Genomic DNA, 143,275 nt, shown 5'->3' with positions numbered 1-143,275 from the left:
AAAAGAAATCTGAAACAGTTCTGAGGAAATGAATGCTCTTGGGAAGTGTGGTGGGCCATTTCTAAACCAAGAGCTAACTTACAAAGAGCTTTTGTTAATTAGCATCACCTTCATTAGTGGAAACAACATACCCAGGGGAAGGGAGGGTAGGACACTAGAACGAGAGCTCATCTGAATAAACCTCCAAGCTGCTGCCCTGATCTGAATGCACAGGCAGACTTGCACACAGCAAGATGTATGCCCATTTCCTCCTTTTGTGAGACATCAGCACCTACATTTGCAGCACAAGAAACCCCTACCTTCTTTTGCCACACAGCAGACAAGCCACGTTCTGTGGCACCAAGCAAAGACAGCTTTGGAAGGGACCATGTCTTTCCTTCGCATCTCTGTCCCATCCATTATAACATGCAGACAACCTCGCAGGACTGACAGGTCTAGAGACAATGCTTCCTCCTTCCAGGAAACTCATTGCTCCAAGAGCACCAGTTAAAAGGTTTATTGAGCTCTGTGAACAGTGCATGAAAACTCATGGTCTGTAGTAAAACTGAAACAGAAAACCTGTTAGTTTCAGGGAGATCCAGGCATTTTTCTCAGACTGTTAGGTTGTCCTGGAGATGCCCCAGCCCCCTGCTCCATCCACGTCCTGGGGATGATGCCTGGGGGGTGGAGCAACTGACAAATGAGAGCAGGCATTGCCTGTGCAAGGATGGAATCTTGGTCTGGGGCTATACCAAACCATTTCAGATGCAACTCCTTTGAGTTCATGCTTGAAACAATACTTTTTGCGTGCTTCTAAGGCTGCCTCAGCCAGCTCCTTCCACTTGTGGGTTGTATCCATCTCTTTGGAGAGAAGAAGGACTTCCATGCCACTTTGCAAATGTTATTCCACTGTGCTTGCCATAGGAGGGAGGGGAAAACGCCTTGCTGCCCTCTGCACTCTGCCTCCCAATATACAGCTGCCTAAAGTCTTCGTCAGGCAGAGGCTCAGCATGGAAAATTCTAGCTCCAGAGGTGAATGCCTCAGAAAGTTACAAGGAAATGAAAACAAAAGGGATTGAATAGAAACTGTTTTGTGACTTTAGTGCCAATCATTGCTATTAGATCCCAGGACAGGAATTGCTTGTGACAGGGTGAAAGCAATCTTCCTTACACCACACACAAAGATTAATTGAAGACTTTGGAAATTTTGATTTATAGATCATGTATTCCTAACAAGCATGTATTTATTATTACATATCAGAAAACATCCATACAGATGAGCCATTGGTAAACGAGAGCTGACAGATATTTATTTTTGCAGTCACTGGAAGTAATGTTACTAAACCATCTAAAGGCAGCCTTCAAAAGCAAGAAAAATAAATTTCAAATTAGTTTAAATGAATGAATTCATAGTAATCACTGCTGAAGTATCAAGTCATCAATCTCTGTCTCCACCGCCTTCCAATCCTGAATATTAAACTAGCAGAAGACAAAATACTGTGCAAAGATTAAGGTGTCTGTCATGGGGGTAAATCCAGAGACGGCCCTCTCCCATGAAAGAAGTGCTCAGCTCTGCGCCTGCTGGTGGGTAAGTGACAGTCATCAATTCCAGGAAGATTTCTCTATCAAACCTTTGGAACTTGTAAATACAGAGAATTACAGAATAATTGAGGTGGAAAGCCATTGTGGTCAGGTTGGATGAGGTTGCTCAGGGCCATGTCCCACTGAGGTTTGAGTGGTTGCAAGCATGGAGATCCTACAGCCTCTCTGGGCTTCCATGCCCATGTTTGACCATCCCCATTGGGAAAAAATGGTTTCCTAGTATATCTTCTTATTTTCCTCTGGCTGCTGTCATCATCCTCTTTTTTATGGCTTGAGAGAGTGGGGATGTTGGGGGCAGTGCTAACATGGTGAAGGACAGTGCTGTGCCTCACATGGGTAGTGTCTTCTGGTTATCATTACTGATTAGCAAGAGTGGGAAGATAAAAGTTGTCTGTGATGCCTAAAATACTCCTGAAAAGTCCTCCCTTGAGCATCATCTTCCCACCCACAAATGCATGGCTCATGATGAGTGGAGGAGACACTTCTTCACCCAGAGCCAGGCAGGTTTTTCACTTCTGAGAGGCCAGGGGCCACCATTTAATCAACTCACAAAAAATGAGGTGTCTGGGGCATGTTTCTGACAGTACAAAAGAAAACAGCAGGCAAAATACTCTCCCTTCTTCCCCTTCCTGCCCTCCAACTGAGAGTGAAGCAAACATTTGGGGAAGATAGTCTTGAGGAAGGGGAAAGCATAATCATTGATCAGACATGTTGTGTAGGACAACTGCTGCTTTGTCAGCCTGGGGCTTGTTTTCAGGCCCCTGAGAACATGCAGGAAATTATTAACGATTTCCTAGTAATTATATTAATTGCTCATTAAATATGCCCTGTGTTGTATGAACTGCAATAACAATATTAAGTCTCAATGTGTGAAGTATAAGCAGTAACACCCAGCAGTAAGAAATCCTGTTTTCTCCCCTGCTTTCCTCACTCTTTCCAGAAAGGTGGTAAAGCAGGAAACCACTCATGGAGCTGAAGCAGCTCTCACTTTCCCTGAGCAGGGAATGGGAAACAGAGGTTTCAGATGCCCCAGAGCAGTGCACTTGAAGTTTTATGGTCTCAGCACAACCAGTGTGAGCCATTCCACGCTTTTCAGTGGGAAGTGATACTTTTAGGCTTTGTGTTTCAGTTTTATAGGCCATGAAGTACTTCTGAAATGCTTCACCTTTGACAGGTTTATGGGCAAATAGGTATCTTCCTTTAATATTTAGTCACGTTCATGCACAAATTACCCAATTCTAGTCACACTAACACTGACATTACACCCTTGCATCACTCTCTGGATTTAAATATTTATCTGCTCCAGTCTGTGCTATTGCACCTGAAGGATGTAAAGAGCTGCCCTTTTCCAATTGCTATAGCTGTAGCTGCTGCCTCCAGCAAAGCTTACACACACACAGGAGAGATCAGACCCTGAAGCACAGTGTTGCCAGAGAGAAATCAGAAACAACCTTTTCTACTGGGAGACCTTTGCAGCCTCAATAAGGAAAGCATTAGTAGGGGATTTCAGTTTTGCCTTTTGCCTTCAAATGCATGCATGGTTTCATTGAGCTCAATGATGTGCTGCAAGTCACCAGCACGCTGAATTGGGACATTCATTTTGACTGAGGTAAAAGGTAGATTAATAAAGCTGGGAGGGCATCTCCCCCTACCCATCCCCTTCAGGAGTGGGGCATGAGGGTGTTGGGATCTCTGATGAAGAGTCAGCAGTGCCGTGAGTGGGCCAGAGAGTTCAAGGGGATGAGGAGAAGGATCATGTAGCATGCTCAACACGGGCACTTTTCTATAGTGAGACTATCATACCTAGCTGAGCTGAGAAACACTGCGCACCATGAGCAGAGAGGGCAGGCACTGTGTGAGAAGCTGTCAGAAATGGAAGAAGGGCTCAAGTTGCCTTAGGCAAAGTCTTTCCTCCACGGAAGAGTTAATAGCATTTCTTTCTGGTGATGGCAAGAGATCTGACAGCAAGGTCAATGGAGTACCTGTACATGGCATCTTAAGGGCATCTCGGTGTCACCTTGATATACTTGTCTCCCTACCATGCAGATGGGACATTGTCACAGAGAGCCCTGTACATCTATGGACCATACAAAGTTGACAACACCAGGGAGAAGCCCCAGATCTCTTCATCAGGCAGGAATGAGTGGTGTTGCAGCAACCAGTGGGCAACTGCCAGCTCTTCCAGCACAAACATGGGCCAGATTTTCTGTTCCTGGAATGTCTTCCCTCTGGGAGCCAAAGGTATTTACGGCAAGTGTCTGGCCGTATGACAGCATAAGAGGGAGACTACTGACAACGCTGATGAAGTTACCACTGGGAAAAATGTGAGGTGTGAGGAGCATCTTTGCTGGGGCTTCCCCAGAGGTGCCACCCCCTCTGACTGTGGCCATGCCTGGCTTTGTCAGGCTAGCATGGAGCTAGTGGATAACGGTGGCTACGGATGAAAATACATTTTCCCAGTGAAAGCAATTCTGCTGAATTTAGACTCTTTAATTTTATCAATACTCATCAGTGTCTCTTCATTCTGATTACAATGTTCATCTCCAAAAGCACTGTTTCCACAGAAGTGCTGATTAATGTTATCACACCAACAAGCCGATGAACAGAAACAAAAACACTCCAGAGAAAAGTTGTTGGAATCCATCACCTCAACATAACTGCAGAAGCAAGAGAGACCCCGAGCCACATTCCTTCTTCCACGGGATGGAAAACTCCTTCCTAATCCCAGAGGGCTAAAAATGTTCTCTGGGATTCCCAGCATGATGTACATCTTCAGGCAGAACTCTGTATCCAAGTTTTCTTCAGATACAGCATCACTTTTATCCTGGCAGCTCCACAGTGGTGGATCTGGTCATGGTTTCATGGCAGGGAAAGAAACCAGCAGGTGGGATGTCCTGTCTGTTCAGGAAAAAGGAGTATCATCAGGCCATAAGCAAAGTGTAGAGTAGAGTAATTTCTGGAAAGCACAATATTCAATCATTCAGATCTCCGAAATCCCCTCCAGCTGCAGTATTTTGGCAGTGACCTCATGGCTGAGGTCACTAGCTGAACAAACCTGCCCTTGGATGCCTGCTCCTAGGTGGTTTGCTGTGACTGGAAGCATGAAACTCCATTCTTTCTGCCTCCCTCTTCCCTTTGTCCAGAATAAGACTGTGAACATTTTGAAACCTTCAGCTGTTGTGTTGCTACACTTCCGTCATGTTTGCTCATGTTTTATGGGCATGATTTTCTTTTTGCCATAATAGTTGTTGCATATGCCAACTGCTTCACTGGTGAAAAAAGAACTGCTTTTCCTAACTGTGTTATAGCTGTACCTAGGAACCCAGCAGAATAAGACCTTTCTGGACTAAGTCCCTGCATACCTCCAGTAACAGATGGAATTTGCCCCCTAAATCCAAAGAGACACAATAGTGGAAAAAAGTCTTGCAATTTCTGTTTCTCACAGGAATGAACCAGAGCAAAGAAAAGTCAAATGAGATACCCAGCTTCTACTTGTAAACCAAGCTTCCAGTTGGTAGCATACCTGGCCCAGGCATCTGTGAAGCAATAGGCTGCTCTTCATAGGAAACACTCAATGCCACCACAAAGTAATCCTCTCCCTCTCCCTGCACTGCTCTTGTGAACTGGCTGTATGAAGCAACTGGACTGCAGGACTGGCAAAGACCAGAGGCTATACATAAGGCATGGTTTGTAGGCAGAGGCAGTGAGCTGGACTGAGCTAGCGCTGCAGCAGGAAGAACCATGAGAGAGAGAACTTTCACTTTACCCTTTCATATCAAATGCAGGTTAAAAATGATTATTTTAAATCTCTTGGACTCACACAATTTGAGAGAACAGGGCAGTGTTTGGGCAGCAGACAGGAGCATCGGAGACAAAGGAGGTGAAGAAGTGGCTTAGAGCCCAGTGGTGGTTCAGGAAGAAAAGGAAGTGTGATGTTTCTCTCTGAACCATAGAGGGGTGGCTGAAGAAAATTCCTCTGCACTGTAAAACCAGCACCTCCTATTTTCCAGGATCCACTGCACATATGAATTTTTCCTCCAAGTCTCATCTTTTGATGGCACGTTTGGAGATCTCCACTGATGATCAGAATGGGAAAATCAGAAACAAAGGGGATGTTTTATGAAGAATGTTCCCTCCCTGGTAACCTAATGTGCTGTCCTTTGCAGGCTGTGTTTGTGCTATTGTGCAGAGGTTTCTTGGCTTCCCTTGCATAGTTTCCGTGGTGCGTTGGGTACGTTTGAAGCATATTGTGTTACATAAAGCAGCTCATCTTAATGTTGCATGAATTGTGCCATTGCCTCCCTGTCCTCTGCTTCAGACTCAGAGCAGCTATGTGATACGTATCACAAACGTGACTGCCATACTGAAGTCTGTGCAGACTCATATAGCTTTTATCAAGCAAGCGACTGTGCTATCGGTATTGGGCCTGATCCTGATCAAGTGCAAAGTGCTGCAGCCACTCGCATCAGGATGTTTCCAGGAAAATGAATAAATCAAGGAAAAGAAGGCAGCAGGGTTTTCTCTTCTTTCTTGGCAACCAGCAGTTAATTTCATTCCAGCTGTGGTTGTTGACTTTTATATGACAACCCAAATATTTTCACTGAAAAACAAAACTTTCAGGGAAACCCTCTGTGTCTTTTATTTCCAAAGGCAAAACTTTTCTTTGAAAGAAATTGCAACCAGTGTTAGGACACAGCCTGGATCCTCCACTTGCTCCTGCTGGCTGGGAATCTGGCCTGTTGAGACCTGAGGTTTCTAGCAGAGAATTTCAGAATTGTCATCTCTCTGATGTTTTTAAATAAATGTAGGCAGCTGTCTGAGCCATAGACTACCCAAGCCAAAATATTGTTCATTCCAAGTGGATTTACTCCATTATAAATTGCCTACAAATAATTTAGAAAGTGACAGTGTTTCTTAAATTATCTTATCAAGCTCTTTAAATATTGAAATGCATCAAATATTAATGCTTGGCAATTCAGGGTATCCTTAGTCCTGGTTACTGCAGTATTCTGATCAGCATCAGAACCATTCTATGCCAGCCCTTTGCAGAAGAGGTGGTACTAGCTAAGGGAAGGGTCGTATCCACCGCCCCCAGGGGTGCTTGGCTTCAGGGGTGTTTTTTTCAGCAGGGAAATGTAGAAGTCCAAATTGCAGGAATAGAGCAAAGAAGTGAGCAGGTACAAGCAGAGCCCGGAGCAAACATACAGTGATGAATGCACCATCTAAGCATGCTGCTGATTGTATATGCCCAAGTCCTGCGGTGCAGGTCCAGAGTAAGCTGCTATCTGCAGACTCCTCCAGTCATCACCACAGGAGTGCAGTGCTTGTGGGCTTTTCAGTTCCAGTCTGGCCATAGAGCCTTCAAGTGTTTCACAAGTTACATGTAAATTGGAGCCCATGTGGCTCTTCATGAATTTAGGAATATCACAGGGACCGGGCTGCTATGATCCTCATCTCTTCAGCCTCAGAGGCAGCTCCGTCAGAAGGCAAGAAAATGTGAGATGACAAAAAAGCACCGCGTGTGGATTTTACATGACAGGGGTGGAGAAGCTACTCCTGTAGAAACCAGAATCCAAATGCATACAGTGAGTATCAGACCTCCTTTCCTTCCAGAAGAAATTCCAGAACAAAATTCATATCTTCTTTTTTGGAAGCCAAGGAGAAGTTCCGGTTTAGCTGATGGAAGCATCTCATTTAGAAATGTTGGTATGTCATTTTGCATGCACGCTCTGAGGCTGGTGTCCAGTGGAAGGGAGCTGGGGATACAAGGCAGGCTGCTTGACTTCTATGTAGGGCATCAGTGGATGCCAGGTTGGACAGAGCCTTGGGTGACATGGTTTAGTGTGAGATGTCCCTGCCCATGGCAGGGGGGTTGGAACTGGATGATCTTAAGGTTCTTTCCAACTCAAACTATTCCATGATTTTATGATTCCCTCTTTCCTTACTTACTTTCACCCCTCCCCATCTCAGCCCACCGTGTGGTATTGGAGAGTCAGTAAAATCAACATGTTCTTCTGGAACATTTCAACTTTGACTAATCAGGAGAGTTTCTGACAGAAAAATGTTCCACTGGAAAATTTCTGCCTAGCACTAATTAGCATTTTTCTATTAGCTTTGTCCTGAAGGCACAGTAATTTATGCCTTGGTGAAATAAACAATCACTTAATGATCACTCAGAATTGGACACTCCCCAGGTCTGAAGCGTATTTGCTTACCCTAACCAGAAAAGGTCTTATTCGCTTGCAAAGCTTTACATACTTAACACAAGGAAAGAATGGCTGCCTGACTTTCTTGTGCTTTACCTGGGCACAGGCCCAACTGCATTTTAATCACTGTGCTTTAAGAAAAGGGGGGAAATAGTGGATTTTCACTTGCAGTGCAGTAAGGTTTTAACTACACTGGAGACAAGCTGCGTATGTGGAATGAGAGATGGTCCACGCTCAGAGATAGTCATAGAAAACAACAGGAAAGCAGAAAATTACCCAAGTGCCCTAGGAGTTCAGATTTCCTTACTATTCATCTGCCATATGAGGAACATATCCTAACCTGAGCTTCCCACTGAGTCACAGGATAATTTAGGTCATGAGGGACCTCTGGAGGTGCAGCCCCTGCTGAAAGCTGGGCTGACTTCCACATTATATCAGGTTGCTCAGAGCCATGTCCAGCTTTCATAGCACGTAATGCTGCACAAATGCACCTGAGCAACACATCTGGACATGTTGAAGACATCAGCTGCATTCTGCGCCTCCACCTTTTCTCCGCAGCAAGCCTTTATTTTGGAGCCCTGTACAAGCCAAATGCAGAACAACAAGTCCCAGGCGGTCTCTGGGAAATGGCTGCGAATGCTGGGCATATGGTGCAGCTTTTGCTGCAGTGAGAATACCGCTACCGGGTCTCCCAGGAAAGCAGGCAGCTATATTTAAATCACTCTTGCAAAATGCACATTGATATTCATAAAAGACACTTCAATACCTCTTTGGTGGCTTATAACTGCAGCACACAGCATGGGAAATAGCACTAGCCCATCTGAAGACCAGGGCCCCATTTCATCTCAAGGTCTGCGGCAGGCAGATGACGGGCAGCACACAAAAGCACTACCTCCTGGAACAGAATCCTGGAGACACAGCACTCAGCTGCTCAGTGGAAAGATGGATTTTCCCCAGGAGGGTGTGCAGCCCTGGGAGGGGACCTGGGTGGACGGGGGTGGATGCCTGTCAAGGGACCAGGACTTAGCAGATGAACCCCAACCACCCTTGCCTGATGCAGGCATCAGTCCTGATCCCAGACCTGTGCTCACACTTCTGGAAGTGTGGTACCAGGCTAAGCAGAGCTGCTGATGTCCTTCACATGTCTGACCACCAAAGGTGGACTTCGTCCCTCTGTCCTGATTGTTTTGGAGAGGAGGAGACGAGTCAGTAGGCACAAAGTTCAATGGTGGCTGACTTCTATCTCCCCTGTGGCCCACTCAGTGCTTGGCAACACCACTGACTGTTTTTCCCTTTGCTTTAGGAAAATGTCTTTCACCTTATGATCTACAGACCCTGATACACATTTCACCTCTCCCAGCAGGGGCAAATGGAAAAGCTCTCAATGGAAAATATGAGAAGCTGTTTGGCCACTCCATGTAGGGAGTGGAGTTCAAAAAGGGTGGTGTCATTCATCCAGAGGGTGACATGTGGCGGCTGTGCAGAAGGACAGATCAAAGCCAGAAAACAGCTTACCCCCTCAGCCTGGTGGTTACTGGAACTCTGAGTGCAGCGTTAACATGTTATTCTCAAAGCCACATACGTTTTTCTTTAGTTATGCATACTTGTGCTTTTCAATGTGTCCTTCATCGAAAGGAGAGCACACGCAATGAATTGAGGCAACAGTCTTGCTTTCCTTAGCCCATTTTGGTTAGCCCTAAGATTTCTGACCAGCAATACATGGAAGTAAGGAGAGACTGTGAAACAAAAATACACCCACACGAAGCAGTATCTCTAATTGGGCAATTTGTAACATAATAATGAAATAATGTAGTTTTATCAGTAATTGTAGCTGGTGAGCTGGTGAGCCCTTAAATAAAAACATTTATGCTGCCAAGTGTTCAACAGATGTTTAGGAAAAATCTGAAACAGTCAAGGTCATTTGTGTGTGGGAATATACAAGGAATTTCCTTTTCCTGCAATGGATCTAAATCATGAAGTTTGAGAATGGCATTTTCAATTCACGTGGTCTCAGTATGGACACCTACATTTAGCCTTAGATATCTAAGTGCCTTCACCAGTTTTCTTTCATCCAGGGAGCCTAGTCTAGAGCAATCGATTAGGTCACTAATACCGTCTTTACTCACAGCAGCCACTATAACATACAATAAAAATTACATGTACTCAGTCCTGCCCTTTCACTGGAGACCTTAACATTCCCATTTGCTCAGCAGAGATAACAAAGGGCAGGATTAAGGTTAATTATCTGACTACTTTCCCAACCTGTGACATAGGGCTCCCTGTACGCATTTTTGTCCTTTATCAGTCCTTTCTGAAACTTAAACCTAGGAAGTATAGAAGGTAGGAAGGAGAACAAGAAGTGATTTGTTCATGAATATTATCTTCAAGGAGCTTCCAAACTGCAGCTTCCAGTCTTCATTGTTCCAGGTATGTCCCACATTGGCTACTGTAATATCAGAGGAATGCTTACTCCTGCTACTGCTGCTAATCTGGGAGCAGTCACGTGGCTCTTCTGTAATCTCTCTCTCTCCAAAAATTTGACTCTTAACTTTCCCTCGCTGCAGACATAATGTATATTGCCCTGACATGCTTCCAATTAGCAAACAAGCAAAATCCTGACCTGAAAGTAAAGCAAAGGGAGGGGGGGATATTTCTGAGAATAAAATTATGTGAGCCTACCGGAAAGGGAGAAGCGAAATCTGCCTCAGTCACTTCTGTTTGCCCTTGCCTGGGAGTTACTTTGGAGAAGATAACAAAATGTTAATCTGGGGAGAAGCTAAAAAACAGAAGTTGTTCTGAGGTGCAAATAAAAAAAAAAGGGGGGGGGGGGGAGCCAGCAGAATGTATCATTATTTATTTATTTTCATTCATTTACGTGTCAGATGAAGCTGAAAGCTGCCAGATAGCTTCTTTTCGACAGCTTGGAGTTACTGTTGGGAACAGATCCATGTATGGAAGCAAAAGCAGAAAAGCATAGATAAGCCGAGATCCAGCTATGCAAACCATCTTTAGAGACACTTAAAGGACAAGCACCCCAGCTCCTTTCTTTCTGGTAAATTTAGAGACACTATCATATGTGGGCTTTTTTCCATTCTGCTTTACCCACAACTGCTGAGACTCGGCTGGGGTAAGTGAAAAGCAATTCAAGCATTTCTTGGGAACACCTAGGTATTCAGCTAGACTGACATCCTGAGAAAAGCCGTAAATCTTGGGCTGTGGGATGACTCCAATAGCTGGATAGCGGTTAAACTCTCCAAGTATGGAACATGACATATAACAGCTTTGCCGCTGGAGGGACAGAAACTTTCCAAGTGTCTGAAACAGGCGAGAGAAAAATGTTGGAAAAGAAGCTTTTTATCGCTCGTGGACTGGATGTACAGGCTGACTGATGTTAGAGCTTCAGAACACAGGGAGAGGGGCAGGAGGGATCGGAGGTGATTTCCAGTGCCTGAGCCTTTCAGTGTTTCTATTTAGAAAAATTCATACAAATAGTCAAGGGCTTCTTCTCTGGTCTGCCCTACTTTCGTTTTGAGAAACATGTCTTATTTGGGTTGAGCTGACTGGACATTAGGAAGAGTTTGTTGTAAATGACTGTTGTTTTTCTTGGCACTTGGAGGCAGTTTCTCAATGTTCCTCTGTAGATTTGAGGTTGATTACATCCTGTGCAAGGATTTTTGGTACAGTTTTAACTGCCATTGCAGTGTTGTGAAAGTCGACCCCAGCAAAAACAGCTGTGTGCTATTGTGAATACTTCCAAAGCACTGAAGTAGTAGCTCACTTTCAAACTAGCACTGAAATGTGTTAGTGCTGCGAACTGGGCACTGTCAGAAAAGCCAAGTAAACCCTTGGCAGAAAGGCTTTCTCCACGGAAGTGTTTTGTTTAAAAGAACACAAAAAAAAGCTTTCTGTAACCTTGGCTTAAAATCTTGTCGGTTTGCACTGGTACAGTTAAATGTGAGATTTTTCTTTAAATGCTACAGAATGGCATTTGGGTAACAGTTCATGTGCTTTCAGGTGTTATAATACAGTATTCATACTCCCACTGCAAAGTGCTAGGTAAATCTTTCTCATTTTTCAGGTGGTTAATAGACTGGAAAAAAACACTAGAACAGGTGAAGTGAAATTATACAGAAAGAACTGAAAATAATATCAGGAATATGACTGAAATTGTAGGAGATTTCCAGAAATTTGAAGAATGATTGTAAAAGGAAATTACTAGACCGCAAATGTCAAACATCTCCACTAATGAATGAAAACGCTTTCCCTCCTCCTTACATTAGAACATATAATGAAAGTGTTTGCTTGTAACTCCATTGTAAAGCCTGCAGCTGAGAGGGCCCATGTGTACAGCTCTCATTTCCCCTTACTAAGCTAGCATTTCCATGGATATTCCTACCTTCCTCTTTTTTTATACTCACTGAAATACGAATCTCTCTCTGTCTGATTTCCTCTCAAGTACTGTAAAGAAAATACTCAAAATTAAGCTGCAGCTGAAATTTGTCTGTGCCAGGCAAATTTCTCTTTTTTTTTTACCTTTTAAATACATATGGGCCTATGTAAAGTTCTATAGAAATACGAGTACAGAAATTAATCTTTAAGTAATTGGGGTCAATAAATAGCTTTTTAATTGCCTTTGAGTCATTGGAAAATAAATCTTTTTGCTGTTATTGCTATGAAGAACATGTCTGCATTTCACAGTCAGATTGCTTCTATTTTCTGTTGGATATGGTTCTGTTTCATAAATTGCTGTGAGCCTGGTGATAAACAAAAGCTATTCCCCAATTTTCCCCCTTTTTTTTCCCCTCTCTTCAAGGCTATATGCTTCCCCTTCCCCAGAGACGACAACTAGCTGATGTGCATGGTCCCTGAGTAAGGCATTACAGTTGTGCTGGGCATGTCAAGAAGACGATGTCAGGATAGAACTGGAAAAGCTGGGACCTGTTTAATTTGATCTTCCCATCTGGCCCAGGGCCTGGGACAGTGTGGCCCAGTAGACAAAGCCCTGGTGGCAGGAGTCATCATTTGGTTCCCTGCCCCAGGGCAGGTTATTCCTTGTGCCCCCTCTTTCCATCCCTCTATCAAAAGCATTTTCAGGCAGGTTGTGTTAATCCCTAGTGTCTATTATTGCTACTATTACTATTATTATTATTATTATTATCATCATCAATGTACTAATTATTATTAATATTTACTATTGATTAGTCATAGGCATTGCTAGTGTTTTTTATCTTGTGCAAAGCTGATGGGATCTCATTCAGAGCCCCTAGAATATGAATAGTCATACAAAGCTCTAGCAATAGTATCACTAGATGTCTTTTATAAGTGACTACCCCTTATGAGTGCTGCAGCCTCTGAGCACCCGCCACAAGGTCCTCCCACAAACCATTCTTTGCCAGAGTACAGGACGAGAGGGGGAAGGGGGAGTTCTGCTCTTTCTCACAATCAGACAGAGCGAGGCCACTGAGCTCAGCCAGGGCAGCACAAAACCCAGCAGTCGAGTAACAGGGGCAGAGCTGAGCTCGGTGCTTATTCTCACTAGCTGTGGACAAGGGGAAAGCCACGCTTGCCCCGGTGGCACTTGCAGCAAGCAAGAGTATGTTGTGTGTCTCGTGCAAGGAGCCAAAGGCACACGGGACGTCTTGGGGCCACTAGTGGGTTTTGTTACTAAATCTTAGTGTCTTTCATTTAAAAGAAATGCCCGCACACGTGGGTTTCAGACATTGGGTCTGGAGAAGTCTGTGCATCACATAACCACAGCTGGTTCCTGAATTCAGATTTTCCTGTAAGAAGGGAAAGCCATGTTTGTGGTTTATAGTGCATACAAGAAGAGAGCATCCCTGAAATACACCTCACAGAGGAGAGCTACACCGTGAAGTCACTGAAGGAGGATTTCACAAACTGGCTCTGGCTTAAAGTAAGGCCGGTGTGCATTCTTCTCCTTCAGATAACTTCAATGTTTTTATGGTAATTCCCAAAGGATGGAGTTTGGACACCACCTCTGTCTTTTCTCTAGTAAGTCAGAAGTTTGGAGTAGATTCTGGGGACACATTGAGAGACTGATCCACTGCTCTGGCCAGATACATTTTATTGCCTATATGATAGAGAAAGGAGCTTTATGTAATGATTCAGCCTGTTCCCAACCTAGAAACCTGCAGACCCATGTGCCAATTCAAATCTGGTTTGCCCGAGGAAATGAAGCTCGAAGAATATGATGTTCCAAACCAAATACCTAAAAATGGGCAGCTGTCTTCTCTGCTTTTCTTGCTCCCAAAACATCATCTTTCTTTTCTTGTTTCTCTTCCTTCAGGGTAAGGAACAATGATCTATCCAGAGAGGGTTTCACCAGAGCACTAACAAAGACAGGCAGTTTTCTAGAAGGAATGGTGTTTAGGAGAAGTCTGTGTTTGCAGGCTGTAAGCACCACATGTAAATACTGTAGTATGCACCTTGATGCTCGCTGCTTGCAGTCTCATGCTTAGCAGCACAGATATGCCCAGTATCATATATGCTTCTTGTACCTTCATAACCTTTGAATTAGACTAGAATGGGAAGTGAAAATAACCTGTGTTTTAGAGAAACTGTGCCGCCATTTTTGTTTCACTGTGTTAAACTCTGGGTGATCCAAGCTTATAAACCTCTTCTACTTTATGAAAATTTTGTTTATAATAACTGACTGCACAGCATGAAGAAATGAGTAAATAACCCCCAGGGACCTCAGCTGGTCTAAATCCAGCTGTCATTTTTGGTCACTTACAGACATGAACCACGCCTAAATTTCCATCCCCTGATGGGATGGCCAGGGGTGACCTGGATAGGCTGGAAGAGTGTGGTAGCAAGAACCTTATGAAGTCCAACAAGGACAAGTGTAAGGTCTTGCACCTGGGTAAACACAATCCAGGAGTGCAGCACAGGCTGGGATCTGCCTGGCTAGGGAGAAACTCTGTGGAAAGGGCTCCTGAGGGATATAAGCTTAACATGAGTGAACAGTGTGCAGTGTAGCAAAGAAAGCCAAGAGGACACTGTGCTATATCGACACGAGTATCACCAGCAAAGATAAGGATGTCATTATCCCACTCTACTCAGATCTTGGAATACTGTGTTCAGCTTTGATCCCTGCTACACAAAAAAAAGATGTGGACAGGCTGGAAAGGGTTCATGGAAGGGCCACAGAGATGATCAAAGCACTGGAAGCTGGATATGAGAAAAGGCTGAGAGAACTGGGTTTATTCAGCCTGGAGAAAAGAAGGCTCAGGGTGATGGACACAAGATAATCCTGGGGAGATTCCAACTGGACACAAGATAAAAATTATTCACAGTGAGAACAGCAGCCATTGGAATAATCTCCCCAGGGAGATTATTATCCAGTGGTGGATTCCCAAACACTGGGCACTGTTAAGATTCAGGCGGACAGGGTGCTGGGCTATCTAGTCTAGGTCATGCTTTGCCTAGAAAGGTTGGACCAGATGATCCTTGAGGTCCCTTCCAACCTGGTGTTCTATGATTTTATGATCCTATGATAGAAACTGCTTTCAATGCCAAGCTGGAGTCCAGTTTTTACAACATACGTTTAGATGATAGTAAGTTTTCAGGTATTCAACATGCTGAACCATGGTATTGCTGAATTGTGCTCACATGGTAGGAATCCTGGGACTGGGGTTTGAAGACAAGGCATTCAGCAAATGAGGAAAGCCTCTTTACAAATGCAGGGAAGAAAATAATAATCTGAATGTAAAGTTGCATGCCCCGGAGCTAAAAAGCTCTGTTTTAGAGGTGCCCTCGGTATTTACCCTAAGCAGACAGCAAGATGCGCCAGCTGGGTATGGCTGCAGAGACCAGTTCCAGGGTGCTTCAGACAGGCTCCAGCCATGAGCCTCACTCTTCAGACCCACCATCTGCTGATCTGTGCCTCTATGGGAAGAGGCAACAGCGTGACAGCTTTGAGCAGTGGTGGTGTCTTCTGCCAACCTACAGGTAAAGCAGGAAATTTATGAATTGACATTCATTTTGGAGTTGATCCTTTAAGAAACTCAGTGTTATTCTGGCAACACATGGAGGAAAAGCATAGCGACAATACAGTAAATCTGGAGGTCTTCAAAACTGTTTATTCATATCTAGGGCTCCAACCATCACTGTGATCTAATCGTAAATGTATTCTTATTGCATGGGGTCACTGCAGGGCAAAGCTGAAGTTGTTTGGTTTTCCACCCTTCAGCATATTTGGATTTCTTTTATATTTAATGCTGAACTTCCTCCTGAGTTTGGGATGTTTGTTTTTAGGATCTTTCTAAAATCCTTGGAATGCTGAACTCTGACGTTGCTAACATAAAATGCAGGTTTGGTTTCTGATGTCTCTAGCTGAGCCTTTTCCAGAGACAGAGAGAGGAGAGGAGAGGAGAGGAGAGAAGAGGAGAGAAGAGAAGAGAAGAGAAGAGAAGAGAAGAGAAGAGAAGAGAAGAGAAGAGAAGAGAAGAGAAGAGAAGAGAAGAGAAGAGAAGAGAAGAGAAGAGAAGAAGAGGATGAGAAATATTAGTTTGACCAGAAGTTTTGTCCCTGGTATGTTTCCCATGTTAACCCACAGACCATGGCATATCCTGAAGGCTGCAAGACTAATCCCACATGACACCACCACCACACACCATTTTCTGCTTTTCCAGAAAACTGTCCTTCCTTTCATCAGAGCACCAGATTGGCTTTCCTTTCCCTCTCATATAAGCAAAATCAGGAAACTAGAGGAAAATGTGAAAACAGAAAAATATGGAAAGTGCAGGAATGTGGCCTGCAAAGCTATTGTTGCCTTTCTATCCCACCACCTTACCTGAGGCTTCCTTGAGTCCCTGTTGGAAACTTCTGCACATTAAATGTTCCCTTTTTGCTTTCTTCTCTATCTTGGGGTGTATTGGACACCCTTCTGTTGCAACATGGCCAGAAAGGGGTTGTGGTCTCCTCTTTGTCAGCTAGGTAGGTCCCTGCAGACTGCCTGGACAGCAATGTGCAAGGAGGCAAATGGCATGGCACCATCCTGGGCTACCTGTATCTAACTCACTGGGAGATGGGATAGGGTCCTTAGGTGCAGTCTACCTGAAAATGCTCCTCCAGGCACTTAGGTCTTCCAAGCTACAGGGAGATCTCACCAAAATCCAGAATTTCATCTGTAATGTTCAGCAAGCATTAGGGAGCAAGGGGCAGGACATGAGCATACAGGAGGTGATGGGCATGGCCCACAGTGATCTGAACAGGGATTCAGTGTGTCAGGCCTCAGGCAGAAGCCTGAAGAGTCCTGAAGCAGCTGAGGAGAGGTGCTGGTCCACCTGAAGCAGCTCTGACCACTCTCAGGCCTTCTGAAGGGGCCTAGGGCTTGATGGGCCAGTCTTATCTCTTGGTCTAAAACCTCTTCACCTTTCCAGATCAGCTTACTTTGATGCCTGTTTCCAAAAGCAGCAGTGATGCATCAAGGCTTCGGCTTCAGTGTGGGAATAGGGAGCCTCTGTCATTCCCATCATCAGCAATTGCTGTATCTCTACATTGGAACAAGGAAGCAAAACCAAGGTGACATCTACTTTCCCAGCATCTAATTCTCAGCTCATCACTTCTCCTGCAGTTTGGCCAGCATGGTATTAGAAATACCCCATAATATCTTTTTGACTTACAGAAAGGCACCAAGCAGAGACCTTGTTCTTCTGCCCTAGGTGCACCAATAAACATTTGGATTTGCTGCTAGTTTGTTGAGACTGCCAACATGTACACAGTGAAAGTAAACCCTTCCTGCGGCCACAGACCACAACATGCTAGTGATCCATGGTATTATCCTGTTATTTAGTGAATCACTGTCACTGCTGAGAAACACACAGTCAAATAAGTTGCTAACAATAACAGTGGATGTGAGAGACAAGTGTTTGCTTTACTCTGGTGTAATTTATTCCACATGGTCCTTTAAAGCATGTCAAATATTAAGTCATTTTGGCCTGCCAACTATTATTTCAAGATGACCTCCTGGATTTAGCCTACTTTTCAGAGCATAGCTGTTTGAAACAAGGCTCTGAAAACATCTCCTGCCCAGGATAAATGCCCAGTTCAGGAGCAAGACAGATGTTCTCAGTTGTCTTATCTATAGCTGGATTAAGTAGGTCTCCATTTTTATTGATTGTCCAGAATAGTGATGTTTACTGCTGATCTGCTGTGACACATTTCAGATGTCACCCAAGGAGTTAATACAGATTCAACTTCTAGCATTTACCTCCCATATGTGTTCTTTCAAGTTGCTGATGAGCCATATCTTTGTGGAAACCTAGCAGGCTTTCTAAGTCATCTTGGTAGTGTTAATTCATGGGCAAAATACTGCAAAAGGAGATAACGCAGCTGTGAAAGTTGTCCTCATTGCACTCTCTGGCTATAGTACTCAAAGCTTTAATACAATGAGCTCCAGCACCACAGTGGACCCTTGTGTGATGCCCTGCACTTGGGTTCTTGCTGTGCTGTGCAACAGCCCTTGTCCACAGCTTGGAAAGCAAAGACATTCAAAAGTTACAGGAAATAGATGCTTCGAGAAACATCTTTCTCAATAACTGAGAGATTTGCCTTTTGGCTTGAGTTGATTTAATCTGAAGTGAATTTCTGAGAATGAGACTAACCAATACTTAGAGCATTTTAGAGCCTTGCTGATAACCTCATCATTCCCCTGAAGTGTGACATATCTCCAACTTATCCTAGACAAAACAGTTAACCTTGAAAGTTCTCTACTGCGAGTGTGTATGAGGATCTGTGGTTCTGTGGAGAGCAGTGTGTGGAGAGCAAGCACGTTTTATTATATGAGAAAACTTCTTACCTGCTTAGTGAGCAAGGATTTGTCTCTTCAGCTACACATTGCCGGGTAAGGTTCAGGACAAATCATGAGTACTTTAGAAAAATTAGTTAGTCCCTTTCTAGACACTTGAGAATCTTACAAACTGAAGACCCCCCCTGAGGATCCATAATTCAGTGACAATCATTGCATTTTTAGAGGCTGGGGCAAGCTGTCTAGGTGTGCACTTCGGTTCATGTGTGCCTGGAAAGTGCCTTAGTGTGTTAAAATGCCTGAAGATGTACCTCCCTGATAATGCACTGGAAAAATTTGGTCCTTGACCTTTAATTTCAGAGTTCTTACCTTAAAAATAACCAAGCAGACTATCTTTGAGCGTGCTTTGATGCACACACCTAGAAGAATGCTACAAAGCTGTGCCACTACTCATGTTTTCTAGACATTTTCTGTCCCTGCTGGTTAAAACATACCTGATTTTAACATTCTTTTATTTGAAACAGACAATCTGATTATTTTGAAACGTGCCTTGATGTCTGCAGCCTACGGAAAATTACAGAACAAGACAAGCTTGAAGACTCTAACATTAATAAAGCTGATGTTTTGCCAGCACAAACTGCCTTCATCCTGAGTTGTAACTCCATCTCTTGTCTTTGGAGTAGATTCTATTTGACACGTGTCTTGTCTTTTGTGGCTGCAACTTTAGCTAGTTTTTTCTACCCAAAACATTTGCAGGAAGACACTGCTGAGTTGGGCTCTTTGAAGAGCTGGAGGTGTGTTGAATGTGGCAGTTGTGCATGGCCTGATTGACTTTAGATACAGCCACAGACATGCGTAGCTTAGCTCACTTGTGATTCCCTGTATTGTTCCTCAGCTGTTGAACTCCTGTGGTGCCAATGCCCACACTTAAGACCCTCTGTAGAGTCAGGAGAAATGGGGACTAAGTCCCTCCTGACCATGAAGGCAAGCTGGACACAGGAAAGGTGGAAACAGTAGGTTTGTTTTTCTGCTTCAAACTGACACAACTAAGCACAGGGCTGATCGACAGCCCCCAGTCAGTCCTGAGTATGTCACTTGCTTTACCTTGTATTCTGCATTTGCCCCTTCTATTCTTCCCAGGTTTTGCGTCTTTGTCAAGTGTTTTTCCTCCCAGACAAGCCATACACCTGTATTTACTTTTCCCCCACTGGCCCCAGGTTTCCTGACTTCATACAGTTATTTGCTACTCATGATATGGTTGCCTTGGTAATTTCTACTTCAGTAAGCAATTAAGCTAGTAACCTGCTTTTGTTATATGCAATTTTCCTCTTTTCTACCATTTTTCATGCTGCTGTATAGTTAGTGTAACAACAACTTGTCAGGGACAGTCTGCTGCATATACATTACTCCTTATGATCTGCAGGCTCTGGTTGCTTCTCATCCCCTTACTTCAAGTTGTATCTGATACAGCCATAAATCAGGGTTAACCAAGACATTATTTTGGCTTTTTTATGAGGAGTGCCCATGTGTGCCCTTGTGCAGTTGTCTCATTAGAGTTGCAGTTTGGTCAGAGCAAGACACTTGCATACTACCTGCAGTTCAGGCTTCCAGCAGGGCAAGTGAAAGGAATCATCACAGCAGAACAAGTGTTTCCAACACAAGTCTTCCTGTGCTTCCAGCTCCTGACAGCATTGGGTAAGCTTCCAGGTACCTATGGCTGAGACAGAAAAACTAATGGAAAATGTGTCTGAGGTAAATGGTTATGAGCCTGGAACAAAGCTTGACAGGACAAAATAAAAGTAGGATATATTACGGTCTTCAGAGCAGCAAAAAGTTCTCTTGCCCACTGTCCAACTGGCTAAATTGCTCATCCATCCAGGAAACAGGCCACAGCCTGGAACCAAGGCCAGTCTGCTCCCTGGTTGCATGAGCTCAGATAGCATGGCCACCTGGATCTGCTCTTCCAGCAGAGCCCTAAATTCCAATGCTCTGTTTTCCTACCCCAAATCTTTGTCCAAAGCTTAAAGGCAGGTTTTCTTTTCTTTCACCCTACTAACCACAACAGTGGTTTTCTTCTTGTGATGTGCTGAACGTCTCCTGATTTTTCACCTCTCAGATGCATCTTCCTGATGAAATGATGTTGAGAACAACGTCATTTACATCTCATCTGACCTCAACAGAGGTCTCATCCTGATGTTTCTAATGCCATTTGGAGGTGAAACAAGGCAGAGCTAAGGCACAGGCTGATGAAGTCAAAGCAATAAGGAGGCAAGGAAGATTTCTGACCATCCTGCAAGGACAGCACAGATTAGAGCCCATTATAGTGAAGACAAGTTTCACTTTAACAGAAGTTATTTCACGTCCTCTTGCCTAATGGGCTTGGTTTTTGCAAAGTGTTCCATCAGCTTTCTTGACCTGGAATATATAAATAAAATATAAATAAGGTGCTTTATGCAGCTGAGGCCATTCACTTCTCACTTTTAATAAAAAAGTCTATTTTGTTTGGAATATCCAGCCTCGCTCAGGGCTGGCAAACAGATGGTACAGAGGAGGCCAAATTGCCTTCACAACCAGGGGCCACAGCCAAAGTCATGCACTACATCCGATTCACCCTGCACCTCCCACTGATAGCAACGGGAACCTTGCACACAGGTCAGATGAAGGATATGGCCTCGTGTGACACCAGAGCTGTTGAAGAAACATCATGGTCCTCAGTTTGAAGGACATAGCTCCCAAATCTTGCCACATTATCATGGTATTTTCACTTTGGTTTTTTTTCTTAAAGTCCCAGCTCTTAAAGTCCTTGATTGCATATCGCTATTTCATCTCTCTTTAACTTACTTCTGGTTACCAAGTAAATTGGAACAAATCAGACTTCTAGATTTCAAAGTAGAAGTCAAATCCAGAGAGCACAGTATTTGGTGGTTTTTAATCCTGGATTCGGGAGGATGTTTTTTTGTTCCCAGCCAAATTTCTTTCAGGCCAGTGCAGCCTTGGGATGATGGTGAAAAGAGCTGGAACCTCAAGCAGAGAGTACTAGTGCTGCTCGGTTGTAGTGGTGCCCTCAGGCTGGCATACTGTAGCTCCATGGCCCCTTGCAGGACACTCATCTTGAAGCAGTGAAGTCCCTAGTCTATTGCTTTCACTGGGAAATGCATTTAAGTTGACCTTGCACCTGCATTTTTAATTCCTGTATTATGCAGTTTTGTAACAGCAAAAAGCTTTGTTGGTTTTAGTGGGAAAAGATGCTAAGGGACAGGCAGTTCAGCAGGTGACATCTGGTCCTTCGTTTTCCAGTGACACAGGCTAGGAACTGGTTTTTGCCTGTGAAATGGGATGGGAGTGAGATGCCAACATTACATGCACTGCTCTTGAGACAAATGACAGCTGTCAGAAGGCTGCTGAGTTTCTACTCCTTTGAGAAGAGTAAGAAGACAGTTTGCACCTTTTACATCTCTTACATTAAGCCCAGGCACTGAAGTCATTCTGCACACATATATTGCATTTTCCCTGTATATCCCTGATGACCAGAAAGCAGGTTTGGTTGGTTGGTTGTTTTTCCAAAAGAAAAGTGAGATTCTGAAGCAGAATTTGAAGAGCATATGGCTTCTTTCGTCCAGTAAATGTTTGCAAAATACATGCAACTATCCCCATTCCCAAGCTCCCTAAATTCATGCCCAGCCCCTCTAACAAGCTCTGCTTTCAACACCCACATGGCAGGTGGTTTCCAGTGCAAATACTCTTCTCTGTCTGCCACAGACAAGCAAAGCTCTGCAAAATTGGCCAGTCAATGCCAGTCTTCTTCCAGGAAAACTCTCTCACAAGCTGTTAAACGCTATGCTCATCCATTAGTGCTATGGATTTATTGTTTAAACCTGCATAAAACGTAGCGTGGGGCAAGTACTTGGGAAAAAGCTCAAAAGCAGCATAAGCATGGTTTCTTCAGTTACCTCTCTGGGCTTCCAAAGCATTGCAGTGGGAGCAAACCTTATGCTACTGATTTTTCATTGGTGTGCCAAAACATCCCATTGAGCACTGCCGTCTCCCTGGGGTATAGGCTTTACTCTCGGTTTTACAGGGATAGAAAACACCTTCCACACCCAAGACTTCCGGCTGGCCAATGGACAACTGTCATGCATTTAGACCTTCCTGGGGTCATCAGGACTCAGACTGTACCAGCTACTTGGAAACAACTAAGGAGGCACTGCCTGGAGAGCTTAAAAAGACGTGTGTGCTGTCCAGCACACTGAATTGCCCTTCATATTCACTGCTATGTCCCACTCCATCCACCACATTTCTAAATTTATTCTCCAAAGAGCAAAGGCAGTTTCAAAGGTGACAGTAAAAGAGAATGCTCAAACTGTTGGAAACTATATTTTTGAGCATCTTTTTTAGAAACACCACTCTCAGGGATCTTCGGGTCTCTGCCAAGAACATGCAGAGGAGAGCCAGAGAAGGTTCAGTGGGCTCATCCTCAAGTCTGCTGCAGTGAGCAGCAAAGACAGATGGGTGGCAAGCCAGAGGTGACATCCCATCTGCTCCTGCAGGGTCTCTTTGCCATCTCCTGAGGGACTCAAGGAAAACAATGACCAGATATAAATAACCAATGAGGATTCACTGGTTATCCTCCAGCATTATCTGAACCTGCAGAAGCTAGAGCAGAAACCAAAGCATCCCATGGTGGATGTGTTCCAGACAGGCCAAGAAAGAGTGGTGGCACAGCTGCTCAGAAGTGAACATGCTGTGGCTGAGCTGAAGACTGACCTTGTCCTGACCACTTGTCTCTTATAGGGAATATAAGGCAGGATATTTTTAAGCAAGAAATACTGAGGGTTTTTTCTTTTCCCCTTTCTCTAAAATGTGCAGGAGCTCAAATATCTTTTTTTCACAAGGCACTGGGCAGAGAACTGGCCTGCGCTATTCTTTCCAGTGCTTGAGACATCACAGTCCACTAACCCCATTCTTTGCAGGGAGGAATTGTCTTTCTGCTCAGCATATGTAGACAATACCCTAAAACCTCCCCCAGCAACTGCAGAGAGATGCAGGCTGCTGTCATAGCAAGCTGTGGGTGTGCATGAATGAATGAATGAACCATTCGTTAGTACTGGCATGAGAATCTCCATGATTGTGAGACTACTAATTAGTGGTTGTAAGTGAGTTTGCAATGGTAGGTGTTCACTTACATGGCTGCAAAGAGAGACAGGTAAGGAAAAGCAACCAGAGCAAACCACTGCCTCTCCCACCATAGCTTAGGCTGCAGTCATGATGAAGCATGGGTATGCCCACACGACAACAAACTTGCTGTGTCAGGACATGAGCAGTCTTGTTGCATTTCTGCCTGGAGCACCCAGCAGAATACAGGAACATTTGCTCAGCTTCACCAGCAGATCTCAGAGCCCATGCAGAGCTCTGTGCTGTTACAGCTCCCACTTCAGCTAGCTTGCCTGAGAAAAAGCCATATGAACCACAGCCATTGCAGTGTGGAGCAGCCCTATAACACAGTATCTCCTCTCACCATTTGGGCTCACTGTCTTCCCTACTCCCAGACTTCCACTCTTTCTTTCAGAGCCCAGCCTCACCTTTCTCTTGGAGGCTGTGAAAGATGTAAGTCTGAATGTGCGTGGAAATGGGTGTGAGGGACTGGGGAGTGGTCTTCACCTTCTCCCAGCCTTCCAAAGTCATATCCCTCCTAACCAGTCACTTCAATATGAAAGCTGCTCTCAGGTGCAGATGGGATAATGCTGCATCTCTGCTTCACCCTTTCTGTTCCAGTGCCATTAAGGCAGGGTGATAAAAAGGGTTTATTTATATGGACTAATGAGCATCACCACATACACTGAGAAACTCTTGTTTCTTTCAGCTCCCCTCAAAGGTCACAGAAATCACTCACCTGAAGCAAGCTTTCTGAGGGTTTCAGCAGGAGGCACTGGAAGCAGGAACATACACTGCAAGCTGCAGAGAGAAGTGAACTGGGGATGTGCTGGATCTTCAGAGAGAAGCTCACCAGTGGATCCCCATTAGTAGAGTTAATGTCTTAGAGTTCCAGAGGAGTTTGGTACTATATTCAGTGAAAGAGCTGGGAAGTAGGTCAGCAACATAACTGAGGGAGAGGGGGAGCTTTATGGAGAACTTCATGGCTGACAGCTAATTGAACTCTGAGTTCCACTGCTTACTATTGCAGTGATTACGTTTCAGTGTGCAGGGTGAAAAGCAACAGCAGGGATTGTGTTTGCTGCAACCTTTGTTGCAGCAAACAACAAATTATTGTCCAACCTGTGTTGGATAGTGTGAGCATTCTCTTCTGCTCACACTGTCCATTTGCTATGACATCTTGTTGACTTGCATCAGTCTTGCATCCTGCAGCCACTGCCAAACCAAATGCCACTGGTACACATCCACTGCTCTGCTCTGGCCCTGATCAGAGAGTAGCACTGTGGATTGTCTACACATTAAATTGAGCTCATTTTATATCAGCAGCCCTGCTGGGAGAATTGAGTCCCATGAAAGTACCACATATGGCCAGATGCAACTTTATCCCTTCTCTAAAGAATTTTAAATCAAAAGAGGTGAGACAGACAATCAGAGTTAGCTACTGGACACAAACCATGGGTTTTTCCTAAACCAAATCCATATTTGGAAATGCCTTTCATCCCATGTGTAGGTAATAAGCTCTTAAAGTGAAACCAAAGCTAAGTAATATCACTAACAGCTGCCAGTCTAATAACAAGTAGCTGTGGTTTTGGTTGGTCAGTTCATCACAAAGTGCTTTACGAAAGAGTTTTGTGGTGTTTTCCACATCTTACACCTCATCTTGAACAGAGAAGTTTAGTTTCCCATCTCAGAAGGACATGATGATGCAGACATCTTTTGAGTTTGGGTGGTTTTTTTTTTTAATTAAATAAAAAAAAAATAATGAAAGGAGTGAGAGGATGAAAAGAACAACTGAAAGCCAAAGGTAAAATTCTGACTTGCTGTCTTGCCAGTGGTGACAAAAATTACAGGCACAGCTGACAAGATAAGACAGAGAAGATGTAAGAGGGTGCAGGAGCTAGTATAATGGCTCTGCTTCTCCATGGTTCTTATTGCACCTGAGGATATGGGTGTAGAGGGCTACTGAAGGTCACTGGGTATTTGCAACTACCAGTGTGTGAGTTATTAGCTTTGGTCCTATTTTAAGTTCTTAAAGACAGAATTTTGCCTGGAGGGTGGGACAATGGGTTCATCTGCTCCTTGCTGGAGCCAGCAGTGGGTGGAGGACTCATTCAGGCATGGTGAAAGGGGAATTGCCCCCAGGAAGGACACTTAGGCCAGCCTGAGGTGTAAGCAACTCATTTTGTGCCAGGCTGCTGGCTTTCTGCAGGATCTCCCCAACACTGATGAACTTTCCCTTGCAGAACAGGAGGCTCTGTGGGTTCAAGGAGCTGACCTGCACATAGCCAGATGTGGGGTCAGTTCCCAGGAGGGCCCCAAATGCCCCTTGTTTGTCACCCCGTTGCCTGCACTGTCCTTTGCGAACACCACAACACTGGTGATGCGACTGGGGAGTGAACCACAACCTAAGGCTCCTTGGGATGCTCCTACCTCCCCATAGCAACCATGGGCAACAGTGGGGCACAATGACAGACACAGCAAGACACCCCCCTTCTTGCTTCTCTTCTCGCTACCTCTCGCAGGGCTCACTCACAAGTGGGGACGGGCTTGGCCTGGCTGGGAGGATGCGACGAGCCACGGCTGAGGGCAGGCAGAGCATCAGTGGGGACTGTCCAGGGCAGCACAGGGGGCAGTCAGGGCAGGGCTGGGGGCTGCCCCAGGCAGGGCGGGCAGGGCTGCTGGGGGTGGGTCCGCATCCAGCCCTGCCTTTCAAAGTCCTTCGCTCCGAGGAGGAAATAGGGAAAAATTTCCAGCAGCAGCAGCAGCGGCAGCAGGAGCAGGAGCAGGAGGGGGGTTGAAGCTGCCACCGCGGAGGAGGGACGGCGGGTTTCTCTCTCCGGGATGCGGAGGGAGGGGAGGCTGCCTGCGGGGCGGGCCGGCTGAGCGCATCCCCGGGGCTGTGTGTGTGCGTGCGCGCGCGCTCCCTCCATCTCTCCCTCCATCCCTCCCTTCCTCCTTCTCTCCCTCCCTCTCTCCCGCCCGCCGCCGCCGCGCCGCAGCCGCGCACCGGGGCTCCGGCACCCGCCCCTCGTCCCACCGCGATGCCTCGCCGCTGCTGAGCCGGCCCCCGGGCGCCCGCTCCTGCACCCCCCGCCCTCCGACAGGTAGGACCGCGACCGGCCGGACCCAGCCCGGCCCCGACACCGGTTTCTACACTGGGGTCCGTGGTGTCGGGGAGGATGGAGGGAGGAGGGATGGGGGGCCAGGAGCCGTGTGGGAGATGATGGGGAGGAGGGGGTAGGATGCTTCCCGCTCCCTCCGGCCTCGGGAATGCGTTTTCCAGCCCAGGCATGGCACCTTTGGGAAGACGGTGGGGCTCGCCCCCCTCCCCCGCCGGCCAATCGCAATATGTCGCGACAGGAGGCGCGGCTGCGACGGGGGGCTGCCTCCTCCTCTACCCCTGGGGCCGGGCATTGCTGGGCAGGTGGGGATGGGAAGGATGCGGGAGCAAAGCGGCTCCCCTCGGGGGGCTTACGGGCATCTTCGCCAGCACGACGCGGCGGAGAGCGGTGCCTCCGCCCGGCGTGGCTGTTCGTGCCTCCAGGCAGGGCTGCTTTTTCTCCAGCCCCGGGCTTTCTGCCTTGAAACGGTTTCCGAGCTGAGCGGCCGGAGCCACCTGCAGCCACGATGAAATTCCCGTTTTCGTCCCGACCAGCATGTGTTGTTAAGGGCTGGCATTAAACTGCACTCATCACGTAGGCTTTGTCTAGGTGGAAGCATGGCTGGGGCTCTTCTGTCATCTAGAGTTTAATTCTTTAACCGTAGCCTTGTTGCTTCCCCACACTCAGCTCTGTCTCCAGGGCGAGAGCCAACTGCCAAAACGTTGCAGAAATGCAGCAAGCACTAGGGAGAACTGGAGTCTAAAAATGAAAGCTGTAGTAAAACCACAAGGTCACAGGCATGTGGGTGCGAGTGATTTCAGGGCTCCTCTGCTTGCGCTTCGCAGGATGCTGTGTCTCCAGTCCCAGACGTTGGACATCCACGAGCCAGGCAATGGAAATGGGGGCTGAGACAGGCTGGGGTTCTCTGCGCACTCTCCCAACACCTGCCCAAGCATTCATGTGCTTTTTCTCACCAGCACAAAGGGAAGAGGTGCACACTTATTTAGAAAAGGGAAGCTTGGACACTTGCATGTTGATGGCGGCCAGGGAAAAAAGAGCTGTGCTATATCACTTTGGCTGGGGCAGTGGACATCACCAAAGAAAGGCATTTGTGTTCCTCTGGGTGCATCTGATAAATGTTTCTTTCTCCCCTTTTCCTTCTGATTGGTTCTTCAATAGCAGCTTTGCCCATTTTCCAGCAGAGGTATTTAGCCCAAATAGGGAAATAACTCAGCATTTCTAGAGCCATTATCATGAACCCCCACCACTGTCTCCCCAGGAAAGTTGATGCACTGCCTAACTCCTCTTATACCCCACCAGCTTTGCTTCTCTGGAGGCATAAACAGCTCCTAAGCCAGTGCTGGGGAACCACGCTGCTCAAAGCTTCCTCTGTAGCAGGGTTTGTGTTGCAGATGTTTGAGGAGACTGGAGGTACTCTTTGTGCTCAGCATCCCTGAACGCCAACACTGAGTAACGCACTTTTAAGCTGATAAAACTTTGCTTGCTTCTCTCTCCCCCACTTTCCCTAAGCTTTTTGTGATCTTCTGGCTGTGAACTGCTCCCGAGAGTTCAATATTCACTGTTCTGCAGCTGGCCAGGCTGTACGTAGTTTGCTCTCCTGGCACTTCTGTACATGGCAAAGCATGAAGCTGGCTCATGTTGGAGTTCTTGGGAGTCTTCACAGCACCTTGCATGATGCCATAAAGGCACAGCCATTTCTCTGCCTGTTTGGGCCTTTAGTATTGTCCTGATCTGCTCAGCATTGTCTGGGTTGCAATGTTCCAGTCTTACACCTAGGACAGAATGTGGTTTTCTGCTGGAGATATTTTTTTGAGGGGGGGATACAGTCCTGCTGGCTTACCAGGGAAAAGCCACTCTTCTCCATCATCCTAATGAAACTCAGATCCTATAATAAAGCCTAGTGTGCCCCAGGCATGAGCATCACTGGGCAACCAACCAACAGGCTGGTCATAGACAACACACATGGCATGCAATACTGGCTCTCCTTGTAACCAGTACAGTGAAAAACCTGGAGCTCTGTTCAGTCTCAGGGTGCCGTGATATACATGTACTCCCAGCTCATGGACATTGGTGCCCACAGCTGTGCAAATACTGGGTCTGCTGCAGGGTGCTCAGTGTGCTGTGCCATTGGGAATCTGGCATCCAATATAGGCTGAGCTCACTGACTGGCTTTTCTCTCACCAAGGGTGTGAGTGCTATCTCTCCAGCTATTTTCAGGCAGCTTGTAGGAACTTAGCTTTCTCTGCTATCTCTATTCCTCTAGTGATTTTAACTGAAATTAGGGAGAGCAATCTGAAAAGGCAGGCAGAGGTGGAAACTGAATTCATATGCCTGGCTTCCTAAGGAAACCTGGCTGATTAATAGAGGTGAGATTTGCTGCTGCAAGGAGCTCCTGGGGAAACAGAGAAGGTGGGGAACACTGGGCAGGAGGGACAGGTGGTTAAATCTTGCTTTTGAGATAAGCAGCCAAGACCTGGGAAACACGTGGGTTAGGCTCCCTTTCCTGAGATGTGGTGGTTTTAAGAGCTGAGCATCTGCTCGGCACTAGGGTTCAGCTCCCTCTAGAGTCAGCAGTTCAAGAACTGTACCTCTGGATGGAGACTCTCCTTTTACCACCCTTCACCAGCCAGGACAAGGCACCCAGCTGACTGACGGAGCGTGCCAGGGTGGGTCTCCAGCCCAAACTAATCTGCTCACCTCCTGTCTAGGACCATGTCCAAATCACCCAGGTCCACAACCTGTATTCACCTCAGCCTTACTACACACACACTCCCAGGGATGTCTCCCACCTCTTCATCCCTGGATGGGTGCAAGAATATGGGGTTGCTGACTTGCCTCTGCTCCCTTGAAGCTTTCTGTTCCTCCTTCCCACAGAGCCCAGGAGAGCATCCCACTGCACAGGGGACCCACACACAGCTACAAACCAAGTGCAAAACTGGACCCAGAGGGAAGAGTGGACACAGGCAGACAGCAACAGGCCTGCTAATTCATCTCTCCTGGCCCCTATGGGATATCTCTGGGCAGATGCTTCCTTCCAGGCTACCCAGGAGCCTCAGGCTTATTAACACTGTTTTATTCCCCAACACTCAGAGGAGGTGCTCTTCCCGTTTTACAGAGGAAGACACAGAGCACAGGGAGGTGAAGGGCTACCCTGAGAACGCAGAGGGAGTCTGTCTGCAGGGCAGCCTCAGAGGTGGCTCTTGGAGAACAGGAAGATAGCACCTTGCTTAAACCAGCAGGGGAGATCTGCAGGCAGAGGAAGGCATTAACAGCCCAGGAGGAATAATCGAAAAGCGGCTGATGCTGCTTAATAAAGACGAGGACAAAAGCAGGTGGCAGGGACAAAGAACTAGTCTGGAAAGAGCAGTGAGTAGGAGAGGAGATATATATATATATATGTATGTATAAAAATAAATAAATTAAAATATGACCCTAGAAAATATTTCTCCTTTGGTTCTCATTTCCTGACATTTTCCTTGCTGAGATCTTGAATCCTGGGGCAAAGGGACGACTTGCCGTTTGGTCTCCACACATTAAAAAAACAAGGCTGGAATTCCCTGACAAACACTTTCAAGCTCTGTCTTTACAAGCTGCCCCCAAATCCATCCAATCTGGCTGAAAATTTTATCTCGAGGATGTTTTATTTTCTCTATTTATGTTTATTTTGGAAAGTTGCTGGGGAAATTGTGGGAGGAGATAGGATGTTTCATTGAAGAGGTAGGATACTTGGAAAAATCAGTTGCACACTGATAATTGTTCTCTTTTATGCCCTTTACAGAAAAGAGGGTGGCCTGGTGTGTATTTTACTTGATTGGCTTCATGGAGGGCTTGTGCCTCTGACTATATCTGGAAAGGTTTTAATGGGTTTTTTGTACTAACGCAATGAGAGTGCTGTTGGCCTGAACATCGTTCTCCTGATGTGAAGATGTAGAGGGTCATAGGCAGGGTTACCAACAGGCTGTGTCTGTTCTGGGGTAGCAAGACTGGGTGGAAGGGAGAAGGAGCTGGGCAGAGTCAGAGCAGGGCTGTGAGCCAAGGGTTTTCCAAGCTGTGTTTAAAGTGCTGTCACACTGTGCAGCCCTGAGTGGCAAAATGGTATTTGGACATAGTAGCTTTCCTCCACGGGTCCGGATGCACAGCCAGCATGGCAGTAGGATACTCTTCTTTTAATGGGTAAAAATCACAGCTGACAGGAGCTGCTTTTTACCAGAGGTGTGCCACAGCTCAGCATCAAGATCATAAGTGAAGCTAGCAGAGCCTGTGGCTGCCCTGACAAATCTCCAACCACTCTGTACCTTTCAGGGCTGCTGGAATCCATTTTGTGTCCCTTGTCTGTAGGAAGCTGGACGCAGGCTCTTGGCTGGTTTACTGATTGATGGTCAGACACCAGACAATTTGCTTGGGCTTCTTTTTTTAACCCCACCGTCATGTCTTTTCCCACTGCAGGCTTTGCTTAAGTTGCCCTGCTGTGAAGCCAATTGCTGCTTTCAATAAGGCACAGGTCTACAGGCTTTGGCATGGCCAGGGAGGGTCAGCAGGAGAGGAGAGGTTTGCTAGCCCTCTGGAAATGGGGCAGCGGGTATGAATCCCACCCGTGGAGGTGAGGTGCGCAGTGCTTCCCTCGGGAAAGGCTGGTTATTACTTGCGGTAGACTCTTAGGTGTTCTCCTGCAAAAGAAACTGGGAAAGGGGTGCTGTGACTTGGAGACTTAAGGTTTGACCTTGGGGTAGAAGCATAGGGGCACATAACTTGAAACAGCCATTCTTGCTGTGAAGCGGGGATGACACACACACTTGGAGAGCCTGTCATCTCACTTGGGGGTTGCTGTCTTCATCAGGGACACTGGCAGAGGAGTGAGTAGCTGTCTTGTTTGAAGGCTCTGTCTCTCTAGCTTGCAGGCTAGCTGTGCCTTGCAGCAGCTGCTAGCTTCTTCCTTGTCAAAGTTTTTGGCCCCTCTAGCTGAAGAGAGACCATCTTTCTATCTTTCTTCTGCTCCTGCAGCAGCAAAGGGGGTTTTGAGCAGCGAAGCACCCTCACTAGCTCCTCTCTGTCTGTCTCTGACTGTGGGATGGGGAAGAGCTGGCTGGGAGTCCCCGCAGTGTTGCAACATGGTCCTGGTCATGTCCCCACAGCATGTCAAAAAGCAGCTGCTCTCATGTGAACGGCAAACTTCCTTCTGCCCCTCAACAACCCAGCAGTCACCCTGTGGGGACAGGGGGCTGCTCCTACCTCCTGCACACCAGTGACAGGGCTGTGGGGACACCCTTTACCATGCAAGCTGGCAGTAAATTCACAGTAACGATGGCTATTACGAATCTGATATCTCAGTGGGGTCGTCACCGTTGGCTGGCATCGGTGGTGGCTGTAATGGTGTGAACACTGCTGAGTTGCAGTTCTCTGTCTGGGTTTTCTGTTGAAGGCTGTGGAAAAAAATCACTGTGGAAATTCTCTCTTTCTGCGGCCACTCATTCCTTGTGAGCCCAGGCCGTTTCCTTCCCTCCCAAACCTTCTTGTGTAATAAAGAGTCTGGGCTAGCAGTGTTTCTTCAGTACTCTGAAAAATAATGGTGCTACTAGTTTGTTGCAGATGGTCATAAAACTGCATGCGATACAAAGGCGTAGGAAAATAACTGCAAGGGTCTTACAGTGGATATTTCAAGGGTGAAGTACCCAAATGGAGATTGGACTTTGGGGAGGCTGCTGCAAAGGAAAAGCTGTGCTTTGCTGAAACATAGAGCAGCTTCTAGGCTCACTTCACATACAGCAACCAGCCAGCCTGAAAGTGTTGCTGCCAGGGAAAGGTTAGGGCAGAGTCTAAAGGATGTTTTCTCCCTATCTGGCAGCTCCTGAGCTGGAGGCCTGGAGCACAAGCTGGCAGCAGGAGCTCTGTCCTACCGGTCCATAAAATCTAGAGCTCCCCATGCCCAGCAAGGAAATGTGTGTCAATGTGGGCAGGTACTGCCCTCATGGTGTTTGACAACACCAAGGGTTGGCATAAAGGCTGGACCAGAAATCCTTGGCCAGGAGCTGGATCTACTCCCCGAAGAGCCATGTAGCCTCTTGAAGGTTTTCTTCCATGACTGTGCAAAACCAACTGCTAGAACCCTCGAGGGAGCTTGTCCATGGTAGCACAGCTACTGCTTCAGGAGAGCATACATTAGGACCTGGCTCTCCTGTTTAGCTCCAGCTCCCTTTGAAAGTTCTCAGGCAGCCTGTTCCAGGGATCCCCAGGACAACCTGGTTCCTTTGGTGCTGAAAAGGGCTCTGGGTGCTATCCCTGGGCAGGGGGTAGTGATTATGGGCAAGGTTTTTCTGGCCTAGGGTGGTGGTTTGGGACCCTTCACCACACACATTTGCTAGCACTGAGCATAAGAGCAGCTTGAACCCCTGCACGGTGCTGCTGTGATAAATCTAAGCCAAGAGGCATTGGGGGAGTGATGGGGAGGCCACGAGCACTGTGGCAGGCAGTGTTTGCCGGGCTGCTAACCTCGCATGCTGTGAATCAGCTACCACATTTGCTTTTATTGTTGATGGCTGGGATGGGAAATGCAATTGAGCCACCTTAATGAAAAGCTAACAAAGTTGGGTTTGGACAGAGGGCTGGCATTCTGGTAGCCTTGCTTCTCATTAGAGAATAATAGGAATGATTTTACTGGGAATATTCCTAACCCTGTGCCTGCAGCAGTGGGCTGACCATGGGCTGAGACCCTATGCAAATGCAGTGAAAGAGGGTCTCTGAGGACTAAAGTGTTTATTTTGGATTCTACAAATAAAGAAATTCTGCTAATCTTATAGCAGCTGCTTCTCAGAGATATTTTTAGTGTCGCGCTCTGATTGTGTGTATACAAACAGCATGCTGGGGCCAAACATCTTCTAGCCTTCTGTAATTCCCGAGTCCGGTGTTAATAACACTCATTGTGAATTGGTCCAAGTATCATAGAATCATAGAATAGTTAGGGTTGGAAAGGACCTTAAGATCATCCAGTTTCAACCCTCCTGCCATGGGCAGGGACACCTCACACTAAACCATGTCACCCAAGGCTCTGTCCAACCTGGCCTTGAACACTGCCAGGGATGGAGCATTCACAACTTCCCTGGGCAACCCATTCCAGTGCTTCACCACCCTCACAGTAAAGAATTTCTTCCTTATATCCAATCTAAACTTCCCCTGTTTAAGTTTTAACCCGTAGAAAAGCTGGTGAGGGTATGTGAATCTTCCTTGATGACTCTGCCACAAAATGCTGGAGAAAGTCCAACAGAGAGTTGGAGGATGCTGCTGCTGCTCAAAGAAGGGTCCCAGCACATTGCCAAGGCTGGTGGGTTTCTCTTCCAAAGCTTCAGCCTTTCCCCACCCTTCTGAACTCTCCAGAAAAGTTCCATGCTTCTTATCTCCTGCCACCAGAGGGAAAAATGTTGTTTGTACATGGAGAGGTGGATGGGAAGGCCAGAAAGATGGATTGCTCAGATGTCTCTTTCCCTCCTGTTTAATGTAATATGGGGCTTGATTAGAAAAAAAGATCAAACAAACCCCAAAAGAAAAATCACCCCCCAAAAAACCAGACAGACTTATACTAGAATGGTTGAAAGGGAGGAGCATGGCAAATAATCTTGAAGTGCCTTATTAATCTGATTTAGTGGCTGTCTTTTTTTTGCTGGCTGAGACTTCCAGTGCTCAAACCCTTTTAAGACTGTAGAGATGGTCCAAAGTGTGATGGGACTCTCCTATCTTTCTGACCTAAATCAGTGACCCAAAGCATAATATATTCTCTAGAACCATCTGTTTCCTCTTCTTGCCAAGGGGATTTCACAATGCCTGGTTGATCTGAATAATTGTACATGTGCAAGGATATGACATGCCACAGGGAGAAAATTAACTGAACAAGGGCAGGTGGATGCTCTTGAGTTTTCTGTTGAAACTACTACCCTTTAGAAGGAGAGGATGAAGACCCATGCAGCTGAGTAATATTTTATGCCCACACTAAGTCTTTTTTAAACCTACATATTTAAATTAAAAACAAATCAAAACCCAACTACACTTAGGAGCTATCTAGAGTAAACAGAGTAGATACCAAGTCGGCTTCTGTTTGACAGCTCCTTTATCAAATGTCTCCGAGACTTGGTTTGGAGCAGTGTGAAACACAGGAGTACAGATGTTGGGTGACTAATTGGCTAAACTTCAGTGACCATGAACACACATCTGTTTCAACTCAGCTATTCACCAAATAGCCTGTAACAAGGTACTCTTCTTTAACATCATGTTTCAGTTTTTTACTTCAGATTTGTTAGCTATGCCTACTGCCTGAGTTCTGGGAAGCAGGAGGTACCCAGGGACTGTGATCAAGGGAGCAATGTTGAGGGTTCTCACGCCAGCACTAGAGCTTTTTATAGCATTAACAGCTACAACTGCAAACAACTCATTTCTTTTAAATCTGCCTTCATACAAGAGACTTGGTGCTTCTTGTTCATTTTATCTGTTCTTATCACCCAGTTCTCTGGTTTGTTTGCTTCCTGCTCTGTGTACCTTTTTCTTAATTAGAAAATTGGGGGTGGTAGGGGCAAGGCAGAAGAACTTGGAAATTTCATTTGTATAATGCCATTTGTACAAAACTGTCTTGGTAAATTCTCAGTACTATTCTTCCAGCCCGATAATACCACTACAGTATCCTTAAATAAAACGAATGGAGGAGAGGGATTTGATCCATTATTACGATGTCTCTTTGTGGAGTAGGTCCTGTAACATGGGTGTAGGGTGGTTCCCATTGATTCTTCCAGAGAGTTCTTCACTTGTGTGCAGCCCTCTCCCTGTGTAATACGCCCCTGTCCTGATGAGGAAGGGTGATTTCTGTGTCATGGGGGATAAGGAGATGTGTCGTGGTGACTAGGTGCTTTTCTTCAAGTAGATGTTGGTGCTGTTCAGGAGGGTAAATGCTTCTCCCCAGGAATGGTGGCAGGCCTGTACTTCTGCAGTCAGCAATGCAGCATGGGTGTAGCTGTTTCATGGTGAAGAGCCAGCCTGGTTCCCAGCTGTGCTGTGAAACAAGCACTTCTTAAGAAGGAAGAGGGAAGGTGTGCTTAGCCATCCTGCTTGCGTCACCCTCGCTGTGATGGGGCCCAGGTGACAGCTGGGATGCTGTTGCTGGGTACTGCCTTTAGCATGGATGGGTTGGTCTGTGTCTCCCACTGCATGCAGCTGTCAGACCTGGCATTGTGTTTGCTGGAGACCAGGCAGATGGCAAATGGTAGGGTGAGACTTGCCAGGAATTGCGGAGGCTGGGCTTTGGGAGGCATTGACTGGATCTTCTGCTTGTGTCCCATCTCTGATATGGGCTTGGGAATACCATCCTTCTGTTAGAAGTTGAAACCTTTCATGGCTGAAACCTTTCATTTTTATTTTTCCTTTCTGGGGTATGTTTTTTATGAGCAAAAACCATTTCAGCCTTTTGTATTCTCCAGGAAATTGAAGGTATTGATGTACTCATTTTCCTCTCTTCATAGAGACCATGTGATTAAATTAACTTGTATTGGAGAAGCATGGCAAAGGCTCTCCTTGAGGAGAAAAAAAACTGCTTTAATAACTAGGAATCTGGCTTTTATTGCCTAGTAAAATTGAGAATGTAGCACTGAGCATGCTCAGTTTTTTGCACTAAAGGCATCTGTTCAGTCAGTTTATGCACTGTTAACTAACTGCAAACCTCTTTAACAGCTCCTCTACACTGCTGGAAAATCCTGGGACAGGAGAAGGGCAAGTACTGCTGTTGTGCCTGTTGACTGATGTTGTAAATGGAGTGAGAAAGGCCCTTGAAGGGGAAGACGTCAAAGCTGACCTAGTGGGAAAAAAGCACAGGAACAGGTTTCCTCTTGAAGCATGCCAAGACAGCCAGGCTTGGATGCATATGGGGTTCTTTCCAGTTTCAGGAAGGTGCAAAGTGATGCACTGTGGAAGGAATGGCTCCAAAATCATTAATTAAAGACTGCCCTTATGGTGCACCTTATGACCAAGTTACTGTTAAGAATAAGGTTTTGCCAGGGCTTGAGCTCACTTTGTGCAGATTTCTGATGTGGAGTAGATGCCTGGGAGGATTGTGAGCAAGAAAAGGCTGTGAAATACATAGTTTACAGTGACTAAAAATGGCAAAAATAGAAACTTTTTTTTTTTTTTTTTAAACAAGGGGGGATAATAGATTTCCCTCTCCTCTCCTGCTCTTGCCCTGAACACCAGTGAGTGAGTGCATTGTAATTTTGAAATGGGAAACACTTCTGCCATCTGTGAAGCAGAATGATAGGCTTTAATTAGATGAGAAACAAGAAAATGCAATTGAACAAATAGGCTTTCAGTGAAGAGAAAGAGAGTGGCATTAAACATCTTAGTAGCTAAAGGGGGAAGGTGATGGCCCACTGGTAGCATCTGAATCAGTCGTTGTTCAGATAACTGAACTAGATGATGTGTACGTGGAAAACTGTGGTAATAACACAAATGGGCTCATCAGATGTGTCTTCTTGAGTAACAGGGTAAGCTGATTATATGTTTGGAAAGATGAGAAATAAACAGGCTGTAGAGGAAAAATCTGTTCACTCTGGTGAGCCTCACTTAATGATCTTTACTTTTGTCTCTGCAGGCTGAGGACATCTGGGACCTGTTCTGTGGAAGCGGCCATGTCGCAAGCAACTCACCCACCCACCTTCCCAGTGAGCTTCCAACTCCTGAGCGTTGTGCTGGTGTTGCTCTTCCATGCAGATGGCATACATGCGGAGGGCCCCAGCGAATTGCCAGTGAACGACACCGAGGAGTGCACTGGCTCATACATCTGCAAAAAGGGTGTGATTTTACCAATATGGGAACCGCAAGACCCCTCATTCGGTGACAAAATTGCTCGGGCAACGGTATATTTTGTAGCAATGGTGTACATGTTCCTGGGAGTATCCATCATTGCTGACCGCTTCATGTCCTCCATCGAAGTCATTACGTCCCAAGAGAGGGAAATAACCATCAAGAAGCCCAACGGCGAGACCAGCAAAACCACAGTGAGGATCTGGAATGAGACCGTTTCCAACCTCACACTAATGGCCTTGGGCTCGTCTGCCCCTGAGATTCTCCTGTCTGTTATTGAAGTGTGTGGCCACGGCTTCACGGCAGGAGACTTGGGACCAAGCACAATTGTGGGGAGTGCTGCTTTTAACATGTTTGTCATCATTGCGATCTGTGTTTATGTGGTTCCAGATGGAGAGATAAGGAAGATCAAGCACTTGAGAGTGTTTTTTGTTACAGCGGCCTGGAGCATCTTTGCCTACACTTGGCTTTACATTATTTTATCTGTGTCTTCTCCTGGGATTGTGGAGGTTTGGGAAGGCTTGCTCACCTTCTTCTTCTTCCCCATTTGTGTGGTGTTTGCCTGGATAGCTGACAGGAGGCTTTTATTTTACAAGTACGTCTACAAGAAATACCGAGCCGGCAAACAGAGAGGCATGATCATTGAGCATGAGGGTGACCGGCCCTCCTCCAAAGCTGATATCGAGATGGATGGAAAGGTTGCTAACTCTCATGTGGAGAACTTTTTGGATGGGACACTGGTGTTGGAGGTAGATGAGAAAGACCAGGACGATGAGGAAGCCAGGAGGGAAATGGCTCGGATCCTGAAGGAGCTGAAACAGAAGCACCCCGACAAGGAAATTGAACAGCTTATCGAGTTGGCCAACTACCAGGTCCTGAGCCAGCAGCAAAAGAGCAGGGCCTTTTACCGCATTCAGGCTACTCGGCTCATGACAGGAGCTGGCAACATCTTGAAGAGACATGCTGCAGACCAGGCCCGCAAAGCTGTCAGCATGCATGAGGTCAATAGCGAGGTGGCAGAAAACGATCCCATCAGCAAGCTCTACTTTGAGCAGGGGACCTACCAGTGTCTGGAGAACTGTGGCACGGTCGCCTTGACCATCATTCGCCGGGGAGGTGACTTGACCAACACAGTGTACGTGGACTTCCGGACAGAGGATGGGACGGCCAATGCTGGCTCTGACTATGAGTTCACTGAAGGGACAGTGGTCTTCAAGCCTGGAGAGACCCAGAAGGAAATCCGTGTTGGCATAATCGATGATGACATATTTGAGGAGGATGAGAACTTCCTGGTTCATCTCAGTAACGTCCGTGTGAGCACTGAGGCCTCAGATGAGGCCATTCTTGAGGCCAGTCGTGTCTCAACGCTTGCCTGCCTGGGATCACCATCTACTGCCACCGTCACCATCTTTGATGATGACCATGCTGGCATCTTCACTTTTGAGGAGCCAGTAATGCACATCAGTGAAAGTGTGGGGACCATGGAAGTGAAAGTGTTGCGAACCTCTGGTGCACGAGGAAATGTTATTGTGCCCTACAAAACCATAGAAGGCTCAGCCAAAGGTGGAGGAGAGGACTTTGAAGACACCTGTGGGGAGCTGGAGTTCCAGAATGATGAAATAGTGTAAGTGAAGGTTTTATTTGTTACTTACAGTCTCTGGTTCTCCTGACATTAAATGCACATGGCTCCCAGAGCTGCACTGGAGGTGTTTGGGTACAAGTGCATTACAGAAAGCCATGAATGGCCTTATGTGCTTTGGGGAGCCTGAAATGCTGCATTCCTGCCTTGGTAACAGACCAGAGAGTGATGCCTTCTCAGGGGCACTCCACTCTTCCAGCAGCAGCAAGGTTGGACTGGTTTGTGAGCCCAGCTTCTCACATGTGCCGAGCAGATCTCTTTGGCCTCAGCTCTACAGTGCAGTAGAGAACAAAACCGAGCTGGCTGTTACCGTCCAGTCACAAGGATCTATCTTGTGAAGGGCCAAAACTGAATGTATGAATTGTGGTACCTACTTCCCCTTGCCTGTTGAAAGTCAGGTCATCTGAAACTGGGTCACAGCCTGTTCTACTGATGCTCTGTTCAGGGCTTTGGTGAAGGTAACTTCACCTCGTACTCTTCTAAAGTCTGCAGTTCTTTATCACTGGCCAATGCATGTCCTGAAATAGTACTGTCATGCAGAGAAGCCTCATGGTTAGGATGCAACTGCAGCTACATTTGGCTGCTTGCAAATGATAAAGAGGCTGAAAGCTGTTGGAAGCTAATCCTGACTGTTGTTAGGTGGATGGTGGAAAAATTAGCGCTGTACCCTGCTTTATTACATTATGTGGAGCATATAAATTAGCCCAGTAAATCATGATAGAAAACATCTATCCTTGGATATGCTGTGAAGATATTTCCTTGCCCAGCTGGGGCTCTGGGAGGAGTGAGGATTGGGAGTTGCATTGTTCCAGCCTCAGGCTCTTCCTATAGTGAAGTCTGTGTCTGTACATCAGTCCCTGCCAGCAGTAGACTCTGTAACACAAAACCACTGCGTAGAACTTGGAGCCGTCCCTGATAAAGGGCACTGCTGTGTCAAGGGAGAAGTAAATGTTAGCTTGGGTGTTGCATATCATACAATTGGTCTCTTAACAGCTGAGACAGACCCATGATGGTTGACGAGAGAAAGCCTTATGTTCTGTTACTTGCTCTGCATTCACAGGGAGAATGAAGCAAAAGAAGGAATCATAAAACTTCTTGAAGTAGGGGGAGAGAAAAAAAACGCTTCGTAGTTCTCAGGAAGGATATTAGTTAGACAAGTTGGGGGTTTGACTTCTCAGGAAAAACTGAGCAAGAACTTCACAGCTCCAGCAATCCGGAGGCCAGAATATGCATGTTGCTCACACAAGGGTCGAGAGCACATGATACGCCATTGTTCCTGGCTCCAGAATGATAACCGTAGTAGCAAGGAATGCAGTTCTTGGCATTTTTCATTTTGGGGAAGCAGGGAGTTGCCTGCAGAGGTGCAATGAACTAGGCTATAAGGATACCCCCGGAAGGCTCTTTACTTTTTAACCAGGTCGCTCGGCACTAGCAAAACTGGGCTACTGGCAGGAAGACTTTGAAGTCTGATCTCGGTTCCCCTGGGATGTGACATGTTTACATGGCAGGCTAAACACAGAACCACAGAGGGCTCAGAGGCGCTTAGGCTTCCCCATGTCTTGGATCCATCACTCTGGCCAGGACCTCTGTGTTTTCCTTCATTCAAGACAGGTAGTGTCACCTGTCTGTTGGTGCTCAGGCTGTGATGGGGCATTTTGCAGTGCGACAGTGGTGTCTTCTCCCAGGCTTTGCACCAGGACCCTCTGTGCTGTGCCTCTGCTGGTGGCCTTTCCTCCACTAATCTGTTCACTGCTGCCTTTTGCCAACAGCCCAGTAACCAACGGGTGTTCTGGGAAGAGGCTGACCACATCCTGCCGGCGCTACTGCCTGGCCTCCCGGGGTGTGCTGATGTGCCCTCCACATGCCGGCAAGCCTCCTCCCTCCTTTTCTTACTGGCTGTCAGCATGTGCACAGCAAGCAAGAAACAGGGGGAAAACAGCTTTCTTAGAAACCCGAGGGTGTTTTTTCTGTGCAGATGCCAGGGCTTTGCATCATCTCTCTATTGCCTTTAAACTATCTCTCCCTGGAATCACTGGGAGGGATGGTACATGGGAAGCACCACTTTAGGAGTTAGCAGCCTGGTACAGATCAGGGCTTGGGGAATGGGGTGAAAAGAGGTGGCAACTGCAGGGCCATATGTTGACCAAGAGGCTTGCTTCATTCACGCATTCACGTAGGAGAGGACATGCACATACTTCATTTTCCTGCGAGAAGGATGAAACTGGTTGTAGAAATTGCAGTCTATTCATGTGCCTGAAAGGCGGTAGGTACTCATCTAAAGCTTGGCTGCTACAGTCTACGTTCAGGTATAGAATGGTACAACTGACTTGCAGAAAATTCCCTGCATGTCTGTTTGCCAGGGCACAAGTTTAGGACAGCCCTCCAGCAAAAGTGCAGTATAGTCCTGAAGCTGAAGTGCTGCTTACAGGCATCATCCCTTGGAAGAATTTGCTCTAATGGGAGTAAAGATATATGCTAGCACAGTATGTGGATTATAGAGCTAAAGCCCTTTTGCTATGTCATTCCTTGTTAGCGCTGTCCTTCAGCTAAAATGCAGCTATGTAGAATGGTGCAATTCCCCAGCATATTTGATTCAGTTGAGTTCTAAACCTTGAGGATTTCCCATGCTTTGGTGGCCAAGAGATGGTTTTGCTTCCCTTTCTAAAGGTGTTTAGTGCCTCTTTGCCATTCTAGGCTGTATCAATCAGCTTGATAAAAGAGGGTAAGATGCGTTGTGTTTTTGTGGGGCACTAGCAACAAAGGTAGGGCAGTGCAGGGGGACACAACGATAAAAGAAAACCATGTAAAAGCCTCTATTATTAAACTGCTGGTAAGTTCCAGTAAAATTAGTAAGTGCTGTGAGGGCCCTGATCTTCTGGAGACCTTCTTTCAGTTCCCAAAAGGCCCAATTACGTAACATGTTTGTTTGCAGCATCCAGAGAGACTTTCCCATTTTGCAATCTGTTGATGTCCCCTTTCCCAGAGCACACAGAATAGCTGTGTAACTGCTGAAGCCACGCCATTCCTGTGCATTTAAACCAGGATCTTATTCTGATGCTATCAAAAAGGATGCATAATGGAGAAGGTATTGGTCCTTCTATGGAACATTTTATTCCAACAAATGCCTGTAAGCATCTTGGAGTGATGCTTTTGTTCTCCTTGCTCCTGAAGCACAGCTTGTGTGTTCAATGGGTGCATGTTGGCAAGTGAAAGAAATGGCATTTAAATGTGTTTTGCAAAGGGGTTAGCTGGGTTTGTGAAACAGATTGTTCCAAGCTGTGTGGGAAAGCTGAAGTTGTCTGATTTGGGTCCCAGCAAGGTCATACTTAACTGATGCTTCACAGGTACCTGGGACTCTGAGACATTGGTATAGGACATGGTGCTATTACTTAAAGTGTGAGGGAGAGTCTTCCCTCTGGAGACATCCTCAACACAGTGATTCCAGCCTTGTCTTGCATCTTTGTTAAAGATTCAAAGTTTCTTGATGAGAACATGGAGAAGATGTGTAGTTCCAGGCTCTTCATGCCCAACCATCTACCACAGCTACCATGATCATACAAGAGGTCACTGATTCATCTAGATGCTGTATTTTTATCTCCTGACTCAATGCCAAATAACTCAAAAGAAGTCCAGCTCCTATCTTAAAGGAGGAAGCAATCCTTCCCCCGTCTCCTGGTGTCTCTTCTCCTTACTGTCTCGAAATAACAGGAGGGGCATCTTTTCAGATGTCACTGCAAAGCTATACGAAAACTGTGTGTCCTTTCGTGTTCAAAAAACAGTAGTTTTTCCAGAGACAACATTGCAACTGGAGTTCTGTTACAGTCTGCATTCTTACATCTGTACCACCACCCCTCAAAAGTTCTTACTGCATTAGTAAGTCAGTGAGGAAGGTAATGCACACAATTACATGGAAAACAAATTAAAGTGGTATTTCACCTATGCAATTTACATCTGTAAATTCATGGAGAATCCTGTGTCAATAGACCCTGTTCTTCATAATATATAACTTAGCTGATAGTTGCCTGCTGAAGGTTTAGGAAATTACACCCTTGGCCCACTGCATTTGACTTTTCCAAGTCATCTTTGGAATTTCTCTGGAAGCATAAATCTAGGAGCCAGATGCCAACAGTCACACAAATATAAGCCAAATTCTCTGATGTTTTTAAGGAAAGTGTCCCCAGAGACCATGTAGCCTCCCTCCCAAAAGTCCTTTAAAATTGTCAGTGTCAATATATACATTGTGGCAGGGGGAGAACAAAGCAGTACTGCTTTTCTAAGCTTCTCCTTTCTTTTCCAAGGGAAGTTGGGTGAGGTGTTTCTAAAGAAACAGCAAAAATAAACCCCTGACTCAGCATTTGGACCTCTTGATCTCAGCTTTTCATCTGTGGCCTGCAGCTTCAGAGAAAAAAAATGAAACCTCCAGCATGTTCATCCTCGCAGTAGAACACATCAAAGAGCAGAGAGTCTTCTGGTGTGGCAGAGAGACCTTTGTAAACCAGGCTGAGTGTGAGGGAAAGACATTCCCCTTTTCACATTTCATCATTAAGCACATTATCTCTTTGTCTGTCCCACTTTGTTTGCATGTGTAAGTGTGCATCACCTCCCTGGCTTGCACAAGTTTAATGTCTGAAGCCACAGGATAAGGTATCATAACAGACCAAGCAAAGATTAAACTCTTATTCAGCCTGCTTCCAGCACCTACCTCAGGGTCCTTGGCAGTGTTCATGGCTAGGTTGGACAGGGCATTGAACAACCTGCTCTAGTGGAAGGTGTTCCTGCCCATGGCAGGGGGTTGGAACTGGATGATCTGAAGGTCCTTTCAAATCCGTATTATTCTCTGATTCTATGTTTTCCCCTCACCACTGGCAGTCTTACCTGGCCCAGAGGGATTTGCAGGCAGTTCAAATACCACCACCAGGATCTAGATCTTGGGTCCTTGGCTGGAGCATCCAGTGCCCTGGGTCTTTCCCATGAGAGGTGGCCCTGGCCATGGCCCATGGCATGAAGCAGAGCACATGTGTGGCACCAGGCTAGGGCATGGCATAGGGGACTGTTTTCATTTCCAGGGGAAATTTGGGGAGGAGAATTTCCCTGGGGCTGAAATGTATCATTGCTTTGGGTCCTGGAGGCCAGAAGCTGGTCATCCCCTCTTCAGGGTGGAAGATACAGCTATAACAGGGTGAACTGTGTTTTCTTTTTCTCCTCTTCATTCACACAATGCTTAGTCTTTCCTGAACTCCCTTAAAATGTTAGTCTTAAAATCTCCCAGCTACGTGCATCTCCCTTAAAACTGCAGTGCTCTTGTCTTGGCTGCACTGGGCAACCCCCACATTTCTTTCAGGAGACAGCAAGGAAACAAGTGTGAACACCATGTGGTGTTTACAGATCTTCCCCTTTCTCCTGCACCCAAGTTCCTACAGGTGCTTGCTGTTTTCCTGTGCATACAGACTGTGTACTGAGTGACACACACATGGTGTGTACCCAAAAAATCATTCCCAAGTGCCATGTCAGGTCTCAAGCCTGCAAAGCACATACTCACAACTGTGTCTCTAAGGGTCTTATGGCCTAATATGTTCCTCTTTTCCCCAGAGTAAGGCCAGTGCCTGTGCTCCTGTGGTATATCGTCATGGTGTTATGGGACATGTTCTGCCTGTAGCTTGCTTGAGGAGGGAGGGCAAGGGATGCAGCCTGTGCCCAAATAAGTAATGAAATCTAGGAACCTGATTTGGTGATGTCCCCTGGGGAGGGGATTGAGCAACGACATTGTATTATGAGATGAAACAAGTTGTGCCGGCACATCACTGGAGGGAGTTGGGGGGAGAAGGGTGAGGACAAGAGTGGTTAGCTCTCAGTGAAGAACTGACATGGTTTTTGTCCTTGAAAAACTAATGTTGCCTTATTTGTAATGAGCTGTTGTTGGCAATTTACTGCTGCCAGCTGCATCTCTGTGGTTGATTAAGGGAGCTCGGATCTTAAATATATAATAACACTCTGAAAGCCATTGAGAGGCAGTTATTAGCTTCATCAGGGCCTGTGTACACATCCGCTGTGCTCCTTTATGAAAAGACTACCTATTAAATGCATTGTAGTAATTTATGAAACACAGGATATAGGCTTGTTTTAAGAAATCAAAGCAGCAACTCTAGTGAAGCTGTTGGCAGGGAGAAAGTTATCTTGAAGTGCTGCTCTGCAGCTCCTTGCCAGGGAGATGAGATTGGGGTATACGAGAAGCCCTGTTGCCCTTTGCAGCCATGCTACTCTTCTTTCCCTGGCATGCACTTGAGCACTGTTGGCAGCAGCTTTAGCACCAGCTGTGATGGGCAGGTCAACAGAGCAGAGATACATCCCTTTCCCTGCTGTGCACATGGAGTGCTTTACAGTGGCAAATCCTTGAGCAGGGCGAGGTAAATAGTAGGTACACAGGACCCCGATGCAAGTGCTGAGTTCAAGTTGTGCATTTGCCTTGGGAACAGGCTTCTTTCCTCTGACACTTTGGCCTCAGATTCAACCAGGGTGGATGGCACTCAGTAGTTATCTTCCAGCAGCAGGGCTGCATTTGTGGGCTTAAAACAAGAATAGAAGAACAAAAAACTGAGAGCTGACCACAGCTGGCATTCAAGCATCTGTGCAGATGGGCAGAGAAACATCTGCTGTCATCCAGAGCCAAACAGAGAGGAGAAGCTGGACCTGGCAGACAACGGGCTGAGTCAGAATCAGACCCTCCCTGGGGGAAGAGGCTAAGCCCAGAGGCATCGTCCCGCATGCTTCAAGAGGATGGAGCTCTATCAGCCAGCTTTCTGCCACTGGGAATATGCAATGTGCTGTGCCCCTGGAAGGCAGGCCCACCAGAGGTGATGTACATGTTTGGGTCTGTCTTGTGTATGTTCTTGCTGGCTTTGATCAGACCAGGGACAAAATTGCATGTTCACAGCAATGACATGCCTATAAGTGCCATGCAAGGGGAAACACACATGTTTTATCCCTTGTCTCTGCTCCTTCCCCTGTTCTTTAGCACTATAGGATAACCGTGTTAACCTTCACAGCCCAGGCTTGCTGAACCACCTGTATTTCTAACAGTACTCTTGGGAGAGGAGCTGTTATTAAAAGTTAGTCTTTCACAGCCACAGTGATTGTGCTAGCCGGGTGCATGACCTAGCAGCAGTGGTATTAGTGTGGATGTCATCTGCTTTGCAGTCTCAGGAATGGCTGGAGTTAAGGTCTGCCCTCTCCAAGTCATAAATGACATTTAGCCTGAGGACAACTTGGGAGATATCAAAAACTCTACTAATAATGTTTCTGACACTGACATTGGAGGCATTGCATTGGTTTCCAAGAATGGCAATGCTGGATCCTGGGTGACAACAAATAATAACAGCAGTCTCTGTTTTAAAAATATCTTAGCATAAGAGAGAAAATATTCCCACTGCTGTGCAAATAAGAGGGTGACCAGCATGTGCCTCGTCTGTCCAGTCCCTATATGGTTCCATTCGCATAGTGTCTGGACTCCTTCCTACACAATCAAAGTAACAATTAAATGTGTCTGGCAATGAGAAACAAAGCAATAACAAAGAATGGGGACACAGACTGGATCCCCATGAAGTGGGTGCTGGAAGGAGACACATGGAACTGGTAGGATATGCCTGCCCCTTCAGAGTAAAGACCTTTCCATGGGAAGGTCTTTTGAGTGCGGACGCTCTCAGATAGCTGAAGACACGGATGGAGATAGGCTAAGTGTAGTCCAGTGCAGAGATACTACATTTGTTTTTCTCTTGATGTGGTTTAAATTTTACAGCATTATTGTCAGGAAGCTTCTGTGCCCTTTGGAGTTCTCAAGTGATTCCTCTGGTCATTAGCTCCTGTACAACACTGGTGTGCAGTAGTCATATGCTGCACTATTTTGGGGTCATGCGATGTGGCTCTAAATTAACCACAGGCCCAGTACACCCTGAGGAGAGGCTTGTCCCGGAGGCCAGATGCACCATCACCAGGTGACAAATCTGTTGTCTCGCTGGCTGGGACATAAGAAGGACATGAAGTTTCTTGCTGGGTCCAGAACAAAACAAAACAAAACAGAAATGACTGATTTTCTCTGAGTTCTTTTCCAAACTCTGTTGCTTGCTTCCAGGAGAACAAAATAGTTATACACGGGGCCTCTGCAAACAATCTGGAGTAGAAGTAGAATCATAGAATGGTTTAGGTTGGAAAGGACCTTAAGATTGTCTAGTTCCAATCCCCTTACCAAGGGCAGGGACATCTTCCAGGTTGCTCAAAGCCCCTTGGAACACTGCCAGGGATGGAGCATCCACAACTTCCTTGGGCAGCCTATTCCAGTGCCTTACCTTAATTACCTTAATTCTTTACACAGTGAAGAATTTCTTTCTTATATCTAAGGTAAATCTCCCCTGTTTTAATTTGAACCCATTACCCTTGTCCCTGATGAAATATATTGATTCATTAAAGCACTCATCAGCCCCTCAAGCTACCCAGGCAGTCTCAGCTTTATGTGTTAATGGCTCAGCTTGCTCAGCATGTGCAAGCATCTGCCCTGCCTACCTCTTCTCCCCAGCACTCACCTTCCCATCTCTCCACTACCCATGTGGCCTTGGCTCTGCCATCCTCTGACCAAGACCTTACCCATGCAGGCTGAGTGCTCCTCTCACCATTGTTGTGACAGATGACTTACCCTGCATGCCTTTAGATATGGGCAAGAAACATGCCCCTCTGGAGACTGCGGACATCATGTTCTGAAGAGCTGTGCGTCCTAAGCCGCAGCCCTCCTTTCCCTCTTGACAATGCCTTTTGGCAGGCCAGACTCTGATATCCTAATACGGCACAGCTCTCACATGAATGTGCAGCCCTGTCACAGCATGAGAGAGAGAAAAAAGTCTGTTCTGCAGGGAGTCTGGAATAAATAGAACTGTGATGAGCAGGGGAGAGATGTGCAAGTTTCATTGAGAATGAGAGGCTGGATCTGAGACAAAACCTGTTACTTTGGCTCAAGCAGGTTGGAAGCAGGTTTTGCCTTGCACCAGAGTCTGCACAGGGCATTATATTTGCTTAGTTCAGTAGATTTGCATTCACACTTTAGATTTGGTTATTGAAATTTATGTCCTCTTTAGTGCCTGGATATGTGGTGGGACCTAGGGGGATAAAGTATCACTCCTACATAAGGTAAAAATAATATAAACAAAGTCAGTATTAATGCCACAAGCACAAATGATCCTACCAGAGGGGAAAGGGAGCGAAGTGTAACAGGAGATTGATTTACCTGACTCATGAGCTCTCCAGTGACCTGGAACTCAGGAAGAATCATACAAAAACCTGAAAATGGGTCAGTTTAGTAGGGAGGATTGTAACAGAGCAGTGTGGGAGTGTGGGGTCAAAGGCAGACTGAGCATGAGCTGGACAAGAATTAGAGGGGAAAGAGTTATCTTATCCATGCCTTAGCAATGCAGAGGGGGAAGGGGAAGGGAGCTGAACAGCAGATTCCACCAAGAAGCAGATCCCTCTGCAGACATCTGCGTTCATGAGGCCTGCAGGTGTAGGACAGAGATGATATAACATAGCGGTCCTCACACTCAGTGAGCATACTGAAATCTAGCTTCGTTGTTAGGAGAATGCCTGAGGGGCTCTTTGAGCTGCTAGCAATCCCCCTGGAAGGTTTCGTGGGCAGTAGGTAAGATCTGCAGGCAAGCTCAGGAACTGCCTTGAAAAGCAGCTCAGCCAGATTAGGTCTGCTTTCTGTATCTGAAAGAGCCTAGCATAAATCATCATGTTATCCATTATGGCATGGATGTGACAGATGAACTACTCAGTGGATAACGAATTAGATGGGTGGTCACACTCTTTGCCAATAGCTCAATGTCCAAGTGGAGATCAGTGATGAGTGGTGTCCGTCCGGGATCAGTGCTGGGACCAGTCCTATCCAACAACTGCCAGCGACATGGGCAGTGGGATCAAGCACCCTCAGCAAGTTTGCAACAACACCGAGCTGTGTAGTGTGGTCGACATGCTGGAGGGAAGGTATGCCATCCAGAGGGACCTGGAAACACTTGTGAGGTGGGCCAGTGTGAACTTCATGAAGTTCAGCATAATGAAGTGCAAGGTCCTGCAACTGAGTCAGGGCAATCCCAAGCACAAATACAGGCTGGACAGAGACTGCATTGGGAGTAGCCCTGAGGAGAAGGCCTTGGGGGTGTTGGTCGATGAGAAGCTCACCATGACCCAGCAGTGTGCACTTGAGCCCAGAAACCAACCATGTCCTGGGCTGCATCACCAGCAGTGTGACCAGCAGGTCGAGGGAGGGGATTCTCCCCCTCTGCTCTGCTTTGGTGAGAGCCCACCTGCAGTACTGCATCCAGCTCTGGGTGCAGAAGGACATGGAGCTGTTGGAGTGAGTCCAGAGGAGTCCACACATATGCTGTGAGGTCTGGAGCAGCTCTACTATGGAGACAGGCTGAGGGAGCTGGGCTGGTTCAGTCTGGAGAAGAGAAGGCTTCAAGGAGACCTTAGAGCAGCTTCCAGCGCCTAAAGGGGCCAACAAGAAATCTGAAGAGGGGCTTTTGACAGGGACATGTAGGGATGGGACAAGGAGGGATGGCTTTAAACTTCCAAAGGCGAGATTTAGCACAAGTTGCTCAGAAAAGCTGTGGCTGCCACATCCCTGGCAGTGTTCAAGCCAGGTTGAATGGAGCTTTGAGCAAGCTGGTCTACTGGAAGGTGTTGGTACTCATGGCAGGGGGGTGGAACTAGATGATCATTAAGATCCTATGACTGTAATCCTATTTGTAAGTACCTCAGAGATAACAAGGAAATGCATAACAGCCACTATATATATTTGTCAAGAACAAATCCTAGCAAGCCAACCTAATTGCCATTTATGCCAGCCTTTCTGTTAAGGGAGAAGCAGTGGTTGTCATATCACTCAGCTTCAGAGGAGCTTTTAATGTTGCCTTGTCCAGTATTGTTGTAAGGAAGCAGTAACTAAATGGGCCACAGGGGTGATGGGATCAGACCTGCCTGCAAAAAGGAGTGAAGCACTGAATGGGATGAAAAGGTGATCAGCAGATGCTTGTCCTGACCTGGAGCTTGTTGGGCAAGGGAGGGAAAAGTTTGGTGTATAAACTTGAAGATAAGAGGAGTGGAGAGGCTGGAAGCATTACGGAAGGCAGGCTGGGGATTTACAGAGGTGGGCTGGGAAGTAGCCTGAGCAGAAGGAAGACACTCTAAAGTGCTTGTACAATAGCAGTCATGAGCATAAATCCAAGTGAGAGGGGAACAATTGAGTCAGGGGGTGCCATTGTGACCCTGCAATCAAATTTGAGCTCACAACATCATGCTCTTGCAATGAATGAGACAGACATCATCCTGCAGATATTCATGGGGAGTGCAGCCATCCTTACACTCTCTCTGCCCAGCTGTGTCCAGCTTTGAGCACTCGGCTCCAGAAGAAGTTGGGAAGAGTCCAGCGGAAAGCACAGAAAATGACTAGTAGTCTAAGAAATGTGACTCAAGGTGGGAAGTGGGGCTGTTTAATTTAGAAATACACAGGCGTAAAGGTCTAAGCCCTTAGCTATATAAATGGCAATAAGATATTCTTCTGTGTCTGCAGGGTCTTGAGGAAGCAACAGAGTCAATTCAGGTTACACAGGAGGGGAAACTTCCTCCTAGTACAGATGGGTCCACTCAGCAGTAGCTTGGAGGAGCAGGTGACCTCTGTCAACAGCAGAGGACAGCTTAGAGACTATGTTGAAAACTTTACTGAAGATACCAGATGTATTGTCTCTTTTAGGACACGTTTGGGTCAGATGAGGTCTTGGGAACTCTTTCTCTCCTGTTGTTATGTGTTAGCCAGGCAAAAGCACCCATCGTGTGAGTTACACTTCAGTCAGGTGGCCTTTGTCCGGCATGGTCTTCTGCCACAAATGTGTGAAGAGGTAACATGCAAAGCAACCTAGAGATGGAGCAGGAAGTCCAAATGCGTGCTTACGCATGCAACCTTTAGAACTTTCCTGTGGCCACCCAATCTGGGCTTTTTGCTTTCAGTGGGTATCTGGGACAGGACCAGATATCCATTGTGTTTGCCTGCCATCTGCCTCCTTTGCTAATAATTAGATGCAATCCAAGCTTCCCTACAGGAGAGCCTTGTCCCCACGGGGGAAGAAGCAAGGCTGCACAGATTAAGGAAGCTAATTAGAGGGGACGAGAGCATTGGTACTGAAGCCCCAACAGTAAAATTTGAACTCTAGATAAGGGAGCAGTATTTAATTATATACAATTAAAACACTGCTCCTCAGCCCCCTGAGAACTGGCAGCCTTGCAAAGCCCTCACCAAGGTGTTAATGAACAGATCTGAAGGCAGTGGTGGGCTAGGGGCTGCGCTTATTAAACTTCGTCTGGGAAACACATCTAAAGAGAAAAGCTAGGAACATTCCTTGAACCACAGGCTCCTTACTTCTCTGTGGTGTTCTACCTCTCCCAGAAGAGGTAATGGGAACCCAAAGCTCTGGCTGAAAGGGAGATTGCTCTGCTCTTCCACTCAGCCGGGCACAGATATTTCCCTTTGCTCCACAGTCCTCCAACGTTATCTTAGGTTATTCAGTGGCTAGTTTGCTCTAGCCACTAAAGCAGCTACTTTCTTCTTCCTGCTCCTTTGCTACAGCATATATACAGTCCCTGATTTCTGATCCCTTGGCCTGCCCTCTCCAAGCCAGGAGAGCAGTTTTACTTCCCTGTAAAGTGCTTGCCTTGTGTTCAGAAATCCACTGTTGCACACTGTGCCAGCTGGGCATCAAGCTTTGTGGATTGTAGCAGTAGCTTTCATCCCATAGCTGCTTCTGGGTGCTAATCTAGTAAAACCACAACGAGGGAAAGCTTGGACAGATTCATACAATCTGGCAGAGCAGAATTGCAGAACCAGCCTGAAGTTTTCCAGAATTCCCCTTCCTCAGCAACTTCAGACCCTTAAGGAAGGCTTTTGTTCATCCTTGGGTGCTAAAGGAGGTGGTGTCTGTTTTGATTTGCAAATACAAAGTGGAGGAGGACTTCTGCTTCCTGAAGGTATCAACTTCGAAAAGCACAAGCAAAAGGCTCCTTTTCCTCCATCCTTCTCTCCTGGTCTTTTGCTTGGTCTTTTCTCCCATTTTCTTCTATGCCCATGTACAGAATCCATGAGTTCCATGAGATGGGATACCAATAGTTTTCCTGGTAATTTGGCTTCTTTAAAATGTTGCAAGACCTGAAAGTGATGCCAGTGCCACTGAGGTTCATTTTATTTGCCTGAGCCTTTCTGGTTATGTTTTACTCTGCCATGCCAAGAGCTAAAGCCTCAGAGAGTTCTGCACTTGTGGTTTAGGTGAAAATTAAATTTCTTGTTGAATCCCAGAGCTCCAAGAGTTGGGGTTTTAAGAAAAATGCTAACCAGCTTCTAGAAGGCTCTGTCTGGCCCTTGTGGTGCCAGGGGAGAATTTACGTGTTTTGAGGGGAGAATTGGTTACTATTATTAATCCTGCAGAGGTGGAAGAGAAGGGGGAAGCTTAAGTTGTTTCTCAATTCAAGTCTTGCTAGACCTAGTATGAATGAGCATGCTGGTCTCTTGCAATACACAAACAGATTTCTACAAAGCACTTGCTAATGAACCAAACCAGCAGTTTGTCTTTTCAGTGATTTGTGGGGAGTCGGTAAAAGACTCAACCTGGGGAGCTCATTACGCTGCTAAAGTAGTGCATTTTTAGTGGAGATGCTGGGATGCTGTTAGCTGTTGACTGTGATGCAGGGCGAGCTGCTTGGCAGCACTGGAAGGGAACCTGTGAGAGGAGACGTCTATTGCCTCTGTGGGCACAAGCACTGGCCTGGCTCATGATGAGGACAGGGCAGCCATGCCATGCAGGTGGGACATGAGAGGCACTGATTTCCACCCCTCCTCCAGACACTTCACCACACATGTGGTGTAAAACTGAGACCTTCTGGAAAATACACTCAGACTCCCAGGGATTAAAAACCAGGCACTTAATCCCATACCTCAAAGGGAGTGTGGCACTGCTCAGCCACTGCTCTGCTTCATGGGTGCAGGGCATTTGCCGCCTTCAGCAACTGCACAGCTCAGTTACAAAGCTAATTCACACCACTGCCCTTTCCTCTTAGTGTTAGTAGATGGAATTACTCATGCAGCAACTGTAGCCATCTCCAAAAAGGATGTATATATATCAAGGTGCCCAAATACTTAAGGGTTGCATGTGCCTATGCCCCAGCAATGAGAGTAGGTGAAAGGCTGACCAGGGAAGTGCATATATGGGGATGAAGAGACATAAGGTAAAAGAGAGATGAATACATGATGAAAATTGGAAAAGGAGGTGTGGAAGAAAGCCTGAAATCACAGTGGTTTGTATGAGTGCTTCCTCTCAGCTGCTGGTGAGCCCTTGCAGAGCTGCAGCGTGCTCAGGGTGATGTTCAAAGGCTCCTGATACCATCAAAGCTTAGAGCAAGGTTGGGCTGCTCAACTTTGCAATGATTAGTTGGAAAAAGTTTGGCTCTTGCTAGAGAATTGAGTTTGACATCCATGTTTTAATGAGTTGAGCTGATATTGCACAAGTTTCAGCTTCAGTGTGCTTGCAGGGAGAGCTCTGGCTTAGCATTAGGCAGCAAACATAAAAGCAATGAGGAAAAGAGAATTTTTCCAGCCTTTCCAAGAAAAATCACTGTGCATGGGAAAGGGAGAACTAAAGTGATCTGAATTTTCCTGCTGTTGGTCAGCATTTTGGTGGCAAGGAAGTCACACTCTGTGTGGATGGGTACATGCATGTGAGAGAGGGAAAGGAAAAACGTAACACAAAGAACTCCATATTTAATATTGTTGATAATCTCTTCCCTCCCAGCTAGAGCAGACGTTTAAAGTTCCTGTGCTGGATGTGAGGGGAAATGTACTGATCTGTGTGAATGGTATTTAATAAGGGAAGAAAGCTTTACCTTTCAGGAAAGTTGCAACTGAATCAGTTAGTTTGGAAGTCTGAAGAAATTAATTGAATTTTGGGGTTGTGGGGACATTTATATTTTTATTTATTACCTCACCAAAAAAAAAAATCAAGTTGCATTTTGAACCAAAATTTCCTTCATTAACTCTGGAAACATGAGCAGGAAATGGATTTCAGGCCAAGTGTTTTGAAAGCCGATCAGCAGCTGTGTCAGAAGGTGAAGCAGCAACACTTCAGCATCTCAATTTCTCTGTGAAAGCCACTACATTGAAAAGGTATATATCAAGTCAGGCACCTTGTGCAGCAGCTCTTTGCAAGTAGGGATTTGCTTCTAGCACCCTAGCTATGTGATGGAAAATCCTGCAAAGGAGCAGGTGGGAGTCACAAAGGCACATGTCAGCTTTGGATCTGGAGCTCAGCATGATAGTGATCTTTACCAGTAACCATGGAGAGTGAGGGTAGGGCCTGCCCTCCAGTCCTTCCTGGGGTACAGCACCCTTTGATCTGTGGCATGAGTTTTATTCATTTATTTCTTTTTGAGCTTAGGCATATGAACTAATTAGAGGAGAACTGGTGAGCTCTGATAATGCATTTGAACATAGGTAGCTTTAGGCTTGCATTTGGGTCATTAAAAATGGAGTAAAATGGTGTTTTCTTTGCACCAGTTACTGTGAGCAGAGGCCTTGATTTGGCAGCAGTTATCTCCCCAACACCACTGCACTAATGACTTCTAACACAGAAAGTGTGTCGTTAATGCAATAGAGTTGTGTGAAGCTACTGTATGAAAAGAAGAGGCTGAGACAGACTAGTTTATGATGAGCTTGTAACAAACCTGGGACAGACTGAATTTAAACCCTTGGGAGGCTGGAAGCCAAAACATTTGCTGACCCATGAGGGGAAGCCCTTTCCACATGAACATCCTCCCGAGGATGAGGGCATGCTGCAGGGTGAGCAAAGTGGGTCTGGAGACACGCCAGCACAAGCATTGCTCTCTCCTGCTCCTCCCTTGGTTTCTGCATCAGTCCCATTACAAAACAGGTCACGCAGCCCCAGCAATACAAGAAAGGGGGATCCAGCATAAAGATTTCTCTTCAGGTTTTGCCAGGAGAGGCAAAGCCCAGGAGGGCAAGCCACTCCCAGGAAAACCCACCCCATATCTCCTGAGGATCTTCTCTGCCTACTGGTGTGTTCCAGCAGCCTGGGTGATATTGACATTCGAATGAGGCTTTCTTCATTGCTCTGTGGTATCTCTCTGCTGGCTGCAGGCAGATTTGGTGAAGATGGAGGCCACTGATTCTTAAACGTAAATGATACACTGTGGAGAAAGACTTCATCTCACAGCTGGTCCAAACTACAAATACAGCATGGCTTCATACGTCAAAGTTGCTAGAGAAGGCCTGTAAAGGTCACTTGGCTTAGCTCCCTGTGTGACAGAGCTTGTACAGGCTTGCTGGCTGTCATTCCTACAACAGCTGGAACTGGGGAGATGTTTGATTGGGGGGTTTTCCCCAGAAGTACCTCACCGCGTTTTCTCCTTTCAGTGAAAATGAGGAAAATTGGAAACTCCACAGAAGTGTACTTGGTTTTCATTTAGAAAGCTGGAGGAAGAGGAACCGTATAGACTGGAGGGCTTGTTTGTTAGAGAAGACACCTGGAACAAAAGAAATATCATCCTTGCCTACTTCAGCCCTCAGTGGCAGAAATCTACATCACAACACTAATACTGAGTGACCTGCAGAGATTTACTGTGCTGAGAAGGCCCTGGGCCATGATCCTGCTGTAGGGGTGTAGGTTCAGTTGTGCAGGAGGTGGAGGTTTGCTTGCACACTGCGACATTGGAAATAGATCACGTCTCTTGAGCTGCAGAACAAAGTTATCTTCAGTTTCTTCTTCTGTTACTCTGTGCCCTGTAGCAGTGCTCTCCAAAGGGGGTTGCAGTGGAGGCACAAATAAAATTCAACACCCACTGGGACTACACATACCTGGAGCCATAACAGAAACCTTAATGAGTTAAATCAGAGCTTTTATTATCTAATTTCTCATCATCAACCAGTTTCTTGCATCTTGGTAGAGATGGTGGTGGAGAATAGCTCTTGACTTCTGGAAGCAGTGTGCCTTCCGAAATGCTGCCATTACAGATGTGTTTTTCGGGCTTGTGCTTCTTCCTTCCCATTATCTTGTCAATGGGAGCTTGTGGAGGAAGGAGAATGTATTGGCAGGGAACATGAGGATATTTTGTCTTTGCCCTGTAGATGTGGGCACTGAGGTCTTGGGCACAGCTCCTGCCAGGTATGGGGACAAGAATTTCCTTTTTTGCCAGAAGAGTTGCAAGAGTGGCTGTAGCCTGGGACTGGGAAACCAGCTCAGCCACATCTGTGGCTGAAAATGCCTTGAAGCTGGAGGATTAATCATAGGATCACAGAATCAGCTAGGTTGGAAAAGACTTTCAAGATCATCAAGTCCAACCTCTACCAAAGGACTGCCAAATCCAGAATCATCTGGCCACTGCTTCTGTTGATAGGCTCCACAGCTTTTGGCAAAGGAGCTCTTTTCAAATCTCAAAGCTATTGGCTGCAAAGGCAGTGCATTTTTGAAGTCTAGAGTATAAAAGACTGCAGATAAACCTGAAGAATTTTCCCTAGTAGCTAAACCCCCGGGTTATATGTGTTGAAATTGTTGAGAGAAGATTCAACAAATGTTTGTAACACCCCTATTTCTTATGAAGGATGCTGCATACTGAACGAGTGCATAGAACTCTTGTCTGTCAGCTAGGGAGTGTAATGCCTGGGTTGCAACTGCATGAGTCTGCATGCAAATACCGATGCTCTGGCTTGTGGCTGGGCACATCCAGCAGTTTAGCTGTTCCTTCCTTTTCAGATCTGTCGTTTCACGTTTCCTAATCAATGTCCACAAGCACCACTTGCTTGGTTGTGACATGCAGGCAGGGAGTAATGCAGACTGGTGGTCAGGGGGAACAAGGCTTCTGAGGCATGCAGAATGAAGATTGACAGCAAAGTGGCTCTGGAATATGTGAGGAAGCTCAGAAGCATCATCAGGCATCAAGGTCTTTTCTCACTACACCTAGTCTTCCTGTGAGGCTGGAAAAACTCTTCTTCCTACAGAAACCTCATGTTTTTCCTCATGTTGTCCCTGTTTCCCACCATCCTCCCCTCGGTCTCACCACTCCAGTTTCCTCTGCTCACCTTCTGAGTGTTAAGGGCTCAGAAGGCAGCTTGTACCCTGCTTCAAACCAGGAAGACCTGATTCATCCTGCCACAGAGAGTGCTGTGGCTACCTACATAGCCTAATACTGCTCTCGGTTTGGCCTTGCAGGCCCCTTGCAAAAGAACTTGCATCCAATAGGCATAGTCCTCAGGTGTCAGAAACTAATAAAAGAGCTGTGTTTTACCAGGATCTAAATCAGGATGCCTCAGTGTCATTTGGCCACATGCCCCAGGCTGCACTGGGATGCATGGTGATGCACGTCTGCACAGCCTGATGGTGCAGTATGATCTGCTGCAAACACTCTGGTACTGGCTGGATAAGCCAAATGTGCACTGTGATACAGCCCCCATAACAGCTACCAGCAAAAGCTATTGGATTTTGTATTTCAAACTGCAGTTCTCAAGCCTGCATATTTTCCCTTGCCATCACTGCAAAGAGGTTTGTTGTGCTTGATGGTTGTTTCTACCCTGCAAGCCCACCTTTTGCTGTGGCAGAGCTCGCTGGTGTTACTGCTGAGACCAAAATTTGGTTGGTGGTTTCACAACCGTGCCCTGCTGAGATACAGCACAAGTTACTGAAAGAGAAACAAAAGAGGGTTTGTATTTAAATAGAAATGGTTCTCATGGTTTTGCCACCACATATGGCAAGGACATATGCAGAAATTAATTTGCTGCTGCTTGCCTAGTAACAATAAGCAGGTTGAGACAGTATGTTAGATCTCACAAAAGGAAGTAAGACTTTTATAGTCTCTCGTTTTTCAATTCAGATGTTCACTGCTGTTATCTTGAAAGTGAGTTGCAAGTATTGAATTGGGAGTGGGCAAGAAGGCATTCAACTGCAATGAAAAAGAAACAGGCTATCCCCAGGGGCATACGGGTTCCTCTGCCTGACAGCCGGCTTTATGAGATGTCCTATGCAGAAGCTGATCTCTTGATGAGGACCAAGCATTGTGAGCTCTGTCTCAAGGCTTATGAATGTTGGTGAACTCACTTGACTGGTTCACGATTAATGTTACGGGTGAGCTGTTAAAAGCCTACATGCAGCAGACTGAGAGCAGGAATGGCAGCTCTTTGCTTTTAGCATAAGACAGTCTCTGTGATGGAGTACATGTGCACAGCAGTGTCTTGGAGACAGAAAGCACTTGGTATCTCAGGGCCAAAGCTGCTGATTTTTCAGAAACTATGAACCTGTTCTCTCCGGGAAGGAAAACTTGCAATGGTGTTTTTCGAGCCCATCTGTGAGCATGCATCCCTACTATGTGTCTCACCTAAAAAGCAACATCCCTGCCTTCCCAAACACACAGCAAAGGCAGAAATAGTGACTCTTCCAGCACTACAGTAAACCTGAAATCTGGGAGGCAACAGCTTACAGGTCGAAGGGGAAGGGAGGACACAGCTGACATCCATGGTGCTAGGTTTGTGAACACTCAGCTAAAGGCAGAAGAGGACAAGAAAACACCACTGTCCCAGCCAGGCTCCAGTTTATTAGTCCATGGGTAGTGAAGAAGGACCTTGTACCAGGCCGTGTGCCCCACACTGAGGACACCTCCACTCCGTGCTATTGTTCCTGGCCATGCAGCAGATGCAGGAGCATGGGTGACACACGAAGCACCTCTCTTAGTAAAGCTCTGCAGCTCATTTACTGCTGCAGAGGGACACTGGGAGGATTCTTAAAATAGTTTGAAATTTTAGTGGAAAATGTGGACTTTCGCTATTGAAAGGCTATGTGCACAATGTGTAAGTCATAGTCACTACAACTGTCTGAAGCAAAGCCTTTCAATGCCTTTTCTAAGTCCATCTTCACGCAGGAGTTGGTTTTACTCTAATTTCTGCAAGTCTGAATACCAGAAAAAAAACATTCTCCTATTTGCCAGTGAGCATGCTTGGCAGGGCTTTACCTCAAGAGTGCACAGTGGGTCCCCCAATGACTTTGCAGTAGTTAATAGTGCTTTATAATTCGGAACTGCTGTTGCAGGCACATGAGGCTTGGGGATGTCTTTGCGCATCTCCAGTGTGCTATGCCCTGTTGTACACGTGGTTGCAAGTGTGGCATGCTGAGACACCCCTGGGAGAGCAGAGCTCTTAATGCAACAGCGTGACAATCATACTTCAAAGCTGATTGATGATACAGGCTTGTTAATTTTACAGAGGCTAATGGATCTCGGTGGTGCCACGTGTAGGAGGATTCCTAGGGACTTTTAGCATCTTTTTCTCCCTTGTGTAGTTCTTTGACCATATATAGCCACAGTATCAACTTACAGGCCTGGGGATTTCAGCTTTCTGTTTAGATTTTAGATTAAAAGCTGCAGTTGGAAGTGATTGTTATGAATATTTCCTGCTATCTGGTAGCAAGGCTGACTTCAGTCCCTTCTAAGGAATTCACCGTAATTATCTTTTATAACAGCTGCAATGAAAACTCTGCTCCTGGCAAAAGCCTATGGATGGAGCCTGCCCTCCAGCTGCTCCAGTGGGATGGGGCTATGGCACTGTCCGAGGGGCTGAAGGCTCAGGGGAGGGCAGAGCTCTGCTGCAAAGCCCACCACGGTGCTGCTGGACTCTGCGCCGGGAGCCGCAGCTCTGTTGCTTTGCTATGGGACCGCTGCTAGGGCAACGCCAGTGTCTGATGCCACACGCTCCAGCAATGCTTACAAGCCAAAGTAAGCGTGTGCAAAGACCACTGGTGATGGGTTTAGACTCTGCAAGTACAAAAAGAGGGGACGCTGCTGTTTGCTTTGCAGGGTGGAACCTGCCTGGCTGTTTTCCCCTTCCTGGCAGGGTGCTGGTGGAGTGGGTCCTGTTTCCAGGAGCTGGGGTTTGAAATGCAGATGAGCCTCCTTTGTCCCATCTTGAGGCTTGCAAAGGTGAAGGAAGTGTTAAATGAAAAGGGACACCTGCGCCCTCCTGTGATTTCTCTTCTGTGGCCACATAGGGGATGGGAGTTGGTGCTGGGCACTCTTACACCGTGGGGAATCAAAGGATTCACCCAAGTTCTGCTCACTGCTGACCACCAGCAAAAGCAACCTGCACCTGGGTGCCATCCAGCACACCATCCATCTATCCTTATTGCATGGGGTGATGTCCCCCCTTAAGTGCAGCCAGTGGAGCACATAGGCTGGACCTTTCTGGAGGAGACTTTCTGTGGTTTCCATTTTTAGGTTAAAGTAATGAATGCAGTGAGCATTTGGGGGCATTGTCACTCATCTAGAGAAGTCCTGGGACTGGAGTCTGGGCAGCTGCTTCACTGACCAGTTATTCCTCTGAATACTCAGAGTAACAAGGTGGATAAGGGCTGTCACCCTGGCCAGGATTCTTCCTTTTTTATTTTCCCCTTCCTCCCTCTCTTGTCTATCTTTTAAAATATCTTCACATATCAGAAAAAAGAAAAAAACAAAAAACCTGAAAACGCACATAAAATCAGCCAGAGCTGCTGCTCCATGCAGAAGGGCTAAAAAAAAAATAATGCAGCAAGATCAGTTTGAAATCCTGGCTCCCAGGGCCTCTAGAAATTTGTGCCATAGAAACACTGCACCGTTGTGCAATTTAGTGCCTCTGAAGAAGAAGAATAAAACTGCTTTCAAAAAAACCCATCTGCATATTGCATATATTTATAGTTAGCTGCAAGCCTTTCCAGTGAGAACTTTTAGAATTTATTTTAAATTAAAGTGACTAGCGTGACATACCAGTACTTAGCCTTTTAACAAAAACATTTTAGTCGTATAAATACAGTTGCTATTATTAAACTCTAGGGAAAGCCAGCAAGCTGCTCTAAATATCATCCCTCTGGTTTGCCTGTCTGGGCTCTTCTGTTGATACCCAGAACTGAGCCATTGGAACACCTTGTTGGAGGCCAGGGGTTCATTTTATTTTCTGCTCCCCTGATGGCTGTTGAAGCTTGTTTTAAACTTTGTTTCCATCTTCTTTTTCCCCTTCCGGCTTTCCATTATATTATTCCTTATACCTTTTTTCCTTTAGGCCTTCTTCTATCTTTCCCCTCCCTCTCATCACCCAGAGAAGCCCAATTCCCTGTGGAACTGTCTGGCCTTCTCTCTGAAGGCACACAGAAACCTGTCTGATAAATCAGTTGCTGGGTCTGACTTTTAGGATGGCACAAGTTGCCCTGTGGGGTTAGCAGAAAGTAGGGGGACTTTTGTGCGTTGAAAAATGCCCGTAGCTGAGATTTTAGGAAATCTCTATCCATTTATTCTGTCTGTGTTTACACCTCTCAGAAATGCCAAACAGGAGAAAAATTTGATGCTCTGGAGTAAATAACACCAAACACTGTCAGGTTTCGACTTGTGATCTTCATGACGCAGGAAGGGCTCCCTTTTTTGGGACCTCCCATCCAAAGAACTGTCTAGAGGTTAAAAGGCAGGCAGCCAAATACTGGGGTCAATCCCATCTCCTCCGTGTTGGTCTTCACCCAGTTCATTTCCAAACAAGAGCTAAGCAGCTCTTCCTTGTGCAGCCTTTAAGCCTGGGTGGCTGCTAAGAGAGGGAGGAGGCAATACATCACTTCAGCCAAAGGCATGGACCCATCCAGTCAGTTAATTAACGAGGGGCTTTCTCCTGATTTGTAACCTCCTTTTAAAGCAGATGAGTATGACTGGTAGTGAAAGGAAACAAATGCAAGAGTTTAAAAATAGATGTGGCAGGGCAACGAGGAAAATTTTTCCCTGCTGTGTGTGTGGCTGGAGCCAGCATCCAGCATCTTCCATTTGCCTAAGACTGTGAATGAGAACCTGTGTGCATGGGGGATGCTGCGGCAAAAGTGTTCCTCTCGGCTCCTGTCCTCCAGCACAGGCAGCATGCAGGGAAAACCAGCCTGCTCCTGCTTGTGTTCCCATACTAGCCCAGCAGTGGTGGGATTTATCCAGCACAGCCTGGCTCTCCTTGCTGTATAATCATTGTGCCTGTGCTGGGAATGTACTTATGATGCATGTAGGATCCTTTATATGTGGTGTGTTATTGGCTCTCCTCGGGTAGTTTAACCACAATGTGGGTTCATGAGAGTCCCTCGGTCAGACAGGTTATCCTTGCTTTGCTCTGCTGTCCTTCACCTCCTCTGCAACCCAGAGATGTGCCTCTACCTGTCACCATGCGGGCCACATGCTTTTGCCCCCTCTCTCCCAGCACCCATACAGTTTATTGCTGTATTTCCACATGCAGGGACTTAAAGCAGGGTCCTGCTGTGCTAGCAGATGATAACACCACATCCTGCCCAAAGAACTTTGTACAGGCCTATAAACAGCATTAATCTTGCCCTTGCAGGTGGGAAATGGAGGCACAGGGGTCTGGGACTAGCCCATGGGAACCTCCTGGCATGCAACATTGTTCAAGCTCCCCTGCCAGCCTGCGGGCTTTGGGGTGAGTTTTCTCCCTGGGACAAGAACACCAGCCATGTCCTGCCCACAGCCTCCTCCAGCCAGCTTCAATCACCAAGCAGCTCTCGAGGGAAACCACTGGACCTTCATGGGTTTTCTAATATGCTTTATTAATTGCTGGTCTGAAATGCTGGGTTTGGCTCTCCACACCACCCTTCTAACCTGAAGCAGAAGCTCATGGTCTTCGGCCATGGTTTGTTTGAACAAGTTCACTAAGATTTTTCATCTTCCCTGTTCTCCTAATGTGCATTGTTAAGGATAAAACCAGGGCAGCTGCTCTCGGCTTGGGAGTCCTGAGCCCTGTACCAGGAGACATATGTCTTTCCAAAAACCTATGAGCATTGATTTGCTGGTCCACACAAGGACACATCTGTATCAGGCAGGATGGACAGGATGATGGACAGCAGAAACACAAGGTATAATGGGCTGAAACACTGTAGGTCCCTGGCATCCTCTTGCAAAGCCAGGATTTTCTATGACATGCTGGAAGTAGGTAAGTTTAAGATTTTAGCATTTGTCTTTCTTTCCAGCATGAGACATCGAGAGGTATCAGGAGAATTCTCTCAACATGATTTCGTTTGCTTTGTCCTTATTCCAGGTCCTATTTTCCCTTTTTCCCCTTCTCTTAATTAAGGTAGTTTAAAGGGCTGCAAATATGATGCTTCAGAATTAAAAGGAGGCAAACTTTCAATTGTTAGGGAAGTTCAAGTGAGATATAAGGAAGAAGTTCTTTACTGTTAGGATGGTGAGGCACTGGAACAGGCTGTCCAAAGTGGTAAATGCTCCATCCTTGGCAGTGTTCAAGGCCAGGATGGACAGAGCCTTGGTATAGTGTGAGGCATCCCTGCCTATGGCAGCAGGGTTGGTCCTTTCCAACTCAAACCATTCTATGATTCTATGGGGCAGCGATTCCCTCTGTCCCTGTCTGAGCTTGTCACTTTGGCACCTCTCACCTATCCTGCCCTCAGCTGCTGCTCTCCACCAAGTCAGCTGCACCCAGGCAGGCAGCTCATGCTCCCCTGCTTCCCTTCTCTCCATAAGAAATGGGGCCTGACAATGCTATTGCCATAATGATTAAGGTAGTTCTGCATGTAAATCAGAAAAAAAACAAGCACTCCAGCAAGTATGAGGGTGGGAGAGGAATCATTTAATACCTATAATAATCATTTTATTGTTGGTATTTTTAGCCCTGGGGGTTTTCTAGCCCTGGAGTTTTTCTGATGTTTCAAGAGATAAAAGAAATCTTTCTGCCATATCTGTTGTTTTTAGTAATTGCCCAAGTAATTGCATTGGTTGTAAACTGAGTGGTAATAAGCATGTGTACAGCTGTGATGCAAAAAGCAGAGCTAATCTTGCTGAGGTTGCCACGTAATATGCAGTGCAGAAGTAATGATTATTAATAGTATGTGTTGACTTAGACTGATAATGCCCCAGAGCGTTAGCTCTCCGTATCTTACCAGTGATAAATGGACACTTGGTGTAGAAGACAAATACCTTGTAACTAGGAAACTGCCTGGCCCTGGACTTCCGGGGAGTAGCGTGTCCTTGGAGACAGGGGTTCACCAGGATGGGGGCTTCGTGTCTTACACTGGTTTTTGTACAGGGAATTAGGGAACTGCGTTTGGATGTGATAAATGTAGACACAACGCGCTCTGTGGGCAGGAGCAATGCAGGTTGCATATGGGAAGAGATCTTTTCTGAGTTAATTATTCCCAGAACCAGAAGCAATTAGTGCTGAGCCCTAATTTTGGAAGCAAACGCAAGATGAGCTAGCGAAATATTAAATAGGGAAAATTATTGCATAGTCTGAAGGGTAGAGCTGGTTGAAGAGGAAGGAAAGAAATTTAATTGAAAAAATACAAAACCTCACGGTGTTGACATAGGAAAATGCTAGATCACCCCAGGAAAAATCCCAAAACTTAGAATCTTCACCTTTTTCTTACTTTCTGGCTCTTATTCCATCTTTACAATGAGGACTGTTGGTGACTGTCAAGTCACAGGGAGGGTTGGGAAAGAAATTTTCCTTTGTTCCTTAAACTCCTTTTATTATTCTCCATCTTTTCCAAAGTTCCTTGGGTTTATGGGAAAGAATCTCTGATATGGAAAATAAAAAGTAAGACCGTGGCTGTGGTAACTTTGTAGCATTTTGGAGTTTCAGCAGCTTTAGAGAGTCTGTTTAGCAAAAAGAAATGAAAGAGCAGTTTTTCCTTTTTTCCCCTGTTTTTCGACAGTTGTGAAAAATTAATTAAATTCTGGAAGGAAAGTCCAAGAAATGGGTAGGAAACAGCAACAGTGAGGACTTAAAGAAGTGGCAAGGAAATAGCTATATAATAATAAAATTAGGAATAAAAATTAATAATATTTAAAATAATATAAGAAGAGGCAGGGGAAATACGGTATTCAGACTTTTCTTTTGAGGATAGAGAGGGCTTTTAGAATATAATTGCAAGACAAGTTTTGAGAGGGAAAAAGAACTTTTAAAGAGACATTTTTGGACAGCTCTGGTAGTAAATATTATTCCTTTAAAGAGAACACTTAGAGGAAATAAAGAAATTTTCCTTAAGCCAGAATAGCAAGTGACCTGTACTAAAATGCAGTGATTCACTCTGCCCTATTTAAAGATGTGAGATCCTACATATTCATAAGGAATAATGGGAAAAACTCCCACCACAAGGGTATTTAGTATTTCAGAGATGAAATTTAGAACCAAAACTGTAATATAAATAAAAAGATATTAGGGCATTACTTCTCATATCAAGCGAGCTGGTTTTACAGTTGATAAAACAAGCAGCTAAAATGTGAAGTATGGTATTTAGAAAACTGGTCTTATTGCACAAAGTGGTGCCAACACCACAGCCAAACACCAGCACATGACTTAACATCATCAGAGGTCAGGAAATATCAGCTGCAACTCAGGCTCATTGGCACCTTGTTTAGTGAAAGCTGTCCACCTTGGCCTAGATAAGACCCCCAAGAGGCACTTCCTTTGGACCTAGAAGCTGTTTCTCATGAGTTTTCCCCTCTTCTCAAAGAGTAGGGAAAGCTGCAAACATGTTTATGAGAGTCAAAATGTCAATGAAAAGCTTGCTTTCCCAGATGGAAAAGGAAACAGGGAGTCTCTGCATAGCCGTGGGTGACTACAGCTCTGTCTGCCTCTTTCCAGGTTCTCACTTCTCTGCAGCTTCAAGGTTGTCCTCTCTCCACCCACCAAATTCTTACCTTGATCTACGTTAGACTACTTAGGACACTTCGGTCTCTTTTGACCCCAATATTAGGTTGCTATCAACTGCAATGTCCTATATTGTCTTGGGATTGGAGCTTGCTCCCCATATTGTAGGGAGGACCTCCTCATAGCCATAAACTTGTTAGGGTTGAGATTAAGAGTTTACAAGAAGCTTTCCCCTCCGCCTAGGTGAAGATATCTATAGCATTGTCCTTGTACTCTTCTGCACAATGCCACGGTACCAACTGATCCAAACACCTTGTCACCTTCTTTCATGCAGAGAGTAACATCTTAGGATACTTCTGTAGATGCCCTATGCCAGACTGGCCTTTCCCGCTGTACTTGCTCTCCTGTACCAACGGTATTTGTGGCAACACAGCAAATTCTGCAGGTGGCCCTCTGACTCATGCTGGCCCAGCTCCCGCTACAGCAATCCCTGCAGAGACACTGGTTATGCTGAAGAGAGCAACCTTGTCTTCCTCACTTGGACTTGAGAGAAATATTCTTGCTGAGGCATTTGCAGAATTGGAAACCACCAGGGTTTCACATTTGCACTCTCCTTCCAGGCTTAGCTCAGAGCACATGGATGTGCTGACAGAGTGATATCCAAGAGATAGATGTTACCCTCACCTTCCTCCTGACTATCCACGTGTGTCTTCCATCATAGAGAAACTGTTTTCTTTGCAAGGCTGGGGTGAACAGGGACCTTAGAGGCTGAGATCTCCCATAACTTCTCTGTAGAAGATAGAGAACACAACTGCAGACCAAACACAAATGCCCAGGGGCATCTTCCCTTTTGGATATTTAACAAGAACTGTCTAACAACCTGTGCTTGGGAGTGCAGTACTAAATAGCTAGAAATAGTGGGAGGAAGTAATTTCTCTGTTACTTAGACTTGTGAACAAGCCTCTTGGATCGCAACGCATGCCCATGGACAATGGAACTAAAGGATCATTTGGGGAGCTGGTGAAAAAGAGTGCACTTTTCTGAGAAACTTTCATATTTGAGGATAGGTAGTTGGTCAAGTATCCATAGATTGTGTCATGAGAGGCCTTGGGAAAAGGTATCATTGGTTTTCTCTTGTTGAAAACAATCAAAATTACTTTTGTTGCCGAGTAAGTGGTTTAGATCTCATTTTCCCACTGCATATTGTACTTTGCAGACTAAAAAAGACATGAGAAATGGAAGTGACTGATTTTTCCATTCCTTAAGCTTCATCCACGTGGGTTGATTGCTCAGGGGATTTCAAGGCAGACTGAAACACAGACAAACGCTGGCTTCATGTATGCTCTTAAATACTTCTGTGTTTTGAATTTTATTAGAAACTTGGCAGACTTTTACTTGAGCTCTAACTTCCTTTTCTGCCTTCAGTTTATCAGCTGCCATAAGTTTAGATGCACAATCACAGTGTGCAACCATATAGCCCAGCACGCATGAACAAGGAGAGCACTCTAAGAACATGTCTGCCTGAAGTACTTGTATTAGCAGCTGGCAGCCAGGGCAAATTAGACCCAAACTGGTGTAATGAAGGAGTGAGGAAAGCTGTTTTCCAGCATGTCTTGTGCTATCAATCCTGCTATGCTTGGATAGAAAGCTTAACTGCCCAGGAAAAGGCCAGGATCTTCTCTCAGTCGTGTTCTCAGAGTTTTGCTCAGAGACACCTTGAGTGTGTATAAACTCAAGGGCATACATATTCAAGGGAGAGGATTTGATAAACCAATACATCTGTCAGAAAGGAAATAGAGCCTCGTGATCTTTCTGACTGAATGCAGCTTTAAATCCTGCAGATGAGGCAGCCATAACTCATTGCGTGAGGCACTGAAGACAGGTGCACGAATCTTAGTTTAGCAGGGGAAGCAGGTGTTTTTCAATTTATCCAAAGAAGCCTTGGATTTGTGAAATCAGTGCCCTTTATTTGGTTTTGCTGCAGTATGTCCCATTCAGGGTCCAAAATGCAGGATGGCAGATGCTGCTGGATCTGGCCATGAACACCTTTGAATTGGCTGATGAGGTCTCATAAGCCATTGGAGATGTGGAAGACATGAGCAAGCTGGGGAGAAGAGGTGGATGCAAAACTGTTGTGGAAGAAATTCAATCCCTCTGGAGTAGCACAAGCCCTCAACTCTTTGGTGACCTAAAAGCAGGAGAGAAAAAAAGCTGGTTGATCTGATGAAGCTATTAATGTGAAAGGATGCTTTCTTGAGCATGGTCCAGACCACAGCATGTTTGGGAGTCATTGGCAGCTTGCTACCTGCAAGGGAGATATTCATGGTCTCATTAGTGCTAGAGGGAGAAACTCCCTGTTTGCTTTTTGCTTCCCACTCAAACAGTTTCCATGCTGGCTGATGTGCAGGCTCTCCACTGGTGAGGGGTCAAGATGCGTGTCTCTAACACAATCTGTTTTTCTTTGGGAAAGACAGATTTGACCACTCTAACATCTGGTGCTGTAAAGTGCCTTTGCCTTGAACTGCCTCCAGCACAGAGCAAGCCCTGGTGCTTGCCAAGTATGACTCAAGGAAATGCTGAAGACCAGGGTATGACTGTGACCAGTGGGAGATGTTGTACTAGGCATCCTACACCCTGTTCTGAAAAGATGGAAGGAGTGCTAGTCATGGACTGTAGCGAAACCTTGTTTCTTCTGCAGTACTGAAATAGTGCAAGTGGAGCAAAACTCTGTGCAACATCAGCCCTCAGCTCACGTGAGGGCTGTAATGTCTCAAGTGATCATCCTGGAGTAACCACCCTGGAACCCCATGAGAACAGGCCATCCTGCTGGCCCCGGGTCCATGCTGGCACCAGCCTCTTAGTCAGGGCAAAGCACTATAGGCGGACGATGTGGGTTTGCTCCTGACTGGGCAGTTTCCATGTGGGGCAGAGCCTGGTTTCTCCATGGTCCTGGCAGCCCCCTTTGCCATACCTGAAGCAGCAAGTCACAGGGGTCCACCTGTATCCTCTTGTCCCTGATTCTGATGGCAGGACATCTGGAGAGAGCAGAAATATGTTTGCCCACTGTTTTATTGACCTGTGAATGCCAGTGCAAACGGAGATCACCTCAACGGTGATCTTGTGTTTCATGACACTGCAGCCCATACCTGCCTCAGGAAAAGCAAGGGCTTTGCCTGGCGTGGCTGCTGAGGCTCTCTGGGGCAGTGGTTTCATCACACCACAGAGGGAACACCAGGGCAATTAGCCAGGCTTCCAGTTAGCTGATCAACACACCCTTGTCACCCAATCTCAATGTGGAGCAATAACGAAGACGAAGTAGGGAAAGGCAATCTGCACCCAGAGAGGTTTTAATAAGTGAAATTGAAAATAAATCACTGCAGACATGGTGGCTCACGCCAGCTCTCATTCATGCTCGTTCACTTGCTCTGCTTTCCTTTCCCTCTACTAATTGTTCTGCCGCAACGCATTATTATGCTGGTTTATTACCCAGCTGGTGGAAACTGGGATAGTCTCCGAACCTGCCTTGGAGAGGATTTACACTGGAACAAACCAGCCAACATCTTAGCCTGGGAGAATAAATTAGGAAATAAAGAGAATTGGAGCGCCTGACATGTGTTGGTGTGTGATGGTGCAGAATTAGGAGTACCTCACTGAGCAAACAGCAGCACCCGCAGCGCTCTGGCATACTTGTGTGCCCCTGCCTCCCTGCAAACACCTTGAAGCTGAGAGCCCACTGTCATGGTGCCAAAAGGCAGTCCCCTGAAAAGGGGGTCTCTGTGGCCTGCCCCTCCCTCCCTTCATTCCTGAGAAATTAAAGCAAGTTCTGGGAAAGCAGCCGGGTGCTGGAGACCTTGGGAGATGTGGCTCAGAATAGAAACACTCTCCCTCGCCACAGCCCTCTTGAAAGCCGTTTTTCAGCCAGAATGGGTTTGTTCTCCTTGCCTTACTGACAAACCACCAGCTGTAGAGCAGGATAAAGCAGGGTTTGCGCACCTCCGCGGTTAGCTTTGGGGTTCTCAGGTGAAGGGGAACTGTTTGTGCCTTGTTCTTCACCATTAGGGATGTGGGTCTTTGTTTGGAAGCAGATGGATGAAGGCAGCAAAACACAGATGTCTCATGGTTGTATGTTTGGAGGGAAGACTGGACTGTGCTGTTATTTTGCCATGATCTGGGAAGTCAGACTGCTCCCTCCGTACGGCTCAGTGTGCTCCTGGTCTCACACCCAGCCAGCCATGCTGATACAACTGTGCTTGGAAATGTCAGCTACAGCGCAAGCTCTGCACAGCCTTCTCCCACACTTCATGACCTGCAGGGGCTCCTGCCTGCAATCAGCCAGGAGCAATGGCAGCCCAGGGGTTAAAACCAGCATTAACCATTTGATTGCTGGGGGGGGGAAGTTACTTTTTTTACCAGGAGCTCCCAGGGATTTTTTTGTCCTTCATAACAACCCCTTCTCCTTCAGCAACAAGGTGATGGCTCTTTGTGGCATGGTGAAAACCAACCCTTTGTTTAAAATGAGCTCTGGGTAATGCTGAATCATCCAGAGCAAAAGGCTCTGGAACAGTGGGGCTGCCTTGAAATGTCTTGGCATGGAGAGCTCCACTTTGGGGCTTCTGGTGAAATCTGCAGCCGAAAGCCTGCCTGCTGCTGCTGCTGAGCGTGAGCCAAGTGAGCTTGAGGGGGCCAAAGGATGTTGTCTGTGCTGCATAGAGCACCTACATGTGCTACATGGAGCAGCTACATTTTGTGCTACATGGAGCAGCTACATGTGAGAAACAGATGAGTTTTGGGGAATGGCTCTCCTTTGGGTGAGCAAGGACCTGCCATCCCCATGCCTGAGGCATGTCAGAGATGCCAAATCCCATCTGGGGGCTTTTGCAGGCACACATGAGCACAGAGTGGAGGGCAGAGACCAAAGGGGTGAGCTAGCACATCGTTGGCTGCTCCCCCAGTCCCTGGCAGCTCAGCCCACTGACAGAGCCCATGCCTAGGGAAGGGAGCTGCTCACATACCCATCACACAAGGGGAAAGGAAGGGTGTCTGTGGGCCTCCATGTAGCATAGCCTGGGCTTCACTAGAGAGTGAGCTTCACATGTACCCCAAACTCAACACCTCCGAGGAATGCCCCAGCTCTCCTGGCTAGATCAACACCCCTGGATGTTTTGTGGCAAATGCAATTAGAATCATAGAATGGTTGCTGTTGGAGAAGACCTTAAGATCATCTAGTTCCAACCCCCCTGCCATTTGAAGGGACACCTTCCATTAGACCATGTCAGCCAACTAATTAAGCTTGCTTTGTTGAGCAACATTTGGGGGTGTTACACTCCAAACGCTTGATCTCATCTGTGTAACCTGGGAACTACAGATGCCATTCCTAGTAGAGGTTCACCTTTCCCTTCATGTGTCTTTTAGCCAGGCGGTAGGCTCAGACTGCAGGAACCTGCTTCTTTCCAGACAGGACCTTCACAACACTGTGCAAGAAGAGCAACGGGGCTATCAAGACTAAAGTCCCAGGGACTTGTTGATCCCAGGTGAATTCACACATCCCACTGTGAGTCTGACTGTCGGAGTGCTCTGTTAGGAGCCAAGTGCCTATTGGTCACATCAGCCTCACTGTGCATTTGCAGATCAAGCTGCAAGAAGCTATTTGCCCGAGTTGTAATGTGTCCTGCACACAGTTCTCAATGTGCAGCAGAACTTTCCTGGTTGAAAGTAGAGGAAACACTTCCAAAGATGCTGACTCAAATCCCTCGGGAGAACAAAGCAAGTTCTTTGTTGGCTTGTCTGTGTCTCTGCATGATTCACACAATTCCAAGTACAAAGTAGGTTACTCAGGGACCCTTCATGAGAATTCAGAATGGAGACACCCTGGGAAAAAATCCTGGGATATTAAGGAAGCTGAAGCAGTAGGACACCCCTGGGCAGACAGCCAGGGAGGCTCTGCTGAGGAAGCAGGACTGATGTGTCAGGGGTGATGGCTGTATGGGGTCAGAGAATTGGGTGGTTGTAGCTTCCGCACCTGATAGCATGCAGGTTCACCATGCTTGCAGAATACTTTGTTCCTGCATTTCAACAGTATTGCACAGGGAAGAAATCAGTGCAGCTTTATAAGGTACAAGTCAGTGCCTCCAGCCAACCCCTGTTTTGAATTTGGGAACAGCTATCAGCCAGCACAGCCTGCTCATTGAACTTTTCGCAGTTCTGTGTCCATTTAGAGCTTTGCACATCTGTGCATATCAAGTACTCCCCAGTTATAGGAATCAGGAATCAGAATCACTCATTTCTTTCAGGACTAAGTGAAAAATTAGACTTGTGTTGCCATGTTGTAATAGCTATTCTCACCCTTTTATGTGAAGCCCCTGAAATGAGAGGAGCAGGGGTGTTCCTTGCACACTGCTGATGGGCTGCTGCATAAGGACAGAAATTAAATGATTTGTCTTGTGTGTAATCCAGAGACCCAGCTGAGTTACTCATCAAGTTCTTTTTAAACCACTTAGTAGACTGCTGCTGTTGCTTATTACTTATGATATCTTACACTGTCTGCTGACCGTGCTTGTCTGATGGTGGTGTTCTGCCTGCTGCTGCTTCCATCACTGACCTGTGGGCTGCTTCTGCTGGCCCACTGAAACACAGCCCTGCCAGTCAGCAGTTTTGACATGCATTGTGCAAACCACAGGGTATCTGGAAGCTAAAAGGTGTGGGCTTCCATCATGTATATATAGATATTTTCAGCATTGTGGGATTTGGGTCAGGAATTTTCCCCAGCTATCTGCCTGTGGTTTGAGGCTTAGCCCACATGCATTGGTCATGAGGAAGCACAGCCTCTGTCTGATCTGCATTGTATTTGGGTGCAATAGGGTTTTAGATGTATTTTCTGGAGATGTGATTTACATTTTCTCATCAGCAAATACAAGTCTGTGCGGGAATGAAAAGCTCTGAAGTGCTGGAGAAGAGTCTGATGGAAGTTACATGAGAGAAGCGCTGACATGAAAGTGTCAAACTTTGGCTCAGTGTCATGAGCTCAAAGTCTCTTACACTGTGTGCTGGCTGTTGCTGCTATTTTTTTCTCTTCAGAAGTTGCCAGAAACTGCTCTGTGCAAGGGGAGAATATCACAGCTGCTTTCTTAAAAAAGTTATGCCTACTAAACTGTTCCTGTGCCTGGGAAGCAGGCAGTGAGATACTCGAAATGCATCAACACGAAACCCACTCGAAGCCATCGTGACCATTTATGTCACAGCCATCTCAGTGGCATGCCAGGAGACAAACCTTGTTGGTGGCATAACCCAGGAGGTTTGGAAGATGATTCCTGCTACCAACGTCTCCAACATAAAGCGCTCAGGACTTTCAAGGGTATGGAGGGTGGGCAACCTGCTTGCCTGGCCCTGAGCAGCAATGTGGTTTTGGACACAGCAGGGCTGGGTTTGTGGCTGCCAGGAAATGGCACCCCAGGAGAAAAAGCTGTCACAGTAGGAAGGAGCTGTCCTGTGCTCCCAGCAGAAGCATAAGGGTGGTGAAGGAGGTTGGGCAGACAGCAATGCTAGCTGGCCACTGGCTTTACTGTAGGCTGCTACAAATTTAGCCAGAGTCTGAATATTAACCAGTTAAGAGAAATACGCTTTTTTTCTGTCAAAGAAATGTTGCATGGGCTTTGGGCTTTTGCAGGTACCTTTAGCTTTAACATCTCTTGTACTTAATTGGCAGCCCAGCACTATTGTGTAACCACTTGAAATGAGAGGGATTTCCAAAAAGATCTGGATCTTTTCTCCATTGTCTCTGGCAAGAATCCCTCCCTGCAGCCTTACAGTTTTGTCCCTCCACGCTCATTATCCAGAGCCCCAGAGAAAGTCCCCCTGTGCTCACACCCTGGATTGCTGAGCTCCCAACCTAGACTCACTCTTCCCTTTTCTTTGATGTACAGCATTGTCCTGTTTCAATGCTCCACTGTGTTGCCATGACCTCCATACACCCGTGCTGTAGGTGGAGGTATTCCCAGACTTTTAAAGAGCTTGTTCTCTTGGCCTTGCTGGGAGGAGCGAGGAAGGTTTTTTGAGGCCAAGCTCAGTGCGTCTGCCTTGGAAGAGCTCCTTAGCATGCGCTTTTTGCTGTGTAAATAATAAATAGCAAATTTAATATTAAACATCCTGTCTACTTACCAGACCTTGTTGCGCACGTGAAACCTGGCAAATGAAGTGGATGAAGGGAGTTTGTCTTTAAAGCTGTATGGGACTTCTAACATGCCACCTTCCTTTTTGGGGAAGGAGAATAGTTTGCTCTCTTCATCTTCCCTCTGCTTCTCCAGCCACACATCAATGCATGGTTCTCTGCCTTGGCCATCCTGCCCCTTCCACCATGGCCACCTGCATTTCCTCATCCCTCTGCAGTAAAACCTCAACCGCCTACGTGGGCACAGCCACAGGAGGACCATGGACAAGGGGAAAAGCCTGAGGGATTTGCTTGTAGTAAAATAGCAGAAATGTGTGTGCAGGGATTGGTGGAGCTGGGTCAAGGTTTCTTCCTGGCAGGGAACTCAACAGGATGCATAGCAAGGATGATGGAGCAATTGAAAACAGTCATTCGAGAAGGAAGGACTGTCAGTACAGTGGGGGACATCTGCCTGGGTAGCTCACAGACTCCCAGGGAGACCTGGATTCTCCCCATTGTAATTTAAAACCCAACTGTACTCAGCCCTTCCTTTTTGCAGGAGAGATCCTGCAATGGCAGCAGGGAGCTTGTGTGTACTTGCATGGATGCATACAGGGGTGAGGTGGTAGACAGCAGTATGATGCAGTTTGTTTTTCCATCCCTGAGTTCTGTGATTCAATGACTATCAATCATTTTGGACAGCTAACCACATTACTCCACAGGTCAGGTGAATAAGGAGCAGGCACGATCTCTGGAGATCTGACACACAGCAAAGCAGGCATCCGCCTGTGAGAGCGTTATTGCATTAGCTAAGCATCCCTGTTTGAATTGATACATGCTCTTCTCTTGCATTGCTGCTGACAGGCAAAGGCTGTATGGAGTAAAGCACAGCAGCGATGAGGCGAGGCTGGGCAGCTTCATTAGATTGTGTTGTTTGTTTGTGTAAGATTCATGGGAGGAAAAGAGAGGGAAAAAGCCAGATGAAGATGAAAAATGATGCTGCAGATAAAGACTAGTGGTAAATATACAGAGCTGGCCTTTAATTCAGTCTTCATAGTCTGAAACCAACACACACACACACACAAAACCCAGGCTGCACATAATGGATTTTGAGAAGATGAGCCTTCAGCTCCCTCCCAGCTTTACTTTTTAGAGAATGCCTTTCTTTCATTTTGGAAATGATTGCATTATCTCAAACTGCTTGTAAATCTTGTTAGCCAAGTAATATAGTTTGGACTAAATGTCTGTTCCTACTGGGCCTCGGGGGAATATGGAAAATAACCAATGCAGCCTTGTTGCAAACTCCCACCAGCTCTGCGAAGGAGACTCCTTTATTAATGATTAACCTCAGCTCCTTTCTTTGGTGAGGCAGAGAGAGAAGCAGCAAGATTAATGAAAATTAGGTCTATTAAAGCCAATGTTATTTTCTATTTGTGTGCACAACCTTGCCACAAACTGAACTCATCACCAAACGCAGAATTAATCAAACTGGAGCGTTGGAACTTAGCATCTCCATGCGCGTGCATGTGTGTGCGTGTGCATGTGTATACACTAATGCCTGCACCAGATGAATTTGCAATTGAGAGGAGCAGAGAAACAGAGACAAGATGTTAATTTTCCTATTTATTATTTATGTAGTTGAGAGTTTGCACCCAGCAAAGCTTGTGGAGCTGTGACTGATGATTTAATTGGACACCACACTGTCATCTCCGGAAGAAGCTGCGGAAACCCAGGGACAAAAATAGTAGCTGGGGCTATAGGAAAGCATCTCCATGATGTGTTCAAGGATGCAAAGCCATAGCTCCTGATCATGCTGTAAAGGGAAGGGAGTTGTGGTTGTTGGTTTTATTTCCCAGAGGATTCCAGTGTAGGGTTAGATCTTCAATAAGGATCAAGATACCTTATATTTAAATCTGTCTGATTCCTAGCTTTGGGGGAATTGCTGGGGACGTGCCAGACACAGGCCAGCTGCACTTCTGTACATTCCAGATCTTGGGCTCTGCTCTAGCACTTTCCTCCTATTAGTTGCTGCCCCAGCCCCTTTCCATGTTTTTCTGACAGGGTTTTATGGGATGGGGAGGACTCTGCAGCCACTGGTGACGATGATATCTCTGTCTGTTCTGTGCCTTCTTTCTGTCCATGCAAAACCCAGAGCCCTCTTTCTTTCTCAGTGGTGTTCCAGCTCCGAGTTGCAGTTTACCATGAGCCATTGGATGCTCCAGGGACCAGGGGACCTCTCCAAGCCCCACTGACTTACATGTGGATGTGTTGCAGCCTGCCATTCTCCCTGCCCCCATGCAGTGGTGGAACTGAGTCTCAGCCAGGCATGATTCTCCTTGTGTGGCTGATGATGAAGCTGCTCACATACACAAAAGGGGGCTGTTTATCTCACAGGGGCATTGCAAGGTGAGTGAAGGGGCTTGGAGGTCTTCCTACTGCCCGTTGGTGAAACAGCCCTGATGGTGGGCAAGGAAGGAAACTCTCCAGCCCCTCTGTGTACTGTTTTGCAGCTGCTTTGGGGCTGAAAACCTCTAAATATCTTCCATGAGATGCCTTTGGAAAAGAAAATTCACAAACTTAAGTTGTCTGAACAGTTTAAGCCTGTTGATAGCAAATGGGATGAAGAGAGTCCAATGGGAAGAAATCAAGGATGTGCAAGTTCCCCCTTCACTGCAGATGTTGGGGAACGTGGACTTTGGCAGTGGCTTGGTAGCACCAGGAGCCGTTCACCTTCCCCTTCAGCTCTGTGTTGCACTAAGTGTATTGTTTCAGCAGCACTGAAAATGGCTGTGAACAGCACCAGGCTCCCTGTGAGGTGCAGCCTGACAGGTTACTGTCCCTCCTGGCTTCCCTGTATCTGCCTGCAGGAGTTGTGGATGGTGAGGATGATCTGAAGGAAACCTGTGCATTGGGGATTTCACACTCAGGCATGGTTAGCAAAGCTACTGGTATAGGTCAGCAATGTCCTCATCATGTCAGGCATGTGGTACCCCCTAGACCAATGCAGGAAGGCACGACATGCTTGTTCCGTCACCTTTCATGGGTCCCCTGAGAGACAGTCCCTAAACCAGTTGCAGGCCACAGGGTCACAGTGTAACTGTGACTGGTGACTGTACTGGTTCTCCCACAAACAAAGCACCTCACAGAGAGGAAGGGCGAGCACACGTCTCTATCTGGTGAACCACTGCTGCCTTTGAAAACAAAGCAGCAGCTGAAAACTGTGCATAGATCTTATCACTCCACTATTGCTAGAATAAAGAGGCATAAGGGAGATCTGCAATGGAGATTTCTTGCAGGCAAGTGCGCTTGAGCAGTCCCAGGAGAAGGCTGGCTTTTAGATGTCACCCATCTTTTTGCATCACCCCATAGCAAACAGAAGAGGACTACAGATGGTGGCCCAACAGGGTTACCAAGGACAGGGCATAGCATTATGTTATTATATGTAAGCATTAGGATCTTTTTCCCTTTGGTGGGACTGTTGAAAGGGAGCTAGTAACCAACTCCAGTGACCAGCAGGAATCTCTGCACCCTTTTCCTGCTGCAGGCATTGCCTTGCCCAGGCACTGGCTGCACTTGCTCAGTACCAGGCAAAACTCAGTTTTGTTCCTGTGGCTGGGAAGTCCTGAGCCCACTGCAGTCTCTGTTGCTCTTGCTGCAGAGCACGTCTGGGACTCTACAGGAAAGAGGCAGTGGGAAGAGCCCACTAAGCACCAACAGATTTAGTCCTGTGCCCAGTCCAAGTGCTGAGCAGGACCTCAGCAGTCACATTGCTTCTGTGATTCTGCTCCTCGCCTGCCTGTCATCCCGGAGCTGCTCCATATGAAGGCTGTCAACACTTCTGTGGCACAAGAGGAAAGCATTTGATCTATCCAAGGGTACATGAAGCTAAGAAATTAAGCTATTTCAGTCTGTGAACATCCCTCCACTACGGCAAGTGGTTGGCTTTGGCTTAGTCTGTGGATCCTGCATCACAGCAGCCAGGAACAGGAGTTTCATTCCTACCACAAAGCTGAGCCCACCATGGGGAGATCTCTTCCCTTTCTGCATCCCCATCACTCACATGCAGCAGCCGCACTGCTCATGTTTCCCCAGGGAGAGCCACTTTTTTGACTCTAAGCAACACCATCAGGGTCCCAGCAAGGAGGGGAGAAAAAGCCTTTTGCTCCCTGCAGCAGAACTGTCCTTCCAGGGTGACCCAGCTGGAGAATGGCATCACAGGCATGTAACTGGGGGATCAGATTCAGGCTCTGAAGCTGTTGGGGGAGGGTGTGACCAGGTTTAGAGAGCACTTTCCCATAGGAAAGGCCAGGAGGACACAACCTTTGGAAGTGCACCCTGGGCTGCCTGCTCCCCCTCTGCATCTTGCAGTAATTTCATTTCCAAACCCATCTCTTCTGACCAAAGTGCACAGCCATGAAGCACAAGGTTGACAGGAATCAAGCTAGAGAGGGAGGATAGGGGAATAAGGCTGCTGTAGGATAAAAACAGCTGATGGGTGAAATCCTACCCACTGGGAGCCTGGGGAAGCCTTCTTCAGGGGGGGAATGCTGAGTCTTACACAGTCCAGAGAAAAGAGAGTTAAGTTACTCCCCTTACCCAGTAAATTCAACCCTTTTTTCTGTCTGCAGACATAGCATCTCCCTTTCTATGCACCCAGCTCAGGACACGCAGCATAGTGGTGAGAGAACTGCACCATTCCCAGGGCCACTGCTTTGGTGCTACAAACCTTCATTTAGCATCGCTGGACCAATTGTTTATTCCTAGTTGTTTGAGCTGAACTGAATAAGAAAGCACATTGTTAATACCTCCTCATAAAAACACAGGCACTTCCATGCTTTTTTCTAAACATTCATATAAAGTAACTAATTTTCCACCTAAACATCTGATTCTGTCTTTAATCATACTAATCTCCTGACCTCAAAAATACTCTGTCAGTTAGTGCCACAATTTGGAGTGCTTTACGTGAGAATATAAAATTCCTTTTGTTTCTTCTAAATCCGTTGCTTTGTAATTCCACCAACAGATCACTTATTCTTGTGTCAAGGAAGGATAAATGAGAAGTGTCAGGCAGACCTTTCATATATTGCTTTATCTTCAAGCTAAACAAATCCACTGCGTGCAGCCTGGCTTACTATGGAAATCTCTGCACTCCTTTATCAGTTGTCACCCTGTTACTTGATGTTCTGCCTTTCTGAAATAGAATGATAGAAACCACCTATGTGCCCTCACTGCAAATTTACTGAAAGCTGTCATGCTGGTTTGATGCTATTTTTTCTCAATCTACTGCTTCCATGTCCGAGGGTTTCTGTTGTTTTCTAGATGTCAGAGCAGAGTTCTTCACTGGGCTGACTGCTGAGAAGCCCTTTCCACCAGCAGCTACAGCTGATTTACAATGTAGGGCATGTAGGAGTAGTTTGGGTTTTTTCCCATCGATGTGTGCGTTGCTTTGCATTCATTTCTTCAGTCTTCATCTTCCTACTCCCTCACCCTTTGAAGATTCCCACAGTTCCCTTGGAATTTGAGTCAAATATGCATATACATGTATATATGCATATTTGTAGGCATATATATATGTATACATATATGAAAGGGGGGGGGGTGTATGGGCTTTGTTGTCAGACTGTTAAAGAACTCATGAAGCCCTGTATATTCTCCCATGCAACTGCACGGCACCTGCTGATGAGCTTGTTCTCTTGAAAATTGACCATTTATTCTTCTTCCTTGTTTTCCACTTCTGAGCTGCTTTCAATACTGTGACACCTCTCAGATCTGTTAAATATTGATCACTGGCTTTTGTTGCCTTTCGGGAGGGCCTGGACCTGGCTGAAGCCATCTGAACTGCACATGAGCTAGTGCTGCACAGAGTGCTCTTAGATGCTTATCCTCAAATTTCCTGCTCTGACACCAGACGCCTCCGGCTGATGGCTCACTCTCTCTCCAAATTTAATCTGCACAAAGACACTTTGCACACTGAAAAAATAAAATATTGGAAAATTTTGTGCCACATGTGAGCTGGGATCAGGAGATGAAGCCAAAATGTCAAAGTCCTGTTATTGCTCTGCCAGCGAAGTAATGAGGCTGAGCAGATCCAGGGCTTAGAGCTGCACCACCCCACGTGGCTGTGGGCTGCCTGTCCCACAGAACAGCTGCCCCACTTGATGCATCAAAACCTGAATCAGCAAGCACACAATCAGATCTAATTTGCAACCCGCAACCCACCCAGGGGCAAACAGCCAGCTCTTCATAGTGTCTATGGACAATGTAGGCCAGACTTTCTGTTTTCTAGGTGGGCCATAAAGTGATACAGGCTAAGAAAGTTGGGGCTGTTCAGCCTGGAGAAGAGAAGGCTGCGTGGAGACCTCATAGCAGCTTTCCAGTGCCTGAAGGGGGCCTACAAGGGTGCTGGAGAGGGACTCTTCATTAGGGACTGTATTGGTAGGACAAGGGGTAACGTGTTTAAACTGAGACAGGGAAAGTTCAGGTTAGATGTAAGGAAGAAGTTCTTCCTCGTGAGAGTGGTGAGGCACTGGAACAGGTTGGAACACTCCGTCCCTGGCAGTGTCCAAAGCCAGGCTGGACAGAGCCTTGACCAGCCTGGTCTAGTGAAATGTGTCCTTGCCCATGGCAGGAGGGCTGGAATTTGATGATTTTAGTAAGGTCCTTTCCAACCCAAACCATTCTATGATTCTGTGATACCACCACTACAGATCTAGAAAGCCTCCCTCAGTAAAGTGTGGACAGCATCTTTGGGAATCCTTAGGGGGGTCAGGAGCAACACAAGCAAGTTTTACATAAAGTAGTGGAGATGTCTTGCTACTCTAGGTCCTGAAATAAGATGAGTGTTGGCCCCCTTGGTGAACATGATGAGGGCTTCTACATTTCTTGCCTCGTGTTGTAGCCATTCAGCTTTAGACTCACCTTGAGAGGAGCCATATTCCTTCATTTTATGAAGTTTTTATTTAAAAAAAAAATAACTTCATGTTCGGTAAGTCCCTGTGTCAAGTTACTTGATAGCAAGCCAAGGGCAGTGTGTTTCGCTCTAACAAGGTCTGGTGTCTCATTCAGCATGAGGAGTTTCTCTCTTAGTAGTTTCATACATAAAATTCAGGTTCACCATGCTGGGAGAAATGGAGTGTATCATGCATGCTTTTACTGAGGCACTGTGAAACAGTATTCAATAGTGTAGAAGGGAAAGAGAACTTAAGAACAGATTATGGGCTTTTTTTATCCCAGAGCATTGCAATGTGTGCGGTGGGGGTAGAACTCAGAATTGTCACATTTCAATGAAATCACGTTTCCCTTCAAACTGGGAAACCAGCCTAACAAAAAAGAGCTAGGTAGCTGTGAACTGTTCACTCGGTGAGCAGAAGTTCCAACAGCAACCTGAAATGAGCAGTTCTGACCAAGCTCTATGTTGAAATAAGGCAGGAAAGGGCTGGTGCATGAGGTAGACAAATGAAGTCCAGGGAGAGTTCTTCATGTAGTGTGATCCTGCCCCAAGCACCCTCCAGCCCAGAGCTGTATTTGGTTTCTCTGTTAGGCGCAGGTGGCTTTCCACTACTCCCACAGGTCCCTGTCTCAGCTAGTCTAAAGAGAAAGCAAAAACTCTCCTGTGGTTCCCATTCTGCATTCCTGTCATAGGTACAAATGTCATGCTGCTTTGCAGGGCTACAGGGACTTTTGTCACCTTTGAGAGGTGACTAAGGCTTCATGGATTAGATCCCAAGTGTACATAAACCCTGTCTATGAGGGCAGAGCCTAAGCTGTGTTTTTCAGAGGACGGTGGAGGCATAAATGCTGATTTATGCTAGCATGTGGTCTGGTTCTTTGTGTTTTTCTTGTTGATTTGGGAACTGAACCAATTTATGAGTTTAAATGAGCTTTGAAGCCCAGCTCTTCATGAGTTGCCATCAAAATAAAGTTACACGCACGGATATACTTTGCTCTAATGGCTCTGTTGAGTTCTTATGGTTGTGTTAGTGTCCTGAGCAGGGGGATTCAGTCTTGGCCGACATCACTGGGTGAATTTACTGAGGTCCATGCATTTTCTTGTAATCCTGCCAATATTTCCAGCTGGAAAAGTGATGAAAGGCCGTATCTGCTCCCACAAGACCAGGAGAATAAGGAGAAATATGGTTGTTCCTGGAGGGGTGTCTCACCAGGCTGCTGCTCCAGCGAGGTTAAGGCAAAATCAAGTCCTGGCAGAGGATGTGGTAGCTCGGATCTATTGGGTGAAAATGAGAACTCAAAATCTAGCTCATAGTGAAGGGTCCTTCTCCTGCATGATGCTGTGCCACCTGCATGTCTGCACCTCCATGGGGCAGTTATGTCCTCACTTCTTTGCCTAAGCACTCTAAATAGCTCTGCAAAAATATGGTGAAACTCTTCATCTGTCTTCCGCCTGACCACATCAGAGAGCAGGACCATGTTGCTGCCTTTTCTGTCAGTGCCAGTGGGGCAATGGGATTGCTAATACCAACATTAACACTTGGAAGTCTCTGGTGGTTTAAGATCTGAGACCTGTGGTTTGAATTGCACTGAAATAAAGGGCAGATTAAAGGGGACACCTTGGCAAAAATCCTGATGTGCTTCTGTGTTTTTGTGTATGCATACAGAAAAAAAAAAAAAAAAAGCAGATAAAAACTTACTTGGATATGATTCACCCAAATATTGTGTGGGGGAATCATTTTCCACCAGGGAGATAATTACTAATTACGTGAGTGTGACACAATTTGATTTGCAAAGTTTTGTTCTTTGCAGCCTGAGAAATCAAATCTTGCAGGAGCTGAGGTTATGGGTATTATTCAGGCAACTGAGGTATTATTGTTTCTGTCAGAGCCCTGAGTTTAAGTTTTCAGGAAGGCTGCTGCCCTTTAAAATAACTTCACTTTATTTATTAGCTCAAAACTTTCCCAGAGCGAATGACAAATAAACCCTGTGGTATTTTTCCAGGGCTTATTTTGAGATAAAAGCTATCTGGTATAAAGGGTTCCTCTGGCAGCTGGACAAGAAGACCATAAATCAGCGTCAAGGAGCGGGGAGAGCTGCCTGATGGATGTGAGATGCGCTGGAGGGTTTCTCCACGACAGATGAACCAGGGCAAGAGCTGCTCAGGCTGACATGCTGCAGAGGTGAAGGTGGCTGCCTCCCACCTTTGCTGCAGTTAGACAGGGAACAGAGGGATCAGCACCCCCATGGCCACCGTGGTGTCCACTGCAGCAGCAGAGCATCAGCCTGGCTGTGGGGCTACGGCACAGTGGCATGCCCCCCTTCCATGGTAGAGGTGGGAGGAGGCTGGGGGCTGGTGATGATGATGCCAGCAAGCCATCACGAACCGTGGTGTGGCTGATCACTGTGGCAGCAGGAATATCTTGGTGTTGCAGGTCTGCGGAGCAGCTAATTAAGAATTAACAAGCTCAAACGAACGCAGCGGTTTTCTGTGTGTCCCTGTAGAGAAATCATCCTCCCCATATGAGTCCTTTAGTCCTCGCAGCCGGTACATAACCCAAGCCCCTTTAATTTCTCCAGACAGTGCTGAGAGGTCCTGGTATTGCTCCCAGCAGGTTTTGTACAGGAAGGAAAACATGGAGAGGGCTTGGATTGCAAGAACCAAGGGGAGCTTAATGAATCATTAAAAGCAAGATAAGAGCCTAAAAGCCTCTACCAAATGCCCTTAGTAATGTTGATTTGATTGCTTATGCCACTCAACAGGGATGAAACCAGAGGCACATGAAACAACTACATATTCTGTCTCTGCAGCACCCTATCAGTGGTGCATGGACTTTGTTGGAGACCTCCCTTGCACATCCAGACACAAGGCTATGGTTTTGGGTGAGCAGTTTAACCTTCTCCTCAGGGCCTGGCTGACAGAGACCACCCAAATATGTGGCCACCCAAACATCTCCTTCAGCTGCCCCTCCTGTGCTGTGACAGGGCTTTTTATGGCAGCCAAGGAGAGGAGATTGAAGCAGGAGAGGAGAAATGAGGAGCAGAAGTCAACCTGTTTGTCCTTGCTGCTTCCCCCACGGTGAAGATGGTCATGCTCTGGAGTCAACCATTGTGGACAGGAGGAGCGGGGTTTGGGCAGCTGGGTTAGGAGGGGCTGGGGGGATGTCTCCCACCCCAAAGACTCATGCCATGGGCAGGGACACCTTCCACTAGAGCAAGTTGCTCCAAGCCCCGTCCAACCTGGCCTTGAACACTGCCTTGAACACTGCCCAGCTTCTCTGGGCAACCTGTGCCAGGGCCTCACCATCCTCACAGGGAAGAACTTCCTAATACCTAAACTAAGTCTCCCCTCCCCAGTTTAAAGTCAAATTTAAAGTTTGTCCTGTCCCTACAGGCCCTTGTCAAAAGCCCCGCTCCAGATTTCTTGTCAGCCCCTTTAGGCACTGGAACTAGCTCTAAGGTCTCCCCAGACCTTTCTCTTCTCCAGGCTGAACAAGCCCAGCTCTCTCAGACTGTCTCCATAGCACAGGTGCTCCAGCCTTCTGATCATCTTCATGGCCTCCTCTGGACTCACTTGAGCAGGTCCACATCTCCATCAGTTCCACCCACCACCTCCCAGCAGATAGCAGCAGCTCCCTTTATCACAGAGAGCTGGTGAAGATTGCAAGGCACTGAAATACCACGGAAAAATGATGAATGTGAACAATTTTGGGCAGATTATGTCTGCTAGATAAGCTGTCAGTACCTGGAAGACACTCTGCAGGATAATTGCTGTGTAGCAGCAGCAGAGCTTTCCTTCTCCCAGGGAGGCAGCTGTGGGTCTTTGGCCCCACTTAATACAAACAGCTGATTTAAGGTGCAATTTGAGCACTCAGAGCAGTGGTTTTCAGTGCATATTGATCCAAGCCTGGAGATGCTCCAACAGGGAGCAACAGTCTGCCTTGCTCAGTGCTTTGCAATTGAAATCAGAGAACTGAAAGCCAGGCCACCATCTTGGCCATGAGCAGCTCACCAGAGGGATGTGTCTAAGGCTGTATTAGGAGGGAGCTCTGGTGTTGAGGTGTGTCCTGACCCATGCAGAAGACAAGTTCTGGCCATGTCTCATGTCTGCTCTCTGTACAACAGCATTGCTCTACCTTGCAGCAGTATGCATTAAAAAGGTGGAGGGGTTTAGTGAAAGGCCTGGGTAAGCACCAAGAAGCAATGTGCTGGGCTCTTTCCAGCTGCATGTAGGCTTTGCTTGATGTTCATGCTGCTCTGAATCCTTGCCAGTGCCCAGAAGAGATGGGCTAAAGGCCTTGACAGAGGTCAGGTATTGGTGTGAACCTGCAGGGCTGTGTGCTCCCTGCCTCTTCTGGCTGTGTTATCCCAGCCCTCAGGTCTGTGTTTCTGCAAAGACCCCGCAGCACAGTCACCACCCTGGCAAACATGGCCATGACACATGGCAGGCATCCTTTGTGAAGCCCAGTTTGAGGATGGCTCGTAAGCATCTCTCCAACCTGCACAGGTACTACTGGTGAGGCCAGAGGGTGTCAGGTACTGGAAGCTGGAGAGGCTTAGAGGAAGGACTAAAGGGGCCCTTTTCTGGCATAGGTCTTCAACATCTTGCTGTTAATGGCAGATTGAACGCTGGCAAACTGTATCACCTGCCAAGCAGAGTCCATCCCTGATAGCACCACGAGTGAGATGCAGTGTAATTTCTGTTAGGTCTTTCCACTTCTTAGCTGCCTTGGATGGATAGGCTGGCTGCTGAATTTAGCCATTTGCTTGCAGTGTCTCATAATAACTGCTGTTAGCTGCACATGGATTTTATCCCCTGTAAGCCTGTTTCTTTGGCTTCAAAGACTGAACACCAAGCGTTTTTCATAGCATTGTTCTCTTCTATCTGCTTCCTCCCATCTTTGGAGGAGGCCACATTTCCCAGGGATAAAAAGCCGGAGCTAAACCAGGCTGAACTCAAAGCTGCTGTGTTTGTGAAGTGCAGCCGATCTGGATTTAGATCAGAAGAGCTCAACTCACAGTACAAAAATAGACAGAATTCTTTAAGGCATCCTCTAAATGTTAGCAGCTCTTTAAAAGGCAGCTCTTTCAATCTGTCTTCCTAACTTTTTCCCTAAATACTGCTTGATGCACAGAATAGGCCCTGTTTTCTCTCAGTCTGCAGCTTTGCTGGCATCTGGAGCTGTCACTGTGGTAGGGTCCCTTAATGGTCTCACTGGGAGAGCAGGCCTCAGGGACATTTCTGCTGCCCCAGAAATGGAGTCCTCTGCTCAGGTAGACCCTTAGTTCTGGCAAAGCAAGGGGTCTCTTTCTGGTCTTGAGATGCATCCGAATCCAGTCTCATTGCTTGTCCCAGCAAATATCTTACTGGGGGCTGGCTGTGCACCCTGCTGTACAGGGCTTCTGACTACTCCCCTCCTTTCTCCTCCTACTAGCTTCATCCCCAGTAGAAGCAGGAGCAGGTACAGGATGAACAGCCCACCACAGCAAGGATCTGCAGGAGACACAAACTTGACTGGGGATCCAGCTTTCACAGCTCAGTGTAGGGGTATCAACTCACGCATTCCTGGGGCTGCAAGAAACCTCGTGGGTCAGAGTACCCTTGAATGAGAAACAACTGGTTCAGTGACAATGGAAGGCTCTTGTATTGGCCATAGGAGCTGCACCTTGGAAAAGGGGCCCTGCACATCCTGGGCAACATCTTGCACTGAGCACCATTGTTTTTGACTTGTTGAGGGACCATGAGGGACCTCTAAAGTCACTCCACAAGGCCAGGGAGCTTGAATCCGCTACCCTCGTGGTCAAAAAGTTATTTGAAGCTTGAAGCTTCTTCCTTAGAGGAAAAGAGAAAACATGGGATCAGCTGCTAATGTGGCACAAGAGGCCATCAGCAGGTCCAAGTGCCTTAAAGATTTGTCATTCTGCATTGGAGGGATCAACATATTTCATTGACCATCCTCTGATATAAATATAGATATAAGATCCCTTGATGTCAATGCCATAACAGCCCTGATCAGTAAATGCCTAGATATTGATGGCAAGAGGTGACTGCCTTGAATTAACAGCAGCCACTACTTAAAATCCCTTCTCGGCTGGCCCCTGCTGCACTGGCAGTTGCAGTGATGAGAGGCTCAAGGCTCAGCACTGTGCTTCGTGCCTTGCTTCCCTCATTGCTGAGGCATCACCTGCTCCATTTTTCTTGCTCTCCTTTTTGTCCTTTTTTTTCCGCCCTCCTGCCCTGTACATTTTTAATCACATCTCAGGGCAGCCACAGCATCCCGGCTTATTGCAATTGCATGTCTGTGTATCATCCGCACTCCCTCTCCTCGCTGCTGAAGAAGCCTTTCAGTATGAAAGATCCCTCCCTCCCAAGCACCACACAGATGAAATATGCATTCCTTGGTAAAATATTAAAACAAATCTCTTCCACGCAGGCACAGCCCATGAAGATGTCTTTAAAACACACAGGGAGGCACAGATACAATATTTACAATCTTGAGCAATGCAATTTATAATCTGCCTAAGCTCCCTCATGTTATTTGAGGATTTTTTCTGGAGTGTATCAGAACAAATTAATCAGCGTTCTCCTTCCTTAACTACATGCAAATGGAGTTCTGGCTGTAGGTTGTAGCACTAATTGCTCACTGGGCTCATCCAGGCAGCTTGGATTTGATAAGCAGGAGAAAGCACTCTTTAGTGAATTTCTAATGCAAACTGACCAGCCCGTTTCCCCTTCCGCAATTATTAAAGGTCAGCACAAAATGAACCAAGGATGTGCAAAGGGATCTGGTTGCCTTTTCCTTTGATGCTGGGTTCTTATTTCTTTTCCTTGGATTGTGGTGGGGGGAAGGAATAGGGTAACCTGCCCCATCTTTGCTTGTTCCCCTGTGTGTGCACCCTGGGCACAGTGCTGGCCAGAGACCTGGCCTTGACTGTCACTGCTGGGAGCCCTGTCCATGGATCCTGGTGAGGGTTCTCTCCCATCACTGCCTTCTGCTCTCTGCTCATTTGCACTTCCACAAATTTTCCTGTTAAAAGAGGTATCCATGCAGTGTATTAAAGACACTGCTCATTAATTCTGCTACCACATGCTGAACCCTTTCTCATGGCAAAACACAGGTCCGTGCGCCTGCCAAAAGAATGACTTTTGTGGTTCTTGTGTACTAAAAAACAACAAAAATGGGGGCAAAAAAAAAACCAGGATAATAAAAACACTGTCGAAACAAAAGGTCAGATTTTACTGCCAGGCTATACTGGCTCTTGAGAGATCCCCTCTTGCCACAGCACTAGTTTGCTCCTTACCTTATTGCCTTAACACTGACCCCTTGGTTATGTCACCTCTATGTCCCCTGTAATCCCTAGTGCTGAAATTACAGTCCCTGCAGTGGCACAGCGGGGGCTGGAGCAAGGTCTCGGCTTTTCCTGGTGGGGTGGTTTGGAAAGCCTTTCTCCTAGCCCCTGCCACTGCTTGGCTGCGCATGGCTTCCACCAGGGACTTCCTGCACGTTTCCTGCTGGAGCTGTGCAACACTTTTACTGCAGCAGTAAGTTTCTGTGCATGCCTGTGTGGCAGCTGCAGTTGGGAGAAATAGAAATGCAGAAGAGCTGTGAGGAGGGGAGCAGAAAGTGAAGCCAAAAACATTTCTGTGCATCCTTCTGTGTTTCAGGATCCATGTTTTAGGAATCTGGTTGCTAAACTTTATGGTGTGCCATGTATCCTACTGGCTCGCTCTGCCAGGTGTAGTTGGTGAGCCCTAACATCTCACCTGAAGACCCAGAAATGCACAAAGCTAAAAGGTGGCAGCTCTCTTACAAACCAGGTCAGAAGCCAGAGCAGACCTGAATCATGGCTGTCACGATAGAGCAGCACTTCTGCAGGCAGAGTGGGGGAGAGATTGCTCTGGAAGAGGTGATACCTGTGCACCCCTCTGGGATCAGAGATTGTAGAAGTGTAGCTGTAAAGCTTTCAGCACAAAGCAAGCTGTTTCAGAGAGGTTCAGAGCCTGATGGTCACTGCTGGAGAAAAATCAGCTCCTCTGCACACAACATCTTCAAGCAGGAACTGCTGAGCCCTTTGCACCAAACACATGGAGCTGATTTTCTATTTGCAACTATAAACTAAGTCAGGTCCCAGTGAGGGGCTGGGGACCGAGGCTGTTCCAAGCAGCTCAGCTGTGTGTGTCTGGTGCCCAAAAGGAGAAGCTGGACCACAGAAGCTTTGCAGCACTTCGGGCAGATTTCCTCCCCCTCAGTGTCCCAGGGGACTCTCACAGCAGAATTAAGTTTCTCTGGCGGTGTGCTGGTGAAGTCTAGCTAATATTAAGATCTCAAAACAGAGCTCATGCTGAGATGATGCTTGAGAGGCAATGAGCTGGCCATGCCAGAATTGCAAAGGGGCAGTGATGTGGCAGTGTCCCTGCTGCAGGAACAGCAGCACCCAGCAAAAATGGGCAGATGGATCCTTTCCAGCCATGGCATCAAGGCTCTGGATGTCCGCTGCTCTGCTTTTGGCCACCAGGGAGGAGCTGGTAGGGCCTGTTTGGGTAGCCCAGCCCAGGGCTTAGGCTGTGATTGTTCCATCACTGGAGATCAGCTTAGTCCAATGGTAGGAAGCCTGTGAGACAGATGAAGGTCTCTTGAATGGTGGCGGCGTGACTAGCAGAGTGCTGGTGAGGATGGATGTCTGGTCCCTGGAGAAGCCTGACAGAAATCTGCACATGTTAAATCCCTGCTCCACGGCTTCTCCCATGCCTCTCAGGCTCTTATCATCCAGTTACACATTTGTTAGCATTTCCTGCAGATAAGGCTTCTGGGTGCTCCTGCAAATGATCCTGCAGCATTTGAACTGGGAATACATGGCCTGCAGACTTCAGTGTTGCTTATGGGAAAGGAAGGGTGAGCAGAGGGCTGTGCTAGAGCAGAAGGGACCTACCAAACCTTGGGCAGCCATCCCATACACAGAAGGGACAGGAGTAAATGTGTTACGGCTGCAGAGCAGGGTGCAGCCAGCAGAGCTGCAGCCTTGGTTTTGTTGCCTTTCCTAGAGCAGACACTGGCACCATTCTCCCTTCTATCTGTGACTTGGGAAGTGCCACTTTAAAAAGTGCTGATGAGAGCTGTGAAGTCATGTCCAAGGCCCTTGTGCCAAACAACCCGGGGGTAACAAAAGCCCATCCTCCCCATTCAGCAATGGCATCAGAGGCTGATGTTTCTGCTTGTCTGGTCAGCAGAGTTTCAGCACAGTCCTCAGGAGGACTGGGATTTCTCTAGCTGCCCTTGGAGCGTGGAAATGGCGCAGCAAGAAGCACCAGGCACCTACCCATGGTGCTGCTGGAATCCCTGCAGCACACTGGGAATGGCAGGGATGAGTGTCTAGTGCTCACTGCATGGAAGGAACAAGCAGAGACATGGCTATGGGGCTGCTGATGTTCCTGAGAGTTCCTGAGTAGAGCTGGGAGGACAAGAAGCATTGACTTACTGCTGTAGAGCCATCTGGGCAACTGTGGTGCTGCAGCTGTTAACAGAGGGATTTCAGAAGTGTTGAGTAATGCATATGATACTACCCCCCAAAACCCATCTCCCTGCACTTGGTACTTCCAGGATCCCCATGCCAGGCTCCCAAGCTCCATGATGATTCGAAGAACCAAGAGGCTGAGCAATTTGGTGAATTATTTATCTATTATTCATTTACCTGATGTGCATATAATGCTGTGCAGCAAGTGAGCAAGCACAAAATTAAAACCCAAAATGATGGATGCTGCCTTATGAAGGGCTCTTCATCCCACTCTTGAGACTCATTCAGCTTTAAATATTGATGGCAGATCGCCTGTTGGCAAACAAATATTGTGTAAATCTATCCATCTCAGCTCATTGCCACAGTTCAGGAGACAGAGGGTTTGTGCAGTCACAGCCACATGGGCTGAACAGTGTGGTCTGTGCTGCCTGGGATGGAAGGGGGACCCAAAGTCACTTTAATTACCTCCTGAAGCTAGCAATCACTCTGTGCTTGAGTACTTACCAACGTGGCAATACAGCATCAGTCTTTAATATGCTGATCCTTACAACATCCCTAAGAAGCATGGGCAATCTCAGCAGGGACTGCGGCAGGTCCCATCATCACAGGGCTGCTGTTACGTCTGTGTTACTGATTGGGTAACTGGGGGCTCTGGTTGCTATTATTTTACTTCGAGACCTGCCAGGCACATATTAGTATGGAGGATTAGTTTTTAAAAGTCCAAATCAACAGATCCCTGCTGCGAAAGGCAATGTGATGCTAGAGAGCCTGGGGAGTTGCTGCATTGAGAGACTAGCACAGTGAGAAGCAGATTCCCAAGTCAAGGCTTGGCTGCATACAACTGGCACAGTCTCTCCCCTACTACCCAAGCCAGCCACACTCAGTCTTTCCAAACACACGAACTAGTAGAACTTCCAATTTCCCAGGCAGATCCCACCCCTACCTTACACCTGCATCAGGAACTGGATCCCCCAAATCAGACACAAGCCCAGCAGACCAAGAGGGGCTGCCTGCATGAGGATAATTTGGGACTGTCCTAGGTGAACCCCAAAGCTGTGGATCTGCTTTCTTTCTCCCCCATCACCCTCTCAGCCTCTTGCTGGGCCCATCCATGTGGCCTGAGCTCCTCACAGGAGTCATTCCTGAAGTGAGATGTTGGGTACTCAGCTCAGCAGACAGCAGGGTCCATTGCATGTGTCAACCCAGATGTTTAATCCACAGCATGGTCTTGAGAAGCAGAGATGTTTACAAGCCAGCCTATGTAGAGCTGGCAGTGTGTGAGGTGGGTTGTTGTCCCCCAGGTACGTTAGGTCTAGCTATGGTCTCCTCAATTTCCTGATGCACAGTATTAGCTCTGGCCACAGTCTTCTCTACCCTCTCAGTGTTCCCACTGTGTTGCACACTGTCTTCTTCCCCTCCTTTCCCATCATCAGGAACCTGGGCAGGGACAGGGGTTTGTGCACGGAGGGCTAGGGTTTGTCTGCTCCTCTGCAGCCTGGATGCACCCTCAGGACCAAGGTGGCAGATGGGTAGCCTGCAGGAGCCGCCAGCAAAAGGCATGCTGAAAACATCTCTGTTGGCTCTCCTGAGCCATAGGCATGTGGTGAGCGAGGTGCCTCTCTGGAGACACTGTCCTTGCACGACTCCAGGGCTAATGTCACAATGTGCTGCAGTGTGACTTCCACGTGCCATGCTCCCACATGGGCATGGTTCTGCCCGCTCCTTCCAGCTCTGGCAACACTGTGCAGACAACTTGGTGCATGACAGGGCTTTCAGGACAGCATTAAATAGCAGGTTTTCATGCTGGCATAGCTTCAGGGTAAAGGCCTAAAGGATATGTAAGCCTGAGAAACAAATGCCATCAACCCCGCTCTTCCTTGCTCTCTGGAAGAAAGACCTGATACTCTTTTCACGTTTGAAAAGCCCAAGACAAGTATCTTAAACATGGAGCATGGCCAGTCCAATTACTTCTCTTGGTCCCATGCCCAGGGTTTATTCCATGAAACATCTCAGTGACAAATGTTCTCACTGCGAGAAACTTTCTAGTACGTTTTTTTCCCCTATTTCTTGATGCTGTATGAACTTTTGCCAGAGGCTGCCCAGAACTAAGGTGTAATTCTGATCCATCCAGACCTCTGCAAAGTGCAGCTGGAAAATATCTCAGCAAGGTGATAATCGTTATAGCCTTGGGAAACAGCTTTGTATAAATGAATGCAGAGGTTTCTTCTGCAGGAATAAACTTCCCTTGGAAATATTACGTCCTTTTCCTCCATTAATCTTTTCCCTGGGATTTCCATATCAGCACGCTAAGATCCAAGTAGACTGTATGCTCATTTTCAGTCTGTTTCAGGCACGGATTTATTGCATATACCCAGCCGTCTTGCTCTCATTAGCCATATCACGCCGTTAAACTAAACAACTGCCAACTTAAGCACGTGAAAGCATGGCTGGATAAAGTTTCTACCAAAAAGAAAAAGTCCTGGTAGCAATTCAGGTCTAGACCTTCTCTTTGCAGAAATCAGTGCCTCTCAGTTGAGTATGAATGGTCCTTGGCCATTTTATGCCAGTAGAGAGCTGCTGTGTGTGTTATTGCTTGCATGCATGTTGTTTACATGAATATTGCAAAAGATCATAGAAAGAGGTGAGCTGCAGCCTCAGGAAGTTAAACTCTGGTCTGTAATGTGTTTCTAGGCTGAGAGCAGCCTACATGGGCATCTGCATCACAGCCTGTGAATAGGGAAGAAACTGGGAGGCAGTGATGCAGTTTAGAGGATCAAGAAGCATGGTAGTGCCAGACTCCTAGGCATGGTGGGCAGTGCCAGGCTGAGAGGGGCAGCTCACAGAGCTTGCTGGCTCTACTTTGTGTCTTGACATTGGGGCTTATTATTCAGTGCAGGACTCTGTGCAGACGAGTTGCCAGCTCTGGCCGCTTAGCCAAATTAATAGTGCCGAGTGGGAACAAGACGTACTGGTGAGCTTCCCTGGGACCAGGCAGATTGTTGCTGCCTCCATGGGAGACAGCAAAGGGAGAGCTCAGCCCTGATGGCCTTGTTCTCTCACAGCTCTGGAAGCTCCAGCATCCCTTAAGGGACAGGTTCTCATCCCTTTCTGATTTGACAGGAATCAGGGAGAGATGAGTTGCAGAGATGTGCACCTCCTGCGTTCCCCCACTGCCAGTGCTGTGTGGCTCAAGCACCCCTGACCATGGCCATCCCCTACATGTGGCTTGGGCTTTGCACACCCCCTCCAGATATTTCCAAGCACTGATGGAAGAGCAAGCAGTGAAGTGCCCTCTTTTTGTTATCCTGTGCCTAGCCCAGCACAAACCCCAAGTCTGCTCGCAGTGCATTTTCCCTTTGGAAAGTGTGGGACTGAATGAATGGTCACTTGGGCAAAGAAATGGCACTGCATGCAGCAACATCTGGGATAAAGCAATCACTGAAAGAGCCCTGTGCAGCATGCAGACCAGCTGCTGTGTAACGTTACATACCAGCAGGCTATTTGTCACTGCTTTCTCTTATTTCCCCAGTGAAATTCCATGTGTTGCATGCACAATTTTCCCTACTGTACTTGCTGCATCTTCAGAAATCCATCCCTCACCACACCTCTCTTGAGAGCTCGCTAGAAAGCTGGATGCCTTGGACATTTAAAGATGCAAGCAAAATGGGTATTACCATTCCAAAGCGCCCTGAAAGCCCCAGGGTCTTCAGGCAGATGAGGGTTTAAACTCAAGGCACTACTGGCAGTGTTGGCAGGTACTGAAGCAGAGCCTGGGCTTCCCTGCTCTGCTCAGCCTGGATACCCACTCCTGTGCCTTTCAGTCACGACTTGCAGTTATTTCTTTGTTTGGTGGGGTGAAGGCTGCCTACAGCTCTGGTCCCCAGCACTGCACAAAGACTTCATTCACAGGTAGTTCGTTTTGGGATCCCACAAAGCTTCAGACTTACGGAAGACTGCTGGGATCTCTGTTTGGTCATTAAAACATTTGTGGCATCACTGAGGCTTCCACTGCCACTAGTGGAAAAAGAGGTGTCAGAGACAGTGAACAGTGTCCTCTACATGACACGGTAGGGCATACTAAAGGAAAGCAAATCTTCTTAAACCAAACTGTATCTGAAATTCAAAGCATGATGTTGATTTTTTTTTAACAAAGCATTGTCGTTATCCTAAATATAAAAATGTTTGATTCCAAACCATTTTTCATAGTAATATTAAACAAAAGTGTCTAGTTCTAAACATGTCATTTTCAACAAAACCAGCATCTTTATGGCTGAGAAGAAATACTTTGAGAATAAATCTCTGTGCCAGTGCTAGTGATAGGTCTTTCATTTCATGCTCTAATTGAACATTGGCTTTACAACTTAAAAGCAATCATCCTAAATTGCCTTCTGCTAATGTTAATGCTTCAGACAAAGGGTAACATCCAGATTATAGGTTTCTATATTATTCAGGCAAATCTGGCTTCTTTGTACATCACTTTTTGAAAGAAAATTAATTTTCCCTGTGTCAAGTATGAAAATACTAATAATGGATGATATACTTACATCATCCTGTACTACTGAGATTGGCAAGAACACCTCTGAACAATGCAAGTCGTATCCAGCGTGCACGCCCTCATGCCAACACAAGCAGGTGGTTGGGGGACCTCAAAAATGCTGCTGCCTGTGACTCAAACATGTGCTTCTTCCAGTGGAGGGACTAGATCTCATCCCCTGAAATGACAAGCAACAGCTGTTTAATAGATGTCATCTACTTAAACTCCTTGCTTGGCTTATGGCTTTGTGGATTGGCAATGACTTGCCTGCCAAACTGAGCTGAGAGCAGGGCTACCAGTTTCACTGGATGCTCTTCCCCAGGAGTGCTGAGCAGTCCTCAAGGCTGCCCTCTCCCTACTGCCCACCCTCATCCCATACATACAGAATCTCCCAAACCTTATAGAAGACACACTGGCTTCCTGTAGGAAGCAACTGCCCCTCTCAGATGGGCAGCAGAGCTGGGTGAGAAAGTGGTGGGTGGAAGGGGCTCCACCATCATGCCAGCAGTGCAGTGCCATAGTCCTGTGAATCACAGAATCATAGAATAGATAGATAAAAGCAATAGAATGGTTTGGGTTGGAAAAGACCATAAATCATCTAGTTCCACCCCCTGCCATGGTCAGGGGCGCCTCACTCTAGACCATGTCACCCAAGACTCTGTTCAGCATGGCCAGGGATGGGGCATTTACCACACCTTTGGGCAACCTGTTCCGGTGCCTCACCACCCTCACAGTAAAGAACTTCTTCCATATATCCAACCTGAACTTCCCCTGTTTAAGTCTGAATCCATTACCCCTTCTCCTATCGCTACAGTCCCTGATAAAGAGTCCCTCTCCAGCACCCTTGCAGGCCCCCTTCAAATATTGGAAGGCTGTTATGAATCGGGAGGGCTGATGCACTGCACCACCCAAGTGACCCACCAGAGTCCATGAGGGGCTGACACTGAGCCTGGACAGATGTCACTCACAGTGGTAAAAGTTTGCCAACGGAGGCAGGGACTTCCAATGGGAAATAAGCAAAAGCTCAAACCACAGGCATCAACTAAAGCTGCAGTGTCAGGGCTGAAACTGCCTTCGATGCATCTGGATTGTGCCCTGAATGGGAATCACTGATGAAGCATTTTCCTCTTGCTTCCTTCCAGAGCCTTTCGCTTCCCAGCCCAGCTCCCTCCCAGGGATGACGGTGGGTTAACATGGCAGCCTTGCCCTCCCCCATGCTTCCTGCTTTTGTGGCTGTGCCATGGGAATCCCACTCTTTCCCAGGCGTCATGCTGGGAGCAGTGTATTTTTAGCTCTTGGTGCCTGGGCTGGGTGTCTGCGAGGCGGCGGGGCCTTTGGCTCCCCGGGGCACTGCCAGTTCCCACCACATCTGCTGCTCTCCATTCGCAAGCTGCCTCTGCAGCGCTTGGCACAAACAGGGATGTTGTCTCCTCACTCAGCAGCTTCATTAATTCACACTTTCTTTACCGTTTCAGAAGAGATCTTTCCTTCCATCAGCTTTCAAGAGCTGCTTGCTTGCCCTGCAGTTCGAGGTTACGTCTGTCTTCTCACTCGCCCCTGCCATGCTGACCCTCTGGTCCAGCAGTGTCAGGGTTTCACTGGCACCTAAATTGCTGGGGCATGGCTTCTGCAATCAGCTGGAATGAGTGTGCTTCTGAGCGTGGGTGGAGAGGTAGGATCATGCCTGGATCCAGCCATTGCATTAGCAGTGCTGTGTTACCCCTTTGCTTTCCTCATGCCCTGGAAGGTCTCCTATCTGCTCCTTGGGTACTCTGGACCTCTTGCAGGAGGTTTGTGGCCCTGGTAATGCTGGTGAGAAATAAAGGTCCTCCCAGGATGCTGCAGGAATGTATGTAGCAGGCAACAGAGGGCACTACATTCAAACTGTGCTGTCTCAGCCCAAAGGCTCCTTCCTTCCTTCCCAGATACAGAAACAGCTGCCCAGCAGACTGATGGCTGCAGAATGGAAGGTCCTGTGATCTGCAGAAATATTACCCAGGAAAAATAACAGCCCAGTAAAAAATAGCTGCAGCTGGGAGCTGTGCCTGGCACTGGGGAACACAGCCCCAACAGGGATGCATCCCTCTGGGCAGAGGCCATGATGCCATGAGCAGACGCTTGCAGAATGCTTGACCTTGGTGGGAACAGAGGGCACACACAGCTCTCCTATCCTTTCATTGCAGGAGCTGAGGCTCCAAAGAGAGCTAAGGGGCAATGTGTCACAGTGCAGGGCTTTCTTCTTGATATCAGGATGGCTGGACGAACAGTGTAAAGAGCAGCTGCAGCCCTGGGGAATGCACTGTGAGCAAGGATGAGGATCCTGGAAAAGGATTTTTTTCTTGCTTACAGAGGGGCAGCTGATACCGACAGGGCTGAAGTGATCATAGAAGGAATCCAGAACATGTTTAGGCTCCTAAGGCCAAATCCCGAGTGGTCATGCTGCTGTCTATGTCCCATACTTAACCCAAGGAAGCCACGGGCTTAAATCTGTACTAGTCCAGCAGTTTACATCAACATCTGGAGTTTTATGCATTACTTCCAGCTTAGAGGTCCCCAGCCTGACTGTTGTCACAGGGGTAGGAGAAACAGAGGCACAGAAGAACTGAGACAGAGGTGATGGGTGCTGGATCAGACCACATGGCTGAGTTTTCCAGCATGTGGCTCACAGTCCGCCCTGTGGCTGTGAGCAGCAGAGAGAGAACCACTGAGTTTTATCTGATTTACCTTATTTACTCCAGAGTTGTCAGTCACCTGTTAAAAGGGTACAGTCTGAAAGTGCCTCTTGTTAATAGCTCATTATCAGGACTGGTGCTGCTATGTACAAGTGTTATCTTCTTGATTCCATCTGTCTCAGGAAATGAGATTGAGAGGAGAGCAAGGATGGAACTCAGTGGCTGCAGAAGCCTGGGAGAGAGACCTGGGCACCCCACAGTTACACTGCGACCATCTCTAATTCAGCTCAGCTCAGCGGAGCACTTAGAAATGTCACCTGAGAGCTGCAGAGGTCGTGATTGATCGCATCTCTGCTGCACACCGACGGAGGAGAGCAACTTCAGCACGAGGGAGACCTTGGCTCCTGAGCCTCCCCTTGAAGTGCAGGAATGAATTATGCAAACTAATCAGTCCCTTGGCTCCTTCAACAACTGCTGCCTTCCTGGCACCTCCTGCATTTACCCCTTTCTTTATCTCCAAGCAGTTTTAGAGCCTTTGAGACAACACGTCTTTTTTTCTGGCATCCTCATGTGTCCCAGGATGGAGGTTGGGGCAACTCATTTGCCTGTTGTAGGATGTTGTTCTAGACAGAAAGACAAATTACAGAACTATCTTTGGCCAGAGCCTGGTGGACTGCTGAGCTGCTCCCAGGCTCTTAAAAGAGAGGAGGGAATCAAAACCTGTGTTAAAACATAATCGATTTCTTCTGGCAGCTGGCAGAGTTTCAAACACTGCTGCATGCCAATGGCACAGCCGGCATCACTGCTCTTCTCCACCAGCTGCACACATGAGGCTGTGGTGGGACCAAGGTTAGGGGTGCCAGCCCAACCCCAGTGCTGCCTGTGCCATGTGGAGCTCCCACCCACTCCCAGTGATACCAATGGGCAGCAGTTCATTGCTCCCCACTCCCACTGGCTAGGAGGCTGGAGGGAACTGGGTCTTCTTTTGGCTCAACTAATAGTTATTTAAAGGATACTGCTCTTATTGTGGGCTGGGGACAGGTTATTAAGCTTTCTCCCTGGAGTGATCCTGTCTTCAGTGGAAGGGGAGAGGGAATGGTAGGGAGAAGGAACAGTGGAGAAAGGGAACTGCACATAGTTGTTTGGACAAGCTATCGAGTCCATGCCCTGCTTGTCCAAGCTATGCAGACCTCCCTTCCTGTCAATGGCTGCTGCTGTGCTGCTTGCCCCACGGGCTTGCTGGGATTCTGGTCCTTATGAAAACTGGAAGCTCAGGCAGACAGAAAGGAGAGCAGAGATGAGCCTAAAAGGAACTGGAACAAAGAAGTGGAAGAAGAAGGTGGACACAGGACCCCTGCCAGCGCTGGTACTTCAGTCACCCCTTTGCTGCATCCCTGCTTCTGTGCCCTGTGTGTGATATGCCCAAGCCTGCTGCTAGCATAGAGGAGGGGGCAGGAGACGCTGTCCTTTCCTGCTGCCCCACTGAAAGCCATGCTTTATTTAAAAGTGAATTGGCAAATAACTTGTCTCATTTTTAGTCAAAGAGCTCCCAGACAGGAGAACCGCAGTGAAAGTGGCTGTTCTAAACTGTCACTTGCTGGCAGGTGGGGATGAGCTGGCCCCAACACAGGGAGGTCATCAGCTCTTAGGGGATTGAAATAGGAAACATTTTGTGTTCCAAGTGTTGGGGAAAGCAGAACAAAACAAAAAATAAAGCACCTTTCTAATACCTCACAGAAACGGCTGCTGCTGCTGCCTGTGCGACAGAAAGAACAGCTCCTGCTTCCTGCTCTTTGTCTGCCTTGGAGTGCAGAGCAGGGGTGGGCAGGGCCTGGTTTTTATGCCAAAATTGTCCATTGGCCAGAAAATGGGGTTTTGTTGTGGCTGTGTTTTAAAAGTGCTGCTGAGCTCAGAATGCCCCCAGTGATGGAACGGTTTAAAATGAATGCTCCACACACACAGTCTCAGGAGCACTCAGGTGTGTGTGTTGGCCTTGTCCCTATGTGGTCGGAATGGTTTATGCAGGTGGTACCATTACATTTGGCTGTTGGAGATGTAGTACATGAACACTGAACCTGAGGTGCATGACCACATGCATCTGTGCAGAGTTCAGTTTATATGGACAGCCTTTGATTTCCTGCCCATAGGCACTTCTGTGCAGATGTAGCTCTCTACATGTCTCCTCAGTGCAATGCAGCTACAGCCGAGACACCAAGAACACGGTGTGACGTATGAAGGGTGCTCACTTGGGGTGAAACAGCACTTGAGAAGGCCATGGGACGATGCTGTGTCTGTATGCTCTCATTGCCCTGCTGCTGGGCACCTCTTTTGCAATCAAAGCATTAAATACCCACAAACTGCTCCTGCCAGGAATTTGCCAGCAAGTCAATGCTAGCAAGTTGACCTTGAGGAAGAGCTGATGAGGTGGGTTTGGTCATCGTTCTTCAGAGCAGCTCATTTAGGGCTTTTTGAGATGCAGGTTTTAATTTCTCCCTGCACATCAGCTCTTTGGAGTGCTAGGTCTTTGGCATGTGAGATAATGAAATCCCATACAATTAGCGTTTGTGGTTTGCCACTGTTTGCAGAAGAAAAGAATAGTTTAAATACCTATTAGTCACCCATAGCTCTGCATGTCTGCACTGTAAGTTTAGGAAGCAGATGCAATTTAGCAGGCCAGGGGGTTTTTTATCTTTTGAAAGAATCTTTTTAAAGTGTGCTGGTGAAAAAACAGCTTTTAAGTATGGGGAATTCAATATGGCCCAGTAGTTGTCACTGATTAAAAAGCCAGCCTTCAAACCCATTTCTAAAGTGCTAAGTAGGAAGCAGCAATGTTTCCTGGGGGAGGTCAGAGCCCAACTGAACCTAGGCTTCAGGAAGCACACGCAAAATGCTGTGTGGTTTCGTAGTATGCTGTTTTCTAAAGCTAGTTTTGTGTCACTGGCCTGGGCCGGTTAGTTAAAAACTCTGCCTGTTTGTGTGGATCTCTTTCCTTCTCAGCATTGTTTCATGCTACTTTGCAAATGAAAGCATCTCCCGCTAAGCTGGAAAGCCCCAGAGCTACTCCCTGTGCCCATGAGATTTCTGGCAGTTGCTTTTGGAAAGTTTTGGGAAGGAGGCATAAAAGAACCACAGGGAGCTGGGGATCCTCCTTCCCAGCTTTGCCTAGGATGGAATCCCAGCAAGGTGGGCCAGATGCCAGGGCTGTGTCCATCAAAGCAGCCTTGTCCCACAGCCTGCCTGGCTCAGGAGCCCACAACCCCTGGCCAGGCATAAAGTGGGGGCAGATTGGTGGGGAAGATGAATCCAGAGAAGAGGGAAGAACATGTTTATTTGGCATCATATATTTTCACAGAGTTAAGCTTCTTCAACATTTCACTGTCTGCAAGGACCTCCCAGAGATTTCTAGGTGCTGGTCTCAAAGCCTTGTAGGGGGAAGTCCAGGGAGATGTCTTTCCAGACTTGTACTTGCATTATAACCAGACAAGAGTATAGGAAAGCTGCATTTGAGAATGCATGGCTCTGGGGCTGGGCTGGGTTAAAAACTGGGGTGAGTCTGATTTCAGATTGCTGATCCCATCTAGCACTGCTCTGAAGAGGAACGGATGTCCTTGCTACTGAGATCTAGGAAAACTTGCAACTAATGGGTATTGATCAGAGAAGAAAACAGATCTGTGGGCACAAATTTATGTGTGAGCTTGAAAGAAGTATGTTCCCTAAAAGGGGAACAGTATGAATAATCAGGCTTTGAGACAAATGCTAATCAGAATTACATTTTTCTTCTGAGTTTGCAGACAGAATGTTTAATCTCTGGAATTAAATATTTCCCTGGTGAGAAGCTAGACAACTTCAAGAGGCTCTTGTTTGAAAAATTAAGCTTGGGGTATGTCGGTTTTAGATCTCTCTGATCGTGTGGTGTTCAGTCTGTCCAGAAGCTGGACAGCCTCCAGACCTTTGAGCAAAGCAAAAACATTAATTTCCTTCCTGCTTTATTGAGAGACCAACAGAGAAACATCTATTAATCAAAGGCTATCAAAAACAGCTTTCAATCAGGTATAAAGGCATAGAGTTTTCCATGGAAGAGCCACAGTACATTTTCTTACTGTAAAATATTTTATCAAAAATTAAAGCTCAGATTTTTGTTATCTGGAAAAGTATCTCCTACAAGTTGCATCTTCTTTTCGGTAGTCCTTGGGGCTACATAGCATTAAATACAGGACCTAAGATACAGGAGAAGAACGGATTTATGGAGATGTGAGTTGGATGTTTGACAGCTGTAGGTTCAGGCACTTGATTAATCAATAACTGGTATCCATCCCAGCTTTTCATTGCACTACTGATATCTAGTTTAATGCAGTCTCAGATGGATTAACCTTTTATTATGTGCTCTGGGCTTGCTTCTGAGAGTCTGCAAAGTGTGCCAGATGGTGTGTGTGAACGTGCACGCATCTATATAGAGACATATATGAGCACTCTGCCCTAGCTCTGGGGTTGGCCTTGCTTTGGCAAAAGACCTCCAGAGGTCCCTGTCCCCTGAGCCCTTCTACAACTGCGTATTTCTAACCAGACTTCAGGAGAGGGTATATGTGCTTTTTCAAATGCTGTGGGCCCATTTACACACGGAAATGTATTTGATACTCACTGCAGCAGAATAAGCTGAATCAATTCACAAATAAACTTCACAAAGAGGGAAGAAGAAAAATTGTATCCACTAATAAAAATATTTTTAAAACAAACAAACCAGAAGGTTATAAAAAAGGAAAGGATTTATTTGTTCCTCTTAGGAATAAGAGTTCTGGTATTACAGTACTTATTTTGGAATTTTCATGACAGTGATTTCATCCTTTGTAGCCACTTGTGGCTCAGTACATTTTTACCATGGTTGCCAAGTAACAATCACTAAGCATTTCTGTCTAGATCAGTAAAGGGGAGTGGATGGAATGGATAAAATCTATTTTCAGAGTCATAATCATTGGTGGCTCTTTGTATCTTAACAGTTCAGTTCACTTTAGCAGTGGCAGTGCTCTGTTGAAGGCCTTCAGATTTACAAACAGGAAAATAGAAAGCAAGGAGACTAAAGAGGGTTTTTATATTATTATTATTACTCTTTCAGAGCAGAGTGGCTTATGAGTGATTAAGAAAGCATTAACTATGTTGGATATCAAGCCTGATGCACAACGGGAGCATTATAATCTCTTCCCTGGGTCCGGGCTGTGACGTGCATGTTTCCCCCCTAGGTTCCACTGCGCCAAAGCCTCCTGGTACCACAGTCCCTGCTCTGGCCCCATTTTGTTCATCGGGCTGCTGGCAGCTGATGCAGGCAGAGAAAAAGGTTTCCCTCACTGCAAAAGAGGATGAAGCAATGGGGAGAAAATAGGGAAAAAAGTGAAAATGGGGAGATCTGGCACCGAGTAATTCCAGCATGGTCTCCGCTGCATTGATATGTACTTCTAGCCTAGACTGACACAGATGCTCCCTGCCAGGCAGCCTGACCAGTACCACTGCTTAACATGCCCAAGAGACAGGGCGGTTTTGCCCTGATACCCTCAGTTTTATTAAGGAAAACTTTCCTCTTCCATGCCTGCCCCTTCCTGAGCATCCTCCAACATATCTCAAGGTCACCTTCATCTTTCCAAAGATACTGTGTCATGGATGCAGCCTTCAGGGTGGGCTTGGAGAAAAGCAGTTGCATGCCCTGTCATCTTCCAGATGGCAGCCCTCTACACACCCCTGTGTGCTGTACGCCTTCCTTATTACTGCCAAAGTAACTCCCACTGATTCCCAACAAATCCTCTACCCTTGGTGTTCTTGCTTGAAGAGCTGCTGGCCAGTCAGGTGTTTGCACTACCCCAGTGATGTTGCACATTCTCCATAACCAAGGCTATGCCTCTGGGAAGGGCAGAGGCAACTGCAACTCTCAGTGTATGTTCCAGGCACTCCCTGGTATTGCAGCCTAGCAGAAGATGAAGGCTGGAATGCGCACTGCTTTCTGCTCCACCAGCCTGAGTGGTAGCATGCGTCTGCCTGATGCTGGACTCCAGGAATGTCCCTGAGATGCACAACAGCACTTCCATCATCTGGTGGGGCTGGTGTGACCATGCTACTCCCTTTCCTCTCAGGAAGGAAAAGACAGCCCATGGAAACAAGCCAGGCATTAATTGCAGCTCATAATCCTCTCTGTGGCAGTCCAGCACGTGGGAAGTACCTGGCTCCTTGAGAGAAGGAATGTGCAGCAAAGTTCTCCCTTAACGCTGTTTCTACCAGGCGTGAACTCAGAGGAAATGCACTTAAAGCAAGAGGAGCACCTGGGCATGCTGCCAGGAGGCCTCTGTGACCAGTCTGGGTTTGTCTTGGCGGATCAAGACTCAGGGATGAGCCAAGGACTTAGCTCTCGCTGCTGACTCCAGCATAATTCAGCATGCCTCCTGGGATGGGTGTCCCCATCAGCCCCTGCTGCTAGGGAGGGAGGGATGGAGGCAGCAGGAGAAGTGCCAGGGAGCAGGACTGCATGCAACCCCAGCTAGTGGGGCTCAACAGTGAATACACTGGGGAAGGGCTCAGGTCAACTGGAGGCTACCCTGCCCATGGGGGCATTCTATTGAATGATACCTGGCAAGTGGCACTGCTCCTTGCATGGACTGCAGGGATCAGAAAGGGATAATAAATATGTTTTAATCAAAGGGATGGGTATTCTGTAAGATGACTGATCCTGCACGTTCAGGGGGGTAAAAAAATGCCCAGGTCTGCCAAGGTATGAGACACCCACAGGCTGTACGCTGCCCACAGCCCTAGCTGGAGAGAAGATGCACAATTCAAGGACAGGAACAACAGCCTCAGTCCAGATGCTTTTGGGATTAAATGAAGAGCCAAATGGTATGGGTGCGTTTGACAGGGAGAGTGTGAGGAAGGATTTGGGAGCAATGGGCAAGGGACAAAGCACCGCCATGTCTGGCACCAGCAGCACATTTCCCACTGATTTCACAGGGTCACAGAAATTTCTGTCTGGTCTCCCCAAACCTCCTGCATACAGTTCTCCATCATCCCACGAAAGCCAGGTTGTTAGCAGAAAGCAGACAGGAACTGCCACCTGGGGAAGAAAAGAGAGATCGGCAAAGTCTTTTTGCATGTTCCTTGGAGATGGTGAGCATTGAGGGCATCCATCTCACACACTCCCTCTCCATGACAGATGATCCCGTGCAGGAAGGAGAGGTTTCTATTTAACTGTGTTATTTGTAATTACTGTTTTGTAATGCTGAGCAGGCTGAAAACTGAGCAGGGCCAGACCAAAGTGTGCCAGAGCCAAAATACTGGCACTTTCCCACCCAGGCCCTCCCCTTGTAAAACAGCTGTATTTTTAGACGATTGGTCATATCATGGAGTTCGTTCCATGATGTCTGTTGGATGGGATTGCTGTGTCCATCTGTGGTTAGTTGGAGTGATGTAAGTAGGGTGGAGCTGGGTCCCGTCTGCCTGGAAACCATGATGAGTGGTGCAACACAGATTGGAAACCCACAGTTTGCCTTTGATGTGGGGAAAGGGATTTGAGTTTTGTTATTTGGGCCAGAAGCTTTTGTGATATGGTGGTGGGTATTTAATTGACAAGGTAAGGATACCCTGATTTAGGACAGTGAGGTTGCTTTCATACAAGTAAGAGCTTCAACCATTTTGGCAAGAATGTGATGAGGGTGTTTTTATGGGCACTGTGACTTATGTTCTGAACATAGAAAGTAAGGTTGTAAATGAATTGGCATTTTACCAATAGCATAAGGTATGCTAAGTGGATCCTAGGACATAGAGCAATGCGTCATTTTCAATAAAAATGGAAACTATACACAAAGAGCATGGTTGAGAAACAAATCTGTAGTGATCTCCCCTCCTTCAGCATCTTGTTCCTCCAGGGCAAGGAGGTTTTGAGGATGGGAGAGGTAACAGGGCCAGTCCAGCCTCCAGTGTCAGCAGGTGCATTCCCACTTTTGCTACCAACCGTCCCCAGAACTGGGGGCAGATGATGCCACCACTAAGCCAGAGCAGTCACTGAACTTCCATGTGCGTAGCCATCCTCCCCACCATTGCTTGTGGGTGGCTTGGTGGTGACCACAGTCCTCAGCAAGGCAAGATCACTTGTGTCCAGGGGGGAGATACAGGCTATGTGTTACTGCTGATCGGGGAGTTAAAATGAGCAGCTTCCTGGAAACTATGATGCAGATAAGGCTTAATGCTCACATCTGTACAGCAGGGCTCCATCTGTGTTCCAGGAAATATTTATCTTTCATAAGTTTTCATCTTGTACCTGCTGACAAACAAAATAAGTAGGGAAAGAAAAAAGGAAGCCTCATTGAACTGCAGTGGAAAAACTTCTTCCTTCCTCTTACAAAACCCGGTGGTTAGAAAGGAGCAGCTCCCAGTCCAGCAGGATGTGTATCTCACATTGAAGGGTTTTGGGGTAGGGTTGAGTGTGGTTTTTTCAAGTAGATTTTGACTTTCAGGTCCAAAATTAATGGTGCTCTTCTGGTGCTGGGAAGATTTGGGAAAAAACAGAGCCAGACCTCTAATAATTGCCTATGATTTTAGAGATCCTGTCTTCCTCTGAGAATCACAAATGGGGGAAAAAAAACACAACTTGTTTTTCAGAGCTTCATCTGACTGTGTTTCATGGAGCAGGAGAGATAAGGGGTCCTGCAGGACCTCTGTTTCTAAGCACGAGTTCAGTGCTGGGTTTCACACCTCTATATCAGTAAGTTTCTGTGTGTAGTGCCTCACCTATCTGGGAAGAGGCACATGGCATTTCTGCTTGGAGTACTGGCACTCAGCCCTGGAAGTATTGAGAGAAAAGCTGGGCCTGTATATGCTTGGCTTTAACCCAGCAGGACAATACTTTTCCAGCATGCTCTAAGTGGATATGGACATCTTGATGTGCAAGCAGCCCTCCCTTTGCCACCAGCTGTCTGGGACGTTTTAGCTGGCTCCTACCAAGGCAGCTCGGTCAAATGCAAGGTGGCTAAACCATTTCTGCCTCTCAGCTGGTTCTTCCTTCTCTAAAGCTGGTGAGTGATTTGGTGCTCTTGCTTCCGGAGATGTGCTTTGTCAGTGGCAAAACAAACCCAAGAGGCATTGCATTTATCAAGGCCAGGTTGGCCAGAGCCTTGGGCAACATGGTATAGTGTGAGGTATCCCTGCCCGTGGCAGGGGGTTGAAACTTGATGATCTTAAGGTCCTTTCCAACCCAAACCATTCCATGATTCTATGATTCTATCAGTTCGTTAGATTAACAAAGCGCCTGAGGCTCAGAGGAGACGCTGCGTGCGCATTCAGGCATCTTTGCTGTGAAGCATCCCTCTGAGCCTGGCAGCACGGTTGCTCTGAGGTAGCTCCTGGGGAATTTGTCCACCAACACTTGGAGACACCCACTCGCTCATGTGGATTGAAATACGGCTGGGATCCAGCATGACGTGGGAAGAAAGGGAAGATCAGCACCACAGGAACGTTGAGGATCAGATACAGGAACACTTGCGTCTAATGGGTTTCTGAGTCAAATCAAACTGAAAGGGTTCACGGGCGCACATGGTCACACTGTTTTGGGAAGCTGAAAATAGCGGCAGAGTGCAGTCAGTCCTTGGTTAATCTGGGTTTGTCTAGGCCAGACACCCAGATCCAGTTCAGGACTTTCATTAAAAGGCTGTATTTACAGAGCTGCCGACCTGGCCCATTGCCCACAGGGGTGACACTGGCCACTGGGCACCTGGCCAGTTTGACCGGGTGACTTCAGCATCCTTCTCCAAAGGCTGTGATGAAATGCTGGCTTGGCTCCTTCTCCTGAGACCTCAGACAGTGGGTCACGAGCAAAGCTGGGATTTCTCTGCTGAATATCTCTGCCCCAGGCTCACAAACATCCACTTCTGTCCTGAGGAAAACCAGTCACACTGGACTTGCCCGGAAATGTCCTCTTTTGGTCAAAACTTCCCATCTGCTGTCTTGTTCCATCAGCAAATCTTTAGGTGGTGAATGGAACCAGTTTGCCTGGTTTTGAGAGATTCAGTAAGGAAAACCAGCCATTCTGCATGCACTGGCATGAATAAGGCTCAGTTTGTGATTTGACTGATTGATGACAGTTGGCTTGCTACGGCTGGCTGATATTTCAAGTGAATTATGTGGAGGCTGGAGCAGCTTAACCCAGTATTAGACACCTGAAAACTCATACAGGAAATAGACATCAGGCATGACCCTGCTGCAGAAAAAGTTGCATGTGGAGTTTGCACATGGTTAGCAGCAGAAAGCTTGCTGTCAGGCCATAACTTTCTAATGACTAATCATTAGAAAGATGACACTTTCACAATCAGAGTCACAGAATGGTTTGGGTTGAAGGGACCTTAAAGCTCATCTAGTTCCAACCCCCCTGCCAGAGTCAGGGATACCTTCCACTAGAGCAGGTTGCTCAAAGCAAAATGTGGTTTTGAAGGTCACCCTTCAAAACACCTGGTCAGCCATGGACTTCTCAAGGAGAGGGAGAGGAGGGAGGCAGGGCAGGGAAACAAGTGTGCATTGGTGATCCTATAAGCCTCCCTCTCCCATCAAAGAGACTATGATCTCTCCTGGGACACCCCATAGTGTGCAGTGCAGGTCCTGAGCACCATCTCCTCTGAGGGTGCAGGGGCAGAACCATGCTGGTGAGCGGGGCTACAAAAGGTGCTGGTGGTGTCTGAGACCACCTAGCATCAGTAAAAGCCATCTGACAGTGCCCCACCTCCCACTGCCTTAGCAGAAAGGAGATTTCTTTCCCACTGTGCTAAGCAATGCAAAGAGAGGTGTAAATCACTGCTAGGTTATTTCTTTCTGGTAAGAAAACTTTTAAAATACCTATCCAAAAAGTAGCTGGCTTTATAAGGGGCACATGCATCACTCTGACAGCCTCTGCAGTTTGACAGACAGGCTCATTTACCACCCCGAAATCACTGCAATTCACTGCCTGTTTGGTGACAGGCACCCACCTTCATCCCCCCCAAGTAGCTCTATGTGGTCGTGGTTCCCTTTGCCATGGACATCCAAAAGCACAATGCTTTGTGACCTGCTCAGGTTTTCATGTGGCAACTTTTGAAAGACACAAGCAGAGTTTAGAAAGAGCTGAAGTGCAAAGCAAAAGACAAGAAAACCAATGGTTCAGGAGGAGAAACTGCTGGTGCTCCCACAGAGCCTACTGCTAGTGAGATGCCCGTCCTCAGGTCTGAAAGCAGTTTTCTCTGCAATGTTTGGCCTCCTAATAGCCTGAATGGTGTCCCCTGGAGATATCTGTCTGTCCAGTGGTGGAGGGAGTTGGTGAGAGCAAGTCTATCAGTTTCATCAGGGCTGGGATGAGCCCTGTGCCTTGGTGCTTTCAACCTCTGATTGCAGGCACAAGCTCTGGGATGCTGATACATACTTGACAGTAACAACTGCGTGGGTCATACAAAGCATCACACTGCTTTCCTAAATTAAATTATCGCTGCCAGGGAGAAGGACCAGAGAAGAGCAGGACAGGGCAGGGTGTCCTATGGCCATGGGCTGACAGCTTGGTTTGCCTGCTTAAAGCCCAGGCCATCTGAGCAGCAATTCACATCACGTCTGATGCCATGACAGGAGATTGCTGGCTCCAAACTGTGAGAGGGATTACTTTGTTTGCCCACAGTCAGCTGACTCAAATGGTATATTCTGCACATTTGTGCAGTGATTAGTGATGAAATGCAAATCATATGCAATTGGTGCAAATGGCTGGTGTGCACAGCCAGCTCCAAAGTGAGGTACTTTCATTTCCTCTGAGGCATTTAGGCTCCTTTTTAGTATCTACACAGAGGAACAGGATGAACCCACTTGTGATCTGAGCACATAGCTGAAGCAAACAGCAAGGGAAGAGTGGGAAAAATCAAGCACTGCCTGGATGAGCTTACTGAAGCGCATCTGGTTTGGTTGCATCCATAGATGGAATCCAGCTTATGCAAAGATCTTTGTTAAATAAACAGCTACAAACCACACAAGCAAGCCTTCCACATAGCTTGCTTCCAGCCTTGTTTCTCTTGTTTACCAGGGCCTGGCTGGAGCTGTGTTTGTGGAATAGCCTGTCACATTGCAAACCAAAGTATCATAATGGTTGCTGGATATAGTAACAAAATATGTTTCCCTAAGCATCAGATTTGGAAAGAAGGTCTATAAACACAATGAAAGCAATAAAAAAAATTCCCAAACCCTTGCCACAAAGAATAATTGCAAATATATATACAAATATATGCATGCATATTTTTAACTTGGCTTCTGTTCTTCCTTGGCTTGCAGACCCGCTTCAATCTGCAGCTCAGTGGGGCTGTGTTTCCCCACTTCCAGGCAGCTCGGTGGGGATGGCAGGGCCAAGATAAATAAATAAATAAGGGTTTGTGGAGTGAGATATTTTATTTAATAAGTCTGATGAGTCCTCCTGAAACCCAGTTGTGAAAACTTTTAAAAGTCTGTTTCCTGTAGCTATCACCATGCTAGGAAAAGGGAAGCCCCACGGGCTGGTCAAGTTTTTCCCAATCGCTGCAGTGACTTTTGCAGCTGGTCTTGATTTGCCTGGATATTGCTTGGATATTGCTCATTTTCCTAGCTCTCACAACAGCCCTAGAATGGAAATCCTGGCTCCCCTGGTACCGAGTGCTTCCCCATGGTGCACTGGCAGGTGAAGGGTGCCAGCCCAAAAATTAATCATCCCGATTGGTTCTTGGCTTTCCATGCAGTTTGAGGAAATGAAGCTGGATTCATGAATAATAGAGTGAACACAGGAGGCCTTATACAGGACAAAATCCATGTGAATATAACTCCCATCACATCAGCAGACAGGCTTGTGCTGCTTGTGGCATTACCCTCCCTTCCTGACACACTGTGTTTACAGGGTTTGTGTGTGCCCATCAGCTGGAAAACAAACCCTTACCTGTGGCTGGCTGATGGTCCTGAACAGCAGTAGCAGAAGGGAACCAGGGCTGCTCTGAACTTTAAAAGGCAAAACCAACACAAGCCAGCATTGAGGTTACAAGTGTCTGCTGCAGCTCTGCATGCCTCCAGGCTGTGTGTGCCTGTGTGTGCCAGTGCCTATTAAATATACATGGTCCTGCTATTTGTGGGACATTATATGTACGACAGGAAATAACCAGGCTGACTTGCTCTGCCTCTTAGGAAGCACAGAGGAATTGGTGGCTTTACCTTGATCTTGTGTGAATTGGAAGTAAACCTGTATTATCTTCAGCTTTCAAACCAGCCTCCCTCTGATCTAGTTTATAGCACAGCTGTTTCAGTTGGGAAACAGACATATTCTGGCCCCATGAAAAGCTGTGGTCTTCCCTCATGGCTGAGCATGCTGCCTAGCCCAAGGACATGGTGGAGGGCTCTCCTTGCTTTTCAGATGGAGATGGGTTTTATTCACAGCTTTTCTGGTAGGGCCTATCCGCATAAATTGGAAGCAACTTGGAATACACTTTGGGCATTTTTATCTGGGTTTCTGGGAGCTTGGAAGCACACTTTTCTGCCTATCTGCTTGGATTCTGACATGAAGCTGTTTATCTGAGGTGTAGAAATGGAAATCTCATCTTTACCAGCTTCCCTGGAATTTTCCTGCAAAGATCAGTGAAACCAATTATTAATATGGGGCATCATTTATAGCTCTGTGCAGAATAATTCTCCAGGCTCTCTAGCAGCTATGAATTGTAAAACAGTAAAGACCATTACTAGAGGGTTCTATTAAAAAAAAATGCATGCTTTTTGATATATAGTGTAGCTATCAGAAAAGGAGGCAGCAAATTAAAAATGTCTCTCAGCAAATACATTGTATGCTGCACCGTTCCAAATTCCTGAGCTTTTTCTTTTCCACCCCATTTCCTGGCATCTTCCCTGAGTAATTCCAATAAAATTAGAGACTTTTGATAATGTGCTCTGCAAAGGTACCTCTGGGGAAACAGCAGCTGCAAACAAATGCTCACCTCTACAGATGGAGGACTCCGAGTCCAAGGCTGCAGCAGCTGTGCCCAGGCACATTGGCTTGGCCAAACATAGAGTCACAGAATGGTTTGAGTTGGAAAGGACCTTAAGATCATCCACTTCCAAACCCCTGCCATGGACACGGACACTTTCCACTAGACCATGGTGATCATGCAGTCAAAACATGCTAAAAACTGCAGTGGGGCAAATTTGACTTAATTGTGCATCCTTACAGCCCTTCTTTCCTGATTTGGTCCAGATCCCCAAGCATTTTGCTGCACATGATGGTACCATCATCTGAGTCTTTGGGACTGAGCTGCCACAGGCATTCTTGGCCATTCAGGCTCAGGCTGGAGACTGTGGGCACATGGCCAGAAACCCTGACTGTGCTTGAGCCCTGACACAGCTATTGTGGCTTAAATTAACCTTAAACACCTAAATAGCTTTGAAAATGTGAGCTCTGGTGAGGAAACAGAACTGTGTGTGGCTACTAGAGGATCCCTACCTGGCTGTAGTAAATAAACATGCTCATGGTGAGTGAAGCATCCTGGTATTCATTTAAAAAACAGGCATCGCAAAGAGATGGTGTGGACTGGTGTGAACAATTTCAGCAGTGGGGGCTGCACCGCAGAGCATTTAGAAGGGCATCTCAGCCTTGTTTGAAACAGGGACTTTGAATCCTGCTGAAATTTCACTCTCTTCTTTGAAAACACTGATATCCTCCCAACAGCACCTACCCATGCTTGAAGGAAAAGCTAATGAGTTTCAGAGAGGAAGAAGGGCAGAATAAAAAAAAAAAAGCAGCTTTTATTTTCTGGGTGGTTGGTTTGGTCAATTTGTTTTCCTCTTATTACACTTCGCTGCAATCCCCTTGAATCCTGACAAGGAAATCTTCTTAAAAGCACCTCTTTTTCTTTATACTCAATTGCCATTGACAGCATGGATGCAGGCATTAATGCTAGCTTTGTTTCTTCCTCTAACAGGCCTTGCACTGGTAGAGGTCTGTCATGTTCTCTTTCCCTCCCTCCTTCCTTACTTCCACCCAGTGGCTCTTAAACCATCCCTGTGGTTCCCACCAGGCCCAGGCTAGGGAGAAACTCCTGAGCACAATGTACCGTGATGCGTTTCAACCTCTTTGTGCTTTAAATGTTTCAAACTCTTCTGGTTTTAGATTGCCCTTCCCAGTTTGTTTCTGTAGCATCACTCCATCTGCAGCCAGCCAACACAACGAGCAGGCCGGGGCATGGTCCTGTCAAGATAAGTGCTTTGGCCCAGAGTTAAATTCCAGCCATGTGCCTCTGGCTTTCCCCAGCAGCCCTGGCTCACTACATTGATCTCAGGATCAGGATAGCTGTAAAAGGAGACTCATCCCCTGCAGATCCCAGGCTGAGTACGAGGGGGCAGGTGGAGATGCCCCAGCAAGCTTCATTGCCCACCTAGCACAAGCTGATGAGGAGTGCTACCAAAATTACTGTGGAGAGCCTGTCACCCTCGCATCAAGTGGGACTTCATGTACTTGGACTCTCTGCCTGTGGCCGGGGGTTGGAACTAGATGATCTTAAGGTGCTTTCCACCCCTAACCATTCTATGATTCATAGCTGAGAGGCCATTGGTAAAGAGGAGGAGGCAAAGATATGGAATTTCCCCAGGCCCTGTGCCTGACCCTACTATGGGCACCCAGGCCAGCCAGCATCCCTGTTGCATCCAGAGCTCCCAAGTGGCTCCTAGGCACAGGGAAAGCCCTGCTGAGGACACAGCCCATGTAAAGGCAGGTTTGGCACTGGGAGAGGATGGAGCATTTCCAGAGCAGATGAAATCTTCCAAGACCTTGAGCTGCCAGTTCGAAGAATCCTACGCATTTTGCAAGTTTTTAGAGCCTTAGAACTTGGTCTAATTTAAGCAGATTTTTATGGGATTGGCACATTTTAAACTCTGGAGAGATCCTTCTGCTGAGTTTTATCCTCTGCAGGAAAGAATGAGAAAGACAGAATTACTCAATATAGGTTTGGAAAAAAAATGTTTGCATGGGTAAAGCAGAGTATCTTTTTTTCCCAAAAGCTGAGTCTTCACTGGTGAAAATAGTAGGGCTTCTCATAGCTGTCTCAGCAGTGGTCACTCCACGTGAAAAGTTTCACTCTGAATGGGTAAAGTAGCAAGGAACTGAAACTCTAAAACAGTGGAAAGTCATGAGCAAGTTTAATGGCAGGCACTTTGGCATGCTCTGTCTTTGACTCAAAGCCTGGATGGCATCAGGCATCTGCATAAGCATATGTAAGATGTGGGGATCAGCTGGAGAAATGGCATTCAGGAACTCTCCCCTCGTCTTGACTAAGGATTGCCAAGGGATGGTAAGAAGCTCCCAGGCTCTGGAGTTTGTGTGGGAATCATTTCTTCCACATAATATCAGCAGTTTCCAACATAAAAGCATTATGCAGCTGGACATGGAGCAGCCCCTGACATGGGGTGTGCAACCTGTGGGGCTTGAGAGAGCCCTGTCTTTGGTGGGCTTTGGCTTCTCACCTTTGACTGTCTCAGGAGCAAATCCAGCAATGTGTGTGTCCACAGGGCTCTGCAGTAGGATTTTCCATCTAGCATTCCCTATACCCACCAGTCCACCCTGCTCATAGATGGGCACTGGCACTGCTGAACTGGCCACAAAGGGAAGTCATTTTTAGCCCCACATATAGCTGGATTTAGCTTGTTCCCATGGGAGGTGTCCTCTGATGGCCTGAACACACAAAGATGGGTCCAGGCTGAGGGCACCAAGCGCTGCATCCTGCTGCCATAAATGGGGCTGACACATGGCTGAGGACTCTGTGAGCAAAAACTTTTCTGTGTTGCCATTTGTAAATGCTCCTTGCCATTTTCACCCAGGGCATGCAAAATGAAACATGGGCTTTTTCCCCCAGGAGGAGGGGAAGGGCTGCTGGCCAAGGTTTAGCACATCACATGGACCCTGCCCATCATGTAAGGCAGCAGGATGTCACAAAGCACTTGAGTGTTCTTCCACGCTCACGTTTCTCTTGGCCACTTGGTTCCTCTTATTTTAGCTTTGTTTAAACAATCTCCTTGGTAACTGGAGACAGAAACAGAATTTTTTTATCCTCTTCATAGGGTTGGTTTCCTGCCTATCTCAGCACTAGGAGGGAGCCTTGGCAAATATGTTTGCTTTGTGCTCTCACAAAGCTTCAACCCCATGTATCACTGGGGATTAAAGAAGACCCGGTGTCTCTTTCAAAGGGTTTTTATAAACAGAGTTCCAGTTGACAGGGCCATATTTCACAGTTTAATTTATTTGGCAGTAAACAGAGAGCGTGTCAGTCACACAGTGTGAACAGTGGCTCTTACAATTGTCCATGTGCTCCCAGCCTTGAGCGTGTCCAGCAGCAGGGAATCTCTACTGGAGTGGCCTTTGTCCAGATGCTGCAGCCATCACTGTGGCAAAACCCTTTGTCATGGACAGAAAACAGCTCCTTGCTGTGACACTCTCTACCGTGGGTACCCCAGCCCTGCACATCTTGTAGTACTTGCCTCTGCCGGGACACAACAGCTCAAGGACATTAAGGTCTTCTTGGGGCAGTTTCAGAAAGGTCCCTGCAAGGGAGTGGGCATTAATAGCTGGCAGATCCTGAAGATCTGGAGGTGTTTGAAAAGGCAGGGTAAATGCCCCATCTCAGGTCTCATCTGACACTGTTTATACCTCTGCCTTCTGGAGAGGCAACTCTTTGGAAAGGAAGGGGGAGAGAAAATAGTAAAATGAAAACAACTCCCAGACTGTCTGAAGGCTTGGCTGTGTTTCCAGCCAGGGGAGGTAAAATCAGCTCTTTCCTTTCTTTTTCTATTCCCTATTTGTGAAAACAAGTTGTGTCCAGAGAGACAAATTTCAAAGGCAGAACAGCTTTCCCCATTGCTCTGCTCCGTTCAGAGCCAAGCCTTGGGGCCAAGTTTGTCCCCTCCCTGTAATGTCTTTCTAGGCTTGGGACAGAGAGGAACTCTGCTGTTGCCAGTCTACTTCAGCACATGCTCTTTCTTGGCCAGATCCATCCCCAAAGGATGGGAACAGCAGTGTGAAAACACCCAGCAGCACCTTTAGTGAGAACTTACAGCTGAGATTTTGGAGTCATTTCACAGGATAATAGAAAGGTTAGGGTTGGAAAGGACCTTAGGATCAAGGTGACATTAAATGACATTAAGTCATTTCTTGACTTTATGCTCCAAACACTGTCACTGTTTAAGGCAGCATTGCCATAGCAGCAGCCCTTCTAAGGGTGGCTGTGGAGTATTTTGCAGGGCCTGTTCTGAGTTTGCTGGCCTTATCTCTGGGCAGCTCTGCATCACCTCCCTCACAGGGTATGCCTTGGGGCAAAGGGACGGCACTGCATGGCACTGGGGTGTAGCTCACATCTTAGGTTGTGGTCTTCAGAAATCAGCATCCCTGATGCTTCAGGCCTGTATAATGACACATTTCATATGCTAGTACTCAGAGGTTTCATGTCTTTTATACAGCCAGGTAACCCTCAGTATTGATCCAGCAGGGGTGAATTGCCAAAGGACCAGTGATGAACTCTGCAGCCAGTCATTTAAATTGCCAAAATGTGAACTCTGCACTTGAACCTCACTTGACAGGAGATTACTTACAACTTCTGAAAAAAGTTGAGCATGACAGTGACACGTTCATGAAAGGTCAAAAGGATTTTCTGTAGCTTAGGAGTCCACTAATATCAAGCAGGGCCCCCACAGGGAGAGCAGGTAGGATGTTTGCTGTGTGCTGTGCTTGCAAATGCAAATCACATCTGCACATATGCACACACCATGTGTTGAAACGGATGTCATTTTGTTCAGCAGTTTGACTGCAACTTGTGTGCATGTGTGTGTACACGCTGTTTTGCCAAGTTGGCACAGAAGCTGTTGAGAGCAGAGGGGCACGCCAGTGTAAGCAGTCACAGGTTCAGTCACAGGTACCTTCCAAGTCGTGAGTCAGTCTCTTGCATCGCTAGGCAAAGGATGCTAAATGTGGTGGTGATGGTGAAGTCCTTATTTCTGCAACACCATCAGGAGGACCAGATCCTGCATTTGGGTCACCACTCCAACAGTTCTGGGGGCGTCTTGAAAAGAGGGGGCTGACCTTTGGGACCAGCCAGTGAATAACAGGGGTCAGATGCATCCCTGACTGAGCATGGAGTTAAAATGAAGATGAATACTGCTCCTGAAAGGGAACATGCACATTTGATACTGATGTTTGCCCTTTTAATTTCTATGGCATGCCTTCTGCTGTCACTGAGTACCCCCTCATCCTCTCTTTTTCCAACATGCAGCTGCATTTCCAGCAGCAGAACTACCTGTCAGCAGCCCTGGCAGAGTGGCAGGGCACAATTGAGACCCCTTGTCCAGTGTCTTCCTTGCCCTGAAAGCCAGACAAGCAGGATTCAAAATGTGCCTTCCCTGGGACGGAAGCACTGCTATGATTTATACAAAACCTTGCTGCAGTGGTGGTGTTGGAGCAGCTGATGTATTTTGGGCTTCCTCAAATCCCAATTCCTGGCGCCGAAACCATGCTTTTAGACATGGACCTCTCATTTTGCATAATCCCAATGTTTTGTTTAGTCAGCTTTAGCTCAGCAAAGTTTGCTAAATGACTTACGGGGCTGCAGAAATGTCCCCTTTCTGGCAGTTGCTCATTGAAATACATTTGGGCACATGTCAAAGCCTTTTCACTAAGAGTGACGTCTCCTGTTTGAGGAGCATCGTCATGGCAACTATGCCAGGGGCACTCAGGGAAGAGCAACTCCTATTTGTTGGAAAGGTTAGAGCAATTATTGCCATAAGGGGGAACCTGGCTGTAAAGAAAACCCACATGCGCATTCACCTGTGTAGAGAAGCAAGAAGCACTTGTAAGTTTCCAGGTGTTTTCCTTGGGGAAAACATGCACGAGGACGATCAGGGAAAGGGATGGGGGTTTGACCGAGAGGTCCTCTCCCATACAAACCCCTTCATTATTTTATTTCTTACCATTCTTGTTTTCCACTTCAGGTGTTCCAGCAGAGGTTTCAAATCCAGTCTCGACCTCTCTTTAGCCCAGCTCAGCACACATTTCTTCCCTGCAATACACCACCCCTATCTCTCACCTCTGTGTGAACCAGGGCTGATCTTGCTGGTGGAGCATTATGAAACACTGGAGCTGAGCTTCTGTCCCCTTTGTTAGCTGCCTGCATTATCCACAGACCCAGCTGAGCAGCCAAGCACTAGGAGAAAATCCCAGAAAGGCAGAATGGGGGAAATGCCAGATTTGGGCTTTGAACCCTGCAGACTTAGAACTGTGCTTTGCAGGGTTTTATACTGAGCAAGGATGCTGGGCTGGGCTGAGCCCTGGGCAGTCAATCATTTGTTTGCAGTGTGGGCTGAATTTTTAGGGACTAATGTTAGTTTTTAGCTGGCACAGGCAGTGTTGTGCTAAGCCAGAGGAGAAGTTATTTCTGCTCTGTCAGCTTTCCCAGGCGCCTTAAGCAATTGATGCTAGGGGTGGTTTTGTTCAAATTCACAACAAATGTGTTTTCCCTCCTAGTTCTTGTCACTTGCATTGCACTGTTTGCGCCTGCTGTCCTTGGAGATTGAGATGCTGATCTAGATGGACCCTGTCCTGTTTGATCCCCCAGTGGTCCTGCCTCCAGCAGGTACCCTGGGAGCTTTAAGGACTGCATCACGATCTCTAGATCACTAGACAAGACAGCAATGGGACTGGGAAAGAAGAGCAGTGCACTGTTTACTGGTATTACTGCATGCAGAGCCATGGGAAAGGAAAGATCACTCCTTCAGCTGTCCTGGGACAGCAGAACATTAAAGCATAGCATCAAGAGAGTGCCATGCATCTTTGCATAGCTGGCCCCCTGCAAGATGAGACATTGACAGAAGAATGAAGAAGTGTGTTAGCCAGAGTCAAAACTCACGGCCAGTCAGAGCAAACATTGAGATTCCCCAGAAAAGCATTTCTGGTCTGACAAATCCTGCCCAATATGGTCTTCCTAAGAGGACAGTCAAGCAGCATTCAGTCTAGCATGTGAAATCATCCTACCTGGCAATTGCTGCTCCTGAAAAGTGTTTTCTGAGGCACTCAGCATCAGCTGCGCCTGTCATTTGCCAGCTCTGAGCAGCAACAACTCTCAGTCCTCCTGTCTATGCAAACCACCTCTCACATCTTGCATCTCCCTTAGGACAAGAAAGAGCAGGCTGGATCCTTTTCCAGTATTTTCCTGGTAGTGATGCTCTGGAGCAGGCCAGTGTTATATATTTGAGCCTTATGCTGTCATTTAAAATCAATGCATCCTGAGGCCAGGGGAGCAGTTGGTTTATGCGGCCATGAGAGTGACAACACAGCCCTGTGGTCTTACAAAGATTGATTCAGCAAACCTTGGAGAAAGAGGTGGAGAGCAACAAGAAAACAAGGGCAGCCAGATTAATTTTGGCTCCAGAGATGGGGGTAGGATAGAGGGACCCATTCCCCCTCCCTCTGTTTGCACTACCCAGGCTGGTGTGCTTGATCATGGGGTTGGTAGGCACTGGACTGCGCAGACCTAGGCTGCTGGACCAGCAAACCAAGCTGCCACATCAGATCAGCTCACATCCACAGTTCCCAATGCATGCGCCAGGCTTAGCTTCAGGCAGGTTTTCCTTTGCCCTCCACGCCATGTTTGCAGCACGCTGAAGGCACAGATTTCATGAAGTACAGACCTCTCATTCAGCAAGGCATGAATCAGTGAAGGACCCCGCAAACATGATTCATGGGATACCATCTGCAAGGACAGAAACCCTCGTGAGCCTTCCCCTGTCAGAGACCACTGGGTAGCAGTTAAAATCATGTGTGACACAAGGCTGTTTGCATAATCTGGCCTATTTCTGTGCATCTTCTGTCCCTCAGAAAGGTGCATCCCTGTGCTGGCTGAACAGGCATCGCGTTGCCCTCTCGTGTACCCCTTGCCAGGCACAGATACCCTGCACGGGGATGAACGACTCCACCACAGACCTGGGTGTCTCTCTGCATGTGAGGCTGTCATCCTCACCATCAGGTGCAATTTTGTTGTCAACTGGTGAAATAAAAGCCTGATCTGCTCCTTTTCGCTCCCAGCAACAAGACAACTTCCCTTCTCAAGTAGCTGTCAGAAGTTTGAGGAATAAAGCTGATTAGTGCATGAAAGCACTCCCTGGTGCCCTAGTCAGAAGAGTTATCAGCTGCAGGGACAAACAGGGGAGCAGCTAGGCTTTATTGCATCTATAGCAGCACAGACAGGGCCTCGAGCTTCTGCAGCTTCCAGGAAGGCTCACCAAGCAGATGTAAGGACACCCAGGGAGATGAAGAGCAAAACGTGGTGAAGATGGGTACAGGGAGATGAAGAGCAAAACGTGGTGAAGGTGGGTATAGGGAAATGAAGAGCAAAACATAGTGAAGGTGGGTATAGGAGATGAAGAGCAAAATATAGTGAAGGTGGGTATGAGGAGTTAAAGAGCTGCCTTGCTGTTAGTGGTTGACTCCCGCCATGCCCTGGGGTCATGGCTCCTTGATCATGCCATGGACAGTTTGCATGGCCCTGGCTGCTGGCTCTGGCGGTGCCCAGCTCTGATGATGAACATAGAATCGTAGAATCAACTAGGCTGGAAAAGACCAGTAAGATCATCAAGTCCAACTGTTATGCCAGGACTGCCAAGTCCACCACTAACCCATGTCACTGAGGGCCTCATATACACGGTTTGTGAACACTTCCAGGGACAATGATTCCACCACTTCTCTGGGCAGCCTGTTCCAATGCCTGAGCACCCTTTCCATGAAGAGATTTTTCCTCACATCCAGTCTAAACCTCCCCTGGTGCAGCTTGAGGCCATTTCCTCTTCTCTTATCACTTGTCACTTGGGATGACAGACTGACCCCCACCTACTTCATGCTCCTTTCAGGCAGTTGTAGAGAGCTATAAGGTCCCCCTGAGCCTCCTCCAGACTGAACACCTCCAGTTCCTTCAGCTGTTCCTCATCACACTTGTGCTCCAGGCCCTTCACAACTTCCGTTGCCCTTCTCTGAACCTGCTCCAGCACCTCAATATCTCTTGCAGTGAGGGGAATGATTGGGAACTTTCTTCCCTGCAGCACCACGTCCCATAGAGAATCCTGCTTGCCCTTCTGCACAGGCACTGCTGTACAGCCCTGTACACGCTCACACGAGCTGCACGAGGCGAGGAGTCTCCCAAGCCACGTGCCCGTCCCTCATGGCAAGCTTTAACTTCAGCTAATTAATTGACTGGCTGGCAAGCAGATGTATGAGATGCAATGTGGCAGCTTCCTGCAGCAGTATCAGAGCACATGCTGGAATGGGCAGCACCACTGGTTGTAGCACTTAAATACCACCTCCAGAATGTGCATCCCTCAATCACAGCAGTACATTTTCACTGTGATCACTGAGCCTCTGGGTGGGAAGTATTTGGCTGTTGGGGGATCAGAGCTGGCAGCACTGGGTTTAGGCAACAGGATCCACCCCTGACTGCCTACCCTCGATGTTGTAACTATGAATCTGCAGTTGAAAGTCTTCCAAGCTACTCATATAGCTCTCGTATATGAGTAATAGTGTGTTCAGTGATCACTGATCAGGGTGATCAGTAAAAGCTGGATGGGTGACAAGCTCCATAAGTATACTGTTCCCTCTATTAATTCAGGAATAAGTGTCTGTCCATCCAGGCAGTGACAGCATGCCATATTCTCACTGGCCAGCTAGTTACTTGTTGGTTGTGTGTTTAGAATTAAACATTTTCCTGGCCCACTGGAGACACCATTACTGGCTATGTGCAGTACTTATCTATTCCAGCTCCAGCTCGTAGGTGATCTAGGCACAATGATGCTTTCTTAGCTACTAGATCTCTGATCTAGGTGTGCTGAAGCATTGGGGTGGGCAAGATAACCAGATTGGAAGGTCTCTGGATCAGAGGGCCAACATCAAAGCTAAAGCAAGTTACTCAGGCAACTTTGAACACCTCCAAGAATGGAGGTAGATGGCCTTATTCTCTCAATAATTTAAAAAAAAAAGAAGAAAGTAGTGTTAAAAAGGCATGACTACAGTTCTAAAAGAGAGCTAGAGATACATTATGAAGCAATGAAAAGCACCTACCACCATGATAAAACTGAGCAGCAGTAGGAAGTGAGTGCTGGAGCTGAGATATCTCTGCTCCTTGAAATCTGGCCCTTTCCAGAGGTGTGCCCAAAAATCACAGGTGGGCTGGCGTGCAAAGTACAGATCACTTCCCCAGAGCATCTGCTTGCTGTCCATGACACTGAGCTGGAATTATCAACCACATCTCTCTCCCTAGCATATGAGATAGATACCATAAATGCCAAAAGCTTAGCCAAGCTCAAAGGGAAATGGGAGAAATCAGCTAAACACACAGAAACCTGGTCTGGCTAGGGAAATCTGGGAGTTGGGAGAGCATCAGTTTGAAATGCTGTATATATGCCCATCCTGCTCTTATATCCTCCTACTCCAAGGTGCTCATGGCAGGTAGAAGAAGAGGCTGTGCTGGATGGCCATTGGGTCTGATAGGGTGTAGCAGCTCTTCCCTTGAGACACCAGCATCATCAGCCAGGAGGACTTTTACGTGGGATGTTGTAACTAAGGGTTATGTAGGAATGCTCTGTTAAAACACCTTTACAGTTCAAATGAAATAGAATGGTTTGAAATGAAAAAATCCTGATGGAGAGTATTGGACCTGGAACGATGTCAAAGATTTGTATGCAATGTTCACGAAGACACCATCCTTCTCTTTTTGGTGCTGGGTGTCAGCAAGAGGAGAAGAGCTGGAGCTGCAGTTCTGCAAGATTTGTTTTATTCTTTGATTTCCCGTACATGGAAATGAGATGAAACTCATTCCCTCAGCAATTGCCTTGGCTGAAGGCTCAGGGAAGAGCAATCTCCAGTACAGAAATGCAGGCAGTTGAATGCACTATGGATGCCTTCAGCCTTCATGCCAGAGCAGGGCTCTTTAGCTCAGGTGAAATGAACTCAGTATCAATGGAAGGAGAACCCCAGCAGCAGCAGTGGTTTGCTGCAAAATTGGCCCATGGTGTCACTGGGGCTTACTGCAGTGGCAGGGAGGAAGGCAGGAGATGTGCCAAGCCTGGTGGTTTAGGCCAACACACAACCTGGGTCAGCAGGGGGACCTCTACCCCCCTACACCTAAATCTGTTGGAGAGATGCTCCAGGAATTGTTCTTTCCCACCCGCAGTGTGACCAAGGGACAAGGCAGGAAAAAAAATTCAGCTTTTTCAAGGGCTGCGGTGTTGCACACTCATGGGATCCTGAGTGTTTGGCTTAAATTCCCAGCTCCTGGAGATGTTAGATTATGGCAGAAACACCACTTTCATCCTCAAATCAAAGCTGATTCCAGACCTCTGGGGAAACTTGAGGAACAGCTTGGAAACGCCATCTAGATTGACCCCAGATTTACATGAGGAGAAGAAAATGTGCAATGGTTTAGAGGCTTCTTTAATCTTCTATTTTAATATTCTGGGTTTTTCCCTCTGTCCCATGGATTTGGGACTCCTGGTTTCTGTCCCTGCAGTGACTCAGCAGTGGGTTTTTCAGGGTGATATACAGTCCCTTTTGTGGTGCTGAAAGAGTCCCCAAGCCACAGGAGAAAGATTTTAAGCGCACCTTTCAGCACATACTTGCACTGTTGGGACTTCAGGTATTGGCATACTTCATCCCACTGTGTTCGGCCAGGGAAACCAAAGAGCAGACAACTCAGCTGCTGCACTCAGCACTGCAGCCCACATCACACCATGAGCCTCAGCAAGCTGTCCTGGCTCTGCCAGGCACTCCTGGTCTGCTTCATTCACACCATGTATTCTAAGGCAAGAAAATCAGCCTTGCACAGCAACTTCCAGTACCTAAATGGGCTACAAGAAAGCCAGAGAGAGGCTTTTGACAAGGGCCTGTAGGGTCAGGACAAGGGGGAATGGCTTTAAACTGACAGAGGTGAGACTGAGATGAGATCTTAGGCAGAAGCTCTCTCCTGTGACGGTGGAGAAGCTCTGGCACAGGGTGCCCAGAGAAGCTGTGGCTGCCCCATCCCTGGCAGTGTTCAAGGCCAGGTTGGATGGGGCTTGGAGCAACCTGCTCTAGTGGAAGGTGTCCCTGTCTGTGGTGGGGGGGTGGAACTGAATGAGCTTTAAGGTCAATTTATGAGCTTTAAGGTCAAATGAGCTTTAAGGTCAAGGTCCAACTCAAATAACCCTATGGTTCTATGTACCTCTGGAAAGGAGGACTGCAGGCAGTAGGCTTACAAAACTGGACACTGAACGCAGCAAGAGCACAGGACTAAGCAAAGCCACTGGGAACAATGGCTGCAAATGCACGGGCCATGGACACAGCCCTATATTAGCTCAATGCTGCTTACATTATTACAGCCTTGCTATCCAGCAAATCTCTGCCTGGGAGAGGAGTGAGAAGCAGAGACCATGTCAGAGGATCCTGCAAGAGCAGGGTGTCATCAGTGCAACCAGTGCACATCCTAAATTACAGTAGAGAGCAATCCTTGCTCTAATGCAGGATACAGTGCGGAGCTGCCACATCCTCCTCCTTCCCCACTGATCAAACCCTGCCACATGCATGGCTGCAGAGGGGGTTTGCAGCAGGCAAAAGGCAGCGCAGTGGAGATCAGGTATGCTCTAAGAATAGCCTGTGTTATTTTCACATAATTCACTATTTCTCAAACAGATGTGATCTCAAACACTATCGGGAGGAAATCCTTTTTTCTGGGATTGCAATCTCATCCCAGGGACAAACTGACCTCAGCAATTCTTGCCCACAGAGAGCAGACTTAGCATTTGTTTTGCCCACCCCTTTCCCCAGCAACCTTCTACAGCAGGAACAGCAGCCATGCACATATCTACCCAATAAAGAGCACTTGCTCGCATCCTACAAAGATCACCTGGAAAACTACAGAATAGCAGCACCCTCTGGCAGTGGCATTTAAGGCCCTGAGGCCACATTATTCAAGGAAGCCCTATTGATGCTGGGTATAAGCATTAGTAACAGGGTTTTTAACTGGTGAGAATTATTTTGTGGGGCTCTGGGGAAGGTCACACGCTGCAAGGCAGAGGACGCCCATAGGAAGTTTATATCTTGATACGTTTGCTGCCTTCAGAATTGATGAAGGCAGCTTTTTAAATTAATTTTCCTGAGAAAGGCCTTTTTTCATACATGGGGGCAGGGTCCAGTGTACATTTTAATGGGAGTTGTCAAGAAAATTACTGATTTTGTTAGTAATGCTTTTGAAATCATGCCATTCCGTTAATTCTGTCAGGTCCTCTTCAAGAGCGTTGCTGAGAGCATTTTTGCATCCTTCATTAGTTTTTTAATGCACAATAATTTCCCCTAACTCTTCAATGCAAAGCAAGATCAGCTGTGTGCTTGGTAACCATTTTTTCCTATGTACAAACTTATTGCAGAAATAATTATAAACAGAACAAATTATTACAGATATTCATTATAAAATACAATTCACCGAGCCGTGCTGCACTGTTACAATTTTCATAGCCATCGCTTGCTCTTGAGTAAATGGTTTCATTATAAGCATGAAGGGCAAACTTAATGCACTTCTGACTCATAGCAAACAGCACAAGAAATCATCCTGGCTGTTCCTCAGAGTGCTTGGCGGTGTTTGCTCTGAATATAGTGTCAACTCTGCTGCCAGATACTTGTCAGCTTAACAGAGGGGCTCTGGGTGGCAGTACAGATGTGCAAGGAAGGGAGAAAGCCAGAAATTACGGCAGCATGGCCTGAATTTCGCTCCCCTAGAGTGTGGCTTTCTTCCATGTTTATGGGGTTTCAGCGCTGGGACCTGCTAGGAACCTCCTTGATTATATATTAGATCAGCCTCAGGGCTACTCTGGCTTCTGCTGGCTGCCCATGGAAAGCACAGAGGAGTCAGGGATGGGACAAGAGGCTTTTTCTCTGAAGCATTCTCATGAAGCTTGGGCAGGGAGAGAGTGACTGTGACTGGTTTAAGAGCATTCACAGGTGGGCAGGGCCAACAAGAGCAGTGGAGAAGCAAACCCAGCCAGGAGGTCACCTGCAAGCAGAGGGCTACAAACAGTCACTCCATTGCCTTTTGGTTTCTTGTTGGTATTGCCTTCTTATTCCTTCTGTGGGACAAGGTCAGAGCCAGCAGGAGATCCTGTCCCATGTGAATAGTGAACAGGGAGCTCCAGGTGGGAGCAGGGGATGCTGGATTTATGTCCCACATCATGACTTTGTGAGGGCTTTGCCCTATAGGAAAGATCAGAGTAGTGTTGTGTCCCCTTCCTACCCAGTTCCCTCTTGTACTTCAGGTTTAGTCACCTTCTGGCAAGCGGCTTTCAGCTGGGTTTCTGGATCACTTACATGATGAGTCCCTGAAAAGAGCTGGAAAACAGCTTCTGTGCTATTTTTTTAATCCTGGTAAAGCAATTTTCACTCTATGGGGTGCCCCAAGGAGTAAATCTCTGCTGATGGCCACAGCCTCCTGCGAGGCATTTGCCCTTCATGGTGCATGCTTCGTGGCTGTGCTCTGAGCAGGAGCTCTGCCTATGGACCTGCCCTGCTGATGACACAGGGGCAAGTTCAGCAGCCCTGGCCATGTGAGAAGAGAGACTTGCTTCAATACTCTCTAACAGGAAAACACCAAACTTTTGAGGCTTGGGGAAGGATGTGGTGCTTGCAAAGGAAAATAAAGAAGTGAAATCTCACTCTCAGTAAAGCTTTCCTTCAGCCTGTCCTAACCAGAAAGGCCATCTTTCCCATATGTTCCCTGCACAGAAAATATCCGAACTCCAGCATCTCTTTCGCGCTTGTAAATTGGAGCCTTCAAAGCCCAAACTGATCAGGTCATCACGATGTTGTGCATAGATCTGCTACTCCTGGTGAGACAGCCTTTTCTGTGCGCAGGGGATGGTTTAAGCAGTGAATTGTGCTTTCAGAGGTTTGATCTGTGCTGGTTCCCAGTGCTCATGCCCCCAGGAGCCCAAGCAGTGTGTGCAAACTGTTCTGTACCCTGGGTGTTTGGAAAGGAACTTGTCTTGCTGCTCCTGTGCTGAGGCATTTCTAGAGGAGGCTGGTCCAGGCTGTGTCATATCCAGTCATGGTCCCTGGCTGTGCCGGGGAGGATGGAACCCCATGAGCTGCTGGTGCTTTGATCCTGTGATCTATGCTTATCCTGAAGCAACCTCGGCCGATCAGCTCCTGCCCTTTGCTTTCAGCTGTGTTGCCCCTTCCAGGCTGTGCTACCAAACCCGCTGTTTTATGTCTGCAGCACCCTTCTCCTGCCATTTCTACCCTCCTCCCTGTCTCCCCCCTTCCCTTTTTCCCCCTTACTCTTGAATCTTTATTTCTTCTTCTCTGTTCCAGCAAAACGATATCAATCAAGGTGATAGATGATGAGGAGTATGAGAAAAACAAGACCTTCTACCTAGAGATCGGGGAGCCCCGGCTGGTGGAGATGAGTGAGAAGAAAGGTGGGGGACGTGTTCCGGGGCTGAGCCCAGCCTGTGTGTCCCTGTCTGGCTCACTCATACCTGGCACATGCAACACCGAGCTCACATCACCAATGCCTATGGAAAAGGGCAGGAGTGAGGACACTTCCCATCTCCCCTGAAATCAGACATGCCCCATCCCACCATGGTCCAACCATGGCCAGGTGGAGGGGATGCTCCTGCCCTTACCCATACGCCCCAGGAGGGATGTGCAGCCGCTTTCCCCCATCCAACCATCTCCGGCACCACGGCACCCGGGCAGATGTGAACTGCATGCATGTGTGATGCCAATCATGTGTTTGCCTTTGTCTTGTGTTCCCACAGGAAATTCATTACCCTTAGAGTACTTGACCGTGAGGAGTATGAGAAAGAGTGCAGTTTCTTCCTTGTGCTTGGGGACCCGGTGTGGCTACGACGAGGAGTGAAAGGTGTGAGAGTAAAACCAGACCAGCTCTCGAGACGCTGCCGTCCGCTTTCTCTGTGTCTCCCTACTCTCACACTCCTTTCTCCTCGCACTTTGGCTCCCGGCCGTTTTGCCCTCCCTCCTCTGAAGCTTGGCCACTTTTTGCTCTGTTTTCTTTCCTCTTTCATTTCGGGAGGACTCCGTCTCACTCACAAGGGACCCCAGGAGCAAGATGAGCTCCTTGGATGACTCCCAGAGCACCCAGGCAAGGGACAGTGAGCACCACCAGAGACATTTTGAGAGCAATACCCTGCCACATCACAGCTACACATTCATTTAATTGAGTAGAAACTTCAGTCTTGAGAATTTAAAAGGCAATGCTGCATTATTTTTATCAGAACATAAAATAGTTTTCTCTGGAGATAAAATGCATGGCCAGAACAGTAATTCCAGCCTTTTTATACTGGCACTAGGATCCGAAAATAGGTAAGAATCACGGCACAAGCAGGTAATACCATAAGATGCAATCAGTCTAGGAGAAATCAGGTTATACTCAAATAAAGTTTCATGGCTCTGCACTGGATAATAGCTTCTCATAGGATTAATAAAAACAATTTCCTCTTTCAGCACATCTCTTAACCAACTGCAAAACTTCCCGAAAATACAGAGTTTACTTGTTTTTCTATGCATTATTTTTCTGCTAGGAAATTAAGTGAAAATTAATGGCAGCAGCTAATTCTGTGCACTATTGGTGGCTGAGCAGAAGCAATTTTAGAGTTACTTAAGATAATTAGTTGCCCTACAACAGACCCTCATTAAAGCCTTTGTGAAAAATTGGCAGCAGGATTTGGTCTGTCTGCCTTGGAGCTGCTTCCTAATTTCTGGGACATAAGCTCTCCCTTCAGCAGGCATGGGGCTGTAATACATTATTTGTTCAGGACAGAAAGGGCCTGCAGTGGTCCCCATGCTGAGTGGGGACCTGCGACTATATTTCAGTCTGAAAGCACATCAGGCAGTGTTGTCACGTTCCCCTTCAGTGCAGGCGCCATCTAGGTCAGCTGCACCAGATTTCCTGCTGATTTATGTGACCAACTACCAGAAGCAGGGCTAAAAAATCAGACATACTGACATGGCCCGGCTCTGCTAGTGGGATTCGTATCATTAAATGATGCTGATGGCATCTGTGGAACATAGCCGGTGTTGCCAGGATAAAGTGACACATGGACAGGTAAGATCAGTGGCTCCAGCTTACTTACCTTCTTGGGGGCCAGTGTGGGCTCAGCCTTACGAGTCTGGCGGGAGGAAACATGCTTTCCAGGACCCAGGTTTGATAATCATTGTGCCAACCCAGGAGGTCCCAGCTGAAATTAAAAATAAAGGAAAAGGAAAGAAAGTCCCTCATCTTCTTGGTCACATAGGTAACAGAGGAAATCTGAGTGAAGATCAGCTTTGCAGACTCACTAACAAAGGCAAGCCAAGATTTGAAAGGATGCTGTTTGCTGCTTTGGCCATGCAACGATTTCATTTATTTATTTACTTATTTTAAACTCGTTTTTTGTGCTTGGTTTTGTACAAGAGGCAGTGAGACAGAGCAAGCAATGTGCTTGGCACCCTGGAGATGAGAGCATCTCTGAAATGTTGCCCTTGGGCCATGTAGCTATGGTGGGGTCTGCACCGCAGGGGCTAGAGACAAACTGGTACATTAAGGGAGAGGCTTTTTCTTTGGAGACCTAAAATGTTGAGCAACAAGATCCCTGAGCCAAGCCTTGCCAAGAATTTTTCTTGTGTCATATACATCAGAAGCACAGCTACATGCTGGAACTATTGTTCCCCATTAGGCAGGTGGAGGAGGTCAAAGCCAGTAGCCACTGTACATGGGAAAACTTGTATCCTCCCCTGGGGCAGAACTGCCTCCCAAGGCCGATGGAAGATCTTGCACATGCAATTCAAAGGGGGAAAATGAATTTTGGAAGTGTGCCTTGTAATCCCATATCCACCTCATGTTTGCAATAGTTTTTATTTAAAATCCATAGTTCCATGAGACATTTCTGTTCCTTTATTTTTAGTGCCTTCAACACTAATGGTATCCTGCAGCTTTACAGGTCTGAAATGTCTTCCCTTGGATCTGGAGTCTTTCTGTGGATATCCCTTTTGATTTCATTATTCATTTACTTTTCTTCTTCTGTGTTTGTCTCTGTCTGTCTCCTTCACAGCCCTGTTGTTGAATGAGCTTGGTAAGCGTGCATTCGTTTTTTCTTTTCCATTTTTCCAGTTTGCATATTTTCTGACAAGAATTGATTTTGCTTGATGTTTTCCTTTGCTCACGCCATTCTCTTTTAGGGTGGTCAGCACTATTTAAGTAAGCTCAGGTATCTAATGCCACATCTTTCCTTGGTGCAGAGCCTCAAAGTCACTACTGTTAACAAGCAGTAACACACTGTGCAAGGAGCATTTCTGGGGGTGGTGTTTCTACAGTCATAGTAAACTGCCAATACCCCGCGTTACAAACCCGCACCATGCAAATTAACCCATTGCCTCTTACATGGCAGAGGAAGGATTGCCTGGTGACTTAGGGATGCTTGCGGCTCAACAGGAAATTTGGCCAACCCCTTTTGAAGAGATGGTGCAAACTTTGCCTCCAGTCTTGGGGAGATTTAGAGCTCACCCAGCCCCTGAGTTTCCTTGCTGGCCATCCCCAGGATAGAACAGCAGGGAAGGAAGCAAAGGTGCCCTCACTCCCTGAAATACCCCTAGCCCCAAAGCAGGCTCACACTGTTTTGACCCAATCCACAGCATATATTAGATACTGGTGAGAGGCAGCTTGCAGATGTGGGTTGAAAAGCCTGTGTTCAGGTCTCCCTACCACTGTCCCAGCGGTGTGTGTTGGGGAGAAGCTCCCCATGTCCACAGTCCCCATTGTGGTCAGGGAAGGATCACCATGTCCCTGTGGGCCGCAGGGTGTCTGTGTTGCTGTGCCAATACTAATTCTCCCTCTCTCTTTCTCTTTCTCTCTCCCATATTTTTGGTTTCATCTAGGTGGCTTCACCATCACAGGTATGGATTTCTGCTCTTCCCCCACCCCTCCTTACCCTCTTCTTAATGTCCATATGCTTACCCTGCTCTTTCCTCTTGGTTTCCTCTTTGCTTTTGTTCTGCCCTGGAGGGAAACTCTGGAAGGGTAAGAAGGTGCCATGCCACAGCCGGTCACACTAACAGTGTCCTTTCACGGAGTGCTCTGCCTGCCACATGCACTTAACCCACCTCAGGGAGAGTCAGCCATCACCCCTGCAATGACAGGCAGCCCCCCTCCATCTCTTGGAGAAGGGAGGGCTTCTCCATTTGGTCCAGCCCTCCCTGCTGCCCAAACAAGAGGTGTGCGCAGGACTCTGCACGGAGCAGGAAGCCTGTCCTCACAGTGCCTGAGCACTGTGGGAGGTGTGGGACCACATAGAACCATAGATGATGGAATCAGCTAGGTTGACCTTTAAGATCATTAAGTCCAACCGTTCCCCAGCACTGTCAAGTCCACCACTAAACCATGCCACTAAGGCCTTATCTACACAGTTTTTGAACACTTCCAGGGATGGTGATTCCACCACTGCCCTAGGCAGCCTGTTCCAATGCCTGAGCACCCTCTCGGCGAAGAATGTTTTCCTAATATCCAATCTAAACCGGCCCTACTGCAGCTTGAGGCTGCTTCAGGTACTCATCCCCTGCTCTTACCACCAGTGAGACCGGGCAGCAAGGTTTGCTCCTTCGTCATTAGCCAGCTGAGCATCTGTCATTAGGCCAAGCACTTCAGGAGGAGAAGGTTCCAGGTCCCACATATTGCAGAGCAGTCCTTCAGGAGCCCTGGAAAAAATAACTCAGACTAACAAGGCTCTGGCCATAGGGTCAGTCCCTTTGACCATCAGGAGAAGGGCTTTTTTGGTGGTTTGGTGCTGTCTGTGCAACCAAGAAGCAGCAACATTAACACTGTGTGAAGTAGGAGTAGTTTACTAACCACATGGCAGTGGCTTGTGTGGGGTGTACGGTCCCTCCTGCTGATCTCCTGCTGATCGCTTTGATAGGCAAACCCATCTTCAGGAAGGTCCAGCCTAGAGATCATCCTCTTCCTTGCACCGTGATCACCATCCAAGGTACCTGCAGTGTGATGCCCAAGGGCCATGGTGGTCTAACATGGACTGACTGGGGTGTTTGCCTACTGATAGCTTAACTCCTGTCTCAATTGAATCCAGCCCTTCTTAGCCCTGATGTCCTTCTGCTCATCCCTGGGATGGAAGGGGACTCAGTAAGGGTCTATGCAGGGACAGTGACAAAAGCCATGCTGGCTGAGGTCCCCATGTCCCACAGCTTGCATGGATGCCAGTGGAGATGCTGGCCTCCTCCATTGGTCTTGCAGTTCCTCCACTGCCTTGTCTCCCAGGGCACGAGGCCAGGCCATGCCCTGTGCATGGCTCCTCACACCTGTATGGCCCAGCTCTATTTCCTCCAGCCCCAAGACTGCAGCAGGAGTTTCATGCTCTCCAGCTGGCAGCCCTCTCCCTAAGGTAAAGACCTGCTTAGAAGGAGGCAGAGCCAAGATTTCATACCCTTCTCAGCCCTGGGGCTGCTGGCAGCTCTCTCTGGTTGTAAAAGGCTGAGAGAAATTAAGTCCATGCTCTGATGCAGACCTGGAAAATAAAGCAGCCCTAGTGATGATCTATCCCCTCTCAGTGTCCCTATGGGACAGACAGCAAGTACCAGTGATAAGCTATTCCCCACCTGTGAGGGTGAACTTCTGAGGTTACAGACCTTATCAGCATTTCCCACCTGTACTACCTTCTCTGTTGCTCCATGACCTGCTCCTTCTCAGCTGCTCTGTCGCTCATGCTCCCACCCGGAGGCTTCCTGACCTTCCCCTCTGATGGGAAGCCAGCTCCAGAGAGTGACCAGCCGGGCCTGGCTCACCTATGGGCTCTTTGATTTGCAGAGGAGAATGAAGAAAAGCATCCCCTGACCAGCAAGGAGGAAGAAGAGCGTCGGATCGCGGAAATGGGGCGCCCGGTCCTGGGGGAGCACACCAAGCTCGAAGTCATCATTGAGGAATCTTACGAGTTCAAGGTACTGTCCATGCCCCTTGTTCCTGTTCTTCCCTTCCCTCCTTTTGGGTTTGCACAGGCAAGCACATGTTCATGGAATCACAGCAAAGCAAGGCAGCTCCTGGCATCAGAAGGTCACAGAGCAAGACCAAGGGGTGCTTTGAAAAATGGTCAAGTCAAGGCATGATGAAAGGGTGAGGGCCACTCCAGTGAGATGGTGGTGGGTTAAAATACACTCTGCATCCTCACTCTGTCCATTAGCCCACAGCCATGGTCCTTGGGGGATGATGCCAGACTTTCTGTCCCATTCACAGACTGTTTGTGGTGGTTATTATTATTGTACAAGCACATCAATCTGGTGAGCCTAAGAGCTGACTGGGCTCCAAAATGATGCAGGTGGCTTTAAAATAATAACCTTGTTCTCACAGTGGTGTGCTACCCCCAGGTCTTACTTACAGGCAGTCTTGAGTGAGCCCTGAGCCTGGAACTCCTAGGTAGAGCGCAGCTTCTCAAATGGGCATTGATCAAGCCCCAGTTAATGCTTTGCTGCTGCTGCTCAGTAAAAATTCTTCCTGAGGCCCTGGCACTTCAGCACCATTTGTTGTTAAACCTTCACTGAGATGGTTCAGACTCTTATCATGAGCAGGTTTCAGGAGGTCTTTTTGAGCAGCACTAAGGGGAATTGCAAGTATTTACATTCGCTTTCACTGCTGGAGCTGTTGGCCCGAGCTTAAAATCTGCTAAGCTTTTTCCATAAGTTTATGGCTGTGAGCAGTAGTGCCAGTGGGTTTTAGCCCAGCATCTCTAGCCCTATAGTCCCTAATTGTCTCCTCTGAATCTCCATCTGCAGAACACAGTGGACAAACTCATTAAGAAGACAAACCTGGCCCTGGTGGTTGGCACAAACAGCTGGAGGGAGCAGTTTATTGAGGCTATTACTGTTAGCGCAGGTGAGTTTGGACCACAACTCCTGGTGAATTATGATCAACCTTGCTTGTGACTCCACTTTGCTGTATCATTAATACAGACCATAGTGGAGCAGCCATAGGCAAACCAGGTGGCAGAGTAATTTACAAGGTCTGCATAAATAAGACTGCTGAGTAAAGCCTTTTGTGAGAGCACCTTGTCTGACGCGTAGGAAACCTCCTGCACTGTGTTTGGAAGAGAAACTGCCTGACTGTTGCCAAATGGCAGGGGGGAAAACTCGTTTCAGTGGGAGAGATCTGGGAGGCAAATACAATGTTTAAATGTAGAGTGGTATAAATGATGCTGGTGCAGCCAGCAGTGCTTCCCATCCTTGGTGTTCCCCACAGTACCATGTTGTCCTCACCGCAGTAGTGAGGGTGCCAAGCCCCGAAGACAGCCACTGAATCCCAAATCTGTGGACCAAAATTTGCCCTTGATCCCTGGCTTTCAGGAACTCCTTCTGCTTCAGCCAGCTGAGGCTGGAGGTATGGCTCAGCAGGCCAATAGTGGCAGCAGCATGTGATACTTGTGGTTCTATAGATCATATCTGATCATATCTTCCCTCTCTTGGAGAATTGCTTTTCCCTCAGAAATGCCCTGTTACACTGTTCTCACAGGTGCCAGTGCTACAGTTACCAGTATGCCCAGTGTAGCACAAATTAGTATTCCCACATCTGAAAGAAAGGAGGCCCCCTCCAGATGTATTTCTAAGAGCTGGAGGTACTATAACTCACTAGCTGGATGTTACAACCTCACAGCCCGGCCTGGGTTGCACACACATTAGGACAAAATCAATGAGCTTAAATTAAACTATTGGGGAATGCAATCTGAGCTCATTTGACTAATTGTGCATTGAAATGCATGGGGAAGCACTCTCCCTTCCTAGCTCAAGCTCTGCTGTACAGGGTAACCTCTGCCCAGCACAACGTAATTAAAAGGGATGGCCCTACCATTCCATTTACCCCTCCACCTCTGAAAATGAGGACAGGACATTGTGCAGCAGCTATCTCCTCAAAATGTGATGTCTCCTCTTGTAGCATAGCTATTCTTAGAGCCTCCAGCCAAAAGCTTCCCATTATTTCGGATACAGCATGAACATATCACGCAAGACAGTCCTTGCTGAAGGTTTTGTAGCTCAACTAATCTATGCCAGAATCAATTATTTAATTGCATTCTATATTAAAGCAAAGGTAATCACTGCTACTTGGATCCGATCTCTGTGACACATGTAAAGACTGTAGTCAAGTGAAAGCCCTGTTGCCACCATCAGTGCTAACAGGACGATTAATAAACATATAATAAAAGTGGCATTTTGGGTGGACATGAGCTGTCCCTTGCACTTGGGGAACAGCAGTTTTTATCAGAGATCTGGACCTACTTTTTTTTTGCCAGGATTTAGCTCCTCAAACTTCGTGCTGAGGGTTTAAATTTTTACCTGCATCCCATCATGGAGGGCAGGTGAAAGTCACACTTCAAAAGATAACATCCCAGCTGAGAAAAGAAACATTAAAACCCCATTTCCCATCCAGTGATCAACTGCTGGCAATGCAGGTCAGGTCTGTGGAAGGGCAGTGCTGGTTCAGGCAGGATTGTGCCACACCGTGGTCAGACCATCCTATGCTGTCCATGGGGCACCAACAGCCCATCAGGTTTCTTCTGGAGCAAAAACATCATGGGGTTTGTGAGCCGGTTCCTGAATGCACCCCTAGGTCACCACTCGACCTCACTCTGCATTTCAAGTCACCTACACACGATCTGGGCAGCAATTTGAAAGAGAGATGCTATTGCTGCTTAAGGAAATGATAGACAGATCTGGATGAGTGTTATGACAGTGGAACCCATGTTCATTTTTCAGCCTGTTTTATTATTTCCTTGAAGGTTTATATCCATGACAGTCCTGCTGCCATGCAGCTTGGGAGGGGATTAAAATACCTACTGCAAAATTACAGCACAGCACAGTGTAGCCTGCCAGTACCAGCCTTTGTGCAATGGGGTGGGGGAGGCCAGCATAAGCTTCCCAGGCTGAAAACTGTTCCTTGTCTTCACAACAATGCACAGGAATAGGATATTTATATCTGCCAAAATAATACCATCATGACACTGATTCTACTGTTTCTGTCATAGTGAATTTGAAGCTTTCGAGCCAAGCAACATATCATTTTCCAGCAAGTTATTGTAGAGACACCAAGTTTCCCATTGCCTCTGTCTTATCTGTTGGTCTTGATCTGCAAAGGTGCTTTTAATACAAAAAGAATTGTGCAAAATTTCCCTCCAACAGGGTGCTAGGTAGGAGTTTTCCCTGGTTGGTCATGGCTTTTTTTAACTGAATATTGAAGATGATGTCCATCAGCCAGGGTATGTGTCCCAGGGCTGCACCACCCTCCTGGAGAAAATGTTATCTCCTGATGTTACCACCCAAGCTGCAGTTTGTGGCCATTGCCTCTGTCAGCACAGAAGAGAGTTTGCTTCCTCTTCTCTGCACATGCCCTCCAAGTTGCTGAATGCTGTTGCTTAGTTCCCTCCAACCTCCTTTTCTCCTATTTCCCCAAGCCAGCTGCTTCCACCTCTCCCCATAGGAAACACCTTCCAGGCTCCAGTCATCTTGGGGGGCCCAGTTTGAATGCCTTCTAACTTCAGCCCAGCCCTCATGTGGGATGCCATATGCCATGTGTACAGAGACATCTGCATTAGGGGTTCCCTCCTCTCTTGCTCCCCGTGGCTCTGTCACTACATTCTCTCCTGCAGCTGCATCTCTGCTGAGAACCCCAAGGATGCTAGCAGAGTGCGAGGTTTACGTATGCTAGAGCTGCCCCAGACCAAGAGCAGGTTGATTCCCCTTACAGGTTACCAAATCTCTTGAGGGTGATCGTGGTCTGAGTGATCCCTGGGCCTTTTGCTTTTCTTGCTACTGTGTGCGGCATGTGCACCAGCAGCTCCCCCAGGAACCCTGTTGTCATGGCACAGAGCCACTATTTAAACACGGGATTCATTGATAGGCACATGCTGGTACACAGCAAAAAGCAAGACCATTTTATCCTCCCTGTGGAGGCTTTATACATCTTGTTACTCAATTAAACATCCACATTGTGAAGGAAGATGTGAAAGGAGAAATGTCCACCCTGGCCAGCAGTGGGGCAGATAAAAGCAGCATGGTCTCATTCAAATGCTTATGCCAGGCTCATCAGTACTGTGGCTGCTGGGAGAAGCAGACTTGAACCCAGCGTCTGGCAAGATGGGACCTTGTCCTCTCATCCACTGTGGTGGAGCAGAGCAAAGGCTCTGGTTTCACTGCGTGCTCTTGGCTACTGTGGAACTTAGTGACTTCTTTCCGCCATCCAGAGGTGTTCTCTGGGGAAGGAGAGCCAAGCTCAGTCGTGCTGTCTGATGGGGATGAACAGCACATTGTGTGCTCATGAGGTAACATATCATGTGTTACCCATTGGTAAGAAGCTCTGCTGACAGCCAGGCAGGGAGATCTGCTGTTCCACATGCTTGGAGGGAAAAAAATGCATTAAAGGCAATGACAAATCACCAACCCAAGTGCAAGGTATGTCTTTAACACAACTTGCAATTGCCTTGGAATCTCCAACATCTGTGGCTTAGAAATCCATCTTTGTTCCTTGAGGGCAGCAGGAAAACTCCCACTGATTTAATTGGGAAAGTGTCACCTCCTCTTCATGCCCAGGGGTGGTTCCAGCACAAGCAGGAGTATGCAGAATGCATGGGAGCTTTGCCCAGCCTCCCCTAGGATGGGCAAGTCTCATCAGGCACTGGTGGTTTTCTGCAGGTGAAGACGACGATGACGATGAATGTGGGGAGGAGAAGCTGCCCTCCTGCTTTGACTATGTGATGCACTTTCTGACCGTCTTCTGGAAGGTCCTTTTTGCCTTCGTGCCCCCAACAGACTACTGGAATGGCTGGGCTTGCTTCGTTGTCTCCATCCTCATGATCGGCCTCCTGACAGCTTTCATCGGTGACCTGGCATCCCACTTTGGCTGCACCATTGGCTTGAAGGACTCGGTCACCGCGGTCGTGTTTGTCGCGCTGGGGACATCAGTGCCAGGTAAGGCCAACAGCAGGGTTTGTTGTAAAGGTCCATCTCTGTCCAGCCTGGGTTTGGGTCTGGGTTGGAAAAGCTGGGAACAGCAAGGTCCTTGGCTGTGCTGTGCAGGACCCTTGAGGACAGATTTCAGGTGTATGTGGAAGCTGGTTTTCATTCTCAGATGGGCCAGGAGGATTGAACCAAGATGAAATTATTTCAAGGACCTTCCCCTTGCAAAGACTGTGAGGTGTCTGTTTCTGCGGACAGCCTCCATGACATCCACTTTTAGAGTAGGAAATTGGTTTTCCATTAAAATGCTGTCTATGTTGGCAATCCTGCACTTTCTTTCTCAGAATCTGCTCCTTTAACCTTGCCTTCCAGGTGAGTTAGGTACTAGGCCATACTCAGGGCACACTGCCTAGCATGGACACCTTTGTGTGAGACCAGGTTCAGCTTTGGCTCAAATGGATCAAGGCGAGGTTGCTCAAAATGCGATTTATGAAGCCCCCAGAAGGCCCTGACCCCACAAATGTTTGGAGACGTGTCTCCAGTTGGGTGGTCACCCGGCCCCAGAAGACACAGAGATTGAGGACTGACCAGGGAGAGAAAACAACCACGAGTTCCATACCTACATGCTACTTTGTCCTCCCAATGCACACTGACTTGCTGCAACCCAGCCTCCTTTGCTCATCCTCTTCCTCCCATGGGGGCACCTGGAGAGCCACAGAGGCATCACCACTGCCCCACAGCCCCTTTACTGCACTGTAACCAAGGCTGAGAACAAGGAGAATTGCCTTTTCCTTCCCTCAGCAGTCAGATGCATTTCCATGAGAGCTTCTTTAAAAAATAAAGCAGCCTTTTGACTTCTTTGCTGCAAATGCCCACTCTCGCTGTGCTTATAGGTGCCCAGCCCCTCCTGTTACATGAAACTGGGTCTTTGTGCCAGGCTGCATTTCACCATCTCACCTTGGAGCCCCACTGAGGAGTGTAAAGGAAACTCTGTAGAATTAGAAACATGAAACCTGACCTCTCCATTTTCTCTTTCTGAGCTACACTCTGCTGCCTGTAGCCGAGGTGATCTGGGAGTGCAGACATGTTAAGGATTCATTTCATTGTCAGCTCAGAGAGTTCACCCAGACAAAACCCAGATGCTTATCCCCCTCCTACTCACCCCCCTGCAGATCCAGAGTGTGTTTGGATGTAAAATCAACACTTTCCTATGGTGCAGAGCAGCATCGTGCTGGTCTACTTGACACAAGATCTGCCATATAAAAGGCTAGCTGAGTTTTATCACAGCTCTTTTGCCACCAGTATTAAAGCTGGTGGAGAATTCAGGCAAGCGTACACCCACCTGCGTGGTTTTTCTCCCTATGGGGTGAAAGATGACCACTTGCTTACCAAAGTGTCAGGGTCTGCACAGGGCACTGACTTTAGTGTGGAAAAAGCTTTTGGAGAGACATCATTAAAGCAAACACTAAGACACAAAAAAGAAAACTTCAGGAGACCAAATACAAACCACTGTGGCACCCACAAAGCTTTTCCAACCTTTTAAGGTGTTTTGCAAGTCAACAAATTAGTGCATGTGGGAGAAAGGGCCAATATAGGGTAGTACTGAGAAGTGTTGTCTCATGCTTGAATCACTGTAGAGCATCTGGGGCCATAGTGGGGGAAGTCCCATATTTCTGGACATTATGATTTCCCTCCTAGGCATTTCTGGACCCTGACTGTCACGCTAGCTCTGGCCAGATGTGCCTTACTTGGGAGTGCACATAGACAGGGCTGTACCTTGTCCCTTTACCCACTATCTTCATTCCCCAAAAGGGACATTCGTCCCCAAGCTGCCTGGTGATGTCCCTCCTTACCTGGCTGTTTCCTGAAGGTTTCTCTCCATCTTCCCTTTACAGACACCTTTGCCAGCAAAGTAGCAGCGACGCAGGACCAGTATGCAGATGCCTCCATCGGGAATGTCACTGGGAGCAATGCCGTGAACGTTTTCCTGGGCATCGGGGTGGCCTGGTCGATCGCAGCCATCTACCATGCGGCGCACGGACAAGCTTTCCAAGTCTCACCTGGCACCCTGGCCTTCTCCGTCACCCTCTTCACCATTTTTGCTTTTATCAGTGTGGGTGTGCTGCTCTACCGGCGGAGACCTGAGATTGGAGGTGAGCTGGGCGGGCCGCGGACTTCCAAGCTGCTCACGTCCTCACTCTTTATCCTCCTCTGGCTCTTGTACATATTCTTCTCATCTCTGGAAGCCTACTGCCACATAAAGGGCTTCTAAAGGGACAATCAGAGATAGTAAATATATGTATATCTATATGTATCTATATAGAATGATATATAGGTATAGATATAGATATAAAGCTGTGTATAATGAACAGAGAAAGAATAAAAGAGATTTGCCATGTTCACACACCTGCTGACGGAAAGCGGCTTTGGAGCATCCTTTGAACTAGGCAGGACCCCAAAGCCAGCAGGACCCCTCCCCGGGCAGCGGCCCCGGCCAGGAGCCCAGCAGCAGGGCCCTCTCTGCAACTCTACCAACAAGAGCAGCTGGTAGCCACCGAGCCCTTTCCCATCGCTCTCTTCTGCCTGCTGGCTCCCCGGGAGGATGGATGCGAAGGCAACCGGGGTGCATCAGTACAGGGAAGGCCAGAGTAGCTGGTAAGAAACAGAGCAGTGGGCGAGGGAAGGAGAGGAAAGTGAGGGTCCTGATGTCCGACCACCATCTGCCTGCCTTCACCACTCGGGAACATCCCCTCTGGCCCTGTTGGAGAGAAGCGAGAGACCGGACTGAAGACAAGGGGAAATTGGGAGCTTTCTAAGGATAGAACACAAACCGTTTTCGTCATTGATTTGGGGTTGGGTTTTTTTGTTTTGTTTTGGCGTGTGTACAAGTAGCATTTCCCCCCACATGCCCCTCACCTCTTCCCCTCCGTGCTTCGGGGATGCGCAGCCGCAACCTCGTGTCCAGTGTCCTAAGCTGAGGCTGTGCGGAGCTGCAGGGGCATTCCTCCTGCCTCATCCGCCTCCTCGGGCATGCTGTCGTGGTACTTGTAACATTTGCATGAATGAAATGAACCCTATCTGTATATAGCATCCTATAGGATAGTCCTTCCAGCCATGTGGATTGAGCATTGCAGATACAAGTGTTTTCTTTTCACCAGGTTTTATTTATTTTAGTTAGTTTAGTTTTGCCATAGGTTTTTTGTTTGTTCATTTGTTTCCTCTTAGTGGGAATATAAGGACGGAAAGCTGTCCCCATTTATTGCTCTGCATGTGGGTCCACAAGAAGCAATAACAGCCATGCAGATGTAGGTTTTCAGGGGAGGAAAACCCACACTCCAGAGGCTGCAGGCTCTGTCTCCCCATGTGGCTGGGGTTCCCCCACATTGGCCAGTCCAGGACATACTGAAGCTGGTGTGAAGGCTTCCACCATCTGCAGGAGGTTTTCACAAGGTCCCAGTGAACCTGAGTGGGATGAGCAGTGGCTGAGCCCAAGGGGAACGAGCGTGACTGGCTCCCAGCACCTTGCCTGCCTCTGCCTTTATAGCTGGTGGCTGCCTCAAAACCCTCTGCTATTCCCTGTGTCCCCAGAGGTCTAGTGACAGCCCCTGTTTCTGAGCGTTAAGCCATTAGGATCAGTCCCTAAAGCTGGTCCTTTCCCACAGCCATTTGGAGGCAGAATAATTCAGTGCAAGAGCTGAAGGCTGTACCAAGATCTCCCACACCACTGGGAGCATAACCAGGAAGTGTCCCCCAGGGAAAAAGGCCACATTTTGCACTGTCCAAATCTGCAACCAGTGGGAAGGATGAGACAGGGAGGTGTAACTCAGCATCACCTCCCAACTCCAGTAGTGTGGACTGGGGTAGTGAGCCAAGCCTGGGAAGGTGTGGACATAGAACTCCCCTGCACACGGCACAGGGATGACATTGTGCACTGGTGTTGAGAGATGTCTTCTTTCCCTATGCCCTTCGCCAGGCATCCTGGTGTCCCAGCCAGGCTAATGCCCAGCCTGCACATCCGCTGATGAGCTTTTCCCACCCAGCTGAAAACCACATCTGATGCTTGTACCATAACCAATTGGCTGGGAGTATTTGTACTCATCTTGAACATCTGTGGAAATTTTAATTAACGTGTTGTAAGGTTTTTCTCCAGGAAAATGAAGTTGTGGGTTTGGTTTTTATTTTCTTCTCAAACCTTTTTTTCACTTTTGACAAGTTGGGTTTTTTTTTTTGGGGGGGGGGTTCTTTTTGTTTCTCATTGTTTTGAGGGAAGAATCAAACCCAGGCGCAGGTTGTTCAGGTTTATGATTACCTTTATGTACAATGATTTCATTTTCATCTGTTTGGCTTCATTGACTTTTCTTTTGTGTGTATTGCCCACCACTATAGGCAGTGAGTCCACTAATTGTGATGATCCTTATAAATGGTACACAATGCACAGACGAATAAAGTTTGTAATGATTCCTGATGGATCTAGTAGTGCTCCTGCATATTCTCTGTGGAAAACCCTCCCCTCCCATTGTCTCCCCTTTTGTTACACCCATTTCTTCTTTACTTATTGGTTTGCCTTCACTGTGTTTCTGCCACTGATGGGGGGCAAACATGCCTCCGCACGCCCGCTCTTGTCCCATCTCACAGCTTTCCTCCTGCTCCATCTCCATTGTGCCTCGGGCTTGGTGTGCTGCGGTACAGACAGGGCTCGCAGGCCACCCAGCTCTCAGAGGGATGCAGGACCCAGGGGCAAAGCTGCAGTGCAACTGAGTTTCTCCTGTGCTGGGTCTCCCATCAGTGCTGGCTTGCCCTAGATTGAGGGAGAGCCATACATATGGTACTCAGCAGCTCTTTCTGCTTCTGTCTTCTAGTTACATAGAACTGCTTCTGCTGTTTCAGCCTCAAGGTGACTTGCACTACATTAAGCCACTAGCTAAGGATAAGTGGGAATGCAAGAGATGCACTACCAGGACAGGGTCTGTGGGTGCAAACAGAGGTCTGAGACACCCCATGAAGTTGCTGAGCAAAGCTGGAGCTGGTCTGCTCTGGGCAGCTTCCTGCCCATGCTTCAGTCCAGAAGCCATGGGCTGTTTCTGATCCACATGGCCACATGTTTTCTGAGCCAGCAGTGAGGAGGAGAAAAGCCTCCACATAGCCAGGGATGTTGCTCCTTCTTGTGTTTCATCCAGCATCTGTTGAAGTGTCCTGAGATAAACCCTCCCTAGGATGCTTCCAAGGTCCCGCTCTGACAGCTGAACTCAAACAGCAGCTCCGGAGATAGGTCCCAGGCAAATGCTGCCTTCATCTGGTGGGGCTCCCCCTGCTCCTCCCAGTGTGATGCACATGCTTGGAGTGCATGTTCCTGGGGGTCTGCCCATGCTCCTGCCCCTCCACTATGCAGGGTCAGGATGAGACCACACAGCCAGTC

At 47.3% G+C, this 143,275-nt stretch overlaps 1 protein-coding gene across 7 annotated transcripts; it reads left to right on the top strand.

The window, feature by feature from the left end:
* The first annotated feature begins 26,613 nt into the window (after positions 1–26,613).
* Positions 26,614–140,279, top strand: SLC8A1 (solute carrier family 8 member A1). Of its 7 annotated transcripts, XM_057396916.1 has the most exons (11): positions 26,614–26,813; positions 37,447–39,282; positions 127,234–127,340; positions 129,975–129,995; positions 130,798–130,815; positions 130,925–130,939; positions 131,832–131,900; positions 132,734–132,864; positions 133,693–133,792; positions 137,596–137,871; positions 139,755–140,279. In XM_057396916.1, exons 2-11 carry the CDS (start codon positions 37,484–37,486, stop codon positions 140,129–140,131), a joined length of 2,913 nt encoding a protein of 970 aa, XP_057252899.1. In that variant the 5' UTR covers positions 26,614–26,813; positions 37,447–37,483; the 3' UTR covers positions 140,132–140,279. The 7 variants fall into 7 exon arrangements, with proteins under 7 accessions (XP_057252899.1, XP_057252894.1, XP_057252893.1 ...); XM_057396911.1 differs by lacking the exons at positions 127,234–127,340; positions 130,925–130,939; positions 131,832–131,900 and adding an exon at positions 127,683–127,786 and having other exon boundaries at positions 26,736–26,813; XM_057396910.1 differs by lacking the exons at positions 130,925–130,939; positions 131,832–131,900 and having other exon boundaries at positions 26,736–26,813.
* Positions 140,280–143,275: the final 2,996 nt, after the last annotated feature.

This window comes from Pezoporus wallicus, unplaced genomic scaffold (assembly GCF_028554395.1).
Source record: "Pezoporus wallicus isolate ANWC-B61680 ecotype Strahan unplaced genomic scaffold, APGP_CSIRO_Pwel_v1 contig_7265, whole genome shotgun sequence".
Classification (NCBI taxonomy): Eukaryota; Metazoa; Chordata; class Aves; order Psittaciformes; family Psittacidae; genus Pezoporus; species Pezoporus wallicus.
This window is presented reverse-complemented; position numbering and strand designations above follow the sequence as displayed.

What these genes read in the sequence shown, in the direction of transcription:
- SLC8A1 (XM_057396916.1), top strand. Translation starts at nt 37,484, where the DNA reads ATGTCGCAAGCAACTCACCCACCCACCTTCCCAGTGAGCTTCCAACTC. An exon ending in TTCCAGAATGATGAAATAGT is followed by an intron (nt 39,283 to 127,233) that starts GTAAGTGAAGGT and finishes TCTCTGTTCCAG; the next exon opens with CAAAACGATATCAATCAAGG. An exon ending in AGGAATCTTACGAGTTCAAG is followed by an intron (nt 132,865 to 133,692) that starts GTACTGTCCATG and finishes CTCCATCTGCAG; the next exon opens with AACACAGTGGACAAACTCAT.